The sequence below is a fragment of the Sus scrofa genome, chromosome 15 (genome assembly GCF_054392235.1).
Source record: "Sus scrofa isolate SSC_HxYL_T2T_F1_AM1 chromosome 15, Sscrofa_HxYL_maternal_Yorkshire_Landrace_v2.0, whole genome shotgun sequence".
Lineage (NCBI taxonomy): Eukaryota > Metazoa > Chordata > Mammalia > Artiodactyla > Suidae > Sus > Sus scrofa.
In genome coordinates, this window is record NC_139397.1 from 38,760,885 (window position 1) to 38,865,449 (window position 104,565).

The following is a 104,565-nucleotide window of genomic DNA, read 5'->3' on the forward strand; positions in this document are numbered from 1 at the left end:
AGAGAGAGAGAGAGTGTGTCCTTGCTTTTTCAGCTGAAATCTAAAAACAAGCCCCTACCATCATCCACCCAGAAACGTATCCCCTCTCAAAGTATATCTGCCTCCCCCATTATCCCTGAATATTTCCCAGAAAACTGCCTCAAAGCGCTCCTGCATGAGGCCCTTTCTCCAGCCTCTGGTCTGATCATCATATTGCCCATAACCAGGTGAGATGGCCACATGTGCACTCTGCGGGCACAGCTCTTTCCCTGGGGACCACTAATGACCCCGTTGGCTTTGGAAAAGAATGGGATCCCTAACTGCCCCTAGTACAATCAGGCCCAGCCATAACTCTGAGCAAAATATCCCTCAAAGCTTGGAGTAAAACCAAGTCCAGCCACTCAGCTCACACAAGCCTTATTTTACGATTCCACCTAATTCATGCCTGTGCCTACAGGACTGTCTAGAACTGGAGGGTGGAATGGGGAGGGGACAGAGGGGAGGAAGGAAGTTGCAAACAACCCCCACGGCCAGAACTCACTCCTCCATATCTGAGCTTTTGGGTCAACCCTCTCCAGCCCTGGGGCGGGACCTTCTGGCCCAATTCTAAGACACTTCTGGCCCACCCCAGCTTAGCTTCTTCCCAATCACCTGAGGAGCTATTAGAAATCCATTCTCTTCAGCAAGAAAACGCTACCCCAGGAGTTCCCATGGTGACACAGCAGAAACGAATCCAACTAGGAACCATGAGGTTGCAGGTTCGATCCCTGGCCCCGCTCAGTGGGTTAAGGATCTGGCAACGCTGTGAGCTGTGGTGTAGGTCACAGAAGCATCTCAGATCTGGCATTGCTGTGGCTCTGGCATAGGCAGGCAGCTGTAGCTCTGATTAGACCCCTAGCATGGGAACTTCCATATGCCACGGGTGCAGCCCTGAAAAGACAAAAGAGACAAAAAAAAAAAAAAAAAAAAAAGAAAGAAACCACTACCCCAGCTCTCCACAATGTGTGATCAGTCTGACTTACGAAAAGAGCAACAATGAAAGTAGGGGTGCATGTAACTTTTTAAATGAAACTTTTATCTGGATATATGCCCAGGAGTTGTATGGCTGGATCATGTGGTAGTTTTATATTTAGTTTTCTGAGGAACCTCCATACTGTTCTCCATAGTGGTTGTACTAATTTATATTCCCACTAACAGTGAAGGAGTGTTCCCTTTTCTCCACACCCTCTCGAGCATTTGTAATTTGTCGACTTGTTAACGATGGCCGTTCTGACTGGTGTGAGGTGGTACCTCATTGCAGTTTTGATTTGCACTTCTCTAATAATTAGTGATGTTGAACATTTTTTTCATGTGCCTACTATATATCTTCTTTGGAGAAATGTCTATTTAGTGCACTATTCGCAATAGCCAAGACATGGAAACAACCTAAATGTCCATCAATAGATGAATGGATTAAGAAGATGTGGGACATATATTCGTTGGAATACTATTCAGTCATAAAAAAGGACAAAATAACGCCATTTGGAGCAACATGGATGCAACTAGAAATTCTCATATTAAGTGAAATAAGTCAGAAAGAGAAAGACAAATACCATATGATATCACTTATATGTCGAATCTAAAATATGGTACAAATGATCCTACCTACAAAACAGAAACAGATCACGGACATGGAGACCCAACTTGTGGTTGCCAGGGGGAAGGGAGAAGGGAATGGGATGGATGGGGAGTTTGGGGTTGGTAGATGCAAACTATTACATTTAGAATGAATAAGCAATGGAGTCCTACTGTATAGCATAGAAAAGTAAATCCAATCTCTTGCGGACAGAACATCATGGAAGACAGTGTGAGAAAAAGAATGTATGTATATGTATGACTGGGTCATTATGCTATATAGCAGAAATTGACACAATACTGTAAATCAACTATATAATTTAAAAAAATAAAAAGAGCAACAAATACACAAGTAGCTGAAATAGACTTAAAGTATCTACATTAAACATGTGCTTTAAAGCATTCCCAAAAGCATTTCCCAAGTACCTACCTAAGCTCAAGATACCCAGTCTTGGGAATGAAGAGGTGGCCCAAGTAGTGGAAGCCGTTCTATATAACAAAAGCCATTTTGTGTTAACCTCCAACCAACCAACAAGTCGCCTGGAATATCAGGCAGCCAGAACCACCATGTCTCAATCCCTTACATGCGTGGCAGGAACCTGGAGAGGGCTTCCCTAAGGCCAGCTCCCCTATAAAACAACCCTAAACCACTTTTGGGCAGAGAGCTCTCATTATGCTGCCTTGCCTGCTGCTCCCTTGCAGTGCACTCAATAAATCTGCCTTCCTTTACTCTGACCTGACTTGGGGAAATTCTTTCACCACCCACAACTCCAGCCAACTGTCACTGCCTGTGACAGCTACCATGTAAGGCAGGTCCAGGTCCCACTGGAGGCTCTATGTGACCCCATTCCCACATGTACACACACAGAATAGTATTTAGTTGTCAGGTAGCACAGTACTGTAGGCAGTGGTCATGGCAAAGGGCTATGGAATCAGAATCAGGCAGCCTTGGACCAAATTGAAGTTCTGTTGTTCTTGGAGAACAACTCTATGATATGTGTGATCTTGTCTCAAATCCTCCTCTCTGGCGTCCCTTTACTGACCTTGGTACTTTCCTATACAGTGGGACCTACCATGGTAGGCACTCTATAGCTCTCTCTTGCTTAAGTCCCCTGAGAAGCAGGATTGTGCAGAGGGAAGATGACGGGCCTCTTCCTGTGATGTCCTCAGAGGCCTAAGGCAAAGTGGGAAGTAAAAGGTAGGCGCACCATTCCAGACCAGCTGCCAACTCAGAGAACCTAGTCTAAGGCCAGGTTCATCTGCATATTATTTGCATAAATTTGCACAATCCCTGTTTCCCTGTGTCCTGTTGCCAATTATTTCATTCCTGCACCTCCACTTTCCAGGAAAGGGCACCAGGACAGATGTGGACCCCTGGGCTTCATGTCAAGAGGGCACCCAGCAAAAAATGTCTCCACCCCCAGCAAAAAATGGCCCCACCCCCAGCAAAAAATGTCTCCAAGGGGCCTGCATCTCCTCTCCCTCCCTCACCTGTCGTCCCTCAACCCCCATCAGGGTCTACTATCCACTGCCTTTGGCTGAAACCACCAGAAGTTCCTGGTACCTGGGAAAGGTAGGGTCTTGGCAACTCCAATCCTTACCATTCCTCAGCAGCCCTAATGAAACAAGATTAGCATCTTAAGTGTAATGTCTATTCCAAGGGCTTCAGCCTGGTCCCACCCACAAACAGGCAAAAGCAGCCCTGCTCTAGTTGAGGAGTGGGTGCAGCTAGAGTTCCACCCTTGGGCAAATCCCCCATCCCACATGGGCACCTATGTGGACCTCAGACTCCTGAAAGCAACTGAAACCCCTTATCTTCTATCTGGGCAAATGGAGGCTCAAGGAGGGGAAGGGTCTCAGCTGAGGTCACAGTGGCTGCAGCAGAGCTGAGATCAGAACCCACTGAAACCAAGTCCCCCAAACCCAGTTCCTCTGCTGAGTTTATGATCTTTCACTCCATTTCTTGTCCTGCTTTGTTTTCCTCAAGATAAATGAGTAGCTAAGAAAAGGAGGAATTGAATCTGAGCAGGACCCGACAGGGCCCTCCTGCATCCAAAAGACTTTCCATGTCCCCTCTTTCTTATTTGTTGAAAAAGGCTTCAGCCTCCTAGACCTTCCGTGAGTTCCAAAGGGCAGATTCAAACAGTTATTAATTAGGGAAGTGAGACATAGAATCAGGAAAAGGGTCAAGAAACAATAGTGTAATGATAAAGCAGAGTCCTGGGCCCACCCCAAGGGATAACAATCTCTTTTGTTTTTTTTTTTCCTGCTTTTTAGGGCCGCGCTCTCAGCATATAGAGGCTCCCAGGCTAGGGGACGAATCAGAGCTGTAGCTGCTGGCTTACACTACAGCCACAGCAACGCTGGATCTAAGCCGCATCTTCGACCTACACCACAGCTCATGGCAGCACGGGATCCTTGATCCACTGATCGAGGCCAGGGATTGAACCTATAACCTCATGCTTCCTAGTCAGGTTCGTTGACCGCTGAGCCACAATGGGAACTCCAGGGATAACAATCTCACACGTATCTTTGGGTTGTTCTCCAAGAACTAAGCCGTGCCCTCCGCCCCAGATGGAGGATGGTCACTCCATGCTGAGCCCAAGATTTCTGGAGCACTGCCCTGCTACCCCCCCACCAACCAATCAGAAGAAAGTCACACACCCTGCAGACCTCACCCCATATGTTGCCTATAAAACCCTGCCTCCCAAACCATAAGGAGGTTCAGGTCTTCTAAGCATAAGCTGCCTGTTTTCCTTGCTCTGCCCTGTAATAAATCTTCCTCTGCTTCAAACACCAGCATTTTCATTTGTTTGGCTTCACTATGCATCAGGCACATGAACTTGGGTTCAATAACAGAAGAACATGCCCAGGAGGCTCCAGGCTTCACAGAGCAGCTTCCAGAATCAGAGTAGTTAGATGCACCTGGAGCAGAAAGGAGGAAAGAGGGGTTCCCAACCCACCCCCGATCCTGGAGGGTTTCTGGAACTTCAGGAAGGATTGTGAGGGTGAGAGCTGAAGGAAGATTGGGACTTGTAGCCACCCAGTTCAGGCCCTCTGGCCAGAGTTGGGCTGCAGCCAAGGCATAGAGTATACCCTGGGCCCTAGCACCCTCCTGCCATCCCCACCCCCTGCCCTGGGCTCTAGAATCCAGGGATTGATTGAGGCAGAGAAGGACTAGAAACCAAGGAGTATAGGTGAGGGGAGGCAGGGGATTAAAATATGTCCAAGGTCTACTCCTCTTGCTATCATCATCCCCATTTTGCAGGTAAGAAAACTGAGGCTCAAGAGGCAAACCCATGTCCCTGTAATTTCACAAGCCTTTTTCTCTCTGGATATCAAAGTCAGCAGGTGGGCCATGGGTCCTGTAGTCACTTCCCTTGCTCAACTCCCACAAGCCCGAGATTTGACCTTGGCTAAATGAACTTTCTGAATTCCTTTCCACCCCCGGCCAGAGGCCATGCTTAGGCAGTTGCTTTGAACTCTAAATGTGCAGCCCTTTGGCCTGGGTGAGGAGCTCGCCACACACAAGACTTACAAGATTTATTGTGTTTCCTAAGTGGGCTTCAAAACAGAGCCATCCCAGCCTCTCAGGAGCCTCTCATGTGCCTCCACCACCCACAGCTGCCAGAAGTGAAAGGATCCAGGCCACAGGAAGGTAGTGGTGGAGAGAGGGCACCAAATGAGACCCAAGCACGGAGTTCTCCTCGTGGCTCAGTGGAAACAAATCTGACTAGCGTCCATGAGGACGCAGGTTTGATCCCTGGCCTTGCTCAGTGGGTTAAGGATCCAGCATTGCCATGAGCTGTGGTGTAGGTCCCAGATACGGCTCAGATCCTGAGTTGCTGTGGCTGTGGTGTAGGCAGGCAGTTGTAGCTCCAATTTGACCCCTAGCCTGGGAACTTCCATATGCCACTGGTGCAGCCCTAAAAAGACCAAAAAAAAAAAAAAAAAAAAAAAGAGAGAGAGAGACCTAAGCAGTCAATCCTGTCTCGACAACTTTCTGAGCTGTGTCACATCAAGCAGGTGATTTAACTTCCTCACACCTGTTTCCTTATTCGAAAATGGGAAGGGATTCCCTGGTGGCCTAGCAGTTAAGGCATTGTCACCAGCATTGTCACTTCTGGGGCTCAGTTTCCATCTTCACCTGGAGAACTTCTACATTCCCTGGGCATGACAGAAGGAAGGAAGGAAGGAAGGAAGGAAGGAAAGAAGAGGAGTTCCTGTCGTGTCGCAGCGGAAATGAATCTGATTAGCATCCATGAGGATACAGGTTTGATCCCTGGCCTCGCTCAGTAGGTTAAGGATCTGGTGTTGCCATGAGCTCTGGGGTAGGTCATAGACGAGGCTCGGATCTGGTGTTGCTGTGGCTGTAGTGTAGGCCATCGGCTACAGCTCCAATTCGACTTCTAGCGTGAGAACCTCCATATGCGTGGGTGTGGCTCTAAAAAGCAAAAAAGAAAAAAGGAAGGAAAAAAATAATGAAGGAGGAAAGAAGGGCAAGAAGAAAAAGAAAGGAAGGAAGGAAAGAAAACAGGGGGAATGTACTACAAGGATTGTTGGGCTGCACCCAACAGGCCCACAGCCCTTGTAGCTGCCCAAGCTCAAGACCAAAGAGCCCAGAGAAAGCAACAGAGACATCATTGGTTTATTGGACAGGGGAATCTTACACAAAGTGTCCTGGATCAACACACTTCTATGTGTGGTAGACAGTAGGAGGGACATGACAGCAAACTTTGCTACTCAGGGGAGAAGGAAGCCAACATTTACAGGGGGAATCGACGTCGGCAGGGAGCTCATCAGTTACCAGAGACTAATTAAGCCCTGTAATTAAGAGGATTGGATAGTCATGTAAGCGAAGCAGGGATGGTTAAGCAGGGGAGGTACAGAGAGTAAGAGAATAGCCGTAGGATTTCATGAGTTAATACAGTTAACTTGCTTAGTGTTTAGAACAGTGCCTGGTATATTAACAGAACCTGTTAATTATCATTATCACACACATTCACACCTCTTCAAATCTTCCTGGACCCCCAAGGCCACAGGATAAAGCTTCAATTTTCACACAAAGGTGAACCAGTTCTTTTTTCATCTACCCCCTCTGTCCCCAGCCCCATCTGCTGCAATACCTTTCAAGGACCCAGGCCTCTCAAGGCAGTGGGGGGTTTCAGACACTAAGTTCTCAGACACTTTGAGCAGGCAGGAGCAGGAGGCCCAGCAAGAAGATTCCAGAGTCAGCTCAGAGGCTGACTAGGGGTCCCACGGTGTCTGCTGAGCACCAGGACAGGAAGGAGAGAGACAAGGGCCAGCTGGCATTCATTGCCCACTCAGAGTAGGGGTGGGAGTGGGGGTCCTTGCCATGGGGTTAGAAGAGAGCACAGTCCCTTAGGGCTTCTCAGAGGAGGGGAAAGTTTATATCAGGACACAGAAGAAAGATTTTTCCAAGGGGGAGGAGAGGAGAAGTGCTTTTCTTATGGAAATGGCTTTTTTAGCTATCAGCCTTCCTCATGATTCCCCTTCCTCTTAATTGGCTGACTGCCTTTTAATGAACACCTGCTAAGTGCCAGGCACTTTTCTGGCAATTTCTCACTTCATTCTCAGCTGAAGAAACCAAGGTTCAGTGGGGAGACCACATCCAAACCCAGGTCAGTGAACTTCTTTGCCCTGCAAATGCCGCCAGAGGACAACCTCAGCCCCTCTCCTCCTCCTCAGAGGCCCCATACCTGGCCGACTGTGGCCCATGGCTCTTGGCACATTAGTCTCAGAACATTATTTGTTCTATGTGGACTGGCTTCTCACATGCTGCCAGGAACCAGCAAACATTTGCATGTGACTCTAAGGCTGATGGTCCATTAGTGTGGGTCAGTGAAATCAGTCAGTGCTCTAGAAAGAAGAAGACTCCTGAAAACCCACTTGACACCACAGACCTGCTCCCAGGCAAACAAAGTGTGGGGTCATACGCCTCTGGGAGGCTGGGGCGGCTTGGGGATCTCCCCTAGAGCAGCCAAATGTTTGGGGAAGAGTGTCCCTCCATTCCCGCCTGAGTCATCTCCCCTCTGGTCACACCACATTGGCTGCCCCTACTCTGCTCCTGCACTGAGTTGGCCCCAGTCCTTGGCACCAAGGTGTGCTGGCCACTTCCCGAGGTGGCAGAGGGAGTGGAAAGACCTGGGAGTCAGGCAGACATGGTTTGAATACCTGCTCCACCATATCCTGAGTGCCTAATGCTTTCCTCATCTGAAAATGGGCTGATTCTATTCACCCTGCAGGATCTGGATGGGGATTACAGGGGGTGATTTAAACGTGGCTCAGTCTTCACTTCAACTGGATTTCAATGTCACTTCCCTTCCTCCTCCCCCTCGGAGCAAGACCCAGGAAGCAGAGAATTAAGCAGGTTGAAAACAACCCTGGGCCTAGTGAAAAGGCTTATCTTGGCTGCTGGACACCATGTGTTTGCAGATAACACTGAGGCCAGTGACCTCACCTGCGCTGGGCGGGCTCTGACCCTTCAGCCCTTAAGCAGCTCTAGCTAACTCCCTCCACACTCTATCAACGCCGTGTGGAGGGAGTGAGGCCTAGCAGCAGAAGGCATGCACATGGAGGGTGGACAGCTGGGGTCCCTGGTAAGCAGGGCACCTGGCCTGAGCTACGAAAAGTCCCAGGACATGGAGGATGGTGCCTTTCACCCCCAATCAGGTGAGCAGGGTGCTCATGGGTGGGGAGTGTCAGGATATCCCACCACCCCAGCAATGCCCAGCTTGTTTGGCTTTCTTTTCTCAGTCATTTCGGGCAGAAGTTCAAGGACTCATCCTTCGCCCAACCCCTCCATCCTCTTCTCAAAAATCCAGCAGATGAGTTCCCACTGTGGCTCAGTGGTTAACGAACCTGACTAGTATCCATGAGGATGCAGGTTCAATCCCTGGCCTCACTGAAGGATCCAGCGTTGCCATGAGCTATGGCGTAGGTCACAGATGTGGCTCGGATCTGGCGTTGCTATGGCTGTGGTGTAGGCCAGCAGCTGTAGCTCCAATTCAACCCCCAGCCTGGGAACCTTCATATGCTGCGGGTGTGGCCCTAAAAAGACAAAAGACAAAAAAAAAAAAAAAAAAAATCCAGCAGAGGGTATGAAATGACCCTGCTCTTGCCACAAAAGGGTAACAGCCTTCCAAGGCTACAGCACCCAGACATTACCTATTTATTTTGCTTAAACAGTGGGCTTTTTCCCAAAGCAACTTAGCTCTCAACTCAAAGCTTAACTATAAGGCTAATAGTAAACTAGGCACCGAAAATCATGGACTGGGAGAAAATAAAGTAGAACTTAAATATATTTAGTAGATGACTATATAGTCATGAAAATGGGTCTGAGTATCCTAACCACCAAGGTAAAAAGATCAGCACTTGGAAACGAATAAGCATACTGGTCTTATATTTTGTCCTTGGAGCGTCGTTATGATAGGCATTGAGTGTTGTGAAGGACAGGTCATTTGGATAAATTCAGAAGCAGATGAAATCAAGCTATTCGGCTCACAAGGACCTTTGAGAAAGCAAAGGGTGTGGAATTTAAGTATCCCTAGTGAGGGTGAATGCAGGTTTCTGAGAGGCTGCCCTGGCCCAGGTGTTCAGGGCCTGTTTCCTCATCTGAGCTGTAGACTAGTGTTCTTCCAACTTTAATGTGCATACATTCTCCTGAGGGTCTTATGAAAGTGTGTTTCTGATTCAGTTCTGAGGTGGGCCCGAGACTCTGCAATTTAAAAACCTCCCAGAGTTCCCATCATGGTTCAACAGAAACGACCCCAACTAGAATCCATGAGGACATGGGTTCAATCCCTGGCCTCACTCAGTGGGTTAAGGATCCGGTGTTGCTGTGAGCTGTGGTGTAGGTGGCAGACGTGGCTCAGATCCTGTGTCGCTGTGGCTGTAGTGTAGGCCAGCAGCTGAAGCTCCGATCTGACCCCTAGTCTGGGAACCTCCATATGCTGTGGGTACAACCATAAAAAGCAAAATAAAATATAAAAAATATAAAATATAACAAAATATAAACAACACACTTCCCAGGCTACGACGTGCTCTAGACTTGGAGCAAGGGGCTAAAGCCCAGACTTCTCTAGTTGTGTGCTTGTGCTGCCACAGTTAAATCTCTTGTGGATATGGCAGCTTCTCATCCCGCTGAGCTCAGAGAGCTTTTCCTCTGGAGAGAGCTCACGTTTCAACAGAGGATTAGAAGGGAGGCAAGCCTTAGGCCAAAGCACTGTACCAAGCTCTGGGTGTGATGAGTGGGGACAGTGCCGTCAGCCAGGCCTTAAAATGCTTTTCAATATTGGCTCAAAATAAGCTGCCATGTGAAAGGAGAGTCTGCAAGGACAAACGCCAGGCTCTAACCACACGTCTGCAGCTTGCCTCCCCATCCCGGGCCTGCTCCTCACAGACCATCCCCATCGCCCAGCACGGCTTCACATCTGGGCAGATCTGACATGGCTTTATCCATTGGGTCATCGTGGAGGCAGGGACAATCCCTCCGTGTTCCCATATCACCCTCAGAATCGCGACTCCAAGATGCTCCCACTCCCTCTCCCACAGAAGGAAGCAGCTCTCTGGGCCCAGAGGCTTGGCTGGCGGCATCTCACCTCCCTGGGCTAGGCGAGTGGAAGGCAGGGCAGAACCATATCCAGGTGGGCTGGTTCCCAGTCGAGATCAATCCAAGTAGCTGAGCATGAACTGCATCCTTCTCTCTGGCCCAAGTAGATGAATCTAGATTCCCTTCCTGAATACTGTTGCCTTCTTAGCCAAAGGAGTAGACTTGTCTTCAAGAAAAAGGGACATCTCAGCAGACAGACACCCAGGGGCTCCAGGTCCACATTTCACCAGTGGGTGTACCGAGCATATGCTATGCCCCTGTGGTATGTCAGCTCCCGGGCAAGCAAGGAGGAGACCAGAGGGGGCAGGTACCCTGAGGGAAGCTTCCCAGAGGTGCTGGGAGGAGCAGGAAGTTGAGAGTGGCAGTGTCTTTATTCAAAAACTATATACAGGGCACAGGCTATGGGCCAGACACTGATCTAGGCACTAGGAACACAGAAATGAAAAGGCAGATAAAACTCCCTGCCCTGGGGGAACTTACATTTCTATGGGAACAGACAGTTAATTTAATAAACAACAAGTAGAGAAGGAGTGATTTAGAGTGTATTAGGAGATGAAGGCTAAGGGAAAGAAAAGAAATAAAAGAAATGAGGGATGGGGGTGATCCCTGGGGTGGGTCTCAGGGAGCTGATAACATCTGGCGAGGATGCAAAGGAGGGAGGGCCATGGGGGCAGCAGGCAGAGGGAAGAGCAAGGAAGAGCCTGAGGAGGGGAACCCGAGCTGAGCTGCAGCCTGGCTGCCACTGCAAGGACTTTGCTTTGACTCTGAGAGACCCTGGAGCCAGGGCAGGTTTTGAGTGGAGGAGTAATAAGATCTGGTACATGTCTCAAAAGGATGGCTCCAACCTCTCTGCCCTTGGCCTGACAGTGGAAATGAGTCTGGCACAGAGGAAGTGCTTAACCAATGTCAGTGCACTGTCCTCTACCTTCTCGGGAGAGGGCCCATCTGCTTCTGGGAGATTGACCCCAGGAAGCATTTACTGAGTTCTCCCCATACCAGACACCATGCCAGGGCAGACAAGGGGACAGATGGGCACAGCACTAAAGGACAGTGGTGCAGGTGGTGCTCTGTCCACCAAAGGTCTTGGCCTCGGAAGGGTGTTCAGCTCCCTCCCTCCCTGAGCCTTTCAAACCCCTGATTGTTCTCTTGCAAAAGTTCATGCTCCACTTAGGACATTCCTCTGTGGATCTCTGCCAGTCCAGCCTTCAGCTCTCTGTCTCTTTCCCCTTCCCTGACTCTCTCGCTGCAACTCATGGGGAGCCCCTCAGAGGCCCACCAGATCTCTTTGGAAGGATGGACCTAAGGGTCCTTCGGAGAATGCTGGAAGACCTCTCAGCACTTCCATTCCCCAAGCTCTATATCCTTATGCTGATCTTTGGAGTGCAGGAAGGATGCTCCGAGACACATTAGTCAGTGCAAATATTTAAAGAGCACTTATTAGAGCTCCCACTGTGGCACAACAGAATTGGTGGTATCTTGGAAGCACTGGAACCCAGGTTCAATCCCTGGCATAGCACAATGGGCTGGGATCCTTAGTCATCGTAGCTGTGGCTTAGGGTGCAACTGCAGTTCGGATCTGATCCCTGGCCCAGGAGCTCCACGTGTTGCAGGGCAGCCAAAAACAGAGGGGATAGGGAGTACCTACTGTGTTCAGGGCACCATGCTAGGGGCACCAAAGAGTCCTACTGATGATTCCTGTCTTTCCAAACTTTACAACCCACTACAGAATCAATTCAACTTACAAAGGCAGGGACCGGGCATGGGTCACTTGTGTCTCCAGCACATGGAACCCTGGGAGGCATGGTTGAGCTCCCTAAGTGTTAAATGGAGGACCTATGAGAATTGCCACAGGAGCTCAGAGAGGGTGTGGCCCTGGAGCAAGGAGGATCCTGAAGGAGAGGGGAGAGGACCTGGGCCTTGGAGACTGGCAGAGCGAAGAGCTGGGGAGGAAGGGGATTTTAGGCCAGAGGAAACCTCTGGCGGTGAGGAAGCACCAGATGCTCATGGGTGGGTCTTAGTTGGGTGGGAGGATGGAGGAAAGGCCCTCACCCCAACACAGAGCTGCCAGAACTCTGCCCCCACCCCCACCTGCAGGCTCCCTGGAGTCCCATTGTGGGGCCAGCCCCTGCCTCTGGCCTCAGGGGTTCAGATAAACCCTCCCTTGGACTTATCTCTTCTGCACAGGTTGGCTTCCTGGAGTAATCAGAAGCTCTGTATCAGGGCTGGGGGAATATACCCCACAGAAATATTCCAGAAAGAGTCCCAGGGGTCAGGTAACCCCCAGTCAGCCTCCCAGAAGATCAGTGACATTGGCGGCAGACTTGTCCCCATGTCCTCACCTGCAAAAAGAGGTAACTGTCAGTAGGATGTGATGTGAGGTTGTAGGTGAGAAAGGGCTTCAGATGAATGCACACAAAACTTCTAGAAAGGTACCCTGAAGATATCTGTACCTATAGCCACCTCATTGCTGTCCTGCCAGTATGCCACCAGTGAGGGAGAGGAGGACAGTGCTCAGCAGCTGCAGGCCATCTTTCTCAGGGACAGGGGATAGTCTGAAGCCTAGAAAGACTACACAGGAAGGCAAGCTCTCAAGGGCCCTCCACTAGCTCCTAGGCCCTGAAACTGAGGACAAATCAGAAGAGTCAGAGTTTGGCCCTAAGGGTGAACAGGAGACAGGTGTGACACAGGAGCACAAAGGCCTGGATGCAGGCTTGTTGAAGAAAGAAGTCTTGTCCAATCCAGTGGTGCCTTGGCCTCTTACTATTTGTGTGAACTTGGCCTGCCACTTAACCTCTCTATAAAATGGACGTGCATGTGAGATGTCCCATAGGTGAAGGGAGCAGGTCCCAGAAGTTACCCTGGCCTCCCGCAGCCCTCCTTGTCCTAGTTAAGAAGTGCTCTGCATACTTTAACTGGGGGAGGTTGGGGGACACGGATCAGAAAGCGTCTGAACCTTGCATGGGGTGTGGGTAGAGGTAGGAAACAGAGGGTCATTCATTCGCCGCCACTGCCGCCACTGCCCACCGCCGGGACTGCAGGGCCAAGTGGGGATCGAGGACCCTGTGGCTGCCCGATTGCTGCCCAGGGAGTTGGCAGTGCCGGATAAGCAGCGGCGGGCTGGCTGGTGGCCACCTCCCCCGCAGGTCCAGCCCCGCGGGCGGGCGGGGCGCGGGGAGAGGAGGAGCCTACGGGCGGGGCCACTGACTCCGCCTCGGACTTTCAGCGGCCGCTGGTGCTCCTAGCGGCGCGGGCCGGAGAGGTGAGTGACCTTCGACCGGGTCGCTGCGGGGCTGCGGGCTGTGCCCTACCCGGTACCCTCGCCCCGGCAACTGCCCCCTAGCACCTTGCCTGCTGGAGAACCGGGCCGCTGGGACCGAGCCACATGGTCTGACGGCAGAGAAATGGGTCCCAGACTGAGCGTACTTCTCCAGGGACGCAAACCTGTGTGCCCGGGGCGTTGAGGGGCGGGGGCGGGAGGGAGGTGTTGGCGAAAAGGACCGGGTGAGCCCTGCATCTATGACGGGGCGGGGGGCTGCTGGGGGAACACGCTACACCCCCCGGGATGGTTCCTTGTGCGCCCTGCCAGGCGCACCCACCTAGTCCACAAGTCCCATATACCCCGCAACGCCTGCCCGCACGTCTCAGGGGAGGGCTGGGAGCGGTGGGCGGGATCTTCCTCGAGGGGCTTCCCAGCCCTGTCGCAGCCCCGGGCCAGGCAGGCAGCAGGGCGGGGGCTGGGGCGCCCGACCTTGATCAGGGAGAGGCTGGGCTGACCCGTATCCGCCTCTGCCCGCGGAGCCCTTGCTTGGCAAACTTAGCCATTTCACCACACCATTTCCCTGAAATTTGGGAGCAGGCTGCCCAGAGAGGTGTGGCTGGAACTTTGGTCACTCTGGGTAGATGAAGGGGAAGATACGAGGAGCTAATATGTCCTTTGAGGGCCAGGAGGTTGGATCCTGGGGGAAGATGGCAGGCAGGTCTTGGAGTTTTGGCAGATGGCTCTGCTGAGAGGCCTCGCAGGTGTCTGCCTCTGAGACAGGCTCCAGATATCGAGGTTCTGGAAATACCCAAAGGGAAGCATTTCTGTCCATCAGAGTGCAGTGATGATATAATTAATAGCAGACATTTATTGTGTATTTATCTCTCCTAGGCCACTTGCTTTGCACATAATATCCCGGTTAATCCTCAGCACAGGAAGGCACCATTATTATCTCATTTAAGATGGGGAAATTGAGCCTCAGAGAGCATGGATATTTTGTAAAGATACACAGGTAGCAAGTTGCAGAAGTGGGATTTGTACACAGATTTAGCTTACTTGAGAGCCCAGAGGAGCCTACTAGTGGGAGAGACCAGCCGTGTTTTTAGAGGATTGTTCTTAGAGGATTGTAGCAGCCTGAAGAATGCAGTAGTGAGGTCCAGAGTATCTATAAGACCAACTGGGCCTGCCCTTTCAGTTACTTGCATGGTTTCTTAAAAGTGCAGATGCTTAGATTCTACCCACAGTAGGCTGAATCTGATCCTGCAGAGTGAACCCCCTGCAGCCAGGCCTGGGTAAGGAAGACCTGGAATCAGCATGGGGGTGACCTCAGAGCTGGCAGGGAGCTCAGGCCAGGCCACTTGTTCACCAGAGAGTTGAACATCCAGCCCCAAGCCTGCTGGGCTGACCAGGCCTGGTCACACGGGACCATTGCTGTGCTCTCTTCACCCCAGAGATGCCAAACAGGTCAATTCCTCTCTCATTCATGTTTGCTGTTCTTACACCCAGGGCCCTTCCCTTGTTGCCCAGAGTATGGGCAGGGCTTCAAGTGGTTAGAAAGAGGAAATTAAGGACTAAAGTCCATAGCTGCACACCGCTGTGAAGAGGAGGCAGCTGAAGCTGGCTGCAGGGAGGAAGACACCTGGCTTTGCAGTCAGGTGAGACCCGGCACCCCAGCTTCCAAGTCTGAATTTTAGCTCATTACCATGTGGCTTTGGCCAAGTCCTCAGCTCTCTGAATGTGTTTCTTCTGTAAATCCTTGCTAAGGGTTTAGCATCAGATATTCCTGTTAAAAAAAAAAGGAACAGTAGTGCCTAGGGTTGGGTGGGGCAATTGTGTGAGGTGCTGAGTTTAAGGAGTGCAATAAATACCTACTTCCCCCCAGAGTTTGAATGTTAAAATCAGCTGGGGACCTTTAGGCTCATTGCTGTTTTTGTCTGAACCCCTCAGTTCAGCCACTAGAAAGTGGCCTCCCTGGTCCCCTTCTCTGTTGCAGACCTGGCCTCAGGCCCAGGCCTTAGGGCTACAATTCAGTGTCCTGGCTAATGCCTCTCAGACTAGGAGCAGAAATTTGTGCCTCTTGTTTTATGCCCTGTGTATCCTGCAGATGAAAACTCAGTGGGCTGGGCAGATTGTCAGGTGGGGGAGGGAAGCAGGCTATAGCGTGATGTCTAGTCTCCTTGGGCCGCAACTGAGGCTGGATCCAGCCCTTCCTGCCCTCCCCACCGCTCATGGTGGCAAGGTCTTCCTGGACTGGTTTGGGCGGTCCAAGCTATGTAAGTTATACCTCCATGGATCTTCTTTCTAGCACCTGGACCAAGAATAATGGGTGTCTTGATTTAAAACAAGGAAGTTTGCCCAGTTAAGCAGTTATTAAAATCCAAGGCCCAGCTGGCTCTTTTCCTCCCTCCTGGGAGTTGGAGGGTGTGTGTCCCTTTTTCTACTCCTATCCTACCCTTGCCTACTCTGCCTCGCCCCACCCCACCCCATCCTACCCCACCCCAGTCCAAGAGCGGTGGAGATTACAAAACTTGGAGGAGGGGAGTCAAAGGTTGGGAACAGGGCACTCTAGGTGGTTTTCAGATATTTGGCTACAGAATTCTTACTTCCTCCTGTCTGCTTCCTGTGATTGGGCCCACCTCTGGTCCAACCTGACTGGCCTTTCCCAGACCTCTGCAAGTCAGCCCTTCACATCCTTGGCATGACAGGGGCACTGCTTCCTTCACACCTGAAATGGCACTAGTCATCACTGAATGTTCAGCTCCCCATATGCCAGGCCCTGGGATGAGCATGTTACATGTGTGAGCACACTTGAAACTTCCTCCCTTCTGAGGTAGACAGTGGTATTCTCCCAACCATGTGACTTTCCCAAGAACACATAAAACTAATCCATTCCTTCCACCCCAAACCTGAGGCTCCTACCACTAACTATACATGCTTGTCCAAATTCTGCCTCATCACTTTTTTGTTCAGCATACATGCACCGAGCACTAATTTGGTGCCAGGCTCTCGGGACCTGGCTGAGTCCCACTTCTGGCTGGATGAGTGTTGGTTGTCACATATAACCCTGCCAGAGTCCACACTCTCCGCTTATTTCTGAATACAAGTGGAGGGGCTGAGGCCCACGTTCCACAGCTAATGGGACCCAGGATTCAAAACCAGGAATGGCTCCCCCTGGAGCCAGAGGTATTGACCACTGTGCATGCTGTCAGGGTGCAATCAAGGGCTGCTAATTTATGTGGGATCATAAACGCCTGCATTGTCACTTCAACCCAGAGCCAAAGGTTTCCCTCTTCCCCCGTGTGGCACACTTGTCACTGGAGAATTACCTGATGCTCAAGTCTTCCCAATCTGTCCTCATCAATCACTATGTCACCTGGCAGAAAGTGCAACAGGTCAGCGCTAATTGTCCTACAATTAGGCAGGAACTTACTCCTCATTCCCGCATCCACTAAATGAGGGCCAGGTGGGGTCTAAGCACACAGGATGTTTTTCAGCCGTCTGGCACTATCAGATTAGAGGATTAAACTGTGAAAAATACAGCCCCCAGACTATCAAAGCAATCAAAGGGGGATGTAAAAAATTTAGGGACTGGCAAATGGGCTTCTGAGGCTTTCTGTGGGGTGGGCCATCATGGTTCACATATAGACAGAGGAGCCAGTGTGCTGGGTCTATAATGGATGATCCTTCCCATTACTGTAGCATCCGACACTTTTGGCGGCAACAGGCTGTGGGGAGGGAGAGCCTGTGATGGGCTCGGGAGTGTGACAGCATGCCCCGTCATTGGGGTGAAGGTCTCTCTGAAGGCGAATCCCTCAGGGCTCACAGCTGAAGATGTTGAGGGGCTTCTGGTGGCCTGTGAGGTGGGCCCTCCGGGTGGAGTCTGCACCAAGACGGGATAGTTAAACACAGGGCATGCAGATTCTTTGGGAATCCCAGGGGTCTGGGCTGAGCCTGGGTGCCCAGCCCAGAGCTGTACCTGGGTCAGTACTGCACTGGACACAGTGAGGCGGGGTGGTAGAGGGAATCAGCCACAACCTGAGTGTGGGGCTGAGCAGCTGTAGGAGGTAAGAAAGGGCAGGCCCTTTGTGACTGGTCGGGGGAGATGGCTCCAGACTGGCTGGAGATCGAGTGGTGCCTGGAATTGGAAGGGAAGTAAACAAGGCGTTCTGGGCCAGGCAGCCAGGGGTTGTGATGAGGACTCAGGGGGCTTCCGTCCTGGAAAGCCTCATCCTCCTGGTGTTCCTGCATCGGGAGCCTGGAGGTTGGAGACCTGGCAGTGCTGAGTTCTGGCTTGGATGCCTTTGTCCTCCCATAAGCTTTGCTACAACTTCTTGAACCTTCTGATCTGGCATGGCTGTGAGTGGTAAGCGAGGGGAAAGGGGGTTCCCAAGGTTGGGGGGAGCTCAGGGCACAATGAGGGCCTCAGGGAGAACCCCAGGGGACAGGTGTTTACAGCTGGAACCATGGGGGTGCGCCCGGAGCTCCTGTCTGCTCACACCTGGTGGGTTTGCTTTCAGAAGGAAGTGTGGGAGTTCCCATCGTGACTCAGTGATAACCGACCAGACTAGTATCCATGAGGATGTAGGTTCCATCCCTGGCCTTGCTCCGGCATTGCCATGAGCTGTGGTGTAGGCCGGCAGCTGCAGCTCTGATTTGATCCCTAGCCTGGGAACTTCCATATGCTGTGGGTGCAGTCCTAAAAAGAAAAAAGAAAAGACAAAAAAAAAAAAAAAAAAAAAAAGGAAATGTGGTTTCCTGACTGTGTAGCTTCTCCAAGGGTATCAGAGACCGCCTGGAAGCTTGATAGGAACAGTGTGCTCATAGGAACTGTGTGTTGCATCATGCGGGGACTCCGTGCCCAGGGCTGCCTGGAAAGCCCTCTGCCGAAGCTCCCGGCATTCAGGGCCCACTGGCCTCAGCATGAGTAGCACAGGAGGCACAGAGCTGGGTCAGTACACAGGGGTGGAGGGTCCTTAGGGACCTCATGGTCTCACTGGGCAGCTGAGTGAGGGAGCACAACGCCACCAGATATCAGAGGGAGAAGTCTGGCGTTGCACACAGCAGTGGCCCACAGCCGAACAAACATGCGATGTGGGTAAGAGCAGTTCTAAGATGTGAGGTTGCAGCTCTCATGTTCACTGTTGCACTTAACTGTCAGAACAGAGAAGCAAAGCAGCCTGCCCAAGATCACACTGCTGGTACCTGGCCAAACCTGAAATCACACCCAGGTCTGTCTAACTAGATCCACCATGAGCACCACTGCCTCTGTATCCAGAGTAGGGCTGTTGGGGGCTGGGAAGTGCTTTGTGTGCCCAAGGGCTGGATCTCAGGGGGATCTGGATTGCTGGAAGGAGGTCAAGACTTAAGGTGGAGGTGACAGTGTTGGCAGGAGTGGGGAGCAACAGGGACTAGAAGGGGGCTGATGGCAGATCAGCTGAGGAGGGGAGAGTCAGTGTGCACTGGCCTTGGCTGGGCTCTGGGAGATTCCAGAATGCCTTTGTCTGCTGGAAGGCGCTCTTAGGGGGAGGAAACAAGAAGTAGGGCCACTGTGTTCAGAGAACCAGGCAAGCCCTGTTGTGTTGTTGGGAATAAGAGCAAAACTCCCCAGAACCCAGGGTGTGCATTCTAGTTATTAGAGGCCCAGATGCACAGGCTTACTCAGAGTTCCCAAGATCACCAGTTTTCCAACAAGTCAAAAACAATTGAATGTACTTGTCTTAAGACTTGGCATACTTTACTGCAATGGTGCAAAAGCCTCCAACCTCTGGCCTCCCTGTGTGTAGTCGGTGTGGTCTCCGGGGTTGCTGGCAGAGCCATCTGCACAGGCAAGCCCACCCCAACCATGTTTTGCCCTCTGGGCAGTGCCTTCTTTTTGTGGGTCCTTGTCTCTGTTCTTTTTCTCCCCACTGTGGCTGCTGACTGGCAAGTAAAAATGGCCATGAAGCCTTTGTTGGCACAAAATCCAGAGAGAATTATCACTAAGCCAATGACAGCCACAGATATTGCGACAAATTGCCCCCCACAGCAATTGATGAATTGCCATTTTCTGCAGCCATTATGTTTGGCTTTGTATCTCAAGGCATTTCTCTCTCTCTCTCTCTCTCTCTCTCTCTCTCTCTCTCACAAACACACACACACACACACACACACACACACACACACACACCCTATGGTGAGGCAGTCTGCCTTGTGTTGGATGACATTTATTCATTTTATGTATCCTGGCTTTGCTGGCTGTCCTGCCTCAGTTCCTGTAGCAAAGACACTTGAGTCTGAGCCACTAATTATCATTAGTGAGGTTTCCTCCCCGAACAGGAAGTATCAAGCTAGAGCTGCTCTCCCCTAGCGCACTCTGTAATCAAGCATCAGTCACTATCCCTGCCCAGTCCCTGTGGCCAGGAGCTAGAGAGGGGTTGAGAGAGCAGCAGCCCAGCTGTCCAAGCCCCTGGCAGGTCCTGCATCTTCTGAGCATCAGCCTGAGTCCTGTCTTGAGAGAGGAGACCTCAGCATGAAGGGTGGCACAGATCACAGTGGGGCTGTCTAGGGACACGTTCTTTGGATCCTCACCTTGGCCTGTTGTTGGTGAGTCTGGTTCAGGATACAGATCCAAGGTGGCTTGGGCAGCATGTGGGCCCTTCCCTCCAGCCCTGCCAACCCCAGGCTTGCTTCAGTGTACCCCAACATCTCGGGGTTGGGGGGGCTGTTTTGGGACTGGCACCAAAGAGCACAGTCTGGTGAAGTTCCTGCCAAAATAAAATGGCAACTCTTATTATTTGCACATTAAGTCAGGAACTTTTCCAAAGTAAAGGGTTCAAGGATTTATCATACACAGTACCTTCAGTTAATGAGAGCAGCAGCTTTGCAGGTTCTGGTGTGTTTAAAAAAAAAAAAATTAATGTTTATGATGCATTTCTGTGGAAGGCAGGCCCATTGGGAATTGTAAATTTTACTTATCAGTAACCACTTCTGGGTTGGTTTATCAGAGAATGGCTGCTGTAAGTAATTGAACCGGATTTTTCTAGAATGTTTCAAAAATCTAAATGTTTGTAAAAAGCCCTATAAATTATTCATTCACTTCTATTTTGCAGGGGGTATGATAAACCTCTTTTCTGTCCAACCTAACTTGCATGTATGTGTTTTTGTGTGTGAACAGTCTCTGAGTGTGCATACGCATACCCAAGCTTTTTGTATTCTCTTTTATAGGAACTTCTCAGCCTTCCTTTTAAAAAATAATGATTTTTTTATGATGTCTAAATAATGATTCCAGGCAGTATTACAAGAAATATAATAGTAAAACGTTTGTGAGAGTCCATCGGAAAGAGAAAATGCCTACAGAGAACGTGGAAATGCACTAATTAAGATGTATGCGGCTATGACCCCAGCTTTTAAAACTGGATTTGAGACTGGCATTCTCATGCTGTCTCCCCTCGAGTCAGCCATGGGGGCTGAGGAGGGCACCTGTACCCAAGTAGCATCTCCTTCTTGACTCCTAGACCCCTCAACCTGAGATCGGGGAAGGAGGGCCTGTGCTGCTGTGAATCTAGGATACAGGGTGGCCCAGGACTTGCAGAAACAGCCTGAGGATGAGGGAGAGCTGAGAGGAGGCCACTTAGACCAAGTGACTGGCTATTATTCATGCCCACGGCCGCGAGTTGCCCTCCATACCACCCTGGAGGCAGCTTGAATGCAGGGACTAGACGGAGCTAGGGCAAGAGCCAACTGTGGGACCTTAAGGAGGGCCTAACTCAGCCTCGGTTTTCTCATCTGCACAATGGAAGTAATGATACCCTGAGTGTACAAGTCCACTTGGTCAGAGTCTCTTCACTGAGTGAGTCGGACTCGTCTCACAGTAACTTCTCTTCTTTGATTCCTGGTTGTTGCTAGTGTGTCATGTGCCAGCCACTTGTGGGTGCTGGGATGTGCCTCCCAGCCGTATCTCGGTGGGGGAGGGTGGGTGGACCTCGCAGCTCCCAGGAGGCCCAGAATTTCTACATGATGTGGCTTTAGGGGCGGTCATGTGACCGGAATGGGGAACTGGGGGACTTCCCTGAAAGCTGCTTTTATTTGCAAAGCAAGTAGCCAGCTTTTTACTTAGTTTACTTCAGATCTGTAAAATGGGAAATACTTCACAGGAGCTATTTATCTAACTGGGAAATGTGAATTATTCATATCAAAGGGTCTTAGTTTTATTATTAACATTAGGGAGGGGTGATGGAGATTTGGGGGGGGCAAGTGACCCCTCTGCCATCCACCCCTTGGAATCCCCACCACTGCATACCTCTAAGGGAAAGAACCTGCCGTTATATGCTGGTTGCATCCTGTTACCTGTGCTGCAGAGAGCCATGGGGTCCAGGGAGGGGGATTAATCCTGCCTGGAAGAGGAGGTAGAGTGAGGGCTTCACAGAGGAGCAGCCTTTTTCTGGACCTTGACTTTTGTCATTTGGTGGGAAAGGACTTTCAGGCAGAGATTAAAACTGTGATTTGAGCAGGAAAAAGCATAAACTGACCTGGCCAGAGACGAGACCATAGATCAGGTGGGCCTCAGATGGGAAAAACCAAGGAGGCCCTCTACCAAAAGCCACAGCTAGGCTTCACCTGCCCCAGGCACTCCTTCCTAATGGAGACTGGGCAGACTGCTCAGAATCTTTGCCACCCCCTAGCTCAGAGGCTCCCAGGCCCTGGAGCCATTGACCCAGCATCTCTGAAGCCTCCTTCCATGGGTACTCAGTTACCAGGCTGCACCATGATGTGCCTCAGATGTGGTGTTTGATTTCTTATTTTGGCTGGAGCTGCATGAGCTAAGCTCCATTTGTGTTATTCTGTTTATTTGCAGCACTTAAGCACAGCTGTTCATTAGTCGTCTGTGTTACTAAGTTCATCAAATAGTGAAATGCCTGGCCAAGGCTAACAATATGGCCAGGCTACAGTAGGGATTCAATTCAGGGTCTTATTTAACCCTTAATGGGTGCAGGAGGGCCCCAGCTATGTTCTGGGGGGAACAGCCAGGTCTCACAGGCACACTCTGCCCTCTGGCACAGAATCTAGCAGTTAAGTCATTCAAGCCACAAAGACTGATTGAGCACCTACACGGTGCCAGGCCCCAGGCCAAGTGCTAGAGACACAGAAATGAGTAGGAAGTAGCCCCCGCCTAGTCAAGTGACAGAAGAAGGAATCGGTATGAGCAGTCAATGGTAAGAGTGAGTCACAGAGCACAAGGTCCCCTCTGTCCTTCAGGGCCCAGGAGGAAGCCAGGAGGTGCTCCTGGGGCCACTTGGACCAGCCTTCTGAGTTCTCAGGGAGCTGGCCCATGGCAGGTGGTTGGGCAAGAAGTGGGTAACTATGCCCACACGGAGCAGTTGGAGAATGGAGGCTGACTTCCTGCATCCCTAGGAGGCCAGAGGAAGAGGCCACTGAGGGCAGGGGAGAGCGCCCCAGAGGCTTCCTGGAAAAGGTGGCCCATCAGCTGGACAGAGCTTGGGAAGCATGCACCCCAGGCCCAGGAATCTGGCCACGTGAGGCAGACTGGGCTCCTTAGCAGAAGCCCTGGCAGCTGCCTCTCTTGACTGCCTCTGCTCTTTTCTCTTCCTCCATACTCCCCAGAAGCAGGGGGCCCCCAGGGGCACTGGGACCCCTCACTGATTCTCACATTACACCATGGCAAGGAGAGGAGGTGGGATGCAGCCACAGTCCACAAGACCCATCTGACCCCAGGGTTTGCAGGTGTCCCTGGAAAGCAAGAAGCCACCCAACCACAGCTACTAAGGCTGCAGATTCTGTTGTCTGCCACCTGCTAGCCTCCAGCCTGGCTGGATTAACTGGTCCATAGGGAGCTGGCTGCTTCCACATGCTGATCTCACTGGGCAGAGAAAAGCCATTTCTTCCTGGCTCCCATAGCACTGGGCACGCCCTCATTCAAGCACTTTTTTTTTTTTTTTTTTTTTTTTTTGGCTTTTTAGGGCTGCAGCCATGGCATATGGAAGTTCCCTGGCTAGGGGTTGAATCAGGGCTATAGACACTGGCCTATGCTACAGCAACGCCACCTTGGGATCCAAGCCCTACCTGCAACCTACAACACAGCTCATGGCAACGCCGGATCCTTAACCCACTGAGTGAGGCCAGGGATCAAACCAGCATCCTCATGGATACTAGTCAGATTTGTTTCTGCTGTGCCACAATGGGAACTCTGAAGCACTTTTATCCTGGCTTCGAGTTGTAGCCAGACTTCCCCCTAAGAATCCCAGGAAAACAAGCTGTCTTCTAGCCACATGCTAGTACACCTACTGGGCAGAGTGGGTATTCAGGGAATAACAAATGAGGACATTTTTTGAACAAGGACTGGAAGGACTGAGCTTTACATAAAACTGCATTGGCTGGGAGTACCCATTGTGGCACAGCAGGTTAAGAATCCGACACTGTATCGTGTTGCAGGTTTGATCCCCGGCCCAGCTCAGTGGGTTAAAGATCCGGCATTGCCGTAGCCGTGGCATAGTTTGCAGCTGCAGCTCAGATTTGATCCCTGGCCCAGGAACTTTCACATGCTGTGGGTGCAGCTGAAAAAAGCCACACACACACACAGACACACAAACCCTACAGGTTGTGCACTACACAACTCCAGAGGACACTGTTCATATGGATCGCGGGAGTTCCCACTGTGGCACAGTGGGTTAATAATCCATTTTGCTTCTGTGGAGGCATGAGTTCTATCCCCAGCCTGGCACAGTAAGTTAAGGATCCACTGTTACTGCTATTGTGGTATAGGTCGCAGGTCCAACTCAGATTTGATCCCTGGCCCAGGAACTTCCATATGCCATGGGTGTAGCTGAAAACAAAAAAACTCAAAACATGGATCACAAGGTAAATGGTGCCTCTGGGGTTGTGCAGCATGGGGACCTAGCATCTTTCTGCTTTGAGCCCCTGGGCTTGGTGCTGACCACCCAGACTTACCTCCCCTTCAAAACCAGCACTGACTATCCCTCCTGCCCTGTGCTCATGTGCACTTCCTCCAGGCCCAGCTAGCAAATCATAGTGAAAGAAAGCCCTGGGTATGTCAGGCCACCTAAATTCTTGGTCATCCAGGAAACTCACTCCAGGAAGATCACCCCCTTTGATATGTTGGGGTCTCCTAGGTCCCCAGGATGTGTGGGGTCTCCCCATACCACTATTCTCCATCTCCATCAGCCTGCAATGAGCCTGGTGACCCACACACAGGACAGAAAGGGTCTTCCTAGAGGGTTTGTCTTATTGGTTGAGTCACCAAAGCCCTGCCTTCTCACCAGGAAGGGTCACTTTGGGGGGCCAAGGGGTATGCAGAGATGAGACACAAGATGCACCTGACCCTCAAGACCAAGGAGCATAAGGGTATTGACACCAGGAGACCAAGGGGTCAGAGAAGGCTTTACGGAGGAGGTGGGCTAAGAACTGGACCCAACTGTAAGAGTTCAAAGAAATCAAATCTGGAGCAGTTCTTACATCCAAGTGATTCATTAATTCACTCACCCCTTGCACGAACATTTTGTGAGCATCTACTGCAGGAATTTTCAATGTGTGGTCCTTAGACCAGCATCATCAGAGAGTCTGGGGCTGGAGCCCAGCGGTATGTTTTAACAAGCCCTCCAGTAGCTCCAGGGTAGCTCAGGCTTGACCATTTGATACCAGCCAGGCACTGGGCTAAGTTCTGGAATTATAGAAGTGAGTTTGAATCCGCTCTCACCCTTGAGGAATTTGGACTCCAGGGAGGAAATAGGCAGGGAAGAGAGAAATACTGCTGATGGGAAAGGGCTGTTCCCAAAAGGTGTGAAGGCAGAGAGGCAGCTGGTGGATTTGACGCAGGAGCTGGGGATGCGGGGGCGGGGGGGGGGGGGGGCGCGGAGGTGGGGGAGTGGCAACTGGGAACTCCAATGGCATGAGGACCATCCCTGGCAGGGAGCCCCATGTTGGGACTAGCTGCCCCTAGGCTAGACTTCACAGTCTCAGACCATCCTTGGCCCCCTCCCCTGACCGCCAGCCTCTCCCTAATATACTCCCTGCTCCGGCGCCCCCTCTTACCGCTCTGAGTCTCAAAGGGCCGCAAGTCTTTTCCTCCAATTGCCTTGATGAAAAACGTGTGCAGACCTCCAGACCATTGTCTCAGAGCATATTTTTAGAAAATTTTAGAGAAAACTTTTCCATTCAGCAGAAAACAACATGTATTGATTTAGGTGCATCTATTTCCGCTTTATACAGACTAAAGGTTTTCAAAAATCCTAGGCAGAGAGGAACAATGTGAAAATTGAGTGAATTTAGCAGGCTCAGACTGTGACATTTTGCTCATTTCATGTAATCCTCACTACATCTCATTAAAGTAACATCCCTGCATTGTACAGTCGAGGAAACTGAGCCTCAGAGAGGTAAAGTGACTTTCCAAGGCCACCCAGCTAATACGTGGTATGCCTGAAATAGGATCCTACAGCTGCCTATGTTCTTGCTGGCCTATCTTGCCATTTACTAAGGCAACTGATCCTGATAAATCCGAAATATTCAGATGTTTTCCTGAGCCGATGTTCAGCTAGGCAAGCTCCCAATGACCTGTCGATGGCTCTCTAACTAAGGAGGGGATAAGTTTGGTGGGTAGAGATGAATGAATTGGACCCACCGCAAGCAGATTTCCAGCTATATGTTCTTATATAAATGAACCTTTAGGAACTCCCATTGTGGCTCAGTGGTAATGAGCCCAACTAGTATATGGATTTGAGCCCTCATCCTGCTTAGTGGGTTAAGGATTTGGTGTTGTGGTGAGAGGTGGTGTAGGCTTCAGAAACCGCTTGGATCTGGCGTGGCTGTGGCTGTGGTGTAGGCTGGCAGCTGCAGCTCTGATTCAACCCCTGGTCTAGGAACTTCCATATGTTGCAGGTGTGGCCATAAAAAGGCAAAAGAAAAAAAGAGAAGGAAGAGATCCAAGCTCTCCCCCTAGATAACCTCCCAACTAAAGAAACCCTGTGATAATGAGCAGCCACTCCATTTTTCCCAACCTCCCTCCCCCCCCACCCCCCAGTCCCGAGCAACCTCTAATTCTATCTTTACGGATTTGCCTATTTCTAGGCATTTCATATAAATGGAATCATGCTATATGTGGCCGTTTTCAACTGGCTTCTTTCATTTAACATTATTTAAATTATTTAAATTTAATATTTTCAAAGTTCATGTTGTACCATGTATATCATTCCTTTTTGTTACTGATTATTATTCCATTGTATGGATAAGCCACATTGTGTTGATGCATTCGTCAGCTGATGGACATGGGTTGTTTCCACTTTTTGGGTATTGTGAATATGCTACTAGGAACATCGGTGCATACATTTTCTTTTTTTCTTTTCTTTTCTTTTTTTTTTTTTTTTTTTTGTCTTTTTGTTGTTGCTATTTCTTGGGCTGCTCCCGCGGCATATGGAGGTTCCCAGGCTAGGGGTTGAATCGGAGCTGTAGCCACTGGCCTACGCCAGAGCCACAGCAACGCGGGATCCGAGCCGCGTCCGCAACCCACACCACAGCTCATGGCAACGCCTGATCATTTAACCCACTGAGCAAGGGCAGGGATTGAACTCGAATCCTCATGGATCCTAGTTAGGTTCGTTAGCCACTGAGCCGCAAAGGGAACTCCGATGCACACATTTTTGTGTGTACATATGTTTTCATTTATCTTGGGTATATATGCTCCCAGGAGTGGGATTGCTGGGTCATATAGAAACTCTGTGTTTAACCTTTTGAGGAACTTCCAAACTCTTTTCCCTGGTGGCTGCAGCATTTTACTTTCCCTCTAGCAGTGGATGAAGGTTCTGATTTCTCTGCATCCTCACCAACACTTATTATCTCTGTATTTTTTTTTTTTTTTCTTTTTGGTCGCACCCATGGTATGCAGAAGTTCCTAGGCCAGGGATTGAACGTGCACCGCAGCAGCAGTGACCCGAGCCATAGCAGTGCCAATGCCGTGCCCTTTAACCCTGGGCTACCAGGGAACTCCTCCTCTCTGTCTTTTTTGATGAAGCCATCCTAGCAGATGTAAAGTGGTATCTCACGGTTTCAATTCACATTTCCTTAGGGGCCGATGATGTTGAGTGTTTTTTGTGTGCTTATTGACAATTTGTCTATCTTCTTTGGAGAAATGTCTACTCAGATTCTTTGCCTGTTTTTATATAGGTCATCTTTTTAATATTGAGTTGTGAGAATTCTTTTTTTTTTTTTTTTTTTTTTTTTTTGGTCTTTTGTAGGGCTGCTCCTGTGGCATATGGAGATTCCCAGGCTAGGGGTCCAATCAGGGTTATAGCCACCGGCCTACCCCAGAGCTACAGCAATACAGGATCCGAGCCACGTCTGTGACCTACACCACAGCTCATGACAACACCGGATCCCCAACCCACTGAGCAAGGCCAGGGATCGAACCCAAAACCTCATGGTTTCTAGTTGGATTCGCTAACCACTGAGCCACGATGGGAACTCCCAGAATTCTTGATATATTTAGAAACAAGTCCATTATCAGATACTTGATTTGCAAAATTTTTTGCCCATTCTCTGGGTTGTCTTATTACTTTCTAGAGATTGTATTGCCTGTGTTTCTAGTCCACAGCAAATTAGCAGGCCATGGGAGGGCTTTAATGAAGAGGGAAGCAGGCTGATAGCTATGATAAATGTCCTGACAATGAGGGAGGATATAAGCCTATAAAACATTTGTCTATAAAAAGAAGACGAAACTCAAGAATATCTCCTCTTGCAGCTCAGGGTGACCCCTGGGTTCTGCATGAGGATCTGACTGCCTTCTCTTGAAATACACACTGCATTTTGGAAGGATTTCTGCCCCCATAGGACAAATTGAGGAAGTTTTGAAGATGGGAGCTCCTGTGATGTGTACAACTAGTCACACCTCTGCTTGGGACCTCTGTGGTGTGCCAGGCACAGAGCTGGGGTTTAGAGTCGGGCCATGGAACAAACATTGTCATCTCTATCTGCTCTCCCATAGCTGAGCAGACAGTGGTTCTCACGGCAAGGGTCCAGAGAGGCCCCCAACCACAGGCAAGCCTCAGGTATGCACAGCCCTCAGCTACTCTGTGTTCACTGAAGGAAGCCAGGCAGCCCTCAGTCCTCTCAGTTTACAGGTGAGGAAACTGAGGCTAGAGAGAAGATGTAAATAGGCTAGTGTCCTACTGCTGAGGAAGTTGTCAGGATAGAACCCAGAGCTTCACCCTCTCGTTTCTGTACTCTTTTCATCTCTATACATTTAGGGAAAAAAAGCAAAAAAGTTCTGAGCAAGAATTTGTGTTTGCCTTTGTGGCTTGCTAAGTCCCGGGTGCTGGCTGTGGCACACATCTGTTTGTTCCAGCTGTTGGTGGGTCCCTGCTATTGTTGATTCCCCTCCCCTGGCCTTTGCTCACACAGGCTCCTCTTTCTAGACGGCTCTTCCAGGCTCACTTTCACATCTTTCAAGGCTCAGCTCACTTCCTGCAGGAAGTTGCCCAGATGCCCTACCTGAAGGCAGGGCCCTCTTTCAGGAGAGTTTGTTTAATTGTGTCTTATGCCTGTCACCTTTGGAGGCCCAGGTGTGTGTGTAGAGGGACCTCCCCAGAGATTATAAGAGATCACCCCGAGGGGCAGGAAGAAAACTCTGTTTCTAGTTATATTTAAATTTTAGCCTTATCGCTTTACATTTATATTTGGTTTTTCTGTATATAACGTGATAGTGCACAAATCACATTTAGATACATTTAACTTATAAATAAACAGAGCAGTTAACATTTCTATTACTGCTCTATTTATTTATAGTCAAATTTAATGTTAAAAGTTAAAAATAAAGTTTGAAGATGACTGTGGGTCTCTTGAGGACAAAACTGTGCCATATTCCTCTCTCAATCCCGAAGGCCAGAAACGTTAGCTAAGTTGGTCTGTACCTGGGGGCGGACAGTATCCCAGTTGGCCTGCAGAGCATCCAGCTACAAGGTGCCCACTCCTACCCATGTCAGAATCCATGGTGATCCCTTAGTGGCCGAGGCCGACTCCAGCCCCTGGGGTCTAAGGGTTCAGTGCCGCTGGTGCCTAAGAGGCTGCAGGGCTGTCCACGTCCTGACTGCCCACCCCTAGAGGCCTTCCGGAGAGCAGATAGAAGCTGGCAGGCAGGAGTTCCCCTGGTGGCACAGCGGAAATGAAGCCAACTAGTAACCATGAGGTTGCCTGTTCCATCCCTGGCCTCACTCAGTGATTTAAGGATCTGGCATTGCCGTGAGCTGTGGTGTAGGTCGAAGACACGGCTTGGATCCTGCATTGCTGTGGCTGTGGTGTAGGCTGGCAGCTGTAGCTCCGATTCGACCCCTAGCCTGGGAAGCTCCATGTGCCATGTGTACGGCCTTAAAAAAAAGCAAAAAAAAAAAAAAAAAGAAGAAACTGACAGGCAGGCCTGTGGGCCAGGCATGGCTCCCAGCGACAAACACAGTCCATTTCCTGGTTCTGCCGGTAAGTAGGAGGGGCCAGAAGAGCCAGGCAAAAACCCAGAGGACACTAGGATGTGGTTTGTGCCAGTTCTGCACACCCGGGCTTCCATGCTCTTTTGTCCGCAGCTTGGGTGGAGGAGGTCTGTGTGGGCTGCTGGCCCCAGGCCCCAGCTGCCTCAGCCTAGTTGCAGTTTGATTCCCTCCCACTTCCCCCCTTCAGACCTATAAATAGAACAACCAGGGAGCCAGGGTGCATCTCCCAGCCAAGACTACAAGTGCTCTTACCTTTGGGCCACAAGGACAGGCTACAGGGCCTCTGCTGGACCTCTGGGACCCCCAGGACTCCACCATCTGTCCTACCCTTTCTGCCATCATGAAAGCAGCAGCCTTGTGCTGAGCCCTGGATGGCCCATAAAGCACTGAAGAAAATAGTACATGCAAGCGCACATGCACACATAGCACCAGTCAGAAAAAGTGGCTCTGAGCTCTTGCCCATGTTAACTCATTTTGTTCTTAACCACCACTTTGGAGAAGGGTACAATTCATGACCCCATTTTATTTTATTTTACTTTATTTTTGTCTTTTTAGTGTACCTGCAGCATGTGGAAGTTCCCAGGCTAAGGGTCTAATCGGAGCTGCAGCAGCCGGCCTATGCCACAGCCACAGCAATCTGGGATCCAGGCCACATCTGTGACCTATACCACAGCTCACGGCAACACCAGATCCTTAACCCACTGAGCAATGCCAGGGATTGAACCCACCTCCTCATGAATACTAGTCAGGTTCATTAACTGCTGAGCCATGATGGGAACTCCTATTTTATTTTTTACTTAAAAAAAATTTATGGTACATGGAAGTTCCCAGACCAGAGATTGAATCCAGGCCACAGCTTCGACCTACGCCAGATCCTTTAACCCACTATGCCAGGCACCATGAAGCTCTCCCAGGATGTCCCTTGGGAAGCCCCACCCCTTCCTGCCCTGCATTGACTTCTGGGTGGATACACCACCCAGCATGTGTGCGCTCACACACATCTGAGAGTGGGGACCACACCTTCCTCATCCTTATCCTTTTTGAGTATTTAGCGCAAGGTGGTTACTCAGGAGATGGGGAGGAGAGGAAAGAGAGAGACAACAAAGCTGGAAGAGAAGCTTCTGTTCAAGGAGGGACCTTCTTAGGAGGCAGATTGCTAGCAAATGAAGAAAAGATGATCTGGAGGCCTCAGTGCAGTGACTCTCCTGTAAGGACAAAATTCACCCCAGCACTGGTGTCTCCAGGTGGCTGAGGCAGGGACTGGGGAAGGCCCTGGGGTATCTGTCCCAGCCTGTGACTGACCACAAGAAAACCTGGAGTCCTCAGGACAGATTTACAGTCACCTTGGCCACAATCCCTAATGCTGGTCTGAAGCCTGAGACCATCTGCAAAGCCCCTGTCACCACTCCCCCATCTTCCTCGGGGCTGCAGAGGTGCTAGCAGGGTCTCTGCATCCTTCCTTTGCTTTGTCCCCACTGCTGGTACAGTGGTGGCAACCAGTGTCTGCTTAACACTGACTGCCATCCACCCAGTGCTTGGTATGTGCCAAGCAAGCTCTGTTCTCTGTGTTGTGCACATATTGTATTGACTTATTCATTCCTACAACCTCCTCATAAGGAAGATGCTGTGATTGTCTCCCTTTTATAGCTGGGCCATTTGTGTGTCTTCCTTAGAAAAATGTCCATTCAATTCCTTTGTTTTGGTTTTTGGTTTTTTTTTTTTTTTTTTTTTTTTTGCTGCCTCACAGCATATGAAGTTCCCAGGACAGAGGTCTGATCCCGAGCCACAGTTGCAACCTATATCACAGCTGTGGCAACACCAGATCCTTAACCCACTGTGCTGGGTCAGCGATTGAACACACATCCTTGCTGCAGAGATGATGCTGATCCCACTGTACCAACAGCGGGAGCTCCCCTTTGTCCATTTTTATTTAGATTATTTAGATTTTTTTTTACTATTAAGTTGTAGGAGTTCCTTATATGTTTTAAAAGTCAACTCCTTATTGGATATATGATTTACAGATATTTTCTCCTAAATCTATAGGTTATTTTTTCATTTCGTTGTTTCCTTTGCTGTGCAAAAACTTTTTTGATTTAGTCAAACTAAACTTGTTTGTTTTTACTTTCGTTGCCTGTGTTTTTGGTGTCAAATACAAAAAAAGCCATTGCCAAGACCAAAGTCAAGGAGCTTATTCCCATGTTTTCTTCTAGGACAGTAATAGTTTCACTTCTTACTTTTTCTTTCCTTTCTTTCTTTTTTTTTTTTTTTTTTTTAGTAAGTCTTTAATCCATTTTGAGTTGATTTCAATGTCTGTTGTGAGCTATAGGTTCAATTTCATTCTTTGGCATGACAGTGTCCAGTTTTCACAATGCCATTTATTGAAGAAATTGTCTTTTCCCCACTGTGTATTCTTGGCACCTATCTTGAAGATTAATTGACCACATATGTATGGGTTTATTTCTAGACTTTCTGTTCTGTTCCATTGGCTTATGTCTGTTTTTATGTCAGTACCATATTCTTTTGATTACTAAAGCTTTGTAATATAATTTGAAATCAGGAAGTGCAATGCTTCCAGCTTCATTATTCTTGGTCAAAATTTCTTTGGGTATTTGGGATCTTGTGGTTTCTGCATGAATCGTAGGATTGTTTTTCCTAGATCTGTGAAAAATGCCATTGGAATTTTTCTATAGATTGCTTTAAATCCGTATGTCTTTTTACTTATTTTTGTCTTTCTCAATTTCTTTCATCAGTGTTTCATAGTTTTCAGTGTACAGATCTCTCACCTCCTGGGTTTAATTTATTCCAAGCCTTTTATTCTTTTTGATGGTATTGTAAATGGGATTGTTTTCTTAGTTTCTTTTCAGATAGTTCATTGTTCTATTGGTATATAGAAACACAACTGATTTTTGCATGTTGATTTTGTATCCCACAACTCTACTGCATTAATTTCTTAGTTTTAACAGTATTTTTGGTGGAGTCTTCAGAGTTTTCTATATATAAGATCATGTCAACTGCCAATGACTTTTTGGATGACTTTTGTTCTTCTTCTTGCCTGATTCCTCTAGCTAGGACTTCCAACACTCAACCAGTGTTGAGTAGAAGTGGCAAGAGTAGGCTTCCTTGTATTTTTCCTGATCTCAGCTTTTCACCATTGAGTATAATGTTAGATGTGAGCTTGTCATATATGGCCTTTATTTTACTGAAGTAATTATTAGTTCTATACCTAACCTGTTGAGAGCTTTTATCATGATAGGATGTTCAATTTTGTTAAGTGTTTTTTCTGCATCTATTGAGCTAATCATATTATTTTCATCCTCCATTCTCTTAATGTGATGTATCCCATTTAATGGTTTATGTATGTTGAACCATCCCTGCATCCCTAGGGATAAATCCCACTTGATCGTGGTACAGGATCCTCTTAATGTGCTATTGAATCTAGTTTGCTAGTGTTTTGCGAAGGATTTTTTTTTGCATCTATGTTCATCAGGGGTATTGTCATGTAATTTCCTTCTATTATAGCGTCATTTTCTGGCTTTAATATCAGGGTAATGCTGGACTCTTAAAATGAGCAAGAACGTGTTCTGTCTTCAATTTTTTTGGAAGAATGGGTGAAGGATTAGTATTCATTAATATTGAAATGTTTGATGGAATTTACCACCAGTGAAGCCAAACAGTCCTGGTTTTTTTTGTTGTTGTTTATTTGTTTTTTGCCATACCCAAGGCATGTGGAAATTCCTGGGCCAACGATTGAACCTGGGCCACTGCAGTGACAACACTAGATCCTTAACCTGTTGGTTAAGATCTCTTGCACCACAAGAGAACTCCTCTTGGGAGATTTTTTTTAAAATCACCGGTTCAATCTTCTTACTCATTACTGGCCTATTTAGATTTTTTATTTCTTCATGAGTAGTCTTGGTAGATTGTATGTTTTTAGGAATTTATCCATTTCTTCTGGATTGTTCAATGTGTTGTCATGTAATAGTTCATTATAGCCTAGTGATCTTTTGTATTCCTTTGGTATCAATTGCGATGCCTTTTTCATTTTTTTAAATTTTATTTGAGTCTTCTCTCTTTTTCTTAGTGAGTCTAGCTAAAGTTTTATCAGTTTTATCTTTTCAAAAAACCAGATCTTAGTTTTTTTGAGTTTTCTCTGCTGTTTTTCTAGCCTCTATTTCACCTACTTCTACTCTGATCTTTGTTATATCCTCCCTTCTGTTAACTTTGGACTTAGCTTGCTATTCTTATTCTAGTTCCTTGAAGTGTAAAGTTAGGTTGTTTGAGATCTTTCTTCATATTGGAATTAAGCTGTAAGCTTCCCTCTTAGAGCTGCTTTTGCTGCATGCCATACATTTGGATATGCTGAACTTCAATTTTTGTTTGTTTCAGAAAGTTTTTTTATTTCCCTTTTGATTTCTTCTTTGGCTCATTAGTTGTTCAGGAGTATATTAATTTCCACATATTTGTGAGTTTCTAATTTTCCTCCTGTTATTTCTAGTTTCATATCATTGTGGTCAGAAAAAATATTTGATATGATTTCAGTCTTTTAAAATTTGTTGATATGTTTTATGACCTAACATATGATCTGTCCTGGAGAATGTTCTGTATACACATGAGGAAAATGTGTATTCTGTCACTGATGGTTGGAATGTTCTCTATATGTCTGTTCGGTTTGTTTAGTCTAAAGTATAATTCAAGTTCAGTGTTTCCACAATGATTTTTTTGTCTGATCTATCCATTGTTGAAAGTAGGGTAATTAAGTCCCTTACTGTAATTATATTGCTATCTATTTTCCCTTTGAATCCATTTTTTTTTCATTTTTAGGGCCACACCCGTAGCATATGGAGGTTCCCAGGCTAGAGGTCAAATTGGAGCTACAGCTGCTGACCTATGCCATAGTCACAGCAACGCCAGATCCAAGCCACGTCTGCGAGCTACACCACAGCTCACGGCAATACCAGATCCTTAACCCACTGAGTGAGGCCAGGGATCGAACCTGCAACCTCATGGTTCCCAGTCAGATTTATTTCCACTGCATCATGACAGGAAGTCGTCCCTTTGAATCTTTTAATGTCTACTTTATATGTTTAGGTGTACTATCTACCATAATTTTAAGTTAGTGATGGGTTTAAATAGTATTTGGACAGCTCTTTCACAATTCCGTTATATGACATTGGTCATTATTGGTGACAAACTTGTAGGTAAGCTAATTCTACTGTGTTATTGTTTATTTCCATACTGGAAGGAAATAGCAACTTTCAGTTAGAAGTTGGTGACAATGAAGACATAATTTTTCCCAGCCAAGCTTATTGTAAATTCCTGGCCCAAGTCCAGAGTTTTCTGTGTCCACTCATATCTCAGGCTCAGTAAAGGAAATCCCAGGGCACCTACCCAAACTCAGGCAGCCATTCACTCTCATGTCCCATTCCAGTCCTACCCTCAGAGAATAGGATTTCAATGTTCATTCATTCATCCAGCAAACATTGAACACCAGCTCTGTGCCAGTCCTTGGGACAAATGGTGAGACCCAAGGTCAAAAAAGATGAGGCTCCTGCCTTGAAGCTGCTCATAATGTACTTTAGGAAGAGCATCAGAAGTACCACTCCAAAATGCAAAATGTAAACAAGCACAGGAATAGGTCTGTCCTTCCTAGCAATCAGATAAACCCAATGAGGGAGTTCCTGTGGGGCACAATGGACTAAGGATATGGTGTTGTCACTCCTGTGGTGTGGGTTTGCTGCCTGGCCCAGGAATTTCCACATGCTATGGGTGTGGCCAAAGAGCAAAACAAAACCCAATGAGGCTGAAGTTGGAGTCAGTCCTGGATAGTAACACTGGCCATTACATAATTCTTTTGAAAAGAAGTGTGACACTGTACAGCATTGATCGTGGAAATTCCATACCTTTCTTTCTCAGCCCTCTCGCTTTTGCAAATTTGTGTCAAGGAAATAATTCAGGACAAAGTGCAGAGGACAGAGGTCTTTTCCTCTCCTCTTCTGGAAAATCTGTGCCCTCCTCAGGGTCTAGCTCAGCTTGTCCCCCCCATGCTGGCACATGTTATAGCCATGAAGCCCCTTGAGTGAATGTTGGGCCACCATGCAGCTGCAATGGACAAGAGAACATACTGGTACGAGGGCAGTCCAGAAGCCTTCCACTGATCAAATTCCGTGTTTTCTCTTCTAGCCACCAAAACATCAGGAGAGATGGACAAGCCATTGATCAGCCACCACCTGATGGATAGCGATGGCAACCTTGCCGAGGTCCCCAGTGAGGTTCCCAAAGTGGGCATCCTGGGTAGTGGGGACTTTGCCCGCTCCCTGGCCACACGCCTGGTGGGCTCTGGCTTCAGTGTGGTGGTGGGGAGCCGCAACCCCAAACGCACAGCCGGGCTGTTCCCCTCAGCAGCACGAGTGACTTTCCAGGAGGAGGCGGTGGGCTCCCCAGAGGTCATCTTCGTGGCTATGTTCCGGGAACACTACTCCACACTATGTAGTCTCAGTGACCAGCTGGCTGGCAAGATCTTGGTGGATGTGAGCAACCCCACAGAGCAGGAGCACCTCCAGCACCGTGAGTCCAATGCTGAGTACCTGGCCTCCCTCTTCCCCACCTGCCCAGTAGTCAAGGCCTTCAACGTCATCTCTGCCTGGACCCTGCAGTCTGGCCCAAGGGATGGGAATCGACAGGTAGGCACTGGAGGAATGCCAGCCATCATAACAAGAAATGTAAATGGCTGACTTCCATCGAGGGCCTGCAGGGTGCCAGGCTCTTCATGTACATTATGTTGGCTCATCTCTTATCACTGCAAAGTTCCATTTTACTGAGCAAGAGACTGAGGCTCAGAGATGGTAATGAGCTTACTAATTACACCAAGTCCCACAGCTTGGTGAGCTAAGATTTGAACCCTGTTGATATGACTCCGAAATCCATGCTCTTCTATGGTAATTTGAGTTCCAAGGGCACAAGGAGGAAAAGGTTGATGGCTTTCTTTTTACTATTTGGAGTCACGAAGCAGAGAGATTTTGCTTTTAGAATTGAACTTGAAAGAGGAAAGGAACTCATGTGTCAAGCCTGAGGAAGCAGACATGTCCCAAACTTTATTTCATTTATTCCAGGGCCTTCCAAGAGCTGAATGGATTTCTCAGAATAGTCACTAGCGGGTTTTCCTGAGGGTGGGACCTGGCCCCAGAAAAACAGCCATTGCTGCCTGCAGTTGTTGGCAAGAGGAGCTCTTACCAAGACAAGGTGGTTTTTCATCCTAAGAGGCCACCTGCATTTTCCTGGAGGAAGGATGCCAGACTCTGCACGTGTATGAGAACTTCCCACAGTGAGTCCAGCTCAGAGGCTTCCTGTGCCCAGCTCCATGTCAGGCCATGGGAGAACCTACAGGTGCCCAGTTGCCCCTGACTGGAGGGCCCTCTGTGCAGCCTACATCTTGGGACTCCCATATGTAGATAGGCAAGGGACAGTGGTTGAGTGTAGGGTAGCAGGGCCTGGAGGGATCAGAGCTAGCAGCTGACTGGGAAGATTTCAAGGTCAGTCTTGGCCTTGGGCCCACCTCTGGTCAGATACAGGGAGCAGGAAGGGCATTCCAAGCCGAGGGGACATGCTGCAGAGGCACAGAGGTGAGAAACGATGCTCCCAAACTTGTTTCCTCACCTGAGAAGTGAGGACAGTAGTACCTACTTGCAGTCTTGTGGTGAGGCTGAAGGATCACTTGTGGAAAATGTGGCGAATGGCAGGTCTGAGTCAGTGTTGGGAGACCAGACCCAGCACGGCAGTGTCAGCAAGGGCCTTGGGTGTTCAGGAATCAGAGGAGACCAGTGGGCCTGCCTGGGAGCTCGGGGAGGGGAGCAGTGGGCCACGAGGCCAGGGCTGGCTTGTGGAAGACCTTGTGTGTTGGCTTAGGGCTGTAAGGGGCCAAAGGACCTGGTCAAGGGGACACTTCCTGACTGGGGGATGGAACTTCAGCCACAGCTGTACAGCCTGGGACATATGCGAAGCCCAGTCGCTGAGTGGCCCAGGACAGGTCACAGTTCTCCAAGCACCTATTCCAAGGGCCTCTGGGGGCTTCTTAGATGGGTATTTTGCTTTGGACGCGGATGGCAATGAACTGGATGCTCACTGTTGGATGAGCCTCGCTGTTCTCTTTGAGGAGCAGGCATCTCTGGGCTGGGGCTGGGAGGCCTGGTCTGGGGGGCAGGGTCAGCTTCTGCTCCAGCTGTACCCTTACCTGGCAGCCTGCTGGGCCTTGGTTTCCTCAGCTGCTCAGTGAGGAGTTGGCCAGCCTCTCTCTGAGGCCCCGCCCCACCCTTGGGCCTGGGCCCCCACCTGATTCCCCCACACCTTCTCCCCCGACAGGTGCCTGTCTGCAGTGACCAGCCGGAAGCCAAGCGTGCTGTCTTGGAGATGGCGCAGGCCATGGGCTTCACCCCTGTGGACATGGGGTCCCTGGCCTCAGCCCGGGAGGTGGAGGCCATGCCCCTGCGCCTCCTCCCAGGCTGGAAGGTGCCCGCCCTCCTGGCCCTGGGGCTCTTCATCTTCTTCTACACCTACAACTTCGTCCGGGATGTGCTGCAGCCCTACCTACAGGAGGACAAGAACAAGTTCTACAAGCTACCGGTGTCTGTGGTCAACATGACGCTGCCCTGCGTGGCCTACGTGCTGCTGTCGCTGGTGTACCTGCCTGGCGTGCTGGCGGCTGCCCTGCAGCTGCACCGCGGCACCAAGTACCGCCGCTTCCCCGACTGGTTGGACCATTGGCTGCAGCACCGCAAGCAGATCGGGCTGCTCAGCTTCTTCTGTGCCGCCCTGCACGCGCTCTACAGCCTCTGCCTGCCACTGCGCCGCTCCCACCGCTACGAGCTGGTCAACCTCGTCATCAAGCAGGTTCGGCCCTTGCCTCTCTCCCTTGAGGATAGTGAACAAAACATGAAAACCCCAATGCTCCCCCAGCAGGGAGCTTTAAAGTGCAGCACAGAGGGTATTTAGAAGGTGATGAGGGCTAAGGGGGAAAAATCAAGCAGGGGAGGGGGATGGGTGCAGTTTTATAGGGTGGGGTGGGAGGCCTGGCTGAGTGGCTGGTATGCGAGGGGAGCTGCCTTGCACCTTTGGAATCAGCAGGGAGGCCCTCTTGGTGGAGCCCAGGGAGTGGGTGGTGGGTGAGACCTGGGAGGCTGAAGCCACACCAGGGAGGCCTTGAAGGCCAGACGGAGGAAGGGCTTTTGATTCTCAGCCAGTGAACAGTTTTGAGCAGAGGGGTGATGATCACCTGGGGTTTTGACTGGCTCACTCTGCTGTCAGGAGGAGAGCAGACAATAGTGGATCAAAGGCAGACACTGGGAGACCAGTTAGGAGCTATACGGGTACCAGATGAGAGGCCATGGAGGTGGGGTGGGAGCAGCAGAGGTCTGAGAAGGTATTGAAGGCATATTGTGAAGCTGGAGTCCACAGACTGGCTGTAATGGACATGGGGTACGTGAGGTGTTCAAGGACAATTCTGGGATTTGGGCCTGAGCACCTGCAGGCATGGCATTGCCATCAGCTGAGACAGGAAAGGCGGCAGGAGCATGTTTTTTTTTGGGGGGGGCAGTTATTCATTTAGGACATATGGTGCTCTTTTGCCAGCAGGATTCCTGGGAAATGGAGGGCCTTCAGACCAAGCCAGGTAGCAACACAGGCAGCATCGCTGGCACTTGCACCCGTAGAAACAGGCCCCCACTACTTGCTCCTGGTTTACAAGCTCATGGGGCCCAATTCTGAGTCCCAGGCTCAGGTTTGCAAGCAGCACTGCCTTTCTTTGTTTCCCCCAGGCTGCTTAAATTGTCCTCTAGTCCACAGCCCCTGGCCTGGTGCATGGGTCCTACCCACTCCAGGACACTTAGTTACCCCATAGAGTTGGGCTCCGATACCAGTGAGACACTTCTCACCTACCCCTGGTTCCAGCCAGTTTCTGCTCTTGCTTGGGAAGCGGGGGTTGGACTGAGATGGGGCCCTCCTCAGGAACACCCACTCTGAAGCTATCCCCCTGGAGGCCTGGCCACCATCCAGAGCAGGACCAGGAGGCAAAGCTGGGCCACTTCTGAGAACCACAGACCTCAGCCCCTACTCACGCTGGGCTCCTGCTTCCCTGCTGGCAGCTTCTCAAATGCCCTCATCTTCCCTGCCCACAGACACCAGGCATCACTGAGTCTGTAGGCTTGGGCTTTCATGAGAGAAAGGAGGAACCCCAGGCTTCAGGTGAAGAGGGAAGATGCCCACTACCTTTGTTTTACAGATGATAAAACTGAGGCACAGAGCAGTTAAGTAACTTGGCCCAAGCCGCATAGCCAGTAAGTGGCTGAGATTCATAGCCAACTGTTCTCCTCCAAATGCATGCTCATACCCTTAACTGTTCTACAGGGAAAACAAGTCCAGTTAACAGTTGAGTAAATGATCCCAGAATTCATACATTCACTGAGCACCAACTCTACCAGGCGCTGAGGCCAAAGGATGAAATAAGACAGTCATGTCCATCACCTTAGCTCTCATGAAGACCCAAAGACCAGAGCCCTCGACTCTTATCCTCTAACATCACTGACCAGAACAAAAACCTTGGCCTTGAGCAGGTCACAGCCCCTCTTTAGGTCCTCAGAGCGCAGATGGAGATGAAGATCTCTCCCAGTGTTAATGTTTTTGATTCTTTTTAATGTTATTACTTCTGAAAAGAGCCAACCACTCAGCATGAGGCTCTGCATGGCTCTGTGGGGCCTGACACACTCTTTGCTGCCCAGGAGGTGGCAGATCTGGGTGGCAGGTGTCTTAGGTTGTGGGTGGGGAAGAAGGTAATGCCCCCTTCCCACTAGAGCCCAAGGCAAATCTCTGCCCCCTCCCTCCTCCTCTCACCCTCTGACTGCCACTCTCTAAATTCTCTGCCCTGCCAGGATTTTCCTTGGTATTATATTAACCCAGTTTTGCCAGGATGCAAATACCAGGACACAGAGGGGCGCGTGCAAGGTAATTTTCCCTGAGTTCCAAAGCCCTTTAGGGCTGCAGGCCTCCTTGGATGTTGCCAGGCAACCATCACTCCCACAGGACCAGATCACTCTCAGACAGCAAAAGCCTGCTGGGCAAAGGGGCTGGAACTTACTCTGCAGAGTTCTGGGGGGCAGAGCCAGGAGTGATGTGAGCATGTTGGGGAGGGGGTGGTTATGGCAGGAGGGTTAATGCAGAGTAGAGCAGCCCAGAACTGGGCTGAGCTGCCAAGCAGTTGGTGAGTCTCCTGAACCTAGAGGTTCAGACACTGGACAGTCTATGGGTTGCCCCACCCCCGGGCTCTGAAATTGGGCATCTGAGGCTGTTCTGCACTGAGCCCCTAACAGCAGGACCTCAGGGGCAGTTTGTGCCTGACCTGTGATTTTCCCTCCCTGCCCTCAAGCCACCATCCCAGGGCCTCCAGGGGCCAGTCACTACCCACCTTGGCTGCCCTCCTAGGAGAAGGGGCCATGATAGTCTGGCACAGGAAGCTCCCCTGAGTCCACAGATATGGAGGCATATATGTATCCCAGCTGCAGAGAAAAGCTCTGAGGCCAGGTTTATTGACAGTATTATTACAAACAATATTTGTAGAGTGCTATCTGATTTACTTGTGTGGTGCCTCAGAAATGCATTTCAGGGAGTTCCCATCATGGCTCAGCAGAAATGAATCCGACTAGGAACCATGAGGTTGCAGGTTCAATCCCTGGCTTAAATCACTGGATTAAGGATCCAGTGTTGCCGTGAGCTGTGGTGTAGGTCGAAGATGCAGCTCGGATTCAGCGTGGCTATGGCTGTGGCATAGGCCGGCAGCTATAGCTTCCATTCAGTCGCTAGCCTGGGAACCTCCATATGCCATGGATGCAGCCCTAAAAAAAAAAAAAAAGACGAAAAAGGAGAAAGAAATGCATTTCAACATCAAAATAAAAAATCAAGCTCAAAGAAAATGTCTAACCCACACATTGTGTTCTCCGCTCACCCCAAATCGAGTCTACACTGTTGCAGAGAATGGTCTAAAACTCACATCTGACCATGTAACAGTGAAAAGCACTCAGTGACTCCCCACTGTCCTCAGGATAATGACAGGCCCTTCACAATGCCCCACACTGTCCCCACCATCATCTCCCCACTGCTCCTGTGACACATTACACTCGGGTCTCATATTGTCCTCTGAATGGGCACAGCTCATTCCTCTTGGCCTAAACTCCCCCTACCTTCCTTGGGACACCTGGGCAGTCTGACAAACTCCTATTCTTCCTTCAAAACCCTCCCTCTGTGAAGCCTCTCCAGCCTGTCTTCCCCATTCCCCATACCTACCTCTGTAATAGGTTGTGTTTTGTCTACACATCTATGATTTTTTCTCACACATCTCTTTGTAATCTCTCATTTGCATGCCTGTCTCCTGCCCATCCAAGTTCCATGACTGCGTCTTCCACACTTTAGGTCTACAGTCCTAACATAGAGTCCCAGCACATGTCCATCGAGTGACTGATTATTAAACTGGTCACCATAAAGCCAACACCAGGCATCTCTTAGGAGTACATGTAGAGCTTGGGGCAAGAGCTAGTCTAACTTCCCAGCTGCTCTTAAGAACAACAGCCACTGGAGTTCCCATCATGACTCAGCAGTAACAAACCCAAGTAATGTCCAAGAGGACATGGATTCAACCCCTGGCCTCACTTAGAGGGTTAAGGATCTGGCATTGCTGTGGCTGTGGTGTAGGCTGGCAGCTACAGCTCCACTTCGACCCCTGGCCTAGGAACTTGCATATGCCATGGGTGGCTGCCCTAAAAAGACAAAAAAAAACAAAACACAGCAGCTGCCATTTATTATATTGATCACCTATTGTGTGCCAGTCACATGCTACTCATTTCGCAAACAACATGCTTTTAGTCTTTGCAATAAGATGGAAAGGAAGAGACAGCAGGGCTCTTAGCCAGAGGAGGGACTGCCCAGAGGGTCCTGACCACCCCTCAGCCTGAGCATCAGAACGCAGGTCTTGGGACTGCTAGGCCATTCCCCCAAACCCAGCCCCCAGCCCCATCCTGCCTACGCATTCTCCGGGTGTGGCTGGAGGGCAGCATCACCCTCTTCCCTCCCACCGGCCACCCTCAGACATGGAGAGGGGCTGATGCCACAGTGTCAGAGCCTCCTGGCCCTGGGCCCTTCAGCTTCCAACTTGTACTCTGCAGGAAGAGGAGACCCATTCTCTGATGCCACATTTCATCGCTTGTTGATAACACTCCTTGTTGTGCTCAAGGTGGCCGACTTGATTAGCTCTGAGCATGGGTGGATCACTCAGGGAGTAGAGAGCCATTAAATCTATGTCTCCGTTCACCATGTGGGGTTGCTGGGGAGTCCCTGTGACAGCACTGTGGTCCAGTTAGTAGGGTGTCAACCCCATTGGTCACTGAAGGTGGGGTATTCAAGTGCTTATGCCGGTCCTGCAGCACCCACTGCTCCCTTGCCTACCTCACCCCAGCATTACCACAAAGGGGAAATATTAGAGGGAAAAACAAGACAGTTTGCAAGCCAGTGTGGTGTGTGTAATCATCCAAACTCTGACTTGTGACATTAACTGCCTGATCTTACCAAAATGCAGACAGGAGTGACTAATGAAGTATATTTGAAGAACAAACAACTTGCAACAAGGAGATGACTTATGGGTGGTGGTTGTTAATGCTGGGAAGGTGTGAGTAAGCTTCCTTTGGGCTCCATTGCACAGGAGACCTCCCTGCCCTCTGTAGAGTAGTATCACCCACCTTTCTGGCCGGTGCTGATATTTGCTTGGTACACGAGCAAAATCATAGGATGTTAGACGTGACTTCTTCCATCTTTGTCAGTGGGAAGACAGGGGCCCAGATCTGGAGTTGCCCAGAGCCTCATATGACTCGTGGTCAGAGTGAGAACACAAGTCCCCAGTTTTCTTCTCCTTTTGTGGCTTAAAGACACCTGTGCAAGCCTACCTGTCCTGCAATAGAAGCCATCCTTTTCTTCAAATTACAGGAAAAGTACCCAATGGGTGGCATTTTCTCAGTTTCTTTCAACTTTCTGTCATAAGCTTTTAACCATTTTTGCTCAGCCTACTAGATTCATTTTTAATATTATGTCTTCTAACTAGGCTTGGGTTATTTTTTTCTTGCTGAAATAGTTTCTCAATAACCTGTGAGTCATTCTGTTTTGTGAAGCAGAGACCTGCCCACTAAAGCCTAGTCACATTTCCTAATGGAAATGCTCTTCCTTGTTCTGTGGGTAGAATTGAAGCACCAGTGTTTCCTGGAGCTTCTCAGAGAACACCTTGACTTTCAGGAATTCTGCTACCTGGTCCAGATGGGAAATGATGGTTCTCATAGACCTTGATCAAAGCACTCGCTCATGTGTGCGCTGTGAGTGTCGGCCAGGCTAGGTGGGGGCTCAGGTGCAAGGGCATGCTGAGTAGGGAGGAAGGGGTGGAGACCCTGGGCCCACGGGGGCTCCACGATTGGGGTGTCCCTGAAGCTTAGTTGGCAATCCCCGAGCTCTGCAAAGGCAGGTGCCTTTGCTCTCTGCAGGTCAGGGCCCAGCATACAGTAGGTGCTCTGTAAGTGCTCACAGGTCTGCTTGGGGAATGGATGTCAGCCTCTGTAGCCTGGTAGTGGTTGAATCAAAGCTGTATTTCTCAGACAGAAATGGGGGAACTGGGTGGGAAAAAATAGGAGTTGGGGGCTTTGAGTTGGGAAGTGTTGAGAAATTTAGTGTCTGTGTGTCTAGAATATGAACCAGTGATGGAAAGCTTGGGGACCAAGGGTTGATCAAGGGTGAGACAACGCAGGAGGGGAGGTAGGCAGCAGAGGAAGGAGCTCATGTGGCTGAAGAGATTCTGAGCTGAGACTTGGGGACCCGAAAACTGCATGAGATGGTCATTTGTGAAGGTTCTTTATGTCTTGTTGAATTCTCTTGCTTCTCACTCTTGGCCCATGTGACCATTCTGATTGACTGGACCCAGGCAGATATGTGCAAGCCGTGGGGAGGGAGCACTGTCTTTGGAGCCAGCTGTCTGGCTCGGTCCTAATCTCAGCTCTGCCATCTGCCGTCTCTTAACCTGTGTGTGACTGTGATAACATTACATGATCTTTGTGCCTCATTCCCCATCTGTAAAATGGGCACAGTAGTGACCTCTACCTCACGGGGTTGTTGTAAGGAGCAAATGAGCTGATCCCTGGAAAGCTCTTAGAGTGGAACCAAGGCTCTGTGTTCCAAGGGGTGGAACCACTGTTCATTGCTGTGAATCTCCTGTCCTCAAGTCCTCTCTCACCTGCATCCCAGGGCACCAACCTTTGCCCCAGTGTTCATGATTTTCCTTCTATCCCACATCAGGTCTCAGCCAATAAGAGTCACCTCTGGGTTGAGGAGGAAGTCTGGCGGATGGAGATCTACCTGTCCCTGGGAGTGCTGGCCCTCGGCACACTGTCCCTGCTGGCTGTCACCTCACTGCCATCCATTGCAAACTCACTCAACTGGAGGGAGTTCACCTTCGTTCAGGTAAAGTAGTTCTGCCACTGCTGCTGAGCCCCAGCCGGCCCTGGGCCTGCCTCTCCTGTACGAGCGTACCCCTCTCCGCATACTGTCTGGGCCTTCATAATCTGTGCAACAGGTGCCCAGGTCTCCTTGAGCCTGGCAGGCTCATCCAAGTCGCCTGATAAAGAGGCTGCCCGGGCCAAGCTTATCCTTGTGATACCTGGGGAAGCCAGATTTAGGCATGCACAAAAATTAGATAGCAGGAGTTCCCATCATGGCTTAGCAGTAATGAACCTAGTATCCATGAGGATGCAGGTTCGATGCCTGGCCTTACTCATTGGGTTAAGGATCTGGTTTTGCCATGAGCTGTCGTGTAGGTCACAGATGTGGCTCAGATCTGGCATTGCTGTGACTCTGCCATAAGCCCATGACTGCAGCTCCACTTCGACCCCTAACCTAGGAACTTCCACATGCCATGGGTGTGGCCCTAAAAAGAAAAAAAAAAATTAGACAGCAGAATGATGAGCCTTGGACTAAACATTCTCAATTTCTACAGTTCTGGGGCTTCCCAAACAAAATCTCATCACAGGCAATCGCGGGAAACATCACTGGACACATCACTGGTCTGCCTGGGAGTCAGTAAGCCTTTGAGTACAGCGGCCCACCCAACCCTCAGCCCAACCCAGCCCTGTTATTCCCTTTAACCCCTTGATTCCTACAGGGAGGGATGGGCACTCCAGTTTACAGGGAAGAAAACAGCATTTCCCAAAGGACAGCATTCGTATGAAAAATATTCACTCTTCCCCCTGAGCGAGTCAAAATGCACGTTGGCAAGTCATAACAGTTACAGGGATTTCCCATCATCACTCGGCAATAATGAACCCAACTAGTATCCATGAGGACGTGCATTCAATCCCAAGCCTCGCTCAGTGGATTAGGGATCTGGCGTTGCCATGAGCTATAGTGCAGGCATGGCTCAGATCCCTGTGGCTGTGGTGTAGGCCAGCAGCTCTGATTCCACCCCTAGCTTTCCATATGCTGCAAGTGTGGCCCTAAAAAGACAAAATAATAATAATAATAATAATAATAATAATAACATCTACAATAAGCAGACCTTGTTAAGCAGACTTATTTGAGTATTAGTGCCCTCCCTCACCCCACTTGTTTTTCTTCAGATAACATCTCTCCACACTCCACAGAAAACACTTGGGAAAATGCTACTAGTGGCAAAGGTTCTTTATGCATTTGTTCACACGATGATTATTGAGCACGTTCCGCAAGCCTGGGGTCGTGCTAGACCTGGGATGCGATAGGGAGCAAGGCAGGCTGAGCCACATTTTGATTGTAAGGACAACTGAGACAGGAACAATTTTTACATTTCCTTTGGCATCTCCTGCTGTTCTCCATACAGAGTATGTGGTCAGCCCCCAAGTGTTGGCAGATTAAGTCATCCCCTCCAATGATGGGTGCTGACTAATTCTGGGTTCCGCCATCAAGATGGTATCAGGGCAGGGAACAGCTATCACATCCACCCCCACTGTCGACAGAAATCTGTCGCATAGCTTCTCTGTGCAGCGAGGACATGGTACGGGATTCAAAGAGGGACACTGACGGTGCAGTGCTCTTATGTAATCCACATTAATTGTCCCTGACTGGGGGCATGTACCTACCCTAGAACAAAACAGAGTTGTGGTGGTGGTGGTTGTGTTTTTTTTATGTATGGGTTTCTGAATTTCACTGGTTCTGCTCATCTCCAAAGGGCTCTGGAGGAGTGTTCAGGCCTGACACATGCCAGCAAAAGAGGGGAAAGAAAGAATTTTATTTATCTGCCACTAATCCTCCTGTGTCGCGCACCTAAATCTAGGATTTTTGTGTTCCTGCCTGGAGTATCTTGGGGTGCATGGTTTATCTACAATTAAAACAGACTGCAGGTTGCTCCCCTCACCAGAAAGTTGTTCCCTTAAGCAGTGTAGATTACAAGCCCCAGCTCAGGTTGCTGGAGAAAGCCAGGGGATTTGATTTTGTTAGCAAAAGCTGGCTAGAATCTCAGGGCCGCTCTGCTTTACAAGAGTCAAAATGCAAATAGGAAAGTCTTTCTGCCACTGCAAGAGGAGGGGAGTGGAAGGCTGAGAGAGGTGGAGGAGGAAGGCAGAGTTTTACTTGAGGAAATCAAATGCCTGAATTCTGTCCATAAAGACAAACACTCTATCTCCTGAGGGCACTGATACGAAGGAAGACCAGGATGTCCAGCTCCCAAAACCATGGCGGAATCACATGCGCCCTCTGAGCCTCACTTTGCACTCTTGTAAAATGGAGTTAATGCCCTGCAGAGGTGCTCTACATGTAAAAGAAAAATACAGGAGTTCTGTTGTGGCTCAGTGGTAACAAACCGCACTAGTGTCTTTGATGATGCGAGTTCCATCCCTGGTCTCGCTCAGTGGGTTAAGGATCCAGAGCTGCCGTGAGCTGTGGTGTAAGTCGCAGATGTGGCTCAGATCTGGTGTTGCTGCAGCTGTGGTGTAGGCTGGCAGCTACAGCTCTGATTCAGCCTGGGAACTTCTATATGCTGCGGGTCTGGCCCTAAGAAGCAAAAGAAAGAGAGATAGAGAGAGGGAGGGAGGAAGGAAAGGGAAAGAAAGGAAGGAAGAGAAAGAAAGGAAGAAAAGGAAGAAAAGGAAGGAAGGAAGGGAGGGAGGGAAAGAAGGAAGGAAGGAAGGAAGGAAAGAAGGAAGGAAGGAAAGAAAAGAAAGAAAGAAAGAAAGAAAGAAAGAAAGAAAGAAAGAAAGAAAGAAAGAAAGAAAGAAAGAAAGAAAGAGAAAGAAAGAAAGAAAAGAAAGAGAAAGAAAGAAAGAAAGAAACTAACTAACTAACTGGCTGTGGAGACGCTGAGGCCTCAGTGGCCCTGATCCCTCGGTCCTTGATGATTTCCTGACCTGAAAGCCATCAAAGATTCCACAGAGGTGACATGTGCTTATGTTCATCCTTTTGTTCCTGAGGCTGTTTTCAAAGTCTTTAATTTGGGGTTTTGTTTGTCTTGGTTGTTTGGTAGTTCTTGGTTTGGACTATGCTAACTGCTCCTCATTAAGCCAGTTAAACATTATTAGGTTGCGAAATGCCAAGGTTGGTACAGCTCACCCAGACAGAGAGAGTAGGGTCCAGCTCTTAGCACCTCAGTTCTGCCCACAGAGGAGTTTCCAATGGCCTTGCCCACTCCAGCCACCTGCCTGAAATAATGACAGACCCCACTCTGACCCCAGCTTTGTGAGCAATTGTCCAAAGCCCCTTCCTGCCACAGTAATTGAGCACCAGTAGGAGCCACCAACAACCTGGCTGTTTCTTTTTCACTAACAAGCTTACAAATAATAAAAATGGCCTTAGCTTGTTGCAGGGGTTATTAATTGCCCCATGACAATGCCTCCATTCTTTTGGCTGCCTTTGGCTGTTCTGGGATTTTTAAATTGTTCCCAGGGAGAGAGAGTTTCAGAGAAACAAACTTGCTAGAATCATCCGGACTTCACATTGGGATTGGAAAGTCAAAAGGCCCTTTGTTATTGGCCGCTCTTTGACTGTCAGCCCTCTCTGTGAACCACTAGCCTGAGGCTGAGGCTTCCTGCCAGGTGTCACCATGGGGTTCTGGATGGCAAAGTGAAGAGGCTGTATGACTGGGAGCAGATATTATGCTCTCCCGGGGCATGTCCCTGTGTGCCCAGCACAGTCCATCACTCTGGAGATCGGGGCAGGGGGCAGTAGCACACATGGGCCAAACACTAGAATTCCAGGGCATGTCACTGAGGGTGGTACTAAGGCCTCACTGGGGCCACCAGGGCTCATTTCCTGAGAAAGCTTCATGATTCATCATGGGCCCATCTAGGCCCTTAGTGGGTCTTTGTTGAAGGAATAGAAAGGACCAAGTATACCCACCTCAATCAAATAGCCTCAGTAAAACGCCCATGAGGACTTCTCCACCTGGAACAGCTCCGGTGATGAGAGTCTACAATTCATGGTATTTAGTCCCGCCTGCATATCAGCATATTGCTGAACTTGTAAAAGCTGCTGATGCCTGAGCCCAATTTAATCCAATTTCTTTTTCTTTTTTTTTTGGTCTTTAGGGCCGTCCCCTCAGCATATGGAAGTTCCCAGGCTAGGAGTCGAATCAGAGCTGCGGCTTCTGACCTACGCCACAGCCACAGCAAGGCAGGATCCTTAACCCACTGAGCCAGGCTAGGGATCAAACTGACGTCCTCATGGATACTAGTAGGGCTCATTACTCCTGAGCCACAGTGAGAACTCCTAATCCAAATTTCTGAGATTGGGCCTTAGGCCTTAATTAAGATTTTTCCTCCAAGCTCCCCAGGTGATTTTACCATGTAGCCAGAATGGAAAACCTCATTCTCAGATTGCTAAACTCTCAGGGGTAAAATGACACATCCCAGCCATCTCAGCAAAGCCCAGTCAATTCACCTGAGTAAGGGGAGCAACATTTTGGTTCTTGGAAGCTGTTGGGGAACATCAGGGTGGTTGTCAGGCTAGTTCAAGGCTGATTCCTGATAGTCAGTGTTGAGGACCTTGCCTCTCGCAGTCACTTGTTTTTTTTACTGTGGTGACACAACATAGAATTGTTACAACTTTAACAACTATTAAGTGTACGCCTTGTTAACACCTTAACAACTATTAAGTGTACAGTTCAGCAGTCTTAAGTACAATCACATTGTTGCACAACCATCACTACCATCTGTCTCCAGAGTTCTTTTCATCTTACAAAACTGAAACTCTATACCCATTAAACAATAACCTTTCTACTTTCTAGCGCTATGATTTTCATCACCTCATACAGGCAGCTTATATCAGTGGACTTATCCAGTGCCTGTCTTTTTGTGACTGGCTTTTTTCACTTTGCATAATGTCCTCAAGCCCCACCCATGTTGTACCATATGACAGAGTTTTCTTCTTGTTTAAGGCCAAATGGTGTTCTCTTATATAGAAATACTGCGTTTTGCTTATCCATCTGTCAGTAGACACTTAGGTTGCTTCCACATTTTAGCTATTGTGAATAATGCTGCTGCCAATATGGGTGTACAGAGATCTCTTAAAGACCCTAATTTTGGTTATTTGAGGTGTATACCAGAAGTAGAATTGCTGAAGCATGCTGTAGTTGTATTTCTAGTTCATAACATTTTCATGAACTAGTTCATAACCTCCATAACATTTTCCATAGTACCTGCACCCTTTTACATTCCCGCTAGCATTGCATAAGGGTTCCAGTTTTTCCACATCATCGCCAACACTTGTTTTCTGGGGTTTTGTTGTTGTTGATGTTGTTTTTATAATAGCCATCCTCATGGGTATAAAGTGGTATCTCACTGTGGTTTTGATTCACACTTCCCTAGTGAAAAGTGATGTCAAGCACCTCTTCCCGTGCTTATTGGCCATTCATTACCTTCTTTGGAGGAATTTCTGTTCAAGTCCTTCGCCTACTTTTGAATTGGGTTATCTTCATTGTTGAGTTCAGGAGTTCTCTATATATTCTGGATATTAATCCCAACTATTTTCTCAATGCTAGAGACTTTTTTTTTTAACCACAGCCTTCAATATCAAAAGATCAGAATTTGGAAAAAGTTGGTGCGGTTCAGAAGGTGCAGGAGTTCCAGTTGTGGCTCGGGGGTAATGAACCTGACTAGTATCCATGAGGACACGGGTTTGATCCCTGGCCTTATTCAGTGGGTTACGAATCCAGCATTGCTGTGAGCTATAGTGTAGGTCACAGACATAGCTCGGATCCCAAGTTGTTGTGGCTGTGGTGTAGGCCAGCATCCGTAGCTCCAATTCAACCCCTAGCCTGGGAACTTCCACATGTCGCAGATGCAGCCCTAAGGAGGAAAAAAAAAAGTTGCTGGGAGATTTGTTTTTTTTTTGTCTTTTGTCTTTGGTTGTTGTTGTTGCTATTTCTTGGGCCGCTCCCGCGGCATATGGAGGTTCCCAGGCTAGGGGTTGAATCAGAGCTGTAGCCACCAGCCTACGCCAGAGCCACAGCAACTTGGGATCCGAGCCGCATCTGCAACCTACACCACAGCTCACGGCAACGTCGGATCCTTAACCCACTGAGCAAGGGCAGGGACCGAACCCACAACCTCATGGTTCCTAGTCGGATTCGTTAACCACTGCGCCACGACGGGAACTCCCTGCTGGGAGATTTGTAATTCTTGATAGACCCATTTGGAAGTGACAGGGATTTGGTTACATGTGACTCACAGACAAGGAGGCTTACATTTGGTGGCTGACCACTTTCACATGACACATGAAGAAATTGGATAGTAGCATAGAGCCAACCCATGGCCTTTCCCAACAGTTTGTGCTGGGCTAGGAAGTTGCTAAGGATAAGATAAGAAGATCCTTGAAGTAGTCACAAAGCCAAGAAGAACAAGAGATGGCTGGGAAGGAAAAGACTGGGGAATCTTTTGGCAGCTAGTATTTTTTTTTTTTTTTTTGAGGGTTAGAAACGCTATACTTGCGACCCTGTCTATAAACTTGTAGTGTACAGACATTAGAAAATGGTTATTGGAGTTCCCGTCATGGCTTAGTGGAAACGAATCCAACTAGGAACCATGAGGTTGCAGGTTCGATCCCTGGCCTCGATCAGTGGGCCAAGGATCTGGCATTGCCGTGAGCTGTGGTGTAGGTCGCAGACTAGGCAGACTAGGCTCAGATCCCACATTGCTGTGGCTGTGATGTAGGCTGGCAGCTGTAGCTCTGATTGGACCCCTAACCTGGGAACCTCCACATGTCATGGGTGTGGCCCTAAAAACAAAAAACAAAAAAAAAAAAAAAAGAAAAGGGTAATGGTTATCATTATTATTTTTAGTAAAAGCATTACGAGCAATTCTTCTAAATCATGTTCGTCCACTTGCTGAGCTTCACCGTCCTGGTGTTTATACTGGAGCGGGTATAAAGGGTTCCCCATGCTAGGGAGAAGTGAGATGAGGCATGGCAGCAGAATCAGACCTGCTTAGAACTGTGTCTGAGGGGAGTGCAAACAAGACAGTGCCTCTCAGCCAAGCCTCTGGATCGATGCTGACAAGCTGGGCTGGAAGGAAATCCAGGAGGCCCAATTATGGCTTCTCTGTGGAAAGCTCAAAACCAATCTGTAAGGAGCACCTCAAGGTATCGTCATGCTGCCACATTTCAATTAAACCCTTGCACTGCCTCCTTGGAGAAAGTGCATATGTCTTCATCGCTAAGGTAATAAACACAGGTCTCTCTTGCCTGGAACCTCTCAGTGGCTCCTAGGTGCTTACAGAGTTCAGTCACCCCATGTCTCTCCTCTCCACACCCCTAGAGCCCACCCTCTCCATCACTGCCTGCCAGCGCTTGAGGCTGGAGAATGCTGCATCTATGCAGTGCTCTCCCTGTATCCCTGATTTTAGCTTATGGAATCACTCCTTGCTGAGGCTAATTAAGGGACTTACTGAGGGTCACAGTGTCAGTCGAGAGCAGCAGTGGTAGAAACCAGAAGACCTTCACTTGTAGTCCACAAGAAACCTTACATGCAAAAGATTTCCAGAGGCTGGAGTTACGGTTCAGCACTTCCTGGCTATTTTCATGTCATGGTGCTCAGAGCAAGGCATGCTTGTATAGCACTTGGGCTGTGAAGAAGCTGTTCATGACTGGGAGTGACCCACAAAAGTCCACCTCTGGCTCAGGAGATGGCCTGGACTGTTTCACTTGGATTGGTGATGGTCTTGCTCTCCCCAGCATCACCAATATAATTCCAGGCAGGAGAGTAATCCTGGTTAGAATTGTACCTGGGGTATGCATAGCTCATACCACAGGCAGGAGGTGAGGGACCGGCACCCACAGAAAGCACCTATGTGGTACTGTGGGCTTTACACACAGTGTCAGGACACCCAGTCTGCAGATCACTGTGAGCCACCTTCACTATTGGTGCCAAATCCATGTACCAAGCAAACTTTTTCCTTTGTGTTGACCTTTAAATCAACTTGAAATCCACTCACTTTTTATCTGGCCTTATGTCAGACATTATCTGTGAAATTATGATTTTGATATGCTAGCAGACACTTTAATATACATGAAAATATGACACAACCAGTAACATGTTTTTAAACTTCCTTGAATTTAATTCTACCTTAAGGAGATCCCACCTGGCACAGCAGAAACAAATCCCACTAGGAACCATGAGGTTGCAGGTTCAATCCCTGGTCTCGCTCAGTGGATTGAGGATCCAGCATTGCCAAGGGCTGTGGTGTAGGTCAAAGACATGGCTCAGATCTGACATTGCTATGGCTCTGGTGTAGGCCGGCAGCTGTAGCTCTGATTAGACCCCTACCCTGGGAACCTCCACATGCCATGGATACCATGCTAAAAAGCAAAAAAAAAAAAAATTCCACCTTAAGTCCTCTGGCAGCTACCATACAATTTGGGGAAAAGCATTGTTTTTTTGTTTGTGTTCTGTTTTTTTGGGTTTTTTTGTTTGTTTGTTTTTTTGGCCACAGCGAACAGCAGCTTGACGTGGGATCTCAGTTCAGAAAGCACTGAGTCCTAATGACTAGACCACCAGAGAACTGAAAAAAGTAATGTTATTTTATCAAATCCTCATGAATCAACCAAACCTTACACACTTTGGGGTATGAGCATTGTTCCCATTTTTCTATTGGGGAAACTGACACTAGGAGAGTTTAGGTGGGATCACTATGTCCATCCTCACCCTAGCCCTCATGCCAGCCTTTTTTTTCTCCCGCAGTCCACTCTGGGCTTTGTGGGCCTGGTGCTGAGCACCCTGCACACACTCACCTATGGCTGGACCCGTGCCTTCGAGGAGAGCCGCTACAAGTTCTACCTGCCCCCTACCTTCACACTCACGCTGCTGGTGCCCTGTGTCGTCATCCTGGCCAAAGTTCTCTTCCTCCTGCCCTGCTTCAGCCGCAGACTCTACAAGATTCGGAGGGGCTGGGAGAAGGAGGGTGCCATCAAGTTCACGCTGCCAGGGGACCACGCCCTGGCCCAGAAGACGAGCCATGTGTGAGGTTTATGCACCCAGCTCCGGAAACCAGACGCAAGGAGGATGGTGCCGGAGCCTCTCAGGGCTTCTCTTCTTGATCACACGGGACAATGGAATTACACAAATTGCTGGAGTGAGGTCTGAATTCCTGGGATATGTGCAGTAATATGCAAAGTGACACACCCACGTGTGTGATATATGTCTATATGTATTTCATATATATTCAGGATTTGCACTTATACTTCCTTAACTAAAAAGTTGAGTCCCTGAGATTCCAACTTGTAGATTTAAAAGCAGGTGCCAGCTGTTAGGAGAAGAGCATCTCACACTATTGTGACATTTGCAGAGATGCACAGACCTTTTGCACAGAAAAAGCAGTCAGAGGCTTATACTTGGTGGGTTTGATCCATTTGTGCCCTCCCTGCCCCCTCTGCCTCCACTCCCCTTTTTGCGACTTTCCTGGGGCTTTTTGCAGAGCTGGGGCTCTCAGGTGGCAGGGCAGATGAGAGCTCTGTTTGGAGACCAGTTTGGTGCACAGGGCTGAGGAGTCCCAGTGAGCAGAGGGTGCAGCTCCTCCCTTGGCTGCAGCAGAAGGAGGAAGGATTGAGGGGGCGATGGGTTAGCCTATCTTTGTGCCCGGGGAGCCACCTGCAGGTCCATCCTTTGCCAGGTTAGGGGTGGGATGGGGGAGGGTTGGGGCTGAGGCTCCTCCCCCAAATCCTCCTTGAGCTGGGGAGATTTTTTTTTTTCCTGAAAGTCAGAAGCTACCATGGTGACTGCAAATTGAGCCTTCTGCAGGAGTGTGAAATCACCTCCCCGCTGGAGCCACTAATGAACACCGTCCTGAGAACAAGTGTAATTTCTTTCCCTCTTTTAAGTTGGTGATGACCGTTCTTTAAACCACTGTGCCTTCTCACCTTTTAAATCATTAGTTTGAATGTCTCCCAGAAAGGCCTAGCGCAGACCCTCTAAAAGTCAGTTCATGGGGGAGGGGAAAACGAGGCCCTGTGTGCTCAGGGTGACAGCCCCGCCTTTCTCGGGACCCTGCTTGGGGGCTGAAGGACTGACTGTCCCCACTGACTCGGTCCTGTGGAAGGACATGGGGATCTCTTCAGGTGTCTTCCACTACCACTGGGCAGAGAACCTGCCTTCTGAGCCCCCTGAAAACCACACTGGCTCCAGCGTTCTCCTAATGGAAGGTTATATTTCAAAATGGGGTGGGGAGGGTCTTTTCTGCCCAAACTACAAACTGGAAATGCTGCTGCCCCAAAGCACAAAAGGCTTCAGGACATGTATCCTTGAATCATAGGCCATCCCTCACTGATTCTTATGGAAACTTTTATTTCCCCTGTGGAGAGACAGCTGTTCTCTGCTGAACCCCCAACCCCTGGCAGAACCTCGATGTGTCCTCTTTGAACCCAAAGAGGGTAAGTTCCTAAGGGAAGACAGATCGCAGTGAGACGCACCCTGAATGGGGGGCCTTGGTCATGCTTATATCCTTAGGTCTCCCGGGCCAGAGGTGTCTTAGGATGGACTAAAGAGCCAGCCGGCAGAAGTGACGGTAGTGCTAGAGAAGAGAATGCGCCTGCCTCCCCACCGAGGCGCATGAGCTCATGTCTGTGGAGCGCATTACGGTCCTTTAGAGAAAAGGGGAAAAAATGCCAAGTGCAAGCATATCTCATTAGGCCAGTGACTGATGGAGGGAAGGCAGTGCAGGCGAAGCTGTCCGCTTCCTGCAGATGTTTCCCAGCTGCTGCTCCAAGGCCGAGTGGCACAAGCCTGCCCCCCAAAAGGGCCCTGACTGAGCGGCAGCTGTGGCCCTCAACAGGCTTACTGTCAAGGAGGCAGGTGAAGGAGAGATTTCAGCATTTTCTGGACAAAATGAGGGCCCATCAATTTGCTGCTGATAGGAAGCCTGGAAAACATGGACAACTGGGATGACGGGCTGTCAACCCTGGTTGGTACTGGCTGCCTTTTTTCTCTGGCCCTCCCGAGGTCTGGGATGTTTCCTTGTACCAAAGATGCTCACACAGATCAAAGTCCAGTGTGCTCCCTCTCATTCCTCACCCACTTGCTGCAGGTGCTTCTCAGAAGGGAACAGGTGTGGCAGAGGACCTGGCCACTCCCCAGTGGGGACAATCAGCTCATGAAAAGCAGGGGGTGCTGTGTGCTTGGCCTTGATCTGGTGTCTGCTGCTGCTCTTCCCTTCCTAATCAGGCAGCTGGCAACAGCACCCCCATGAGAGCAAGTCACTCCCTTACAGCCTGGGAAATTCTCTGTGCCTCTGGGTACAAAAGTGCCTGAACTAAAGTACTCTGGAAACCTAAAAATTGCCATGGTCTGAGGTTGAATGTTTAAAATCTATGCCTTTGAAACAGTCTGTGTATTTTATTCTTACCTTGTAGAGCTTGTCTAAACAGCAAAAATAAATGCCTAACCTTCCATGAATTTCAGGCTTTTATTTCTGTCGCATTGATCACCTGCCCATGCATTTGTTCACTGGCCCTGGGAGCCTTCTGATTGGAGGCTTAGCCTTTGCTGAGTTGGGCAGCATGCAAGAGGAGCACAGAATGATGCAGGCTAGAGGTCACCTCCAAGGAAGGGTCATGCAGGCCTGCAGTGACAGGCCAGTAAGGACACAGACAAGATCCAGTTGACAGAGCACCAGATTATGTGAAAGGAGTACCTGAAGCCAGTGGCCAGAGGGAGGGCTTCCTGGAGGGGCAATGTCTATGCTGTTGTCTGAAGGCTGTGGCTTTAATGTAGGTTAGAGCAACGGTGCTTCTCAAACTATAAGGTGCACGGGAGTTGTGTAAAAATCTTGTTCAAACACATGTTTGGATTCATGGGTCTGGGATGAACCCCGAGACTGTGCACCTCTAATAAGTTCCCAGGTGATGCACATGGCGTGGCTCTCCTCAGACACTTGTTTTGTCTCTGCTGTGCTGTAGTTAGCAGCCACAAACCAGTGCATTTCTGCACGGTTAAGCTTCCTCTGGACTCTGGTTCCCTGGCTGCCCTGGTGAGATATGCCTCTGTGTGCTGCTGATGCTGCAACTCCCTTGTTCTCTGAAAGGCGGTGGAAGAAAACACTCCACCAGGGCCACAGCCTTGCTCTCTGTGTGCCCTGTGTAGGATGCCCCCAGGTGGTCACATACATTCGCTCTGAGTCCATCGAGAAAACAGGAACTCTTGGAGGTCCCGTTGTGGTGTGGCAGAAACGAATCTGACTAGTAATCAATAGGTTGCGGGTTCGATCCCTGGCCTCGCTCAGTGGTTTAGTGATCCAGCGTTGCCGTGAGCTATGGTGTAGGTTGCAGATATGGTTTAGATCCTGCGTTGCTGTGGCTGTGGCTGTGGCATAGGCCGGCAGATGCAGCTTTGCTTCAGCCCCTAACCTGGGAGCCTCCATGTGCTGTGCGGCTCTGAAAAGCAAAAACAAAAAAAAGGAACTCTCTTCACAGAGCACCTACCTGTCATGCAGTCAAGCTCTTCTACCAAAGCAACCATAATTGTCTTACTGTACTGGGAAATAAAGAAACCCATGTGCAGAAAGCAGTCTAGTGACTGAAAACTATTTCTTGGGAACAATAACCAAAAGATGGCCTTGCCATTTTGCCCATGAAAAGAGTTTTCCAAAGCAAGAACCAGGGCCAGAAAAAAATTCACCACAAATAATTTTCAAGAGGAAAAAAAAGTCTTGTGCTTGGAGGTTTGTTTTTCTGCTCTTGTCCTCCCACGCATAATGCTGGGAGAGTTAAGTTTAAAAAGAAGTGATAAAATAGATGAAAAATATCCATTATTTAGATGGTTCACATAAGAACCAAGGAGCAACCAAAATAACTCGTATTAGTTAAAGAGAAGAATTATCACTCAGCTACTTGACAAGCTGAATCTTTTCCAAAAGCAATGAAGGGCAGGGGAGGGAAGAACTAGGGCGTGGGATTGGTATCTGCAGACTGAGGCATATGGGATGATTGGCCAGTGGGCACCTGCCATATAGCACAGAGAACTCTACTGAATATTCTGTGATAATCTTTGTGAGAAAAGTATCTAAAAGAGAATGGATATGTCCATGTATGACTTAATCACTGTTGTACAGCAGAAATTAACACAACCTTGTAAATCATACTTCAATAAAACTTTACAAAATGAAAAAAAACCTAAATAATGATGCATTAAAGCAATCAGAATGGCACTTTGTATTTAAAAAAAAAAACAAAAAACAAAAGCAGTGAATGGGGACCCTTGGAAGTGCAGAAGCATACTTGCCCTGGGTCCCTTTAGAAAGAGGAAGCTGGCACCACTAGAACAGAAACGCTCAAACCTACCAGACCAGCACCAAGGTTTTCTTTCTTTCCTTTTTTTTTTTTTTAAGGGCTGCACCCGAGGCATATGGAGGTTCCCAGGCTATGGGTCTAATCAGAGCTACAGCTGCTGGCCTATGCCACAGCGACACCAGATCTGAACTGCATCTGTGACCTACACCACAGCTCATGGCAACGCCAGATCCTTAACCCACTGAGTGAGGCCAGGAATCGAACCTGCAACCTCATGCTTCCTAGTCGGATTCATTTCACTGTGCCGTGATGGGAACTCCGAGTTTTTCTAATAAATATATTGAAAATCCCTTTCTACTAACCTAAGATGAAATTCAGAAATAATTTAAATTACCTAAGCATGTAGTTTTTTAAAATCAATATAACGTCTTAACAAAATATAAAGTAGAAATAAATCCAAGGTAATTTATACTAACATACATGTAAAATACTAGTAATGAATAGTCATTATTATTAAGTAATGAACTTAATTTAGTTGTAAGAGAAATACAGTGATATTCAACTAAATGCTGTTGAACTGTTTAACTGTTAAACTGTTAAACTAAATGCTGTTAAACTTCTTTGTAATTGACATTTTAAAATAAGGGCTAAAGATGCATAAAAGAGGTTGTGTGTGCTTGTGTCAGTATGCGAAAGAGTGTTGAATCCTATGGAGAAGTTGAGTAGGGTGAAGACTGGTAAATGTCCATTAGATTTAGAAATATGGAGACTTCAGGGTGAGAATTTCAATGGAGTGTAGGGGATAAAATCAAAATTGGGAATAAGTGAGAAGTAAGGAAATGGAACCTGGTACTGGGTACTTTTGAGATTTGGCTGTGCAAATCTCCTGGTGGGGTGGGAAATTAGTAATTGGAGAGCTATGGGGGAGGTAGGAGAGTTGGTTATTTTTTTCCATGGTTCTGACCAAAACATGTTTGAAATGTTTTGGAAAACACCAGGATGAACAGGAGTGGTTATTGATGAGACAGAGGGAGAAAGATACCAAAGCTCTAGAGGGTAGGGGAAGAGATGAGGTCCAACTTTTTTTTTTAATTACTCAATGAATTTTATTACATTTATAATAAATAATTACAGTTATACAACAATCATCACAACCCAATTTTATAGCATTTCCATCCCAAATCCCCAGCCCATCCCTCCACCCCCTAACCTATCTCCTTTGGAAACCATAAGTTTTTCAAAGTCTGTGAGTCAGTGTCTCTTCTGCAAAGAAATTCATTGTGTCCTTTTTTCAGATTCCACATGTCATTGAAAGCATTTGATGTTGGTGTCTCATTGTCTGACTGACTTCACTTAGCGTGATAATTTCTAGATCCATCCATGTTGCTAAAAATGCTGCTATTTCTTTCCTTTTAATGGCTGAGTAATATTCCATTGTGTATATGTACTACATCTTCTTTATCCACTCCTCTGTCAATGGACATTTAGGTTGTTTCCATGTCTTGGCTGTTGCAAATAGTGCTGCAAAGAACATTGGAGTACATGTGTCTTTTTGAGTCATGGTTTTTTCTGGATGGATGCCCAGGAGTGGGATTGCTGGATCAAATGGTAGTTCTGTTTTGAGTGTTCTGAGGAATCTCCACCCTGTTTTCCACAGTGGTTGCACCAATTTACATTCCCACCAACAGTGTCATAGGGTTCCTCTTTCTCCACACCCTCTCCAGCACTTACTGTTTGTAGACTTTTTGATGATGGCCATTCTGGCTGGTATAAAGTGGTACCTCAGAGTGGTTTTGATTTGCATTTCTCTAATAATTAGTGATGTCAAACATCTTTTCATGTGTTTTTTGGTCATATGTATGTCTTTGGAGAATTGCCTGTTTAGATCTTCTGTACATTTTTTGATGGGGTTGTTTGTTTTTTTGGTATTGAGCTGTAGGAGGTGTTTATAAATTTTGAAGTTAATCCCTTGTAAGTTGCTTCATTTGCAAATATTTTCTCCCATTCCATGGGTTGTCTTTTCATTTTGTTTAGGGTTTCCTTTGCTGTGCAGAAACTTTTAAGTTTAATTAAGTCCCATTTGTTTATTTTTGTTTTTACTGTCATTACTCTAGGAGGTGGATCTGAGAAGATATTGCTGTGGTTTATGTCAGAGAGTGTTTGGCCTATGTTTTCCTCTAATAAGAGTTTAAAGTATCTGGTCTTATATTTAGGTCTTTAATCCATTTCGAGTGTATTTTTGTGTATGGTGTTAGGAAGTGTTCTAATTTCATTCTTTTACATGTGGCTGTCCAGTTTTCCCAGCACCGCTTATTGAAGGGGCTATCTTTTCTCCATTGTATATTTTTGCCTCCTTTGTCATAGATTAGTTGACTGTAGGTGTGTGGGCTTAGCTTGTCTTTTAAAATTAGAAGAAAAGGGGATTTTCCATCATGGTGCAGCAGAAATGAATCCAACTAGGAACCATGAGGTTGCGGGTTCGATCCTTGACCTCACTCAGTGGGTTGAGGATCTGGCGTTGCCATGGGCTGTGGTATAGATCCGCAGATGTGGCTCGGATCTGGCGTTGCTGTGGCTGGGGCATGGGCCAGCAGCTGTAGCTCTGATTCAATCCCTAGCCTGGGAACCTCCATGTGCAGCTGGTGTGGCCCTGAAAAAGCAGTTTAAAAATTTTTTTTTTAATTTTAAAAAATTAAATGAGGAGAAAAGGGGGTTCCCGCTGTGGTGCAGTGGGTAAAGAATCTGATTGCAGCGACTCTGCCACAGAGGCACAGGTTCAATTCCTGGCTCAGCACAGTGGGTTAAAATATCCAGCATTGGAGTTCCCCTTGTGGCGCAGTGGTTAAGAAATCCTACTAGGAACCATGAGCTTAGTGGGTTGAGGATCTGGCATTGCCGTGAGCTGTGGTGTTGGTTGCAGACGCAGCACCAATCCCGCGTTGCTGTGGCTCTGGCTTAGGCCGGCGGCTACAGCTCCGATTGGACCCCTAGCCTGGGCGCCTCCATATGCTGCAGGAGCGGCCCTAGAAAAGCCAAAAAAAAAATGTATATATATATATATATATATATATATACAAAAATAAATAAATAAATAAATAAAATATCCAGCATTGCTGCAGCTGCTGCATAAGTCACAGCTGTGGGCTCCCCGGCCCAGGAGCTTCCATGTGCCACAAGTATGGCCATTAAAAAAATATATATATAGGAGAAAAGGATAAGTGCCAAGAGGGGAAAGTTTAGCTCTGGTGATGCAAGGTGTGGAAGTTCTCTTTTGATGATGTCTGTACTCTTTGTGGAAAAGTAGTCAATACCATCTACTGAGAGTGACAGGGAAGGAAGTAGTTTTAGCCTTGAGGGTTGAAGAGGAAGGGGAATGTTAAAAATAATTGTTAGAGAACGTGAAAAGGGAGCTGGCCAGAGAAACATGGTAGGGTTAACCAACAAAACAAAACAACTTGTTTATAACATTTTTTGTCTAAAGTGAAACATGCTAATTGTGTTTCCTGGGAAGTATGCTCAGTAGAGCTTTTGTTCAGTTAAATTCTATTTCCCCCACCCATTTCTATAATAATCCCAGAGAGTTTATCTTAGTTCAGTTTGATCTCCAATAGTTACTCAAAATGCTTTGGCTTTATTTTTGTTTTCTCTGTTCAGAAACAAACAGTCACAAATGGAACCGTTGACGTACCTAGCAACCAAAAGCCTCCACTGCCAGTGCTCCCATAAAGTGAATAGTCAACCCCTTGTTTATTGAGTGTTGATTTCATTTATTGGATCAGATCTGGCTTATTTTTATAATTTCCGTCATATGCAGAGCCTACTCTTGCAAATCTAATTTTAACCAACAGTTCAAACTTTTCACCCTCTAGAGAATTCATTAGAACTTTAACTTCCTGAAGAGTCTATCTGCTATAAAGTAACTAGTTCTTGAACAATAACCATAGTTTTTAACACACTGCTGAACTTCCAGGAGGTAAGGGAAATCACCAGGGCAGAAAATAAATGAGAACACACATGCACACACATAAGCAGAACAGTGCTGTCCTTGTCTCCTGGAGGAAGCAAATTTAAGTCCTTTCTGGGGAAAGGACTCAACCTCAGTTCAGATCAAACAAATGGGAGCTCAATCTTAAGATCTACAAACTGCAGGTGAGAATCAGCAGAAACACAACTCCAAGGAGTAGAATTATCAAATAGAATAATGATATATACAAAGAATTTAAAAGTAGAGTCATGAAAATAAGTAGACATAAGACACTATGAAAGGACAAGACATGATGAAAAATAGAACCTTCGGACAGGAAAAACTGTTGGAAAACAAACCTAATTTTGAGATTTAACACATTAAAGAAAATTAGTAGCTTCTAAAGTGGAGCTGAAGAAATTACCCAGATTTCCAAAAAAAAAAAAAAAAAAGACAAATGGATTAAAAAATACAAAAGAGAGGTTAAAATGTTAAAGTCTGACATACAAATAACTGGAGTTCCAGAGAGAAAGAATGGTGGAGAGGCAAATTTTAAAAAGATAAATGTAGCGTTCCCATAGTGGCTCAGCAGTTAACAAACCTGACTAGCATCCACGAGGATGCGGGTTTGATCCCTGGCCTTGCTCAGTGGGTTAAAGATCCTGTGCTGCCGTGAGCTGTGGTGTAGGTCACAGACTCAGCTCAGATCCTGCGTTGCTGTGGCTGTGGTGTAGGCTGATAGATAAAGCTCCAACTGAACCTCTAGCCTGGGAACCACCATGTGCCTCAGGTGCAGCCCTAAAAAGAAAGAAAAAAAATTTTTAATTAAAATAAAAAGGTAAAGGCTAAAGATTTTCCAGAAGTAATAAAAGATGTAATCCAAAATAATCAGAAAGTACAATGCAGAAAAGCAAATTTTAAAAATAAAACACTGGAGTTCCCGTCATGGCTCAGCGTAATGAACCCAACTAGTACCATGAGGATACGGGTTCGATACCTGGCTTCACTCAGTGGATTAAGGATCCGGCATTGCCATGACTGTGGTGTAGGTCGCAGACACGTCTCAGATTCTGTGGATCCCGAATTGCTGTGGCTGAGGGGTAGGCTGGCAGCTGTAGTTCCAATTTGGCAACTGTAGCTATAATTTGACCCCTAGCCTGGGAACTTTCAAATGCCAAGGGTGTGGCCCTAAAAATCAGTCAAGCAGTCAAACAGTCAATAAAATAAAACTAAAACACTAAGAAGCCCTTATAAGCTTCCAGAGAAAAGTAACAGATTTTTTTTTTTTTTTTGTCTTTTTTTGCCTTTTCTAGGGCCGCTCCCTCGGCATATGGAGGTTCACAGGCTAGGGGTCTAATCGGAGCTGTAGCCACCAGCCTACGCCACTGCCACGGCAACGCAGGATCTGAACCACATCTGTGACCTACACCACAGCTCATGGCAATGCTGGATCCTTAACCCACTGAGGAAGGCCAGGGATCGAACCTGCAACCCCATGATTCCTAGTCAGATTCGTTAACCACTGAGCCATGATGGGAACTCCAAAAGTAATAGATCACTTAAACTGACATTATAACAGACAGCTTAACAAATCAATGGAAATCAGAAAATAGCAATCTAATATCTTGAAAGTACAAAGAAGAAATAATTGTCAACTTGGAATTATAAATATTGAAATACTGATTTTCAAGAAAGGAAAAATACAAAAATTTAGAAGGCTTATCAAAATTCTTATCTATAGAACTTCTAAAGAATACACTTCATGTAGAAGGAAAATGATCCCAAAAGGGGAATCTGGAAAACACTAAGGAATGGTGAGCAAAGAAATGCTGACCATGAAAATAAATATAAACAAGCCTTATCTACCTAAATAATAATGTCTATTTATGTTGGCTGTTTTTTTAAGGACACACTGAAAAAATAACAATGACTTGTAAGGGATTGAGTTAAAGTGTTCTGAGAGCCTTGTATTTGTTTGGGGTAGGGAAAATTATGGACTAATTTGGATCTTATTAAATAGGTCTGGAAAAATGTCAGGGTAACCAATGAAAAGTTAAAAAAATAACATCCAAATCCTTAGGAGAGGAAAAATGAAATAATAAAGTAAATGAACAAAATTTTTAATTCTTGAAAAGCAAAAAAAGAGAATATAGCATAGCAAAGGCAGGCAGGACACGTTGAAAACAAAAAGTAGATGTTAGAAACATATCCATATATATCAATAATCACAAAAGATACAACTGGATTAAACTATTGAGTTAAAAGATAAAGATTGCCAGATTGTATTTTTCAGTATAGTAATATGCTATTATTTTTATCTTTAGGTAAAGATAAAGGTATGATAAAAGATGTTAGGCAGAAACAAACTAAATGAAAGTTGGGGTGGCTAGATTATTATCATATAAGGTATAGTTTATAACAAAAGGTATTATTAGTGATAGAATCACTATAGAATGATGAAAGAAAAAATAATTGTATGCATTTAATAATAGAGTTTTAAACTCACAAAGCAAAAAAAAAAAAAAAAAAACAGAAATGTGGACAAATCCATCATCATACAGACAAAAAACTATGCATGTATGTGTGTGTAACAATACAATAAGCTTGATGTTATAAGATATAGGGAAATTCTATTCCTCTCAAGAAAACAAATAGAAAACTTATTAGACTGGAGCAAATCTCAACAAATTTCAAAAAAAAAATCATACAAATTACATTCTCTAAACATTGTGCAAAAAATTTAGAAATCAAGAATAAAGACTATATTTAAGTGCCCACATTTTATTTATTTATTTATTTATTGCCTTTATTTAAGGGCCACACCCAAGGTATATTGAAGTTTCCAAGCTAGAGGTCAAATGTGAGCTACACCACAGCCATAGCAATTCAGGATTCTATCTGCATCTGCAACTTGCACCACAGCTCACAGCAGTGCTGGATCCTTAACCACTGAGTGAGGCCAGGGATTAAACCTCTATCCTCAGGGATAATAGTTGGGTTTGTTATCACCGAGCCACAACAGGAACTCCTTAAATGCCCACATATTTTGAAATTTAGAATACACACTTCTAAATAAATCATTAATCAGAAGAAATTGCATCTGAAATGTTTCAAAAATTTAGAACTTAATGGTAATTAAGTATCTCTGTACCAAATATTTGAGGATGTAGCAAATATATGTAGCAAATTGATTTAGTTAGAAGGAAATCAATAATCTCAATAGGAAATAATGCACTAAGCCAATCTAAAAAAAGTAAAAAAGAAAATATACTAAATGTAAAAGCACAAATTGGTGAAATAGAAAACAAAGATCAGGAGTTCCCACTGTGGTGAAGTGGGTTAAGAATCTGACTGCAGAACTCTACCTACCAGTAGACAGGCACCAGTCCTCCCATCAGGAAGCCTGCAGCAAGCCCCCATACCAACTTCAGTCACCCACAGGAGGGACAGACATCAGAAGCAAAAGAGGCTACAGCACTATTCTCTGAAAAAGGGGACCACACTAAAAATCTATACAAAATTAAAAGGCAGAGAATTATGACTCAGATAAAGGAACAAGAAATAAGAAAACCAGGAGTTCCCATCGTGGCTCAGGGGTTAACGAACATGACTAGTATCCATGAGGATGCGGGTTCAATCCCAGGCCTCACTCAGCAGGTTAAGGATCTGGCATTGCCATGAGCTGTGGTGTATGTCACAGACACGGCTCGGATCTGGCATTGCTGTGGCTGTGGTGAAGGCTGGCAGCTGTAGCTCCAATTCGACCCCTAGCCTGGGAACTTCATATACCATGAGTGTGGCCCTAAAAAGACAAAAGACAAAAAGGAAAAGAAAAATAGCTAAGTGATCTGGAAATAAACTGGAGGCAAAGATTGATAAATTGCAAGAAACAGTGATGAAACAGATGATGTGAAGTTTAAGCCAATAGAGATACAAAATATAATAACTGAAATTTGAAAATTCACTAGAAGGAATCAACAGCAAAATACAGGAGGCAGAAGAACGAATATGCAATGTGGAAGACAGACTGGTGGAGATCACTAATGCAGAACAGAAAAGAGAAAAAAAGATTGAAAAGAAACGAAGACAGTCTGAAAGAATGCTGGGACAACTTTAAATGCACCAACAAACAGGGGAAGAAAGAGAAAGGACCAGAAAAAATATCTGAGGAGATGTTAGCCAAAAAACTTCCTAACATGGGGAAGGAATCACTCAAATCCAGGAAGCACAGTGAATACCATATAAAATAAACCCAAGGAGGAACACCCCAAGACACATATTAAACCAAAATTAAAGACAAAGAGAAAATATTGAAAGCAGCTAGGGAAAAGAAAGAAATAACATACAAGGGAAACCCAATAAGGTTATCAGCTGACTTTTCAGCAGAAACTCTGCAAGGCAGAGGGGAGTGGCACCATATATTTAAAATGATGAAAGGAAAAAAAACCCCAACCAAGATTCTACTCTACCCAGAAAGGCTCTCATTCAGATTTGAAGGAGAATTCAGAAGCTTTACAGACAAGCAAAAGCTAAGAGGATTCAGCATAACTAAACCAGCTTTACAGCAAATACTAAAGGAAACTGTCTAGGTGGAAAAGAAAACATCACAACTAGAAATGAAAATATTACAAATGAAAAGACTCACCAGTAATGGCCTACATATAGTAAAGATAGGAAATCATCCACACAAAAATATGATACCAAAAGAAACAGTGAAGAAATAGATATGTGAAGATTAAGCAATTAGAGATGAGAAAAGGAGGGTACAAATGCAGGATAGTGGAGATGCATTTGCAATTAAGAGATCAACAACTTAAAACAATCATGTATATATGTGTGTGTATACACTCCTATGTCAAAACTTCATGGTAACTCCAAACCAAAAATCTAGATACACATAAAAATAAGAAAAAGCAATCCAAACACAATGCTAAAGGTAGTCATCAAACCACAAGAGAAGAGAACAGGAGAATAAGGGAAGAAAAAAGACCAACGAAAACAAATCAAAACAATTAATAAAATGGCTATAAGAACATACATAGTAATAATTACCTTAAATGTAAATGGACTAAATGCTCCAACCAAAAACATAGACTGGCTGAGTAGATACAAAAACAAGACCCATGAATATGCTGTCTTCAGGAGACCCACTTCAGCTCTAGGGACACATACAAATTGAAAGTGAGAGGATAGAAATCAAAAGAAAGCTGCAGTAGCAATACTCATATCTGCAAAATGGACCTTAAATAAAGATTATTATAAGAGACAAAGAAGGATATTACATGATGATCAAAGGATCAATCCAAGAAGAAAACATAAAAATTGTAAATATATATGCACCCAACATAGGATCACCTCAATATATAAGGCAACTGCTAACAACCTTAAAAGGAGAAATAACACAATAATAGCAGGGGACTTTAATACCTCACTTGCAGAAATGGGGTGTCTGATCATCCAGAGATAAAATCAACAAGGAAACACAGGCCTCAAACGATGCATTAGACCAGATGGCCTTAATAGATATTTGCAGAATATTCCATCCAAAAGCAGCAGAATATACATTCTTCTAAAGTGTACATGGAACATTCGCTAAGACAGATCACACTCTGGGCCACAAATCAAAGCTTGGTAAATTTAAGAAAAATGGAATCATATCAAGCATCTTTTCTGACCACAACACTATAAGACTAGAAATCAACAACAAGAAAAAAACCTGCAAAAAAAACACAGACACGTGGAGATGGAACAATATGCTACTTAGCAACCAATGGATCACTGAAGAAATCAAAGAGGAAAAAAATACCTAGAAGAAAATGACAACAAGACGTAATAATTCAAAACCTATGAGATGCAGCAGAAGCAGTTCTAAGAGGGAAGTTTATAGCAATACAAGCCCACCTCAGGAAACAAGAAAAAGCTCAAATAAACAACCTAACTTTACACCTAAAGCAACTAGAGAGAGAACTGACAAAACCCAAAGTTAGCAGAAGGAAAGAAATCATAAAGATCAGAGCAGAAATCAATGAAATGGAAACAAAGAAAACCATAGAAAAGATCAATGAAACTAAAATCTGGTTCTTTGAAAAGATCAACAAAGTTGATAAACCCTTAGCCAGACTTATCAAGAAAAAAAGAGGACTCAAATCAATAAAATTAGAAATGAAAAAGAAGTTACAATGGACATCATAGAAATACAAAGGATCATAAGAAACTATTACAAGCAACTATATGCCAATAAAACAGACAAACTGGAAGAAAAGAATAAATTCTTAGAAAAGTACAGTCTTCCACTAAACCAAGACGAAGAGAAAAGATGAGTGGACCAATCGCAAGTCTGAAACTGAAACTGTGATTTAAAAACTTCCAACAAACAAAAGTCCAGGACCAGATGGCTTCAAAGGTGAATTCTACCAAAAGTTTAGAGAAGAGTTAATACCTATACTTCTGAAAATATTCCAAAAAATTGCAGAGGAAGGAAGACTCCCATTCCATGAGGCAGCCATCACCCTGATACCAAAACCAGACAAAGATAACACACAAAAAGAAAATTACAGGCTGATATCACTGATGAACATAGATGCAAATCCTTAATAAAATACTAGCAAACCGAATCCAGCAATACCATTTAAAGGATTGTACACCACAATCAAGTGGGATGTATCCCAGGACTGCAAGTATTTTTCAGTATCTGCACAACAATCAGTGTGATACACCACGTTAACAAACCGAAGAATAAACCATATGATCCTCTCACTGGTGCAGAAAAATATTTTGACAAAGTCCAGCACCCATTTCTGATTAAAAACAAAAAACAAAAAACCCCTCCAGGGAGTTCCCATTGTGCAGCAGAAATGAATCTGACTAGGAACCATGAGGATGCAGGTTTGATCCCTGGCCTCATTCAGGGGGTTAAGATCCGGCATTGCCAAGAGCTGTGGTGTAGGTCACAGACACAGCTCGGATCCTGCATTGCTGTGGCTGTGGCTGGCAGCTGCAGCTCCAATTGGATCCCTAGCCTGAGAACATCCACATGCTGCAGGTGTGGTCAAGAAAGAAAGAAAGAGAAAAGACTACCTTCTTCCTCATTCTTTTAGTAGACATCAGGCTTCCATCACTAGCTCCTCCTTTGTATTGGGTAAGAGAGTACTTGACCCTATGAGGTCAAACTAGGACTGCCACGGTACTTGTTCAAATCAGCAAAAGGGTGGCAACATATGCTAAATATGTTGAATCATCTCAGGTTTCTGTTTGAGGGTCTCCTACTTTGGAATCTCATCTTTCCCTTAAATTCCTGTCCCATTATCTTGCTGAACTTAAGGGCAGGCCTAGTCTTACCTTTTACTTAATGACCTGAGGCATATCTATCTTGTGCTTTTGCTTATGGTTTTATAGTTAAGCAAGTCTGCTTGGTTCCTTCCACAATGTTCTGATAGCTTTCTTGAGCGATCATTAACTTACAGTGGTTCCCCCAGAGTTCCCTATGTTTCCCTTTCTATCTACGGTCACCTACTGGGACTAATACAATACTTGCGTAACTATCTGACTCTATCCCTATCATCCCTGTCGACTTAAAAATGCACAACCTGAAAGTTGAGAGTTGAGTTTTATTTAGGGCAAAATTATGACTTAAGCCCAGGAGATAGTATCTTGGTTAACCTTGAGAAATCACTCCGAGGCAATGAGCGGGCAGCTAGGATATATAGGAGTTTTTTGCAACAAAGAGAAGGTAGTAGGAACAAAAGATTTACAGAAAACTAGTTCTATGGGAAGATATAAAGGTCTAGGCTTACTGGAATCACTCCTTTGATGTGCACCAGTGTTCTTTGCTTTTTTCCTAAGTTCCCTCAGGGCTCACCAGCTCATCCTTGGGAGGGGCTTCCCTCACAGATGACCAGGGCACCCTTTGCTTTGTCTGCTTACTACAGCCCAGGAAGCAGAATTTCAGACAGCTCTGAAATACCACCCCAAAGAGAAAAGGGGAAATATCAAGATATAAGTGATAAAGGTGAAGGAGGAGGTGCAGGCAGCCATGCACACATTTTACAGAAGTTTGCTGCTGGTCTCGTGAAGGTTACTATTAGTCATAGACATCAGTCATCATGAAGGATTTTAGTGTTTTTCTGGTTATAAGGAGATGCAAGAATTGGGCTCATAAAATCTTCTCCTAAAAATATCTAACTATATGAAGACCTATTCTTCCAGTTCTCCCAGAGCACAGAGTGCCTTACTCCTGGTCTCCCCCCTGAACTCTGCTCAGGGGGTGCTATGGGTTGGCAGCTGCAGTGGCTCATGATTTAATCCATATAGAGGCAGAAGGCAAGGCCCAAACTTCAGTTCACATCCCCAAGCTACCATTTTAAGGGCTTCTCAGTGTTTCTCATCCTCTATTCAGCTACCTATTGCTGAGGCTAATCCCAAGCAAGTGTTGTTGAGAGGCGGGAGCTTCTTTCTTCTGCTCAGCCCCAATTTGTCGAACAGAGATTGTACCTTGGGTGTGGGGTACTTAAGGGTATGCCCTTCCACCAACCAATAAGGTGTCAGCTTCATGCCAGGAAAGACAAGCCAAGGGCACTTCAGGCTGCCATTGCCACATTCCAGTGATCACTCAACTCTCAACTCAGAGAGAAACTGGTCATTATCCCTGCCTGCAGCTCTAGAGCCCCGGCTCAGAGATATTGCCTGGGTAGAAAAGCAGGTTGTGGAGTTCCTGTCGTGGTTCAGTGGAAAGGAATCTGACTAGGATCCATGAGGACGCAGTTTCAATCCCTGGCCTCTCTCAGTGGGTTAAGGATCCAGCGTTGCCATGAGCTGTGGTATAGGTTGAAGACACAGTTCAGATCTGGCATTGCTCTAGCTGTGGTGTAGGCCAGCGGCTACAGCTCCGATTGGACCCCTAGCCTGAGAACCTCCATATGCCTCGGATGCAGCCCTAAAAAGACAAAAAAAGAGGAAAAAAAAAAGAAAAAAGAAAAGCAAGTTGTAAAATTGGTACCTCCTAATCTCTTCCCAAAGGAACTGATTTCATTTTCAACATAGCAAGGAGAAGTTCAAACTTAAGGGCACTGTCAAGTACAGTGGAGGTTTTGGAAAAAGCAACAGGGAGGAGATTCATGAATTTTTAAGAAAACACAAACCTAGACTGTAGGTGACTATAGGATGAGAAAACCATGGAGTAGACTGCTTGGGTGAAACCCTCCTGGGGTCAGAACAAATATCAAACACAGATCTCAGAAATTATTCCTTCAAAAGAGCCACACTTGATTAGATTAGTCTGCAGAACAATTTATACCCTGGGCCATTCATGATTATGAACAAACGAGCAATCAGCTAGTGATTAGTGGAGTTTAACACCTGGGTGAGGTCAGGGAAAGAGAAAGAGAGCCCTACCAATACCACTAATACCCCAAGTAACATCCAAGTTGGACCTCCTGAAGGAGCCACTGTCAGAAGCTTCGCACTGTACTAGAGGGAGGAAATAAATGTCACTAAAATAGTCCAGTCACTAAAAAGCAAATAAGCAAATAAAAATAATAAACCTTGGTGGGGGTACCAAGAGTTGCTACAGTGTATTATCTAAAATGTCCAGTTTCAAAAGTTCTCATGTGGTACAATGCCGATTAAGGATCCAGCATTGCTGCAGTCGTGGCAAAGGCTGTAACTGTGGCGTGGGTTCGCTTACTGGCCCAGGAACTTCCACATGCCTCAGGCGCAGCCAAAAATGAAATAAAATAAAATGTCTGGTTTCCAACAAAAAATTATGAGGCATGAAAGAAATAGGAAAATACAACCTATTTACTATTGAAAAAAATAGACAGCAAAACTGCCTGTGGCAACAACCAGATATCATATTTCACAGAAAAGACCACAAAATACCCACTACAAATATGTTCCAATACAAAAAACGAATGAAGACATTCACAAGTAAACAAAAACTGAGATAATTCAACACTAGCAGGCCAGCCCTACAAGATATACTAAAGGGAGTTTGGGGGGCTGAATTAAAAGGACACTAGAGAGTAAATCAAATCAGATGAAGAAATAAGGGCTATCAACAGATGTATTTTTTATTTGTAATATTTTCTCATCTGATTTAAAAGACAACACCCAAGCAATAATTATATATCTGAGTCGATGGGCACACAGCATATAATGATATAATTTGTAAAACATCAGCACAAAGGAGGGAGGATGGAATGGAGTATACAGGGGCAAAGTTTTTGTATAATACTGAAACTAAGTTGGTGTTAACCCAAACTAAATTGTTATATAAGTTAATGTTAGTTATAATTCTAAAGACAACCAGTGTGAAAATAACTTAAAATATATAATAAAACAAATGACAAGGGAATTAAAATGGTACACTAGAAAATGTCTAACACAAAAGAAAGAAATAATGGAGAAATCAAGGCACAAAAAAGAAGACATAGAAAACAAATAACAAGATGGCAGACATAAACCCCACTTTATCAGTAATTATATTAAATGTAAAAAGATTTAACACCCAAATTAAAAGGCAGACTCGATTTTTTTTTTTTACATGACCCAATTAGTTGTTAGCTATAGTAGACACACTTTAGATTTAGAGTCAAGGTAAAAGGATGGAAAAAGATACTCTATGCAAGCAGTAATCAAAAAAACCTCACATGACTATGTAATAAAAGACAAGTAGACTTTAAGACAAAACTTACTAATGGAGGCAACATTTTAAAACAATGAAAGAGTCAGTATAGGCGTTCTTGTCATGGCTCAGCGGAAATGAATCTGACTAATATCCTTGAGATCACAGGTTTGGTCCCTGGCCTTGCTCAGTGTGTTAAGGATCTGGCTTTGCAGTGAGCTGTGGTGTAGGTCGCAGATGTAGCTTGGATCTGGTGTTGCTGTGGCTGGGGTGTGGGCCAGCGGCTACAGCTCCAATTCAACCCCTAGCCTGGGACCCTCCATGTGCCAAAGGTGCAGCCCTAAAAACAAAAAACAAAAAACAAACAACAAACAAACAAAGTCAATATAATCAATAATATATAACAGTTATTAACAGTTACAAGCTTATATGTACCTAAAAACTGACCCCAAAAATAAATGATGTAAAAGCTGCCAGAATTGAAGAGAGAAATAGTTAATTCAAAAATAAAGTTGGAAGAGTTCCCATCGTGACTCAGTGGGATAGAATTTGACTAGCATCCATGAGGATGCAGGTTCAATCCCTAGCCTTGCTCAGTGAGTAAGGATCCGGCATTGCCATCAGCTGTGGTGTAGGTCACAGACTCGGCTCGGATCTGATGTGGCTGTGGCTATAGCAAATGTCAGTGGCTACAGCTTTGATTCAGCCCCTGGCCTGGGAACCTCCATATGCCATTGCCCTAAAAAGCAAATAATAGTAATAATAATAATAATAATAATAGTTGGAGATTTCAATAGCCTATTTTCAATAATGAGTAGAAAACTTCACAAAAGAGCAAAAAGAAAAGCCAATATTTGAACATATAAACCATTTAGACTTAACACGCATCTACAGAACACTCCATCCAACAACACTAGTGTAGGTACACTTTCTTCTCAAGTACACATGAACCGTTCTCTCCCACAGACTATACATTAGGCTATAAAACCAGTTCCAATGAATTTTAAAAGACTAAAATCATACAAAGTATGTCTTCTAATTCACCAATATCTGGAAGTTAATCAACATATCAACAAGTCAAATAAGCAATAACAAGGGAAAATATTTTGAGATGAATGAAAACAGAAATATAACATATCAAACCTTATAGGAGATCACTAAAGCAGTGCTTAGAGGAAAATTAGAGCTGTAAATATTTATATTTAAAAAGAAGTTCCCTTGTGGCTCAGTGGGTCAAGGATCCAGCATTGTAACTGGATCATTGTAACTTCTATGGCATGGGTTCTATCCCTGGTCCAGGAATTTTGACATGCTGCGGGCACAGCCCAAATAAATAAATAAATAATAAATAATAAAAAGAAGAGTTCCCGTCGTGGCTCAGTGGTTAACGAATCTGACTAGGAACCACGAGGTTTCGGGTTCGATCCCTGGCCTCGATCAGTGGGTTAAGGATCTGGTGTTGCCGCGATCTGTGGTGCAGGTCACAGACTTGGCTTGGATCTGGCATTGCTGTGGCTCTGGTGTAGGCCAGTGGCTACAGGTCCAATTGAACCCCTAGCCTGGGAACCTCCATATGCCAAAGGTGCGGCCCTAGAAAAGACAAAAAGCCAAAAAGCCAAAAATAAAAATAAAAAAAATAAAAAGAAGAAAAATCTCAAATCAATAACCTGAATAAATAGAAAAGAAAGAGCAAACAAAACCTCCCAAAAAGCAGATGGAAGGAAATAATAAAGACTAGAATGGAAATAGGAGTTCCTGTAGTGGCTCAGTGGTGAACGAATCTGACTAGGAACCAGGAGGTTTCCGGTTTGATCCCTGGCCTTGCTCAGTGGGTTAAGGATCCAGCATTGCTGTGAACTGTGGTGTAGGTCACAGACGCGGCTCAGATCCCACATTGCTGTGGCTGTTGCATAGGCCAGCGGCTAGAGCTCCAATTAGACCCCTAACCTGGGAACCTCCATATGCCGAGGGAGTGGCCCTAGAAAAGGCAAAAAGACAAAAAAAAAAAAAAGGAAAAAAATGAAATAGAGATTAGAAAAATGTAAGAGAGAATCAACAAAACTAAAATTTGGTTCTTTCAGAAGATCAACAAAATTGACAAACATAGACTGATCAAGAAAAACAAAAGCCTTAAATTACTAAAGTCAGAAATGAAAGTGGGGACATTACTACAGAAATAAAAAAAAATTACATATAATACTATGAGAAACTACTAAGCCAAACTCTTAGATAGCCAGCCTTTTAAGACAAATTCCTAGAAAGTCACAAAGTACTGATCACATAGAGAAGAAATAAAACATATGAACAGACCTGTAGGTAAAAACACCAAATTTGTAATCAAAACAAACTTTCAACAGAAAAGACCCAGACCCAGAGGCTTCTATCTAATGTGGGTTTTTTTGTTTTGTTTTTAATTACTTAATGAATTTTATTACATTTATAGGTGTACAACAATCATCACAACCAAATTTTACAGCATTTCCATCCCAAACCCTCAGTGTATCCCCTCATCCCCTGATTCTATCTGATGTTTAAAGAAGAATTAACAGCAATATTTCATAAGTTCTTCCTAGGTATTAAAAAATTGAGGACCACTTCCTTGAACTCATACCCCCACCCAATTCCCCCCCGAAAAGCTCCAGGGCCTCAGAATGTGACCTTATTAGGAGGTAGGGTTTTTACAGAGGTAGCAAGTTAAAGTGAGGTCATTAGGATGGGCTCTAATGTGTGTATCACATATTATATTTGTGTGTAACATATTACTGTGCCTTTAAAAGGGGGGAAATTTGGACACATATACACATAGAAGGAAGATACTGTGAAGAGACATTGGGATAAGATGGTGACTACAAGCCAAGAAAAAGGCCTGGAATAGATATTTCCTCACAGCCTTCAGGGGCAACCAACCCTGCTGCCACCTTTATTTTGGACTTCTACTTCCAGAATTATTAGACAACAAATTTCTATTGTTTAAGCCATCCAGTTGTTAATACTTTGTTACAGCAGCTCTAGAAAACTAATATATTTCCCAACTCATTCTGTGCAGCCAGTATCACCATGATACCAAAACCAGACAAAGATATCACTAGAAAAGAAAACTCAGAATTCCCGTTGTGTCTCAGTGGGTGAAGAACCCAACTATTTTCTATGAGGATGCAAGTTTGATCCCTGGCCTCGCTTAGGGGGTTAAGAATCTGGCATTGTCATGAGCAGTGGTATAGGTCACAGATGTGGCTCAGATCTGGCATTACTGTGACTGTGGTGTAGGCCAGCAGCTGCAGCTCTGATTCAACCATTAGCCTGGGAACTTCCAAATGCCACAGGTACAGCCCTAAAAAGAAGAAAAAGAAAAGAAAAAACTAAAGAGCAATACCTTTTATGAATATAGACACCAAAAAATCCTAAATAAAATACTAGAAAATTAAGTTATATATTACCAAGTAGATAAACAGTGTAATAGACCGTATTAATAGATTAAAAGTCAAAAATCAAATAATTACCTTACAAGATTTTTTTTCAAAGCATACTACAACTGAACATCCTTTCATGATAAAAACCCACAACAAATTAGGAATAGAAGAGAACTTCCTCAACCTGATAAAGGGCATCTATGAAAAACCCAAAACTAACATAATTAATGGTGAAAGACTATTTTATTTTCTCCTAAGATCAAGAAGAAAACAAGGATGTCCACTCTCACCAATACTGTACTGGAGTTCTCCTCAGGGCAATTAGACAAGAAGAAAAATAAAAGACTGGAAACTAAGTAAAACTATCTCTGTTTACAGATGGCATGACCTTGAATATAGGAAATCCTAAGGCATCCACTAAAAATATTAGAGCTAATAAATTAATACAGCAAGGTTATAGGATATAAGATCAGTATGTAAAATCAGTTGTGCTTTGATGTCCTAGCAATGAATAATACAAAGATGAAATAAAGAAAAAAATTAGTTATACCACCAAAAAGACTAAAATACTTAAGAATAAATTTAGCAGAAAGGTGTGAGTACACTTAAGTACACTGAAAAATATAAAACATTATTGAAAGAAATTAAAGAAGACCTAAATAAGCGGAAAGATACCCCATCCTCATGGACTGGAAAACTTAATGACAATATTCCCCAAATTGATCTACAGATTGAATGCAATTGCTATCAAAGTTCCATCTGGCTTTCTTTTGTTTTTGGCAGAAATCAAGAAAGAGATCCTAAAATTTATATGAAAATGCAAAGGGCACAGAACAGTCAAAACAATTTTGAAAAGAATAAAATTGGGGGGCTCACACTCCCCAATTTCAAAACTAAAATAAAGCTACAATAAATAAGACTGTCATAAAGATAGACAAGAAGATCAACAAAATAGAATTTAGAGACCAGTAATAAACCCAACACCTATGGTCAATTGGTTTTAAACAAGGGTACCAGCTGATTGGTGAAAGAATTGTCTGTTCAACAAATGGTGCTAGGACAACTGGATAGTCACATGCAAAAGAAAGAAGTTAGACCTCTACCTTACACTACATATAAAAATTAACTCAAATGGATCAAAGACACAAATATACAAGATAAAAGTATAAAACTCTTAGAACAAAACATAGATGTGAATCTTCATGGCCATGGATTAGGCAATGCTTTCTTAGCTATGGCATGTAAAGCACAAGCAACACAAGACAAAAGATGAATTGGAATTAAAAACTTCTGTATTTCAAAGGACATCACCAAGAAGTGAAAAGACAACCCATAGTATGGGAGATAATATTTACAAATAGTTTATCTGATGTGGAACTTGAATCCAGACTGTATGAAGAACTCTTACAGCTCAACAGTAAAAAGACAAATAACTCATTTATTTTAAGTAGGCAAAGGATCTAAATAGACGTTTATCCAAAGGACATATGCAAAGAGGAAGAAGCACATGAAAAGATGCTCAACATCATTATAATTATTAGGGAAAAGCAAATCAAAATTAAGATGAGATACCGTTTGACATCTACCAGCCTGGCTATACTCAAATGAACAACATATGTTGGCAAAGATGTGAAGAAATTGGAACCCTTATACTTTGCTGGAAAGTAAAATGGTGCAACCCATTTAGAAAACATTTTGGCAGTACCTCAAAAAGTTCAACAGAGTTGCCATATGGACCCAGGAATTCCACTCCTGGTATACACCCAACAGAACTGAAAACACATGTTTATAGAAAAATTTGTATGCAAATGCTCGTAGCAACATTATAATGGCAGAAAAGTGGAAATCACTCAAAATGTCCAACCAATGGACTAAAAAACAAAAATGTGGTATATCCATAAAATGGAATATTATTCAGTCATAAAAAAGAATGAAGTACCGATACATGCTACAACACTAATGAACCTTAAAAACATTACACCGAATAAAAGAAGCCGGACACGAAATGCCATGCATCATATGATTCCTTTTATACTATCTGTCCAGAATGGCAAGTCCATAGACAGAAAGCAGATTCCTGTTTGTCATGGGCTGAAGGGAGTGGGAATGGGAAATGACTGCTAATAGGTAACAAGGTTTCTTTTCAGGGTGGTGAAAATATTCTAGAATTGGATGTTAGTGATGGTCACACAACCTTGTGATATGCTGAAAGTTCACTGGATTTTACCCTTTAAGAGGTAAATTTTATGGTATATAAGTTATATCACAATTTTTTTTTTGGTCTTTTGTCTTTTTAGGGTTGCACCCATGGCATATGTAAGTTCCCAAGCTAGGGGACGAATCAGAGCTACAGCTGCTGGCCTATGCCACAGCAACAGCAACCAGATCCCAGCCAAGTCTGTGACCTACACCACAGCTCATGGAAATGCCAGATCCTTAACCTACTGAGTGAGGCCAGGGATCAAACCCGAAACCTCCTGGTTCCTACTCAGATTCATTTCTGCTGTGCCACAGTGGAAACTCCAAATATCACAATTTTTAAAAAGTAATTCAGAAGTAAATGTGAATAAATTTTAGGAACACCAAAACCAATTTAATTCACATATATTTGCCTTGTGTGGATTCATGAGAGTGACAGATGATGAAAATGCTTTTCAAAAAAGGATAAAATAAGAGTTCTCTCTGTGACACAATGGGATTGGCGGAGCATCAGTGGCATCTCTACTTTGCTAGAAAGCCAGTTCAATCCCTGGTCCCGCACAGGGGGGTTAAAGGATCCTGCACTGCTTTGGCTGCTGTGTAGGTCACAACTGTGGCTAAGATCTGATTGCTGGCCTGGGAACTCCATATGCCATGGGGCAGTACAAAAAAAAAAAAAAAGAGAGAGAGAGAGAGAGAAAGAAAAGGATAAACACATTAACTGATAAGAAAGCATTATGTCATCTTTTAATTCATAGTAATTTTTCTTTTTTATCTACACCAAAATAATGTTACGTCTTCCATAGATAGCTTCTTAGAGTCAATGAAATATGGTATGACAGAAGTGGCACTGCAGATTACTGGAAAAAAGGAGGTTCTAGTCAATAAATAGTGCTGAGATAATTAGTTACATATATGGTGAAAAATCAAATCCTATCTCAGATGATTACTAAAAACAATTCCAGATATAGACTCAAGTTTCAGAGGTGAAACATTAACATAGGATAAAGTACAAAACATTTTTTTGACAAAGGGGTAGAAAAAAAGTCTTTAACAAGACACAAAAGGCACTAAACATAATAGAAAATAATGATATATTCAACTAGAGCAAAATGTCTAAAATCATTGTACCGTACATGTTAAAATGGTGAATTTTATGTTATATGAATTTTACCTCAATAAAAAAACCCAAGAACTCTTGTTTATTAAAAGGCACCATAAATAATGTGAAATAAAAACAGCTGGTCGAAGTTCCCGTCATGGCTCAGCAGTTAATGAACCTGACTAGCATTCATGAAAACTCAATTTCAGTCCCTCGCCTCTCTCAGCAGGTTAAGGATCTGGTATTGCTGTGAGCTAACATGGCTCGGATCTGGCATCACTGTGGCTGTGGTGTAGGCCTGCAACTGCAGCTCTGATTCAACCCCAAGTCTGGGGAACGTCCATATGCTGCAGGTGCAGCCCTAAAAAGAAGAAGAAAAAAAAAAAAGACCAAAATAAAAGAAAAAGAAAGGTTATATGGGGTGAGGATAAACATGTGAAAAGATGTCTGACCTCATTAGGATTCAGGAAAATGCAAATGAAAACAACAAAGAGCAAACCATTTCCATCTAGTAGACATGGAAAATTAAGTCCGATAATACCAAATATTGGCAAGCATGTAGATCAGCTGGGATTCTGTTTTCTGACAATGACAGCATAAATTGAAACAGATTTAGAAAACAATTTACAATTATCTTATAATATCAAATATTTTCCCTAAGAACCTGTAATTTCCTCCCGAGTACACTCAGAAAATTCTAATAGGTGTACAACAAAAAAAATGCTATAAAAATATTCATGGGGATTCTGCGAAGGCAACAACATTGCTGGTATAACTGCTTAATCTCTCCGAATAGCCCCTGAAGATACAAAATTGAAAACCCCAGGGTAATCACTACTACAAACTAAATGCCACAATGCACAAACCCTAAATACTCACTGGGTAAAGACCTGCACATCACAGCAGCTGTGTCAGAGGAAGCAACAGAGCATGTGACAGACCTAAGTACTTCAAATGAGTAACAGTAAAACCAGCAGGCCGACTGGAGAAAGGTAACAGAGGTGGGATGGTCTGCCTGCTCCCACAGCAGTGAGCACAAGGGGCGGAGTCTCAAGGGACCAGGGGAGACAGGGCCTGACAAACACTCAGTGCTGACCCGTGCTGGCTCCCACTGAGGACAAATCTCAACTGAGGAGGAACTGCAGGAATAAAATCCAAAGGGATCAGGTCAGGAAAATAGAGAAAAGGGGGAAAAAAAGAGGATTCTGACAAAAGTAATCAGGAGATCTCAGGAAGTAAGGTGCCACAGTTCTTTAATATTTAACAAAAACTATGGAAGAGGATACTCAAAGTTGTAAACGTAAAACAATTCTTAAATTATAACTTCTGTCTATAAGTGTGGGAAATCTAATATTATGTACACATAAGTTACAGAAAAAGACTGAAGTCAAATCCCATGCAGCTATTCAAAGAAAAAATAAGGAGCAGAATAACATTCCTGAGATAATAAAAGCATGCCAGAGAAATGCACAGGTGAAAGCAACAGCCTAATATTTCAAAATGCAGAGGAAGGAGGGGAGATGAAATGGGGGCCTACGGATTAAAGGAGATCTAAAAAAGACATTTTTAAAAAGAAAAGAAAAAAACAGGCAAAGCTAAATTGCAGTGTTTAGGAGTGGTGACACTATAACAAAGAAAAGTGATTAGCACAAAAGTCAGGCCAGAGGAGGGAGGGCACTGTGTGGGCCTTAAAGTCAGAGTCAAGTCTTCCTGGCATGGGATATTTAAAGGTGTTCACTTTTCAATTCATGAACTTTTCAAATTTTTTATGCTATATATACACATATGTGTGTATAGTGTTATCTTTAACAATTAAGTTGTGGGGGGGTTGCCTTTTTTTTTTTTTTTTTTTTTTTTTGTCTTTTTGCCATTTCTTGGGCCGCTCCCGCGACATATGGAGGTTCCCAGGCTAGGGGTCGAATCAGAGCTGTAGCCACCAGCCTACACCAGAGCCACAGCAACACAGGATCCGAGCCATGTCTGCAACCTACACCACAGCTCACGGCAACACCAGATCCTTAACCTACTGAGCAAGGCCAGGGATCGAACCTGCAACCTCATGGTTCCTAGTCGGATTGGTTAACCACTGAGCCATGACGGGAACTCCAACAATTAAGATTTTTTTAAAAGAACGTTCATAGCTGTATTGTTCATAACTGCCCCAAAGTAGAAACGACCCAAATTCCATTGACAAGGGAATGCATGAATAAATCGTACTATTCAGATGACGGCCTATTTATTATTAAGCAATGACAGTAAACCACTTATTGCTCCAGTGAAACTTAGAAACATAATATGGACTTTATGGGAAAAGAATCTGAGAAAGAATACATATGTGTATATGCATAACTGATTCACTTTCCTGTTCACTTGAAACTAAGACAACATTTTTAAGTCAACTATACTCCAGTAAAATTAAAAAAAAAAAAAAAGACCTTACTGGGTTTCAGGAGCAGCCTGGCTTGGTCTCCCAGCCCAGGTCACTCCTGTTGGCAGAGTGACTTGGACAAGTTCCACAGCTTATCCCAGCTCAGCTTCTTCATCCAAGAGTGGGGATGAAAACCACCACAGAGACTGCTATGAAAATTTAAAGGGATAATGCGCATTAAAGAAAATAAGGAGATTAATGGATAAAGAATATGTGGAGTGTGTGTGTGTGTGTGTGTGTGTGTGAGAGAGAGAGAGAGAGAGAGAGAGAGAGATATGCATACTGGAATATTATTTGGCCATAAAAAAGAATGAAAAAATAAAAATAGTTTATAGACTGCCCCCCCAAAAAGAAAGAATGAAGTAATGCCATTTGCAGTAATGATGGACCTAGAGATTATCGTACTAAGTGAAGTCAGACAAAGACAAAAATCAAATGATATCGCTTACATGTAGACTCTAAAAATATGATACAAGTGAACTTATTTACAAAGCAGAAAAAGACCCACAGACATAGAAAACAATCTACAGTTACCAAAGGGGAAGGGTTGGAGGAATAAATTAGTAGTATGGGATTAGTAGATATACACTCTACTATATATAAAATAGCTGATCAATAAGGACCTGCTGTATAGGACATATTCAATATCTTGTAATAAACTCTAATGGAAAGAATCTGAAAAATAATGTGTATATATATATATATATTCCATTACATATATATATATATATATATATATATATAAAACAGAATCACTTTGCTGTCTACTTGAAACTAATACAATATTGTAAATCAATTATAATTTTTTTGAAAAAGAAAATAAAGAATGGTGCTAATAAAGCTGTGCAGCTCCATTCCTGGTACCTAACAGCAATGAAAGCAGCAGTGTACGTGGGCATGTTATGTGTACATGGGTGCATGTGAGTCTGTGGATGTGTGTACTTACTACCACAAATACATCACCTACTGCAGCAGGACGTCTCTAGTAAACAATCAGCCTATAAGAAGTTCTGCCTAAAGCTCCAGGGAGCCTTTGGTTGGAGTGTGCTGTTCCTGTGTCTGAGGTCCAGTGCTTAATCAGCCAGGCACTTCCTCGTTCTGCAGGCCAGGGCCGCCACCAGCTACACTCCTTTCAGTTCACTCTCACATTTTCTGCTATTTCCAAGTAGCATGTGAACCTGATTTTCTTCATATCTATGTTTTCTGCAAATCAACTCACCTTTTCCCCTTGAATGCATTAATTTTTAAAGTGTTCCTTCTCGAGAGGCAGCAGAGCACAGATGTTAAGAACACAAAGTTTGGAGCCAAACTGCCCTGGTTTCAGCTCTGCTTTCACCACTAATTAGCTAATTTAACCCCCCTCATGCCTCAGTTTCCCCATCTATAAAATGAGGGTGATTATACTTCTTATCAGAGAGGTTTATAATCAGGTTATGAGAATCACAGGATTGCCTCTTTGTAAAGTGTTTGAAACAGGCCTTCCATAGAGGAAGCACTAAGTGAATGTTTGCTAAATAATTTCTTCTAAAGTAAATGGAAATCCAGTGTTACCTGCCATAAAGTTAAAACAAATAAAATCTTAAAAGCAAAATAGGGTTACTAAAGTCTAGCTGGATATTTACCTGTTAAAAATGCTTAGTGGAGGGGCCCTGGTATCTTTGAAAATATAAAACAGACAGGAGGGAATAAGGTGGGAAAGCTTAAGACTATCCCATCACCAGAGTGAGGCCGCCTCTCCACTCAACCAGAAGACCAGGAGAGGAAGTAAAACAAGAGGAAATTTTTCACTGTGCCACAACTAGAAATCATCCCCAGATGCACCAGGAATAGGCTGTATATGCTCTGGAAAATTCTGAAAAGGCCATTAAGATATAAAGGGTTGGAATTTCCTGTTGTGGCTCAGTGGAAATGAAATGAATCCATTATCCTTGAGGATGCAGTTTCAATCCCTGGCCTTACTTGGTGGGTCAGGGATCTGGCGTTGCTGTGGCTGCGGTGTAGGCCAGCAGTTGTAGCTCTGATTCAACCCCTAGCCCAGGAACTTCCATATGCCATGGGTACAGCCTTAAAAAAAAAAAAAAAAGTAGATGTAAAAGGTTGGGAAAGTGAGAAGTGTCCCTCAGAGCATATATAAGTAAAAAATGAAACCAGGGATTCCTGTGTTGATCTATTTATCACAAGCATCCCTGAGTTGTGAGTGAAATATCTTACACTGATGGGTTGGCTCTCATGCTGAGAATCTGTTTTCACCTCATATTGAAGTTTTGTTGAACAAGACACAGCCAGCAGGACTGTCACTAAAGCCTCTTCTCCATCCTTCGTCTTGAGGTGACTCAGCACTTCCTAGCAAGTGATGCCAGGTGACAGCCTACAGCCAACTTGCCTTCTCTCTTTTGCAGGCAGAGCGGGCTTGATTTTCATGTATTTATTCTTTTAACCACCACTGTCACCTGAGACGGATGGCTAGAGGGGTAGCAAGAGACTTTTGGATCTTGGCATCTCTGAATCTGCTGTTCTGTGTGGCCCAGGTTACAAGTGCCTGTAAAGTGTCAGTCTCAACAGACCCTGATGGATGGGGTGAGCACCCTGTACAGCCTCCCTCCATAAAAGGATTGAGGGTAATGTTTAGAAAGCAGAGTTCCATTCCTGGAGGAAAGGTGCCACAGAGATATCAACACACGGGTTCTGCATAATCAGTTCAACACCAAAACAGCAAAAATGGGAAGGGGAGATTAAAAAGTAATCCAAATTTCAGAGCACTGAGGGGTGTGATGAAATGGAGAATAAGGTAAAAGCATGAAGCCCAGGATCACGAAATGCTCTCACTCCACTCTTCGAAAACCTCAAGGCTGAGGTAGCTGACCCCATTCTTGCCCTTCCAAGTTCTTCAGAGAGGGTCCACCTCCAAGGTTCTCTCTTTGTGGATGAGTACAGGAGAAGCTAGGAAACCTGGCCATCTTAGGTGAGCATCTGGAATAATTAACGGAGTATTCTCAGTTGAGTGAGGCCCTAATTGGCCCCTCTCCCAACCCAAGAAGTCTCTCTACAGGGCCCTTGATGGGAGCCCCAGGGTTCCAGAGAGATGCTGGTGACTGCCTCCCTCAAGGCTTCAGGCTAGATGCCCTGGAGGCACCAAGGGGCAGCAGGGGCAAGCGGAGGGCAACTTGCATTCAGCAGTGTCTGGGGGCCTCACCCTGCCCTCCCGTTCATTGGTTTACAGAATGTGTTCACTGGACTCAGTGCAGAAACCTCCTCTCCCAACATTCCTGGGTGTCCAGCCCAGGGTCTGCCCTGGTCCTTTCTCCTCCCTCTGTCCTTCCTATACCCCTTCCACCTGTTCCTCTTTCTCTTTGCTGTGTCCCCTGTCTACTTTACAGTGTATAAAGACTGATACTGGGGGAATTTTCCACTTCCAGGTGCCATATTATCAAATATAAAAATCAGAAATTGGGCTTGAACAATAGGACTGAAGTTTGGAAAATGAGGCTTTCCAGAAAGTCCAGAATGCAAACCCTGTTTGCCCAGTGAAATAACCACAGACATTCAGAAGCACAACTAAGATGTCCAGAATTGGCTTCTTGGTAGAATCTGGCCTTTCTTCTCACCCATCATATAAAACTGGTTTCAGACATTGTGCTCACTCCTCTCTCTAAGGGACATCTTTTCTCCCTCCTGGAGTTCCTAGAAGGCTTCAGTAATTACCCAGAACCCAGCCTCAGTTTCCCCTGTCCTCTCCATCTTCATAACCAGAAGACTCCACCTTGCTAACCAACCTGAAGGAGTGTGCCTATCCAGCCAATGGCGAGAGCTATCTACCATGAATAGGTTCTGTGTTCACGAGCCACACGTTCATGAGCCACACCGTGGACACGTCCCATGCTCTGCAGTGGGCAGACAGGCTGACCTTTAATACTGATGATACCCCATGCAGTAGGTATTATTAGTCTAGATTTACAGGTGAGGAAAATGGGACTCAAAGTAAATTTCCCAGCATTGTATGGACCCCACAGCCTCTGCTTTTAACTACTGTGTCACTGTATCACACAGAATCCCCAAAGAGGCCTCAATGGGTCATTAGGCTTGCATAAGATTGATTGAGGTTTATATTGTCAAATTACCTCTGCCCAGAAAATACTGCTCTAGGTTTACTCAGGCTCTTACCATACAGAAATACCGATGTACATCAGCCCACATTCATTTTGTATACTATGTGTTTGTTTGTTTGTTTGTTTGCAACCAAATGGCCAAAATATTTTTCCTGTTTAAAACTTAAAAACATGTACATGGAAAGTATATGCTGTATAACATGAGGAATATAGCCAATATTTTGTGAGAAATGTAAATGGAACTTACCTGTAAAAATTGTATAAAATTTTTTAAAATAAAAAACATATACATGGATAAAAAAATAAAAAGAAATAAATATACTATGGGTATTTGCCAAGAGAATCTTATGGTTGACAACAGTCTAAAGGGTTTAACCCAGAATTTTACATGAATGAATTTAGATTTAACTATCTATAGGGACTTTCAGCAAATCAATGAGCTTCAGTTTTTTCATCTGTAAGTAGAGAACTTAATATCACTGTCTCGGGACTATGGAAAAGATCAGATAAGGGCATTATTATCTAAAACACCCACCACGGTCCTCGCTAAACATCAGTATTCTTATAATTTCCTTTATAGGTTTCTTTATATAAGATATACACATTTGTTTGCAGTCTTACTAAATTTTTAAAAATCAGCATTCAAAGTCAATATGCGCATATACATATATATAAAATAAAACCATCTACTGTGCATAAAATCATTTGAAAAGAATGACACAAAACTATCAACTGACATTTTATTTAACATGATGGAGTGCCACAGTCTCAGTACAAAATGACTTTACTTCGAAATTCCTTCCTTCCTTTTACTGCAACAAATCATATGGTGAAGGAAGATCTTCATTGGGGTCATACAACTCAGAATGGCTTCTTTGAGGATATGTGCGAGCATCTTTGAGGACTTTGTAGGAAAGTCTCAGTAATTGGTTTAATGGGGCTTTTCCCCCTCAGGATATGTCCTCTCTCCTTTTTTATGTGTCAGAGCCTCAATAGCAGGGACCACATTTTCTCTCTTTTGTCTCCACCCCAACACCTCACAAACTCAAATCAACAGGCACATTTTAACCAGGTAGTGCATAACCAACACTGTGTCAGGGCATGGATAGAATGTACCAAAGAAGTAGAAATTGTGGTCCTAGCTGTGGGGCACAGATAATTTCATCAGGCAATTCTGGCACAGGCTTAGTTATCTAGGTATTATTGCTGGTATCTGAATTTCTTAATATAAGTTCCAGAAGCCAAGTTACTTTCAGAAAAGTATGTGATGCAGTAGGGAAAGCAAATCCATTCATCCATACGTAAATAAGTAGAACTATACATTTATTAAGTCCTGATATGTGCCAGGCAGGGGAGTTCCAACAGTGAATAAGACCTGAATCCCAAACTTGGGAGAGCCCCATTTTTGCAGGAATGAGCAACACATTAAAAAGGCCATGGCATAAGTTCTATAAAAGACTGGCCAGAACTTGGTGAGGACCCAAAGGAAACTATCATTGAGGCTACTGGCTGGGAAGGGGTGGGAGAAGTGGCTCAGAAACAGTCTCAGAGGAGTTCCCATGTGGCGCAGTGGAAATGAATCCGACTAGTATCCTTGCTCAGTGGGTCAGGGATCCGGCATTGCCGTGAGCTGTGGTGTAGTTCTCAGATGTGGCATAACCTGGCAGCTGTAGCTCCAGTTCCACCCCACACCTAGGAACTTCCATATGCCATGGCCATGGCCCTAAAAAGCAGCCCCTCTCCCCCAAAAAAGAAAGAGACTCAGAGATGAAGTTATCCTTGGTAGTATCTCCCAAGAAGAACACCTGTCTGGTGGAGCAGGGGTGGAGGACTCTGGAGGACAGTGTGAGAAGCCTAAGGTTTGTCGCAGCATATGGTGTGTCCAGAGAAAACAGGTAATAGGGATAGAGGAGGGCTGTGGGAGAGGGAAAAGGGTACCAACCCACAGAGCAGGAGAAAAGGTTGGAGGCATGCCTTATGGTTAAACCAAGAAGTCCCCAGCACCATGCCAAGAGTGTGTATTTTATCCTGAAGGAAATGGAGACCCATCAGCAGGTGGTTTTAACAGAGATGGACAGAGTCAGACTTGCATTTTTAAACAATTACTCTCATAACACGCATGATGGATGGACTTGATGGTCGAAGAGTCTGCAGGGAAGGACACCAGACAGGAGAGTGTCTCGCTGGTCAAGATGAGAAATGATGAGGGCTCCAAACCAGGACAGTGGCAGTAGAAAGAGAAGGGGAGAATAATCTTGTGAGGTGTTAATTCCGGGAATTCTGAGCTGACTCATCTTAAGGAGGTATCAGAAAAGCAACGAAGGATATCATTCACTCCAGGTACAATTAGGAAATTTTTTTTCTAGAACTGGTGAGTCTAATGAACCTCCCTTTTATGTTTAGAGTACCTCCTGCTCTCTGTCAAAGATGGCGTGATAGCTGGTTGTGAGCAGGCTCTAAACCTCAGCTCCATCACTCACTAGCAGGGTAATCAGGTGCATATATCTAGTCTGCACTCACTAAATTCTAGCTGTTATTGGACCTGACCAGGTCTCTCTTCCAATGGCCTAGATTGTCCTACAGAGATTGCTGATCCTTGTTGTGGTAAAGATACTCAGATTTTTCAGACTTAGCTTTTTTTGCTTTTTTCTTTTTTTTTTTCTTTCTTTTTTTTTTTGCTTTTTAGGGCCACATGTGCAGCATATGGGAGTTCCCAGGCTAGGGGTCAAATCAGAGCTACAGATGCTGGCCTACACCACAGCCACAGCAACACGGGATCCAAGCTGCGTCTGCAACCAACAACGTAGCTCAGGGTAATGCCAGATCCTTAACCCACTGAGCGAAGCCAGGGATCAAACCGGCATCCTCATGGATACTAGTCAGGTTCATTACCACTGAGCCATGAGGGGAACTTCCAAGACTTAGCATTTTTAAATATGCCTTTTGTCAGTTATGGAAGGTCTACATGAAGGGAGCAACCACCAGACAGAAGCCAGGAAATAAGCACACTCCTGTCCTTAACACATCAATATCACAGGTCCCCCCTGCATACATGGTATCACCCAAGACCCACTGTCATTGCCATGAGGGCCCACAAATGCACACACTTCAGGAGATATATGACAGGATGGCTGATCATAAATATTTATTTTGACCATGCCCATGGCATGAAGTTCCTGGGCCAGGGATCAAACTGTGCCACAGCAGTGAACCAGGTCACTGCAGTGACAGGCTGGATCCTTAACCCACTATGCCAAAAGGGAACTCCTGATCACATATTTTTTTATAAGAAGTCATATATACATTTGAAAAATAAAGGAAATCTCAGGTTTTGTTCAGAAGAACCAAGAAGACATGATGTTTGTTTAAAGATATTAGGGATCATTTTTAATTACTTGAGTTTTTAAATAAATATGTGATATGAGGTTCTAGTGCTCCAGAAGGAAACTTATTTCCTCAAAAGCCTTTCTGGGTTAACAAGAAACCTCTCTCCATTCCTAAAGAAGGTTAGATTTGAACAAAATCCGTGCTTTTCTTTTTTTTTAAATAAGACAGAATTGCTTTCACTTAAATTCCGATTTCTTGTAGTCATAGGGTTGTTCTTTACTTAGATAAATTGGGAGAATAATTTGTACAATATATATATTTTTCCTTGAACATACAAAAATGAGGATCCCAAACTCATCTATTGTCACAGAAATCAGAAAAGCCGCTTTTGATGGTGAAAAGGTAGGAGAGCACTAAAAAAGGGCATGAGGGAAACTTTTGAGGGAGTGGGCACATTCTGCAAAGATACAGAAAGGGATGGAGGTTACACATTTGTCACAACTCAAAGATTTAAGATCTTTGCATTATACTGTATGTAAATTACACTTCAATTTTTAAAAAGGAAATGAGGAAGGAAGCAGGCAAGCATCTGTCCAATTAAACATGATAGATAAGGAGTTCCCGTTGTGGCTCAGTGGTAACCGAACCTGACTAGTATCCATGAGGATGCAGAATCCATCCCTGGCCCCACTCAGTGGGTTAAGGATCTGGCATTGCCATGAGCTGTGGTGTTGGTCGCAGATGCAGCTCAGATCCTGTGTTGCTGTGGCTGTGGTGTAGGCTGGCAGCTGCAGCTCTGATTCTATCCTAGCCTGGGAAATTCCATATGCCATGGGTGCAGTCCTGGAAAAAGAAAAAAAAAAGACAAAAATAAATATGATAGACTGATCATATTAGCTATAACATCTCTTCTAAAAACTCCACTAAAATTAGAGTAAAGGAATAACATGCCCACGAAGACAAAGAAATTAAGATAGTTCATCCCATTTTTGAAAATGCAAAGTAGACAAAGAAGTAAAAACTGCCAGAGTAGAGACTCTCCAGGTAATATGCTTATAGAAAGTAATAAGAAGCTGGCTTATTCACTCTTCTGAATCCTGGGAGCCTTAAGCTGTTCCCAGACAGGAAACTAGAGACTTATTTCCTGGACTCTGGGACCTGTAACACCAGGGAGCAGGTCCCATCCATGCATAGAGCACTTGTAAGAAGCTGTTGAGCACCTCAAGCTTAAATACAAATGAACAAACATTTGAGGAATACCTCTACCATGTACGAAAGAAACTCAAGCAAACTGGGAAAAGGAACTCAGAGGAAGCAAACAATGCAAGGAGCAGAACAAAACATTTAAATAAAATTACAACTAACATTTTTAGAGCGAGAAAATGGAAGATACTCCAAAAAATAAGTATACTGTAGAAAGGAAACAAATAACTGATAATTGAACATATGATAGCAAAAATATTTAAAAGTCAATAGAAAAGATAAAACTCAGTAAACGTTCCAGAAAGTAAAACCAGAAGGCAATAGATAAGGCCTTAGAAGAAAATCTAGGAAGTTCAATTTCTAGTTAACAGGAATGCCAAAGGGAGCAGAGAAAATAGAGGAAAAAGAAATCATCAGCCTATACAAGAAAATTTCCCCAAACTGAAAGACAAATTTCCAGATTAAAATGGTCCACCAAATGTTCCTCCCAGAAACTTAAAATACACCCTCACTAAAGCACAAGGCTGTGAGATTCCAGCACACCTGGGAAAAAGGGGGTATTCTAAAAGCTTTTAGAGAGAAAAAATAGTTTACATAAAGAAATGTACATAGGAATTGCTGTCGTGGTGCAGCAGAAGCAAATCCGAATAGGAGCCATGAGGTTGTAAGTTCGATCCCTGGCATCGCTCAGTGGGTTAAGGATCCAGTGTTGCCATGAGTTGTGGTGTAGCTCACAGACACGGCTCAGATCTGGTGTTGCTGTGGCTGTGGTGCAGGCCGGCAGCTGTAGCTCCAATTTGATCCCTAGTCTGGGAACCTCCATATGCCACGGGTGCAACCCTAAAAAGCACACACACACACACAAAATGTACCTTATGTACATAAGCCTTACATAAAGACTTAAGAGGGGCACCTGTCCTCTCAACAGCTCTCTGTAGCTAAAAAGCGGCGGGACAGTGCCTTCAAAATTCTGAGCATCAGAGTTTCAGCCCAGACTTTAATACCTACCAACAGTGTCTGAGAGAAAAACAAGGATATTTTCAAACATGTTAAAACATGGACCTTCTATGCACCCATTTTTAGGAAAGTACTATAAGCTGTCCTCTAGTTCAACAAGTGAATGAGACAAGAAAATGATAAAGGATTCAGGAAGTCAAGAAGACCGGAAAACAAGGAAGAGGGAGATCCAGGTGATGGCACTGGTAAGTCTACTGTAACATTTTTACAGGAGAGCCAAGGGGGAACCCATCCCACAGGGTTACAGCACAGGGAACTATATTCAAGATCTTGTAATGACCTAAAATGGAAAAGAATTGGAAAAAGAATACACACACACACTTAACTGAATCCCTTTGTTGTACATCTGAAACTAACACTCCAAATCATCTATACAGCAATAAAAAATATTCAGTGTGAGAATAGGGCACAGAAAGGTGAAAGTAGAGTGCAAGAGCTAAATCTTTACCTACTGATAATAGGTGAGTCAATTATTTTCTATAAGAGGAAGTCAATAGAGTCTTCCTGAAATGGATAAACCAAGGAAAGGAAGAGAAGCATATCAGATGAAATACGAAGATAGATAGGAGAAGGAACTGATACAAGAGTTTAAAATAGATGCTTTTAGAGAAAAGAAAATCATGGACATGAGAAGAGACTTGTGGTTGCCAAGGGGGAGGGGAGGGAGTGGGATGGACTGGGAATTTGGGTTAATAGATGCAAACTATTGCTTTTGGAATGGATAAGCAATGAGATCCTGCTGTATAGCACTGGGAACTATATCTAGTCACCTATGATGGAGCATGATAATGTGAGAAAAAAGGATATATATTTGTATATGAGACTGGGTCACCCTGCTGTACAGTAGAAAATTGACAGAACACTGTAAACCAGCTATAATGGAAAAAAATTAAAATTATTAATAATTTTTTTAAAAACTAATAAAAAAATAAAATAGTTGCTTTTGGGGCCTGAGACTAGGGAGAGGAGTTAGGTCAGGAAACTACAGTATAAGGCTTTTAGTAGTATTGGACATTTTTTTAACTTTGTAAAAATTAATGTATTTTTCAATTCTCCAAAAAAGTGAGGAGGGTTCATTTGATAATCTGGGAGGAGAGTTTCATTCTGTTTTCCACTTTTATTAAATTATCCTTTTGGTTGGTAACCAAGAGGCTACATTGCCCTTCTTTAAATATTAGATTGAGCCAACTTGGTATAGTGTGTATAACAAACACGTGTATAAAAGAAATTTCATATTCTTTTACTTTCTGAAGTCTGATTCCAAGTCTCCATATGGCTTGAAATTCAACCCCAGTCATTACTGAGCTTCCTCATCCTTTACTTGAGGGTTATGCAAAGGTCCTGGGGCAAAGCATTCCAGAGACTCTTGGTCTGGGTCACACCAGCTTTCCCAGAGTTTTCTCAATCCGCGTGGTTCTGAGAGGCTGCCCCCCTAAGGAGTAGAGCCCTGGGGTCTTAAGAGGAGATGGTGTGCTCTTTGCCTCTGAGGTCAGACCCCTCAAGAAGGCACACCCCTGCTTGTGGTAGAACCCACAGGCCTCCATTCCTTCCTGCCTTGGGGAATCACTCCAGCCCCCAAGTCTCCCCCACCCTCCCTTCTAAAATCTACCTGAACAGCTAAGGCTTTCAGGAAAGATTTAAAGAATTCATCCTCAGGTGAGTACTGATTGTGGCTCAGCGGTAGCTAACCTGACTAGGATCCATGAAGATGTGGGTTCGATCCCTGGCCTCGCTCACTGGGTTAAGGATCTGGCGTTGCTGTGAACTGTGGTATAGGTCGCAGATGTGGCTTGGATCTGGACTTTCTATGTCTGTGTGTAGGCTGGCATCTGTAGCTCTGATTCAACCCCTAGCCTGGGAACTTCCATATGCCATAGGTGTGGCCCTAAAAAGACCAAAAAAAAAAAAACTATCTTCAAGCTGCTTCTGCTTGCAACCCTTCAAGCACCACTGGGTTAGGATATCAAAGAGCCGAACTAGCTTGGAATGAGAGGAGGGGAGAATGTAGAGAGCCACACGCAAATTTCTATCTCTATACAATTCTGTTTCCTTGAGCTAGAGACCCTGAAGAAAGCCAGTCACCAGGCCTTTGCACAACAGGTCCCAACACATTTCCATCAAATATGGGAGACCTAAGACCACTGATTGCTCACTCAGTCAAGGGGGTCCCACTCAGCCCAGTATGAAAAGAACAGCTGGGAGAGCTGGAATAGTTCCTACCTCAAACAGGCCTTCTTAGGATGCCCCCTTCCTCTCTAGCCTCTGTGTTTCCTTTTACACTGGACCAAGCTCTCATCAGTATCTTAGTCTGGAAGCATCTACCAGCTGTGAAACACGCACTAAAGAGCTGAGTGGCATTGACAGCAGTGGGAACCGAAATTGGACATCAATGCAGTCCTCAAAGCCTTAAAGGGACCCTGGTACCTAGACCTAACCTCAGGCACCACTCCTAACACCAGCTCAACCCTCTGCCCCAAAAGTTTTCTTCAAATGGCCAGATTGGAGCTAAACCATGAAAAAAAACCATGGAGGCAAATCTGCCCCATGCCAGACTGTTTTTTAATTCTGTTCACTAACTTAAAGTGATATTTTAAACTGTTTATTTATTTATTTTTCTAGGGCCATACCTGTGTGGAATATGGAAGTTCCCAGGCTAGGAGTCAAATCAGAGGTGCAACTGTAGACTTACTCCACAGCCACAGCAACATGGGATCTGACCTGCGTCTGCAACCTACACCATAGCTCATGGTGATGCCAGTTCCTTAACCCACTGAGTGAGGCCGGGGATCAAACCCACATCCTGATGGATACTAGTCAGGGTCTTAACCCACTGAGCCACAAAGGGAACTCCTAAATTTTTTTAAATAATTCATAAACAAACATGGGTTTTCATAAACTATTCAGTGTTAATGATGTTCCCTAATCATGTGTGAGAACATCCAGCCTGCAGAAGGCAAGAGAGACCCCAACTCATTGTGCAAAGTAATTCCTTGTCCTGCAGGTGGGAGTCCCTGTGCTCCCAAAGCCATGGGCACTGGTTTAATGCTCGCAAAAAGAAAGCTTCCAAGATTTCACCAGGCAGACGTCGCTGGTTTGGAAGGGATTGGTTTTAACATTCCACCTCAGCCAAAGAACAGGATACTTGGAAGCTTTTAACAAAGGATCTATTAAAACTTGCTTACCACCTTTCAATCCTTAGCTCTAAAAAATAATCCTCAACTAACATAAGTAGGGGCATTTTCTGAAGCATTAACATATTAACATATTATTGGTATTCATTGTAGAAATAAGGAAGATTGTAGAGCTATAATTGACTAAATGTTGGTATTGGCTTTGAACTAATACGGCATTGATTTTTGAAACAAATCAAAATTTCAGAAACCACATGATCACTTTAAATACAAGTACAGCATAGCATTAACTGGCTGAAGGCTTTGACTTTCAGCTGAAGGAATGCAAGGCCGATTCGACAGGTGGGTAAACCTACCCACTAAGGACAGTCATGGACAAACGGCCCAGCCCGCTGACCTGGCGGCCCAGAGGCCCCTCAGCCTCTGCTGACACCTGGTGGCAGACAGTGGGCAGACCACGCCAAGCCCAAAGAAAATTTCCCTCCACCTAAACCTGCTGCCTGGACCTATGGTCTGTGTAATGGGTATTGGCTAAAACGGCAGGAAAGGTGTTATATTAGAGGAAGAGCCACTCCGTAAGATCTTTAGATTAATGGCCAGGCATTAATCAGCACCAATAAAGAAGCCTGGACAGGCTTCTAGAAAATTCAAATGGAAAAACCTACTTTTCCAAGATTGTTCTTCCCAAAAATGATATTTGTTTGAAGAACCTCTGTGTATCCACCTCTATGGAATTTATTCATTCTACCACCTCCACCCTCATCCCCGTTCTAAGCAAGTTATAGCCAGAGAATAGAGACAGGGATGGCCTTATTCTTTTAAAAGGGGGATTTAAATTGTTCTCTTGTTGTTAATTAACTCAGTCCTAATCGGGAACAATCCCAACCAAAAGAAAGGAGACATGTACAAGAAATATTTGACAGATATCATGTGCTAAGGGTTAGTTGGAGCCAAGGGCCAAGCCCCTCAGGCAATGGGTTGGGATGGGAAGATCTCTTGGAAAAAGAGAAAAGAGTTCTTCCTTGGGTCTCAAGAACATTGCTTGGCTGCACTGTTGGAGTCAACAGGTCAAGGAGAGAGAATTGGCAAACAGTAGCAAATACCTGACTTATGAAGGTCTAGCTCTACTGCCCAATGGCTGATGTGGGATAACCTCGTTCTCTGTCTAAATTATCCCTCTGTGTAATGGGATGAATGGTCCTCTTTGTGAAAATAGGAACACGAAGCTGTCCCCAAATACAGTATGTGTGTGCCAGGCACCCAGCTAGGCTATCTCACCCAAGCTGAGAACAATCCTCTGCAGTCAGTGTTATTACCCCCCATTTAACAGGAGAAGAGACTGAGAGCTGGAGAAGCTGAGCTGCTTGCCTAAGGTCACACCTCCATGCTGGAGACAATGTGTGTATCCTGCCATCCTGGGGCTGTTTGACTTCAGAGCCAATGCTCTTTCTTCTTCCTCACGCTTGCCTAGAACAAACACTGAAACATAAATAATTCCAATACTTGCAAAAGCGCACCATTTGCCTTTTTCAATTTGTATAATTTTAAATGTCACCACAAGTTTACTTCTAGGTCACTTTTAAAACAAGCAACTTTGCTTTAAGGCAAATGGGGAAAAAAAAATCCTGCTGTAATTTCTACAGTTGTAGAATTCACTGTGCAGTTTTCTACTCAGCTTTCCAGGGACAGTTCAAACAGAAATAGATGAAAATCTAGGACACTTATCTTGCCTATTGCAAATACCTAACAGTATTTTTTTTTCCAGATGGTAAAAAAGCCCTCACATGAGGTTCAGGATGGCTCCCAGGCACACAAAGGGATTGCACAGCAAATAGAGCTGTCAGCTGTGTGACTATACAGGCATGGCAGCAACCAGGTTTACATCAATAAACACTAACTTAACAAGATTTTTTCTTTGTCTTTTTTGTCTTTTTAGGGCTGCACCCATGGCATATGGAGGTTCCCAGGTTAGGGGTCCAATAGGAGATGTAGTCGCTGGTCTACGCCACAGCCACAGCAACGCCAGATCTGAGCTGCATCTGTGACCTACACCACAGCTTACAGCAATGTCAGATCCCTAACCCACTGATCAAGGCCGGCGATCAAAGCCACGTCCCCATGGATGCTAGCTGGGTTCATTAACCACTGAGCCACAACAGAAACTCCTAACTTAACAAGATTTTTTAACCTCATTTCCTCAATTCCATTTGAAACACATATGCATTTCAGCCTGCTGACATGGCCTAGTCTACATTACTGTACAAACCTAGATGCCTGTTCTTCAAATAAAAAAGCTTCTAGAACTTATCCAATCTACTTTGGGTCTATTTTGCTGTGAGCTGAGCTTCAAGAATCTGTAAAGTTTAGCTTTACAATTCAAATACAATCTCAAAGTCATTCCTTTGTTCAAGAACTATTTATGCTGGTCTATTAAGTGCTAGTGCAGATAGATAGATAGATAGATATAGATATATAGATATGACATCCTAGTAGGAGACATATAAAAAAAAGATTTTTAAGAGTAGCATTAGAGGGACAGAGACTGCCTCAGGGGACAGGCATTTGCTATTTTACACAAGGCGAGCAGGAAAGTCTTCTTTAATGGCATTTGAATAGACACCTGACAAAAATGAGAGGACAGCCTACAAAAATAACTGGGAGGAAAGCCATTGCAAGCAGTGGGAAGAGCAAGTGCGAAGGTCCTGAGGTGCGAGTATGTTTGGCATGTACCAGGAAGAGAACCAGGGCCAAGGTGGCTGTTGCAGTGAGGGGAGATGCTAGATGAAGCCACAGATGTGTCAGGGGCCATCACGTAAGGGCTTGTAAGGCTCAGAAGGAAACCAGCTTTTTCTCTGAGTGAAGGTTTTAAGCATGAGAGGATCTGACTTATGTTCCAGAAGAATCATGGTAACTGCTGGGTAGAGAGTTGTAGTGGGGTAGAAGGGGGAACAGGAAGCCCAGTTAGAAGGCTATTGCAATAATCCAGATGAGGGATGCTGGTGCCTCAGACAGCTGGTAGTAGTGAAAAAGGTGATATGAGGCTGGACACTAGATATACCTTGAAGGTAGAACAAATAGGACTGGCTGATGAACTGGATGTGGGGTGTTAGAGAGATGACTCCAAAGTTTTTGGCCTGAACATGTGGACAACAAGAGTTATTTCCTTTGCGAGGGAAGACTGAAGAGGAACCAGGTTTGGGGAGTTAGCTCAAAAAGACCTATTAACCCCTTTACTGGAAAGTAGCCAGTTAGATGTACACGTGTGGGAATCATGGGAGAGATCTGGGCTGTTGTAGAAAATTGGGGTTCCACAGCATCTAGTTGTGATTTAAAGTTGTGAGATGCATGAGGTCACTGAGGGAGTAGTAAGGTTAAGAAGATGAGAACCAGCAAAAGAAATCAGATGAGTGGCCAAGGGGAACACAAGGAAGCCACATAAAGTGTTAGGAAGAAAGCAGGGTGCCAACTGAATCTGTGTCAAAAGCTTCTGATAGGATAAGTAAGTTGAAAACAGAGAATCATATTCATATTCCTCTGGTAACAGGGAAACCATTGGTGATTCTGACCAGACTCATTTCAGTAGAGTGATGGGGATGGAAGCTCAAATGGAAAGAGTTCAAGTGATGGAGTTCCCATCGTGGCTCAGTGGTTAACGAATCCAACTAGGAACCATGAGGTTGCAGGTTCAATCCCTGGCCTTGCTCAGTGGGTTAAGGATCTGGCATTGCCGTGAGCTGTGGTGTGGGTCGCAGATGCAGCTCGGATCCCGTGTTGCTGTGGCTCTGGCGTAGGCTGGCGGCTACAGTTCTAATTCGACCCCTAGCCTGGGAACATCCATATGCCATGGGAGCAGCCCAAGAAATGGCAAAAAAGACAAAAAAAATAAAGAAAGAAAGAGTTCAAGTGAAAATGAGAAGAGGGAGTTCCTGTCATGGCTCAGTGGAAACAAACTCGACTAGCATCCATGAGGATACGGGTTTGATCCCTGCCCTTGCTCAGTGGATTAAGGATCTGGTATTGCTGTGAACTGTGGTATAGGTCACAGATGCGGCTCGGATCTCGTGTTGGTACAGCTGTGGCATAGGCTGGAGGCTACAGCACTGATTTGACCCCTAGCCTGGGACTTCCATATGCCACAGGTGCAGCCCTAAAAAGACAAAGAAAGAAAGAAAGAAAGAAAGAAAAGAAAGAAAGAAAGAAAGAAAGAAAGAAAGAAAGAAAGAAAGAAAGAAAGGGAGGAAGGAAGGAAGGAAATGAGAAGAAAGTGGGAAAAAAGAGAGTGTGGGTAACTGTTAAGGAGCTTTGCTAAATGTAAACTATGACAACTGTTGTGGGAGGGTCAAGATGGGAGATGTTACAGCACATTTATATGCTGGTGGGGATGATCTGGTGGAGAGGGGAGATGTGATGATATAGGAGAGAGAGAGGCCAAGGGCTGCTGTGGGGCCCTCGCATGCTCGAGAGGCAGGAATGGACGCGCAAGTAGAGGACAGACTCAGAAAGGATCACTACCAGTTCACTACCGTCAGAGGGGGACACAGTGGTGGAACAGAAGCAAGCTATCTTCAGATGGCTTCTATTTTATCAGGGAAGTAGGAAGCAAGCGTGGCAGCTCAGAAAGAGAGGTATTAGAACTAAGGTCCCAGGAGAATAACGGAACTAGGGAAGTGTAAGAACTTCAGGGCAGCATTAGGAATTTATTTCAGCTTAGCAGTCACAAATTAAAGCTTTGTCAGTCAACATGTTTTGAACCAGGCATGCAACTATTCCAGAGGTGTAGAGAAGGCAGAGTGGGGGCTCTTCATGGATCAGCAGGTTAAGAACCCTACTAGTGTCCACTAATATGGCTTGATCAGTGGGTTGGGGATCTGGCATTGTTATAAGCTGTGGTGCAGGCCACAGACACGGCTCAGATCTCACTTCGCTGTGGCTGTGGCGTAGGCCAGCAGCTGCAGTTATGATTCGACTCTGAACCTGGGAACTATGTGCCTCAGGTGCAGCCCAAGGAAGGAAGGAAGGAAGGAAGGAAGGAAGGAAGGAAGGAAGGAAGGAAGGAAGGAAGAAAGAAAGAGAAAGAAAGAAAGAAAGAAAGAAAGAAAGAAAGAAAGAAAGAAAGAAAGAAAGAAAGAAAGAAAGAAAGAAAGAAAGAAAAGAAAGAAAAAGAAAGAAAGAAACCTGGGGGCTGGGCATTGGTAAGGAACAGGTCTGTACAAAGGAATGATGAGCAAGAACCAGAGAATCTCAATTAGGTTAGAGGGACAAGCAGTGAAAAGATGACCTATAGTCAGTGGTCTTGTGAGGTTGAAGAACTGCAGGAGGGGGGCACCAGAGGGAGAAAAATGGAAAGACAGGAGGCAGTGGTTGGAGAATGAGAGGCATGAGATTGAGCTGAAGCTGTGGACTAGGATGTGGTTACTGATGATGACTATGGCTAAAGTGTTACTATGGGAGTGGCTAAGATAATAGGTGATAAGTATGTGGCAGCTGAGCTGGCCAATGACCTGAGAGGCCTCATGGTACTGGGAGGTTTGTCTATATCAAATTACGACAGGAATAGTATTATTGGCAAGAGCCAGGAGCTGAGTATGCAAGGAACAAGGGGGACTGGCACAGGGTCCTGCAACAAGGGGGTGGGGAGGCAGGTAATAGAGTCCAATGGCATAAGGCACACAGCTGGGGGTTCTGGGGAGGAGGAAAGGGGCAAGGATCAGGAAATTAAATGGGATTCTTGTTTTTTACTAAACAGGATTTAACAGTGAAATGACCGAAGATGACAATCCTTGATCTTTCTGGCTCCCATATCCCTCCAAGTGAGAAAGGCAAGGAAGAAGCACACACAATCAGAATCTTCAGAGTACTCTGCTCACTCGCAGACCAAAAGAATATCATTATTGTGGGTGGCATTTTTCCTGCGTATTGGCCATAAGAGGAATGAGGCTAAAACCAAAGGTATGAATTTCTAAAGCAACATTCCCCAAACGTTCTGCATTCCCCATATGGTTTGCCTCTGCTTATTTCAAGAGTTGTATGGAAGTTCTCTTGTGACACAGGGGGTTAAGGATCTGGCGTTTTCACTGAGGCAGCCTGGGTCGCTGCTGTGGCATGGGTTCAATCCCCAGCCTGGGAACTTCCACATGCCTCAGGATCAGCTGAAAAAAAAAATTTTTTTTTTAATGTTTTAAAAGTCATATGAGGAGTTCCCTTCATGGCTTAGCAGCTAACAACCCAACTAGGATCCATGAGGATGCAGGTTTGATCCCCAGCCTCACTCAGTGGGTTAAGGATCCAGCATTGCTGTGAGCTGAGATGTAGGTCACAGAAGCGGCTCAGATCCCACGTTTCTGTGGCTGTGGTGTTAGGCTGGCATCTGTAGCTCTGTTTCAATCCCCAGACTAGGAACTTCCATATGCTGCAGGTGTAGCCCTAAAAAGAAAAAAAAAGAAAAAAAAAAGAAAAAGAAAAAAAGTCATATGACATCATCTGAGACCTGAAATGGATTTTCTCCATCTTAGGTCTCAGGGCCTATGAATGACATTATGTACTGAACACTCATGTGAAGAGCTAGAAGCACAGATGAAAGTAGGCTCACTGCTCTCATAAAACCCACATTGTACAGCAGCATGACACATATCCTGTATGCTTCTTTTAAATCATTACATATGATCCTCTCACTGACTAACAAAGTACCAAAAATGAGTCTCCAAAGGCCATTATCCAAAGTCAATGTTAGTATTATAACTCAAAATGCACATTTGGTGATGGGGGACCGGCCTCAGGTCTGATTCATTGAATAAATATATCTCCTCTTATGAAGAGAAATGACGAAAAGCTGTGCTCTCCTCCACCACATCCTCACTTCTTATAAATCCTGAAAGTGTGCAATGGAAGCTCGAGAGTGGCCATGAGCTTCAGGCAAGATGGGCCCTTTCCAGGCCCACAGAGACCCAAGACCACCATCATGACAGTGGAATTCAAAATATTCACCTCAAACCAAGGAACGATTCCACTTACCTCAGTTACCCTTGCAACCTGATTAACCACAAGAGCATTTTAAGAGTAAAATGAAGGAAAACTGCTCATAACCACTAATCAGAGCCCCTTCCCCAACCTACATGCATGTCTACACAGTGAAGAAAGATAACCAGAATCTGGATCCTCGGACACTGTCATTCTTGGACTTCCCCATGCTCTAAAGATGTGGTTCAGCAACCTCACATTTTTTCACCCCCCTGTCCTGCGTGCAGGAAGTAGGAAAGCTTCCCCGTCATGAGCGACAGTTTTCCCAAGGGACACAGGCCGAGCCACCTCTCTGGGTGTCCCACATAGGCAGGGATATCATCACTTCTCTTGCATGTGTCTGGAACAGGCAGAAAGACAAGGGACACAAAACAACTTCACTGGGGCAAAAAGCTCCTCGGACTCACATAAAACTAGGTGTGGTTATAAAGTGGGGCTAGGGCCTGGATGCCCCTAACGACAAGAAGAGAAAGTTAGGTTCTCTTCAACTGAGAATGGCAAAGATGCACACAGAAGGGATGCCAATCATCACCTCTTGGCCTGTGGTTGACAACACTGTTTCTCCAAGTGACGACACTTGTTCTCAGTAAGTAAAGGATGTGGTATCTGGAGCCAGAAGAAACCTGCTCTTTGACTTATGAGATTTAAGTCTTAGGCAAGTGGCTTAATATCTGAGAAGGTTTTTGGCTCTAAGATGAAGTTGATGCTGGAGTCCTCACTGTGGCACAGCACGTTAAGGATCCGATGTTGCCACAGCTGTGGCATAGGTCACAGCTGCAGCTCGGATTTGATCCCTGGCCTGGAAACTTCTATATGCCATGGATGCAGCCAAAAAAAAAAGATGAAGTTAATGCTGCTGTACTGCTCATGAGTATCATATGACATTTGATGAGCACTTACCTCATGCCAGGCCCTGCTTACTAAGTCCTGTGACTGTATATGAATTTATACTCCCATTGACAGTGGAGGCACACATCACTGCCAATACTTGTTACCAAAGTCTTTACTTTTTGCCAACTTGATGAATGAAAATGATACTCTGTTGTTTGAATTTCCTTGAATAATAGGATGTGCATCTTTTCTCATTTTTATAAGCCATATATGTTTCCATTTTAACAAATTTCTTCTTCCTTTTTTTTGGGGGGGGGGCTGCACCTGTGTCATATGGAAGTTCCCAGGCTAGGTGTTGAATCAGAGCTGTAGCTGCTGGCCTACACCACAGCAATAGCAACACCAAATCTGAGCTGAGTCTGCAACCTACACCATAGTTCATGGCAACACCAGATCCTTAAGTCACTGAGCATGGCCAAGGATGGAATCAGCATCCTAATGGATCCTAGTTGGGTACATTACCACTGAGGACAGGAACTCCTTACAAATTTCTTCTTTACAAAATGTGTCCATTTTTCTGTTGCAGGTTGGTCCTTTTCTTATTGAGTTCTTCATATTTTCTGGAAATGAATCCTTTCTCTACAAGTGCAAGTAGTTTCTCCCAGTCTTTACTTGTTCGTTTCAACCTCTAAGTTTTTTTGGGGGGTGAGGGGGTCAATTTTTTCATATAGATACATCAAATTCAGCAAATTATGACATTTTTATCTTGTGCTTTAAGAAGGCCTTCTCTACCCTAAGGTCATAAAAAGAATTCTTTTTTTCTAATAAATTCATCATCTTGTTTTTCACATTTATTTAATTCATCTGACATTTTCGTGAATGGTAGGAAGTAGGATCCTTAATTTTTTAATGCATAGGCAAGTGCTAAATATCCATCTTTTTTCCACTGATTACAAATACTACCTTTATTACATACTAAATTTCCATATACATCAGTTTCTATAGGCTAATCTACTCCATTGATTTTTTGATCTGTTTCTTTATTATAACCAAGCTGTTTTAATAGCTTTAAAATAAAATAATTTTTTGACATTTGATAGGCAATCCCTCCTCCTTTTTGTTTTTCCAAATAGATCTTGGCTCTTCTTACACATTTGCATTTCCAATGAATCTTAAAATCAGTTGGTCAAATCCCAATATGAATACTGTGGGATTCTGACTGAGGCTGCACTAAGTTACAGATTAGGTATAAATCTACACCTTTACTAAACTAACACATCCATCTATGAACATGTAGTATCTCACTCTTTTTTAAGGTATTTTATGTTCTACAGTTAACATTTTTATAGCTTTTGTGTACATTTCAAGTTCATTATCAAGCACTTTTTAAGGCTCTGATTAATTCTCATAACTTGTCAATTGATTCTCTTGCAATCATATTGCCTGC

The 104,565-nt window shown here is 45.2% G+C and overlaps 1 protein-coding gene across 5 annotated transcripts; it reads left to right on the forward strand.

Moving 5' to 3' along the window:
- Positions 1 to 8,131: 8,131 nt before the first annotated feature.
- STEAP3 (STEAP3 metalloreductase) lies at positions 8,132 to 56,930 on the forward strand. Of its 5 annotated transcripts, XM_013983975.3 has the most exons (6): positions 13,428 to 13,484; positions 14,991 to 15,139; positions 36,146 to 36,645; positions 38,321 to 38,848; positions 45,329 to 45,493; positions 54,225 to 56,930. In XM_013983975.3, exons 3-6 carry the CDS (start codon positions 36,166 to 36,168, stop codon positions 54,504 to 54,506), a joined length of 1,455 nt encoding a protein of 484 aa, XP_013839429.1. In that variant the 5' UTR covers positions 13,428 to 13,484; positions 14,991 to 15,139; positions 36,146 to 36,165; the 3' UTR covers positions 54,507 to 56,930. The 5 variants fall into 5 exon arrangements, with proteins under 5 accessions (XP_003359484.1, XP_013839429.1, XP_005671689.1 ...); XM_003359436.5 differs by lacking the exons at positions 13,428 to 13,484; positions 14,991 to 15,139 and adding an exon at positions 8,132 to 8,286; XM_005671632.4 differs by lacking the exon at positions 14,991 to 15,139.
- Positions 56,931 to 104,565: the final 47,635 nt, after the last annotated feature.

What these genes read in the sequence shown, in the direction of transcription:
- STEAP3 (XM_003359436.5), top strand. Translation starts at nt 8,181, where the DNA reads ATGCACATGGAGGGTGGACAGCTGGGGTCCCTGGTAAGCAGGGCACCT. An exon ending in CAAGGGATGGGAATCGACAG is followed by an intron (nt 36,646 to 38,320) that starts GTAGGCACTGGA and finishes CTCCCCCGACAG; the next exon opens with GTGCCTGTCTGCAGTGACCA. An exon ending in GGGAGTTCACCTTCGTTCAG is followed by an intron (nt 45,494 to 54,224) that starts GTAAAGTAGTTC and finishes TTTCTCCCGCAG; the next exon opens with TCCACTCTGGGCTTTGTGGG.